The sequence below is a fragment of the Peromyscus californicus genome, unplaced genomic scaffold (genome assembly GCF_007827085.1).
Source record: "Peromyscus californicus insignis strain IS unplaced genomic scaffold, ASM782708v3 Scaffold_15__1_contigs__length_86483966, whole genome shotgun sequence".
Taxonomy (NCBI): Eukaryota; Metazoa; Chordata; class Mammalia; order Rodentia; family Cricetidae; genus Peromyscus; species Peromyscus californicus.
In genome coordinates, this window is record NW_026294447.1 from 59,817,437 (window position 1) to 59,946,692 (window position 129,256).

Below are 129,256 nucleotides of genomic sequence, written 5' to 3' on the forward strand. Positions count from 1 at the left end.
ATGCCTGGGAGAAGGGCCTCGTGAGTCCTGGGACTTCTGAGCCTATTAACTTTCCTCTTAGGAGCCTCCCTCCAGCAGAAAATGCTTCCATTTCAGAGAAATATCTACACAGCTCAGAAAAGGGAAATCACCTTAACTAGTGGACACAGGAAACCATCTCATAGTACCTATTTAATAAGATCTAGCAAGGCTGCTAATTGATGGATCCCTTATGTTGACAACCACTTGCATTCCCTTTAGGCTGTGAAGGACTGGTTAGTTGGTTGGGTAGTTGGGTGGCTGATTGGTTGGTTGTTTCGTTTTGTTTTGTTTTTTTAATATGAGGGAGGTATTTGTGTGTATGCACCCATGTACATGCAGAGGCCAGAGCAATACCCCCACCCTGTTTCTCAGGTCCTTTGACTGACAGTTACACCATGAAGTCTGGTACTCGACAGCAATTACACTTTATGCTTTTCCAGATGTCCAGCTTGCATAAGACATCTCAGCCTCCATGATCACAAGTCAATTCCCATAATAAATCTCCACCTAAGTATTATATATAGGCTGGGCGTGTTGGTGCACACCTGTAGTCCCAGCACACAAAGGCTGAGGCAGGAAGATAATGAGTTCAAGGCCAGCCTGGACTTCATAGCAAGACCTGTCTCAAACAAATCATATATTTGGTCTTTTGGTCTGTTGTCTAAAAAGCCTTAACTAAAAAACTTCAGGAAGCCGGGCAGTGGTGGCGCAAGCCTTTAATCCCAGCACTCGGGAGGCAGAGCCAGGCGGATCTCTGTGAGTTCGAGGCCAGCCTGGGCTACCAAGTGAGTTCCAGGAAAAGGCGCAAAGCTACACAGAGAAACCCTGTCTCGAAAAACCAAAAAAAAAAAAAAAAAAAACTTCAGGAAGATGGAAAGCAGGTATCTTTTACTGTTTTGGGAGAGTATTGCAAATGTAGCAAGAAACTAGAAAGATCCCTTGAATTGGTTGTATTGTCAGTATGAATTCAGAATATATGTATACATACATACAGATTTAAATATTGTCTTAGAGTTTCTATTGCTATGAAGAGACACCACAACCACAGCAACTCTTATAAAAGAAAACATTTAATTGGGGTGGCTTACATTTTCTTTTTTTTTCTTTCTTTTTTTTTATTTTTTGAAACAGAGTTTCTCTGTACAGTTTTGGTGTCCTGGATCTCACTCTGTAGACCAGGCTGGCCTCAAACTCACAGAGATCCACCTGGCTCTGCCTATTGAGTGCTGGGATTAAAGGCCTGTGCCACTGCCACCTGGCCAGCTTACATTTTCAGAGGTTTAGTCCATTATCATCATTGTGTGACATGGTGGCATGCAGGCAGACATGGTGCTAGAGATGGAGCTGAGATTCTTACATCCTGACTTGCAGGCAACAGGAAGTGGTCTGTCTCACTGGGAGTAGCCTGAGCATAGGATACATCAAAGCCCACCCCCACAGTGACACACTTCCTCCAACAAGGCCACACCTACTCTAACAAAGCCATACCTCTCCAACAAAGTGCCACACCCTTTGGAGGCCAAAGATACTGAAATAATTATGGAGCCTGTGGATGCAGAAGCAGTGATACTCAGTGACAGCATGCTAAGTACCAGGTCCTTGTCTTCTGGGAATACATATGTGCTCCATTAAGGGAACATGGCTCCTTGAAGAAGCGGTGAAGTCCACAGGTTAAATCTAGAACATCTTTTTGTAACAGAAAATAAGGAAGTGATCAACAAACAAAGATAGGAATTTGTTAAAAGACATAGGAGCTGGGCATGGTGGCACACATCTTTAGTGCCAGAACTTGGGGAGTGGGGGGCTGGCAGATCTCTGTGAGTTTGAGGCCTGCCAAGTCTACATTGGTGAGTTCCAGGACAGCCAGGACTACATAGACCCTGTCTTAAAAAAAAAAAAAAAAGACTTTGGATATCAATCCTATAACAATAATTCAATAAAAAGACTATCAGACTACAACTCACTGCATAAGATAAAATTCCTAAGTCAAATATTAATAAATAAATGAAAAACCTACACGGAAAATGTGATGGTTAGTCTTGTCAACCTGACCAGTTCTAGAACCCCATTGGAACACTTTACACAGAAAATGTGAGGGTTAGTCTTGTCGACCTGACCAGTTCTAGAACCCCACTGGAACACTTTACACAGAAAATGTGATGGTTAGTCAACCTGACCAGTTCTAGAACCCCATCGGAACACCTGTGAGTATGTCTGGGAAGCTTTCCAGGAAGGTCTGCCTGAGCAGGAAAGGCTTGCCCTACTGTGGCCAACTCCATTCCATGGACTGGAGTCCTGGACTGAATGGAAAGGAGAAAATGAGTTGCATGCCAGCATTCACCTCTCTCCACTTCCTGACTGTGGATGCCGTGTGACAGCCACCTCACACTCCTGTCACCATACCTCCCCTGCCATGATGGGCCATATCCTCTCAAACTGTGAGCCAAAGTCAGCCTTGCTTCCTTGAGTCCATTCATGTCAAGTCCATTCATAGCAACACGTTAAATAGTTTGTACAGAAAGGAAAGCTCTTCCTTACAGACTTACAGAAGCATCCATTAATACAGGGGTGATGGAAATAGGTACCCATGGAACAACAACCACTACAGAGGTGACTGACAAAGGCAAAAAAAAAAGACCAATGGAAGTGAAGACTGGCAGGTGGATGTTTGAGAAAGAATGGAGTACCAACACCACAGAGGAGTATCTTTCTAAATCTGCTAGCCAAACACAAAATGGGAAACTGGCTTTCCAGTGCAGACACCTGGCAGACACCACCTTGACCAGACAGACAGTCAAAGTTCAATGACCAGTGTGGACAGGAAGACACCATAAGCCACCTGAGATGATGCACCAAGAGGAACCCCCATTCTATCTGATGTCTGCTTCCCAAGAAGGCAAGGCCAAGGCTGGTCCTGGAGACACACTCACTAGACCCACAGAAGAAAGGTGTGTGTCCTCCAAGACTGTGGTAAGATTTGAAAGTTTGTGTCCCACCCAAACATTGTGTTGAAATGGATCCCCAGTGTGCTGCCACTGGGGGAGCTTTCTAGAAGGGCACCTGCCTTTCTACCTCTGCCTCCCTTCCTCCTGCCACATGAAGACGTGAACATCCTCCCCTCAAAAAGATGCTGAATTCACAGGGTCATTTTAGTAGCATAAACTGGGCCCCAACCAGACCACAAACCTGTAAGCTCCCTGATCTTAGACTTCCCAGCCTCCCAACTGTGAGAAATCAGTTTTTGATTTTTATAAGTCTGCAGCATCAAGGCAGCTGAATGGGTAGAGGTGCTTGTACACAGGCCTAATGGTCTGAATTCAATCCCTACATCCCACAACATGGCAGGAGAGAACCAGCTCCTGAAAACTGTCCTCTGACCTCCACGTGTGCCTGTGGCACACATACATCTACACTCACACAGACAAACTATGTTTTAAGAATTTTTTTTTTTTTTGGTTTTTCGAGACAGGGTTTCTCTGTGTAGCTTTGCGCCTTTCCTGGAACTCGCTTTGGAGACCAGGCTGGCCTCGAACTCACAGAGATCCGCCTGCCTCTGCCTCCCGAGTGCTGGGATTAAAGGCGTGCGCCACCACCGCCCGGCCATGTTTTAAGAATTTTAAATTACCCACTCTAGGACTGGAGTGGTGGCTTAGTGGGCAAGAGTATTGGTTACTCCTTCAGAAGACCTAGGTTTAGCCGGGCGGTGGTGGCACACGCCTTTAATCCCAGCACTCGGGAGGCAGAGACAGGCGGATCTCCGTGAGTTCGAGGCCAACCTGGGCTACCAAGTGAGTTCCAGGAAAGGCACAAAGCTACACAGAGAAACCCTGTCTCGAAAAACCAAAAAAAAAAAAAAAGAAGACCTAGGTTTAATTCCCAGCACTCATGTGGTGACTCACTAATGTGGTGATGTATTGTGTCCCCCAATTTACTGTGTCTCCCAATAAAATTTACCTGAGGATCAGAGGAAAAAGCCAGCCATTATAGTAAACAAAAGTCAGGCAATGGTAGCACACAGCTTTAATCCTATCACTTGGGATGCAGGGATCTGTCTGGATCTCTGTGAGTTCAAGGGCACACTGGGAACAGAGCCAGGTATGGTGATACATGCCTTTAATCCCAGCACTAACCATAGAGGTCTGTACAGACAGACAGGAAGTGATAGAGCTGGGCTGGAAGAGGAAGTGATGTAGCTGGGCTGAGAGAGCAAATGAGAGAACAGAACAGAAAGGCATATGGGTGTGGGTAGACAGGAAGTAGCTCGCTTTGGAAGCTGCAGAGTTGGTGAGGTGAGGTTAGCTGTGGCTTTTCCTATTCTTCTGCTCTCTCTCAGGCTTTAACCCCAATTTCTGGCTCCGAGTTTTTTATTTAATAAGACCGTTTAGCAATTTGTCTATACACTGCCATCTGTAACTCCAGTTGTGACACCACAGGTACCAGGCAAACACACACACACACACACACACACACACACACACACACTGGAATTTTCCCAAGTTCTAGCCCTGAGAAAATTCCTCCCAGAGTCCTAGGGATAACACTACATCAGATGTGGGGTATCTGAGGGAAAGGAATCTATGTACACCACGCTCTTTTGTCCATTTACTGTATTCCTCTATGACAAAACTCTATCCAGCTTTAGTTCCATCCTGAGTCTCAGTTCCTCTCTGTACCTACTTTTTCTGTCCCCTCATAGCCCTAGTGATAACTCAGCCTTATGCTTTTGATCTCATCTTCATCCCCTATCCCTTCGTCCTCCATCTTTTCTTCCTCTTCTCCTCTCCTGACCTGATTCACCTACAATCTACAAGAAACTTTTCCTTGCTCCTCATTCCTCAGCCTGAGCCATTCTGCCTTCCCGTCTACAGAATCTCTGCCTTTCTCTCTTCTCTCCAGCCATGCAACTCCCTGCCTCTCTTGCCTCTCCGGAATTCTACTCCAGTCCTTACTACACCTGGTTATGCAAAAAGTCCTATTGTCCTCAGTCAATTGCTCTGAAATGCCACTAGGCCTGCAGGCAAGGGATGGTCTGAGCTTCATTTTCACAAGAAGCAAAGCTGTGCACCTACAGCCTGCTTGTCTCCTAGGCTCAGTGGGGGAGTTAGTTACCTAGAGGTTCAGCAGGCCTTAGAAGCTGAACTGTTTGCCAAATGGTCTAGTAGTATATGGGCACACATGAATTTCATAGCAGAAGACAGCTGAAATATTAAAAACTGAATAACGCCAGGCGGCAGTGGTGCATAGCTTTCATCCCAGCACTCGGGAGGCAGAGGCAGGCAGATCTCTGTGAGTTCAAGGCCAGCCTGGTCTATAGAGCAAGATCCAGGACAGGCACCAAAGCTACACAGAGAAATCAATCATACCACAAAGATATATGCTCAACTATGTTCATAGCAGCACTATTTGTAATAGCCAGAACCTGGAAACAACCTAGATGCCCGTCAACTGAAGAATGGATTAAGAAAATGTGGTACATATACACAATGGAGTACTACTCAGCAGAGAAAAACAATGACAGCATGAAATTTGCAGGCAAATGGATGGAACTAGAAAATATCATCCTGAGTGACATAACCCAAACCCAGAAGGACAAACATGGTATGTACTCACTCATAAGTGGATTCTAGATATAAAGCAAAGAACAATCAGACTGCAACCCACAGAACCAGGGAGGCTATATAGCAGGGGGGACCCTAGGATAACTGTGGCTTATAATAAGTTTTGGTTTTACTCAATTACTGGGCAAGCCTCAATGAAACATTTCACAATTAGGATAAAAATTTATGCTGTATCAGCCGGGCAGTGGTGGCGCACGCCTTTAATCCCAGCACTCGGGAGGCAGAGCCAGGCGGATCTCTGTGAGTTCAAGACCAGCCTGGTCTCCAAAGCGAGTTCCAGGAAAGGCGCAAAGCTACACAGAGAAACCCTGTCTCGAAAAACCAAAAAAAAAAAAAAAAATTTATGCTGTATCAAATTGATAACAGAAAAATTTTTTAAAGGTATAAAAAAGATACAGAATTATAAAAATAAAAAAAAAAAAAGAAATCCCGTCTCAAACCATCCCCTCAAAAAAAAAATTAGCCAGGCGGTGGTGGCCCACACCTTTAATCCCAGCACTCGGGAGGCAGAGGCAGGCAGATCTCTGAGTGTGAGGCCAGCCTGGTCTGCAGAGTAAGTTCCAGTACAGCCAGGGATACACAGAGAAACCCTGTCTCAAAAAAAAACAACAAAATTTAAAATTACCTGCTCCATGGTATTTTGTTAGAGTAGCACAGATGGACTGAGACAGACTGGTTAAGGGAGGGGTTAAGGAACTGTTCCAGATGAAGAGTGAACACTGTTCTCAGAGATCTGAGCACAAACATTAAAGAAATTGCCACAGCTGGTGAAGCTGACCCCAGCTGTTATTAACAGAGCTGGTTCCTCATTGAAGATTCTGGAGAAGGTGCAGGTGGAGGGAGTGTTTGGGTTAGGATGTAGAGTCACTGGATTTGTGGGCATTGTGGAATTATCTTGGGAAAAAGACAACCTGTTTGTACATCTGCATGAGAAATTAAGGAAGTAAAGATGACAAGCCTTCACACCCAGGTAGAGGGCCAAGGATGTATAGACTGTGAAGTTGTAGGTAACCTGGGGCAATGCAGCATCACAGAGGCGAACAGCAAATGTTCCAAAACCAAGAGAGTGAGGACCCAGAAGATGCCACCAGGCAAAGTAGAAGTCACTACTGACCTTAGAAACCTGCGTGGCACATCTCAGGATCACCTGGGAAAGGAGTCTCAACTGGGCAATTGTCATTATCTGTGAAGGAGGGGTTGTCCTGATTGATAATTGATGTAAGCTGGCAAAGCCCACAGTTGGTGGAACCATCCCATTGGCAGGTGGTTTGGGGCTGTATTTTGTTGATACTCATGAGAGACCTGCCCATTCCTAAACAGAAATGGAGGAGGAATGGATTGGGAGTGGGAACCAAGGGCATGGAGGGGCTGGAAGAGGAAGGAGGGGAAAACATTTTGGGATGTAAAATAAATAAATAAATAAATTTATTTTAAAAATTAAATTGAAAAGCAAGTTAGTGGCCCAGCAAGTGTTCTTCTATGGTCCTTCTCTCCAGAATTCTGCTTTGAGTTCCTGCTGACTCCCATCAGTGACGGACTGGGAATCTGAAATGTAAGCCAAACACATGCTTTCTTCTCCAAGTTACTTTCGAACAGAGTGCTATATCACAGCAACAGAAGGAAACTCAAACCCTGGGGTAATTCCAATTCCTTGGAAACCATTGTTTCAATACTCAGATAGATGAAGAAAGACAAATGTCTCTCTATCAAATATCTTTGATCTTCCGGGACAGTTCCATGAAGGGAATACAGGACTTGAAATCAGAATATCAGTGCAAGAGCTGATCTTAAGCAGGAGTGTGGGCAGTTGATCCATTTAAACAGGAGGGAAATTTTGTTTAGTTTTAAGGGGGATGGGAGACGACTCAAATAAATAGAGAGATTTGAGGTTTCTGAGCAATTTATGTCCAAAATGAGGCTATGGTCATGAGTTAAAAATGGAAGCAATGGCATTCTCTCTGGGTCTTAGGAATGTGGAAGCTCTGAAACCTTCCACCAACCATATATCACCTCCCTAGGAGAGGTAAGAGGTGAGTGGCATCCTTCTGCCTGATCATCCATAGGATGACACCTGTCACTGGTGATGGCCTGGAATCTACAGGAGGCAGCTGGCATTTCCCTCCGTTTCCTGTGACAGGGCTCCCTCTCAACTACAAAAAGGCATCACACAGGCAAGTCCCATGCTACTCTGCAGAACTGTGGCTGCAAAAAATACCAGGGCTTGGGGATGGCACCCCGCGGCTGTGGGATAGTCCTTCTGAACGCTGTGAATATGTATTACTCTCATTGGTTAATAATAAAGCTGATTGGCCTATAGCAAGGCAGGATAGTTAGGCGGGAAAGCCAAACTGAGAATGATGGGATGAAAAAAGGGCTGAGTCAGGGTCACCAGCCAGATGGAGACCGAGTCAGACATACATATTGGGATAGATAGAGGTAAAGGCCACAAGCCTCAGGGCAATACATAGATTAATAGAAATGGGTTAAGTTGTAAGAGCTAGTTAGAATAAGCCTGAGCTATCGGCCAAGCATTTTGTAATCAATATATAAGCCTCTATGTATTTATCTGGGACTGGGAGGTCGGGACAGAAAAACTCTGCCTCGGTCTACACCACACTGCTTTCCAGCTTGTCCTCTGAAGGCAGCTGGAGGGAAAGGAGCTGCTTGAAAGCAGATATCCCATAGTCCCAATTCCATCTCCACCTACATACCAGGAAAGAGGCACAGTTCTGTCATATAGGTGTGGGGAAGATTATAGAGAGGGCTGTGCAAAGCCAGCAGAGGGGATGGGGTGAGGGTGGGGCTCCCATTGTCAGTATGACCACCTCCCAACCTCCTGGAGGGACAAGGAAGAAATCACAGTGGCAGCTGAGAGGAAAGAAAGGTGGATCGTTTCAGTTTATTGCTTGTGGCTTGCAGGTTTGTAAGACCCTTAGAAATGCAACCGAACGAGTTTTAAAAGGTTAAGTGTTGAAAACGTTGTGGTTTTTGTTTTGAGACTGAGTCTTACTATGTAGAAAGACTGACCTTGAGCTCAGAAACCCACCACTCGAGCCACCTGAGGGCTGGTGTTGTAAACACGTGCCACCACGCCTAAAGGGTGTCATACAGTTTGACTCTACAATTCTGCTTCTAGAAATCTAGCCATCTGCACTTGCATAGACTGAACTGTAAGGCCAAGCACTCACTGAAACAGTTTCCCCATGTTGAGAGACAGAGACCAGGAGGAATTCTCCTCACTTGCCTGAAGTAATACTAGATGTAAATATGAACAAAGAAGTGAGAAAACCCCAGAGCCCAAATCCTTCTCTTTAAGATTTGTTTGTTTGTTTAGGTTTTTCCAGACAGGGCTGTGTAGCCCTGACTGTCCTGGAACTCACTCTGTAGACCAAGCTGACCTCAAACTCAGAGATTTGCCTGCCTCTGCCTCCCAAGTGCTGTGATTAAAGATGTGTGCCTCCACCACCTGGCTGTTTTTATTTTTTAAATGTGTTTATGTTTCTGTGGGGGGGGGGGGGTTGTACATATGAATGGAGATGCCCCAGGACACAAGAAGGGGGTGTTGAATCCCCTGGAGCTAGAGTTATAGGTGGTTAGCCTGTCATAATGTTGTGAATCACTCAGATCTTCTGCAAGAGCTGTACATGCTCCTAACTGCTAAGTGGTCTCTCTAGACCCCAATTCCTTCTTCACTAAAGATGGGCAAATTGAAATCAGAAAGGTTCTGGCACACATTAAGAATTCTAATTCATCCTCAGTTCAGGTCTTCCCCTCCCCATCTGCCTCTCCAAAGCTCTCTTCTTGAATAATCCACACTGCAGCCAAGAGAGACCTTCCAAAACCACCCATCTATTCAGTTCACAGTCCTGCCGAGCAACCTTCAAAGAATCGAAAATACTTATTTTTTACTGTCCCCATGACAGGCTGAATCTTACCCATAAGCCTTCAAATTCTAGTGGGCTTCTTGACCTAACCTGGGTATTGCCTTTTATGATTTGTTTTGCTTTTTCAGACAAGGTCTCACTAAGGAGCAGAGAATGACCCTAAACTTCCATTCTTCCTACCTCAGCCTCCTGAGTAGAAAGACTACACAGGCCTGAACCACTGTGCCTGGCTTCTTTCATCTTTGTGTAAGATGCTTCTGTGTGCTTTCATCTTTGTGTAAGATGCTTCTGGTGCTCGTTTTCCCTCTCATCTCCAACCAGTCACCCCAGGATAGCCCATGAGGTCTGAACAAGCAATGTCCCTATTACCTTGTTCATGACTATACCTTCAGGGTCTGGCACGGTGTGGGACACCCCGACTCCAGCACTCAGCGGCTCAGTGTCTGGTAAATGCATGTACAGTTAAATGTGGGGTCAACAAGAACAATCAAAGTGTGTGGGGGGGGGTGTGAGACGGGGTGTAAACATACGTCCGCCATCCCAACACTTGAAAAGTGGAGACACAAGCAGAGGTGGGACCCGGCAGGGTTCCATAATACCCTGTATGAAAACCAAAAAGCTAGCAGATGGCAGCAAGGATCCAAAAAGCTAGCAGATGGCAGCAAGGATCCAAAAAGCTAGCAGATGGCAGCAAGGATCCCTGCAGGAATGAGATGAAGTGTAACACAGAAAGCATCGAAAAATTAAGAGTAGGATCGCTCAGTAGCTGCACCAGGCCAAGAAACCAGGGCAAAATGTGTTGTGAAGGTACCCGCCATCTCCACGGCGCAGCCTCCACAATGCACGTGACTAGATGGGTCACAGCGCCCGGAAGCCACACTACACCTCCTTCGGTCTCGAACACAGCCCGACTTTGGGCAAGCCAGGCAGCCACAGAAAGAGGAAACAGGCACAGGAGGCCGCGTCCCTAAGTGGGGAGGGGAGTAATGACCGCAGACAGTCCAGACCCGCGTTTTGCCCTACAGGACGAGGAGATCACAAGAGAGTTTGGTACAAGCCCCCTAACCAAAATTCCGGTGCAAGAAAATGACGTAAGCGACGCGCCAACCAATCTGGAACTACCCCGCCCCCTGCCCCGGTGTAATGACTCTAAATTTCGCGAGATTCATCGGGAAGCTGGAGAAGAATGAGCCAATCACAACGCTTCTTCTTCCAGACCGCAGTGATTGGTTTGATGACTCACTTGACAGTAGAAGACGGCACGTGATCGCGTGCGTCCCTGGCTACACGTGACTCATCCGGCAAGCTACAGAAGTGGTCTGGACAGCGACTATCAGATCCGCTGGAAACTGAATGTTGGCTCCAAGGCTGCAGCGGGGTCGGGGTCGGTCACTTGCCACGGAAAGGGCGGGGTTGGTGACTTGGGTGGCCGGATTGCCCCCTCCCAGTAACCCCGAGGCGTGGCCGGAGCAAGGGTGGGGCAGAGCCAGCCAGTGTCCTGTAGCAGCACTGGAGGCTGGGTTTTCGGAGAGAGAACGGCATCTCCATTAACACACGAAAAAGAAAAAGAAAAAAAAAAAACACCGGGCAGGATGGAATCCCTTCCCACTTGGGCCAAGTGTAACAAACGCGATGACAGAAAATAGGTAGAGGTTCTTGCTATGTAAATAACTATAGAGGACCAGAACTACGTCGGTCGACGAGATTTTGAGCACCCATCCTTACTCCTTCCATCCACGGGTGCCTTGTTAGTTAGTTAGTTAGTTAGTTAGTTAGTTAGTTAGTTAGTTAGTTAGTTAGTTAGTTAGTTTGTTTTTAAGTCAGGGTCCCCATATGTATCCTTAGCTGGCCTAGAACTCTGTAGACTCTGAACTCAGATCTCCCTGAACGACGTGCACCTCCTGGCCAGACCTAGTTTTGCTTTGCTTTGCTTTGCTTTGCTTTGCTTTTTTAAATAAACTACCTGTTCCTGCCTCAATCAATGAGTCTTACTGTTCTAGGATACAAGAACTTGAAAATGTGTGCTAGTGCCCTCCAGTCTCATAGCTACGCCTGCTACACGAAAGCCAGGAAGTAAAGGAAGCAGCATGGAAATTGACCCACCCACAGAGAGAGCTCCCTCCTACATACAGTGGTTCTGGGATCTTGATAAGGGGTGTCAGCCCCCAGCTCTCTATCCAAATGAGTCAACAGGCCCTGATGACTTCTCTTATCCACTGCTTCCTGCCCAAGATACTGGTAACCCTAGAAGGTAGGCCTGGTGTTGGGAGTGCTCTGTCAGAAACATGGACACACTTCTCTTTCCACAGTGTTAGAATTTCTTGAATAATAAACTGGCAGTTTACATCCCTCTTACTGACTGTGTTTGTTGAGTAGTCCTGATTTCACTCTCTTAATCACTAATAACTCAGATCACACTTTATTACATATGTTACAGAATGGCTACACAAGGTTAGAGTCCATTGAGTTCACAGAGCGCTTCCTGGAGGCAGAGGCAGATGGCTGCTACAGATGCAGTATTTAGAAATTAAGGTACCCAGCTGGAGAGCTAGCTGTTGACAACACAGGGTTCAGAGCCATGGAGCTCAGAGCCTCAGAGCTCTAGGATCTAGGCCTCAGGTGTAGGTGTTCTGGTGTAGGACAGATGGATGGATGGATGGATTGACGGCAGTTCAGTCAGGCCACATCGTAGGTGGTGATGGGCTGAGCTGAAGCCCTAGGTAGACTTTAGAGGTTTCTGCTTCACTGGGTGGTCAGCTTAGAAGTCAGGGAGTGCTGTTGCCATCATGGTGGCAAGCACCCTCATTACAGGGTCCAGGCAAGAGTGTTGCACCCTTCGTTGGTATGGTGTTTGTTAGGTTTGAAACCTGGTTTTTCTGCTGTTTTTAATCTGCCTATGTGCTCATTTTGTTCAGTCTACTCTGAGAAGCCTAGAGTGTGCTGACATTTTACTTTTAGAAATAAGGAAGATATCAGTTTATGCCTCACAGATGGTATTGAACAGGACAAGGTCAGGGTCATCCTGCCTCTGCATTTGCACTCAAGGTAGAGTTAAATGCTGCTTGTAACTTGGAGTCACACTGTAAGTACTCTGCTCAGTTTTTTAAAAATTACATACATTAGCCGGGCGGTGGTGGAGCATGTCTTTAATCCCAGCACTTGGGAGGCAGAGGCAGGCGGATCTCTGAGTTTGAGGCCAGCCTGGTCTACAGAGCGAGATCCAGGATAGGCTCCAAAGCTACACAGAGAAACCCTATCTCGAAAAAGAAAAAAATTACATGTATTTATTTGTGTATGTATGTACATGTGCACACATAAGTATGTGCACACCATGCCGACGGAGGTCAAGGACAGTTTGTGGGTCCGGGAGATCAACCTCAAGATGTGGTGTTTTGCTTTCTTTTATTTTGAGATTACGATAAAATTGCGTCATTTCTCCCTTCCATGGACCCCTCTTTGTTCTCTCTCAAATTCCTGGCCTCTTATTTCACAAGTCGTTATTTATGTATATATGTATATACACATACATTCCTAAATATAACCTGCTCAGTCTGTATAATGTTAGCCATATGTATGTTTTCAGGGCCGTGGATAAACAATTTGGTATTTGATAAACAATTGGTGTGCTCTGGCCTAGGGAAGACTGTTACTCCCACCCTTAGTATTCCCCAGTTGCCTGTGGCTTTTTGTGTAAGATTGAGGCCGTCCACTTTGTCGTGTCTATTGGTGTTATCCTTGTTCATCTCAGATCCAGGTAGCTATGTTGGTGAGATTCCATGGGTACGGATTCTGACATTCCTAGAAGACATAGTCTCACAGCAAACTCCTGTTCTTCTGACTTTTACACTCTCTCCACCCCTTCTTCTGCGGTGTTCCCGCAGCCTTCGATGCTGGATGTTTTGTAGTTGTATCCATTGGGACTGGGCTCCACAATTCTGCATTGTGATTAGTTGAATTTTTTTTCAAGACAGAGTTTCTTTGTGTAGCCATGGCTGTCCTGGAACTAGCTCTGTAGACCAGGCTGGCCTTGAACTCACAGAGGTCCCCCTGTCTCTGCCTCCTGAGTGCTGGGATTGAAGGTGTGCGCACCACTGCCCACTGTGCTGGTGTTAGAAACATGCAGGCTTATAAAGTGCTGGGTATGAAATTGAGGGCGTCATACATGCTGAGCGAGTACTCTGCCAACTACGGTACACCCCCAGTCCTTTGCTCAGTTTTCATAGAAGTAACTATTTTAGTATTCATATGTCATGAACTTACAGGAAGCTGAATTGAATTTCATAATTATATTGAAGTAAAATAAGATAGAAAAGACCAACTATTAGATATTGACTTATTGGTTTGTTTAGTGATTTACTTAAAGCCGTGCTTGTACTGCCTATTTACCAATGACTGCACTTGTATTGCCTATGACTTCACTTGCTACCTGCAACATAAAAGACCTGGAGAAATAGCTGAAACGACAGGTCGTTGCCCTTAGCAACCTGCCAACTGCCTCATAAGCTCCTGTAAAATCTCACCTGCATGCCTGCCCTACCTTGTGATTTTACAGCATAAAATGAGAGTACAAACTGAACCCCGGATTGAAACCTTTCAGAATCAGAAGTTATCCTGGCTTCAGTCCACTGGTGACATCTTCCACTCTCATTGGTGTTGAAGTTCTTACTCCAGAAAGATTTCTGCAACATTTCTGGAGGCCCCGGTGAGATCTCCTCACCACAACCCCAGTTGCTCCAAAGGGGCTGCTGGTCCTGGGCCTCTCAGCCCACAAAAGGTTTCTGGAACTGAGAAGCATGCACTCTGTGTGGGATTCTGTGGTCCCCTCCCAGTGGCCAAGGGGATTGTGAAACCCGGGTCCAGAGTCTCTGACTGGAAGAAGATGAGACTAAACTGGACATCCAGACCAGGTGGGGACCCTGGGGATAGGAGGAAAAATTATGAGAGAGATTTTCTCCTAACAGACACACTTAAAGGAAGAGCCACTCCCTAATTCAGACATAGAACCTTTTACTGATGGGAGCCAAAGCCTACAACAGATCAGTGGCCAGGGATGTTACCCAGAGAAACCCTGTCTTAAAAACCAAAACCTAATTAATGGTAATCATCAGGAGGGCTAGCTGATGGCCACAGGAAAATAAATCCAGAGATCACAATAGACAGATGGAATTGTCAGCAGAGACAAAGTCACAATTACCACTAGATATTTCAACATTCTTCTCTCTATAATCAATAGGACGAGTATACAGACAAGTAGAGAGGGTGCAGGGTAATGCAACTTGGGGCCAGAGCGCTTGCCAAGTATGCACAAGACCCTGAGTTCAGTCCTCAGCAAAAAGAAAAATCAGCAGAGGAAGCAGGAGGAGGAGGGGGATCGGAAATGGGAAGGAGGAGGAGGAGGAGGAAGAGGAGGAGGAAAGAAAATGGATATAGAAGAATAAAACACCCCCCCATAAGCTTGGAATTTTCTAGAACACTTATTCAACAACCGTGGCACACCCTAATACCCCTCTGATATTGGGAGCCATCAGGTACAGCTGCACTGCACGGTTAAGCTGCAGAGATGCTGGTTCAAGACCAAAGAAAGCTGAACACCAAGTCTTAGACCACACCCTCCTTAAAAGAAGGGAAGAAAAGGATCAGGAGAGCCCGGCTGTGAGGGCGCTGTGCCAAGCCTTTGGTGTGTCAAGCAAGAAGGAGACCAAGACCCGGTCACTGGCGTTGTCCAGGTGTGGAGGGCTGGTGACATTGACCACAACACTTGCTGGGAACATAAGGACTGGGTAGGACAGCTGGAAGGGTCCAAGGCGGGGTTCATTGCACTTATTTCCAAGGAATTTGCTGGGAAAAGCAGCAGAGATACGGTGCTTTTATAGGTGTGAAAGGGTTTCTTTCTCTTTGTTACCTTGCTTTGTTTTGATTTGATTGTTTCTGAGACAGGGTCTTCGTATGTATGTAGGCCAGGCTGTCCTGGCATTTGGGATGTTCCTGCCTCTGCCTTTCTAAGTGCTGCGATTTAATAGATGCCCATCCTGGACCATTTTAAAGAAGTAGGCTAGGTGAGGGAGGTAAAAAACCAGGAAGTCTGAGAGGAGACAGGGATGGGCACCCAGGGGGAAGTAATCTTGGCTAGGGACACAGGTTTTGGTAAGAGACATGGCTGGTCCCACTAGAGGGTCTGAGAGGGGAGGAGCTAGGCAGTGCCAGGAGCGTCAAGGGATTGGGTGAATTGTCTGCCCAGGTAGACACTCGGATAAATCTTCCCTGTGGATGGTGACGGGTGACGCCAGGCAGATGGATGGGGGAGATGGGAATGGAAAGAAAGCCCCTGAACGTGAGAGAAAATTCCCGACCACCAGAGGGCGTGAACGGACCGTTCTTTTCCTGCTGGTGAGTGGCTTCCCTGGTCTCCAACTCCAGTCTTCAGTTCTTGAAACTTCTAGGACCCCCGATTCAGTTCAGTCCTCACCCTGAGGCCCATTTAACACCGAGCCAAGACAAAAGTGGGGTGGATCCTGGAACAAGTTTCATCAAACAGCGTTCTCCGGTGAGGTGAATTGCCAGCTGTGTCCTCCAGCAGCGCCTAGCAGCCCAAATGGTGTAGTCTGTCTGAAAGCGGCAGCGAAAAGTCCAAACCTTTGGGTACCCTGGGTAGCTGAGACCACCACCTCCACTGCAGCAGTGTTCGGTGTTCGCCAGGCCTGATAGTATTGTCAGAAGTAGGGTTGGTTATGAATGAATGGCCCGACGTGAACCAGGTACGATAGGACACTCTATGATCCCAGTGCTGGAACTACAGACCAGAATAGAATGAGCTGGAAGTTTGCTTAAGTTTGAAATCAGCATGCTCTAAGTCGTGAGTACCAGGTCAGCCAGGACTACATGGCAAAACCTTGTCTTTATTTTATTTAGTTATTTGTTTGTTTGTTTCGAGACAGGGTTTCTCTGTGTAGCTCTGGCTGCCCTGAAACTCACTGTGTAGACCACGCTGGCCTCAAACTCCCAAATGCTGGGATTAAAGGTGTGTACCACTACCAACAGGCTAAGACCTTGTCTCAAAAAAAAAAAAAAAAAAGGTCCAATATGGGATTCAGAGAAGGAATATAAGGAAGCATAGCCTGAAGAGGTCCCACTGAGAGACTGTGTTGTGCATGGGTTAGGAGGGGGAGCAGATGGAGGAGAATGAGTCTGGCACCAAGTTGGGCCTGAGCAGCACTCCATGTAGTATTTTAAAAGGGATATTGTGAATGGACAGGATCTCTACACAGCCTATCACCAATTTATGACAAAAGTATGTGTACTCTAGCTGCTACCATCATCCCACATCTGCTGAGAGGGAGTTCTCTCTCTAGCACCTCTCAACAATTGAAAGCAGATCCTTTCATGGACAGGAAGCTATGGGAAGGCCAGGGGAGAGTCCCATCCCCACCCAGGATCAGCTGAGTCCTATGTCATGAGGCAGAAGGGCACCTTCAAACAAGCTCTTCTCCCCATCAGCCCTCTCTGGGCAGCCTCTGGGATGGTGCACTTCGATGTCTCAGCAGCCTGTGTGCAGCAAGCTGCTACTCAAGCGTGCCTATTCTTACTATATTAAAAATATGTTTAGAGGGAAAAAAACAAGCAGGTTTGGCCCATTTGTGAATCCTTGTAGATAGATCATTTCTGTCTTCTTTGAAATAATAGTGATAATCCAAAGTCTGAGCCCATTATCTGTTCCCTGACTTAGAGCCAGGGTGCAGATGTGTGGGTCCCTTGGATGACTGAATGACTGCATTTCCCAGGCAGATGCTGACTCATGGTGCAGTCAGTGTGCAGTCAGCCCCCGCCCCTACTACCAAGTCTCTGCAGGCTTCTGAATCTGAGATCTTCTGTGTCCTTGTTCCTCTCTCTGCAGGTTATGCAGAGGGAAACAGTAACACAGCACCTAGTGTTAAAGTGGGCATTCAGCATTGGTCACTGCTGGTGTGTCAGCATTTCCATAATGCCAACTCGTCGCGGTTGCTTTGGGGCTGTCCTTTCACCTCTGGAAAGATTATTTAGAACTTCTTGGATGCATCATACCAGAGTGGGCTAATGGAGGGGAGATGGGGATAATTATCTGTTCTTTCTCACACACACAAGAATCATCTGGCTCTGGGACCTGGCACTGGGTAACTGCGCAAGGAAGAAGCATATTGTAAGGCTCACTGTTTTCCGAAGATGATTTGGGAGAATCAAATCATGCCATCATCAGTCCACCAATCAGGGCTCAGCTTTCTAACTGCATTATCATATTTTTAAAGATGACTTTGGCTCAGTTCCCTCTGCCCAACTGAAGAAGCAAGCTATGAATTTGAATTTTCAAAGGCCAATTACTATCCCGAAGAAAGTAAGCACCCAGATTCTGGCCTTTTTGTCCTCCCTGGACGAGAGGAGATGGTCAGAAGCAGGGAAACTTAGTTGGGAGTCATCTCAGCCCCTGCCTCTTGCTGACCCAGATTCTTGAGCCCACAGAACAGCTGTGCAGGTTCAGGGCCAGGAAAGGAGCAGTAATGTTGTCAGTAGATTCACTCATATGGGTCCTCTCCTTACAGACACATCACCCTTATTTGGTAAATGACACTGTCTTCAGAAGCCAGGTCCTATTACAGCTCGATGCTATCTGCAATCCAGGTTCTTTTGGCCTAACCTTACGATGCACTGCAGTTCTTGCTCCACCCATAACCTTCCCTTCCTAGAGGCCAGTTCCTCAGCTAAGAACGTCTCCCTCTCCACCCTCTTCCCTTGCCAGATTAGCGAGGTTAACTGTGGGCACGCCCCTCATCTCCTCTTCCTCTGAAAAAAGTCCTCATCTTCCCATGTGTATCTAATAACGAGTGGGCTGAGGTTGATGGTGGCACTCCAGACTCATTCATTCATTCAATGGGAGAATGCAAGTTGTTTAGAACAATGCCGGGCAGAGGATGAGCGCTCACTAAATGTCAACTCTTGTCAACGCATTCTTCATACACTATTTATGGAGCCTTAAGCGGCTCTGTGATATTCTCTGTGACCCTGCAATGGAGAAAGACGCGGTTCCTGGACCACTCCAGGGCGGAGACACGCGGACCCCGCCCTGTGTTCGGACTACAAGTCCCAAAAGGCCATGCGGCTCCGCGCCTAGCCCCGCCTCCAGGCGCATGCGTAACGTCACGACGCCGACCGCGAGCGGGCGCCGGTGGCTGCAGCCAGCGGGCGGGGCGGGGCCGGCGGGAGCGGTGGCCTTTAGGGCGGAGCCGGCTCCGCTGTCCGCAGTCGGCCGCGGGCTAGCGGACACGGCGTCTTCGGGCTCCCGTTCCTCTCGCTCTCTGCTTCCTTGCGCCGGGCGGTCACCGCCCTTCTCGACTTTCTCTTTCTCCCTTCCGCGGATCCGCCATGTCGGAGCCGGGCGGCGGCGGCGAGGACGGCTCGGCCGGCCTGGAGGTGTCGGCGGTGCAGAATGTGGCGGACGTGGCGGTGCTGCAGAAGCACCTGCGCAAGCTGGTGCCGCTGCTGCTGGAGGACGGCGGCGACGCGCCGGCCGCGCTGGAGGCGGCGCTGGAGGAGAAGAGCGCCCTGGAGCAGATGCGCAAGTTCCTGTCAGACCCGCAGGTCCACACGGTCCTGGTGGAGCGCTCCACCCTCAAAGGTGCGCGGCGCCCCCTCCCCGGTCGCGTGGAGCGGCAAGGGTGCCCCGGTCCGCCGGCGCCCGCACTGTGGGGTCGCTTTGTCTCCGCGGCTTCTCAAGATGGCCGAGTTGGGTGGAGACGGCGTCTCCCGGGCCTGGCCGGGAGCAGGGCCGCATCCCTGCCTCCAAAGTCACATGAGCTTTTTGGTTTCGATTCGTATCCAAGCTCAGCCCCCTTTGGGAAGGATGTGTCTAGGGCAGCCTGGGTGCCGGCCCCTGGGTGGTCTCGGGTACCAGTGGGTTGGAGGGAGCCTGAGTGGGCAGGCCCTGGGCACTCAGCATCTTTGCTCTCTGTGGCTGCCTACGCGTAGGCCTCCTTTGGCCTCACAGCATCGTTGCTGAGTTGGTGTATCTCCCCATTTTACAAACCAGGAAACCGAGTCTGGTGGTTGGCCCAAGGTCACCAGCTAGTACTGGACCTTAGACTAGACTCAAAATACCGGTTTCCAGTTCATTGCTTGTTTTGCTGATCATGGCTTGAAATTGTTGATTAGATGATTAATTGTTGATTAATGACAGCCCTATATCATTTAAGCTTGATTTCAAAGCTTTAAAAAATGTTGGTTACCTGGTTGGCGAAGGAGTCAAACAAGCTGACATACTCCAGTGGTCACCTCCAATAGACAGTCACAGCATCCCTAGATGCGCGTGGAATCTCGAGCTTGCTCGTAGGATTCCTTCCTCCTTGAGTCTTTAAAACCACTTTGTAGCATCTGGGAGCGTGTGTGACACACTGGTGAACGGGTGTGGCATCCCCCTAGAGGTCCAGAGGTGCTGTCCAAGTGAATTTTAAAGTTAGCACTTAAGATAAGATTGAAGATGGTCTGAGAATGTTTGCTAGCAAGTTCCTTAGAATTTCAAATGGCTGTGCGGTTCCCTGTTGGAAAACCGGTGTCGCTGACCTTCCTTTTTCGGATAGTTTGTATCTTTCAGATAGTTTGTATCTCTTAAAGGTTATTCTTATTTGCAAAATGTTCATTGTGGCCTTGCTTTGGGCCAGAAGTTAGAAGATAGCAAAATATTTTTCTTTGATCCACTAGAATGTTTAAAGCAGTATGCTATTGGTGCTTGTTTACTAAAATAATTTTTAACCTATGTTTTTAAAGTAGTTTTGAGTAGTTTAACCCTAACTAATTCTTTTATATTCTTTGTTGCACAGTTTATGTATTGAAATCAGTGATTTAAACACAAACACACAAAAGCCATGAGTCATGGTTTCTCTTTATGAAAAGATTACCAAGTTTTGCTCTTAGCTCTGGAGTGGTTGTCAGTAACTTGCTTTTCTCATACATGGCAATCTGGTACCAAGGGTGGAATGGAACAGTGTCTATGCAGTACACATTTCTTCCAGCAAAGGGATGATCCAGCATCCCAGCCTAGGTTCCATAATGACTTGCACTTTTGAAAGTTGACTAAGGAATTTGAGTGTCTGAGTCTGAAATACTTCCCTTCTGTGTTTATAAAAAATCCTGTATGTACTCCTAGCAATTTAATGTATCATTAATTTCTTGTTTGCTTATGAAAACATAGGGAAAGATTTAAAAATCCAGGTTTATGCCTTAAGATCTCATTCTTATTAGCGTCTTTGTTATCTGTGCTGAGGATTAAATCCAAGACCTTCCATATGCTAATAAGCACACTCTTCTTCTTGTTGTTATTGTTTATTTTTATTGAAAAAAGTCTCACAGTGTAGCTAATGTTGGCCTGGATCTATGTAGATCAGGCTGACCTCAGCTCACAGAGATTACATGGTTCTCTCTGTCTTCTGGGGGCTGCCAAGCACACAATCTAACACTGAACTGCACTCCTAGCTCCATACAGAACCTGGGCCCTTGGTAGGAGGGCTTTGTTTTGGTAGTTCTTGGGAGTTCACCTCAGCTTCTGCACACTTAGATATGTATAGGCAATAGTTAATTGCAGTGAATAAATACCACCAACTGTGATTAATAATATAGCTGATTTCCTGAGCTGGGAAATTTGTTTTTAATATTAGTCACCCCTCCTTTCTCTCTCTCTTTTTGAAGACAAATTATCATGTATCCTAAAGTGGCCTCAAACTCATTTGTAGCCAAGGATGACCTTGAACTTCTGATCTTCGTGCCTCAGTCTCCCAAGTGCTAAAGGTGTTCACTACCTTGGTCAGTTTTTACTGTGGTGCTGGGGATAGTGTGCAGGTCTACATGTGTGCCAGGCTGAGCTGTGTCTCCAGCCTCTCCCCAAACACTTGTACCAAGTAAATAGAAGCATTTTTGTATGTGGCCAAATAAGATTGTTTTGTTTTTTAAGCTACCCTAACCAGCGATAAACTTTCATTAAAGGGCAGAATTCCTGAGAAATCTGCTCTAATTCTTAGTCTGTGAGAAATTGTTCTCTTCTAGATGAAGAGGTGTTCGTTCCTTAACTAGGTGGTTTACACAGTAAGGATGTTTTTGTAGCAGTTCTTAGGTGGGTACCAGTTTTCCTTGTGCGCTGTTCCTGGCACGTTGGTCCTGTCAGTAGGAACATAACAGTTGTGCCTCTGTGACTGGCATCCTCCAACTTTTGTGCCCGGCAAGGATGATATGCAGAGAGAGAGACAGACAGACAGACAGACAGACTGAGACCACACACTTGTTCTTACACTTCACTCCATTCTTAGGCTTGGAACTTTGTCTTCATGACTGGGAATAATGGCTGCTTTTAGTGTATGGGTCTTGAACTGGCAATGCCGTCTTTTCTAGGGTAGGTAATTTAGGGGATTCGACTCTTCATTAGTGCAGAGATGGCTGGGGACTGGAATGTGGAAGAATTTCTCACATTTCATGTAGAGCATCTTATGGTTCCCAGCTTCATAGAAACATAGCTGTGTGGAGACTTAGGAGAATTGTTTCTGTGAGCTTTCAGAAGTTGTTTTTGTAAGCATTTAATTTTCATGAGAAATTATGAAGGGTGGTAATTGATGGCTTTAAAGACTTCATACAGCTGAACATCCCTGGAGGTGTTAAAGGATGCTGGGGGCCAGAAGTGTTTCAAGTATGACTTTTGCCTCTCTAATCTGAATTATGAAATACTTCTCAATCTGAAATTCTCTGATCTTCAAAAAATTGAGATTTTCCGATTATGGATCTTCAGCCTGCATTCATTTCCAGACTTGGCCCTCACGTGGTTAGTAAAGGGATCAGTCCGTCAACAGGGAAGCTTTCTGTGAGGCTGTAATACTTGAGCAGGAGGAGCCTGTCAACCCGGGCGCACTGCCTAGCTGTCAGGTGCAGGTGGGGCCTTGCTCTCCTGTGGGACGAGGCAGCCTGCAGCAGGGAGTGTGCGGTGCAGTAAATGTGGTTTCGTTGGGCAGAGGGGAGACCGTATCCACTGCTTTCGAAAAGAGTAAAGATGGGTGGACTGAGAACCCCAGGAGAGAATCAGTTAGGTAAAGGACTTTGGGGGCGGGAGCTGGAGAGATGATGGTTCAGCAATTAAGAACACTGGCTGTTCTTCCAAAGGACCCGGGTTCAATTCCCAACACCCACATGGCAGTTCACAGCTGTCTGTAACTCCAGTTCCAGGGGGTCTGATACCCTCACACAGATATACATGCAGGCTTTTTTTTTTTTTTTTAACACCAATGTGGAAAAAAAAAAGGACTTTGTCGGGTTTTTTTTTTAATTGAAAAAATTTTTCCATATAATATGTTTTGATCATATTTTCCCTTCTCCTCAATTTCTCCAGATCCTCCCCACCTCCCTGCCCATTCGAACTTATGTTCTTTTTCTCTTTCAGAACAAAAACAAAAAAGATCCCAGCACTTGGGAGGCAGAGGCAGGCAAATCTCTGTATAGGCAAATCTCTGTGAGTTTGAGGACTAGTCTACAGAGCTTCAAGAAACCCTATCTCAAAAAAACACACAAAAAAAAAAGAAAGAAAAGAAAAAAAACACAAAAAAACCCTCACAAAAACCAATAAAATTTAAAAAAGACCCAAACACAGTAACATGAAATACAAAGTCCACAAAAATACCATTGACTTCGTTTTGTGTTGGCCAGCTACTCCTGGGCATAGGGCCTGCCCTGAAGTGTGGTAGATTAGCCAGTGAGACTTCATTGGAGAAAGCTGGTTTTCCCCTTGCCAACAGGTATTCATTGTAGACAGCTTCTTGATTAGGGGTGAAGCCCACGTCTACTTCCCTTCCACAGCGCTGGAGCCCTGTCTGATTGAACTTGTGCGGGTCTTGTGCATCCTGCCACAGCCTCTGTTAAATCTGTTCGTTCATCCGTGCTTCAGTCCTGCTGTGTCTGGAAGACCCCTTTTTCTTGAAGTCTCCACCACAGTTTTCCCACTTTCAAATAGATCCCCGATCCTTGAGGGGAGGGGTTTGATGAAAGGAAAAGGATTTTTTAAGAATTCTGAAGCCTGAAACTAGTCTATGCAGTTCTTCAGTGCATCTGTTAAGATGGGAATGTCTGATGCTGGAAAAATGGCTCCATGGTTAAGAGCACTCACTGCTCTTGCAGAGAACTGGGCTTGATTCCCAGCACCTATATGGCGACTCACAACCTCTTGGCCTCCGTGAGCAACAGGCATACAAGTGGTACACAGATGTGCATTCAGGCAAAACACCCATACACATACAATAATATTAAAAAAATTTTAAATGTTTGTTTTAGTCAATTTTCTTATCAACTATTTCTTCTAAATTAATATTAGCTAAAAAAGTATTAAGTCCTTGGGACTGGGAGGTATCTCGATGGTAGGGTGCTTATGTAGACTTTGGTTTCATCCCCAACACTTGGTAGGGCAGTCCCTAATCGCAGCACTGGGGAGGTAGAACCAGAAGACTCAAGTTCAAGGTTGAATCCAAGGCCTGCCTAGACTATGAATATTAAGTTCCTTAGGCATTAGTGGCTTTCTGTTTAAATGAACTAAGTTTTGTACCAGTAGTTAAGTGAGGTGTAATGCTTCCTTAGCGCACCTGAAAGGATATTTTTTTTTTTTTTTTTTTTTTGTTTTTTGAGACAGGGTTTCTCTGTGTAGCTTTGCGCCTTTCCTGGGACTCACTTGGTAGTCCAGGCTGGCCTCGAACTCACAGAGATCCACCTGGCTCTGCCTCCCGAGTGCTGGGATTAAAGGCGTGCGCCACCACGCCCGGCTGGATATTTCTTTGCAAAGCTTTCAGGTTGAGAAAACCTGACTTTCTCAGAGGAGTTCTTAGCCGGGTACCAGCATAGAGGGTAGTGTGGCAGCAAAGTCATGGTCCTCAGCACCAGAGATGAAAAATGGATAAAACTAAAACATTCCCATGAGAAAAGAGAGTTCGTGTGGTGATGGTGACCACCATGATAAAAAAAAAGATAAACCCAGGAACTTGTAACAAGCCAGTTGTGGGATGAGGGGCAGGGATGCCTTCATCTTGCTCTGTGGCTGGCAGAGAGTTGGGAGGGAATGGCCAAGCTTTTTCCCCTCCCTAGTCACCATACTTGATGAAAATGTCTACTCAGGTAGTACAATTCTTACAGCAGTTGAATTTTATTAAGACACGGTGTGCTCCTAATTTGCACTAGTAATTTGAGATATCCAAGTGCTACTGCCAGTTGGCCATCGTCCTCCAGTGTGGCTCAGCACAGCATGCAGCTCAGCCACCAGGAGGCAGGCCCAGCTCTTCCTGAGCTTTGATTCTTCACCTGTGTTAGCTGTGTATTAACCGGGAACTCACAGGGATCAGGAACCTGATGCGAGATTTATTGAAATGTACCACCTGATAAAACATGTAACTTGTGTTTCTTCTAGATAGAAGGCACTCACAACCTTCCTGTTATTAGCAATTAATAATCAAGTGTCTTTATAGGGAGCACGCGCACAGTTCTGCAGCTGGTCCATTACTCTGGCTAACCTGAACTCATTCTGTAGACCAGGCTGACTGGAACTTGTGGTGATCCTCCTGTCTCTGCTTCCCCAGTGCTGAGATCACAGGTATATGCTGTCACATTTGGCCTTTTGCAAAAGATTATCTGATGGCAATTTATCAAACATTGTAACATTCTATAAGTGGGATTTGAGCACATTCAGACTTTGTGTATTTATTCACTAGGGATTATATAACAAGACTGATCCAAATGTGTTTCTCTGACTGAATGGTAGTGACTTCCCCAAGTTATTATCAGAGGGTTCTGGAATTTCACCAAAGCCGCAGGACTGCCTTCAAGTTCTTCCTGTCTGAGGATTATGTCATTGGGTGTGTCTTCCTGAGCTGCCCTGAGCAGCTTTCTGCCGCACTGCAGTGCTCCTAGTGTTGAACTGCAGCCTTGGTTGGCTACAGACTCACTCTACAGCCCTGACTCACTCACTGCCTGGAGTGGGCCATGGAGCCTGTTGGATTCTCTTCTGTGATTGCATTTCTGTGAATGATGTTGAACCATTGGGAAGGACTGCTTCAGAGTTTCCAGTTGTGTCAAGTGGTTATAGAATGTTCTTTTACTGTCTGTATGTTACTTGAGTGTTATTTGGTGATGTATTTCATCTATCTATCTATCTATCTATCTATCTATCTATCTATTTTTGTTTTTTCAAGGCAGGCTTTCTTTGTGTAGCCTTGACTGCCTGGAAGTAGCTCTGTAGACGAGGCTAGCCTCGAACTCACAGAGATCCACCTGCCTCTGCCTCTCAAGTGCTGGGATTATTTTAGAAAACTGAAGGGAACAGTATTTCTTTTCTCCTCCTTCTCTTCTTCCTTCTTCTTCTTGTTTTTGTTTGTGTTTTTGTTTTTCAAGACACAGTTTCTCTGTGTAGCTCTGGCTGTTCTGGAACTTGCTCTGTAGACCAGGCTGGCCTTGAACTCACAGAGATCCGCCTGCCTCTGTTTCCTGAGTGTTAGGATTAAAGACATGCGCCTTCAGGCCTGACAAGACAGTGCTTCATAATTCCCCTGCCTTGACAGCGTGTCTTTATGTGCCTTGTCTTACTTGCATTTCAGAGATTGTAGGCATAGGTGTGGCTACTTCCAGGCAGCAGGGTTATCTTATAATGTAGCCAATTTGAGTGGTTGCAAAATCAGTTGATTTATAAAGTGTTTTTTAAATAGGTTTTTTTGTTTGTTTGTTTGGGGTTTTTTTTTTTGGTTGTTTTTTTTTGGGGGGATTTCGAGACAGGGTTTCTCTGTGTAGCTTTGCGCCTTTCCTGGATCTCGCTCTGTAGACCAGGCTGACCTCGAACTCACAGAGATCTGCCTGGCTCTGCCTCCCGAGTGCTGGGATTAAAGGCATGCACCACCACTGCCCTTAAATAGTTTTTAAAAGGTTAAACAATTAAAAACTTCCCTTAGCATTCATTTGGGCAGGCCTGTGGTGGGAGGACCCTGTACAAGAGGAGCATGTTGGATCTCTTGCCAAAGTATGGCTTCATAATCTGGAGGGAGGGACACAGGCTCAGTGCTGGGCACTCCCCACTCCATAGCACTGGGTGACAGCCCTTAGTGGTCATGCTCCAGATTCTAAGACAACTGAGGACTTCTGAGGGGAGCCATACAGCCAACAGATGCTGACGTTCTGCACCTGCAGGGGGTTGCTTTTCAACATCCACACACTACACAGTAGACCATCTCTCCTCAGCTGAGATGCAGAGTGCCAACCCAGTCAAGCAGGGATCCCGTGTCAGAGAGAAGTGGCATGCAGCATCTGGGCAGGCACTGCCTTCTCTTCTCAGTGTGCCTGAGGCCTTCAGGGTACAGTCAGAAGATGCCAACTCCCACATAATGACAGTTATTACTTTTAAATACAAGAGGTAGTACCAGGCATACTAGAATGTTCTGCCACCCACTTCTTTCTCCCCTTCCCAAAATTAGATAAAAAATAGTTGTTTGGAAGAAAAGTCTTCTGGATAAGATACATTCCATATCATGCTTTCTAGTATGGATTTTGTTTTAAAAATTAGCTTATAAGGAAATGGTTTTCATTATGGCATTTGCATACATAGGTGTCATTTTACTTTGTTATTATTCAGCCCCGGTCCCCTTTGCCCTCCCCATCCTACCTGATCCCCTCTTACTGCTCCCCTGCTTTTCTCCAAATAATCCCCACTTCTGTTTCCATCTCACATGTATCTCATTACCCTTTTTACTCCCCCACCCCCCAAGATTGCTTCCTCACCTCTCACGGTCCTCTTTCCACCCTCCACCCCACACTCCTGACTTAATCCGAAGCCCACATAAGAGAGAAGACTTTGGTCTTTGAGTCCGCTAATCCTGAGCTTATTCACTTACCACGGTGATCTTCAGCTCCACCCATTTTGTGCAAACATCGTGACTTAGAATTTTGCTTCTGCCAGGCGGTGGTGGTACACGCCTTTAACCCCAGCACGCAGGGAGGCAAAGGCAAGTGGATCTCTGTGAGGTCTCTCTGGTCTACAGAGTGAGTTCTAGGACAGCCAAGGCTACACAGAGAAACCCTATCTTGGAAAAAAAAAAAAAAAAAGATTTTGCTTTTGTCTCATCTTAAACTAACAAAACAGATAGCGTTTGCTCGGGCGCTGTATTTTTTTTTTTTTTTTTTTTGGTTTTTCGAGACAGGGTTTCTCTGTGTAGCTTTGCGCCTTTCCTGGGACTCACTTGGTAGTCCAGGCTGGCCTCGAACTCACAGAAATCTGCCTGGCTCTGCCTCCCGAGTGCTGGGATTAAAGGCGTGCGCCACCACCGCCCGGCCGGGCGCTGTATTTTATACTTGAATTTCATGGATTGATTGCTAAAAGAAGCCTCGTAGACCACCCAGTTTAATGTCCTATGCCCTTCTCTGCTTATGAGTTTGAAGTTCACACCACTCAGCCTCTGCATCTTCTGTTATGTTTATTGCTTTTTCACCTACCTCGTGGCTTAAAAATGAAGGCAGGGCTGGTGTGGTGGCTCATGCCTTTAATCTCAGCACTTGGAAGGCAGAGGCCACCAGGGTTATACAGTGAAACACTGTCTCCAAAAAAAAAGGGGGGCGGGGAAGAAGAGGGGCGATATAAACGAGGAAATGTATAAATAATCCTGTTAAATCCCTCAATTGTGTGTAGATTTTGCTAATGCTGGTCTTTCACACTGCGAGTCATTGTGGAGATAATTCAGCTAGAATGTTCAAATGCCTTAGAGGTTATTTATAACTTGATAGAGAAGTTTGCTCATCTTTTAGTGCTATTATTTTATTTTGAAACCGAGTCTCACTATATAGACCAGGCTGGCTTTAAACTCACAGATATCCTGCCTCCCAGGTGCTAGGATTAAAGGCCTGTGCCACCACACCAAGATCCCTCTTAAAAATTCTTTCTATAATTTTGATTTTTAGTTTGGAAGTCTGACTCACATGCCTCCTGAGACTGTCGTAGGGCCAAGTTCCAATAAGCTTTGAGTGGGACCTGTTTGCCCTGTGGGCCACATGGCCTGGGCCTTCCATTAGCTTAGGTAGAAAAGGTGGTTCTATCTGAAGCCCCCAAAAGACTGACAGGTGCTTAGCATGGCAAAGGAAAAGCTGGGTGACTGCCTCTGGGGGCATTTCTTGTCAGCAGTCTTCCTGGGTGGGTTTCTCCCTTAGCCTGGTCCTGCCATGTGCTGGTGAAAAGCTTGTGTGGACTTGTAGGTCTCTGCATTCTCACGGTGCTTTCCAGCTGAGCATCTTGGGGACCACTTACTTACACTCTGTACCTGGACAACAGGGCTAATAGTCCTGCCAGTCTAGGGCTGACTGTATGACATGGAAATGCTTGTCGTGTCGTGTATTAAGAGCTGAATACTCAGGATAGAAAGAGATTTGTATGTTTGAGACACAGGGTGAGTGTAGTGGGCTGGGACAGTGAGAAGTTGACAGAAACTACTGGCACCTGGCACTGCGCACAGGCGTGCCTTGCCCTGAGCCCTCATTTGTGTCCTCCTGTGAGTCCTTCCAACAACCCAAGCACTCAGTATTGCCTGGAAGATACAGAGAAGTCAGTCTCCTTGTCCCCAAGATCACATAGCAAACAAATGCCCGACTTAGGAGTCAGGAAAAACAGGTAGTGCCAGCACCCTGGGACTTGAGAGGTGGGGTGGGAGGGGTGAGGGCCAGTCTCTTAAGATTTGATAGATAAGAAATTAGAAATGGCAATGTGAATTTGATGATATTGTTATAACTTGTAGAGGATGTTGGTGATGAAGGAGAAGAGGAGAAAGAATTCATTTCCTATAACATCAACATAGACATTCATTACGGGGTCAAGTCCAATAGGTAAGTAGTGTGAGTGTGCTACTACGACAATGAGCCACAGGTCTACTGCACATGAACACAGCCTGAACATAGGCAAGATTTCTAAGTCAGTTTAAATTCTGAAACACTCCAATTTTAATAGTCACACATAGTGCCGGTCTTATGTTTCAGCTGTCATGTACTTACTAGTAGTTTGGGGTTTCAACTAGATTTTTTTTTTTTTTTTTTTTTGGTCTAGTAATAGTCTCTGCTTTTATTTATTTTCATCATTATAAATTAGTAGTAAACATTCTTGTGTACAGGCCTGATTCTTTTTAGGATAAATCCTTCAAAGTAGTATTACTAATTCACAGGAAAGACATCATTAAAGTTTTAATGAATGTTGATAGATTTTCCACCTTCCAGAAAGTTTGTATCAACTTGTAATTCCAGTAGAAACTTTCAAGTTTTCATATATGAGTACTATCATTATTCTGCATCGGCAGTCAAGACTTATTAAGCAATTTAAAGACTACAGGGGAGTTGTTGAGTATAGTGGTACACACTGTATCCCAGCATGTAGAAGGCTGAAGCTAGAGGATCAAGTTGGGGTTAGCCTAGTCTGCATAGGAGGAAAAGACTCTATCTCAAAAAAAAAAAAGGTTGCAGAAGAGTTGTGTGGACAGTGAGTAGAACTCCTAGATAGGAGTTGGTAGCATTTGCCACACATGGGTTGGGGAAGCACAGTGATTTGCCTAACCTGCACTGCAATATATAAATGTGTGTGTGTGTGTATAAATTTTTCCTTCGGCTTCCCATCTTTTGCGGTACTATAAGCACTCTACCATTGGGTAGGTCACAGTACAGGAGCCTTTCCTCTGCTTCTACCACGTGGGTTCCAGGGTGGAGGACGGGGGATTGATACAGGATACAGTCATTCTCCCATAGTGGGAAAGGAAGATGGTCGCAGCTAGAAAAGCAACCATTCAGTCTGGTTGGTTGGTTAGTTTGAGACAGGTCTCACTATGTATTCCTGGCTGGCCTGAAACTCACAAGAGATACCCCTGCCTCTGCCTTCTGAGTGCTGAGATTAAAGGTGTATGCCACCACACCTACCCAGCTCAGTGTGTTCTTAATATAATTTTAAGTTAAACATTCAAATGAAGTTTTAATTTGTTTTCAACACAAAATCTATAGCTGTTAAAACTACTAAGAGTGGGACTTTTCTGTTCTAATTCTGCCTTTGCCTTTTAGCTTGGCATTCATCAAGCGAACTCCTGTGATTGATGCAGATAAGCCTGTGTCTTCCCAGCTCCGAGTCCTCACTCTCAGTGAAGACTCACCCTATGAAACACTGCATTCTTTCATCAGCAATGCAGTGGCTCCTTTTTTCAAGTCCTACATCAGAGAGTCTGGCAAGGCAGACAGGTAAGCCCTACTTTCTCACTGAGTCTGGGCTCTGTCTCGTTACAGCAGTGTATCTCCTTAATACTGAACAGACCTTACATAATGCTCTAGTTCTGAGATACTTCATGTCTTTGTAGGGATGGTGATAAGATGGCTCCTTCAGTTGAAAAAAAGATTGCAGAACTTGAGATGGGACTCCTTCACCTGCAGCAAAATATTGAGATCCCAGAAATCAGCTTGCCCATTCATCCCATTATCACGAACGTTGCAAAGCAGTGCTATGAGCGTGGAGAAAAGCCCAAAGTTACAGATTTTGGTGATAAGGTTGAAGACCCAACTTTTCTTAACCAATTACAGTCTGGAGTTAATCGGTGGATCCGAGAAATTCAAAAGGTAAGAGCACTGTGAAATGATTTGCTTTTTGGCAGTGGTTTGCTCTTTTAATGTCTGTGGGAAGTTGCCCCAAGTTCTGGTGTGACTAACGTGATGGTAGGAGCCCCTCCAGTTTCTAGGGATGTTCATGCAGGGCCAGAGTCTGGGCAGAATAGTAAGTGTACTGTGAACTGTGGGAGCCAACCACCTCGCCAAGCTTCAAACCAAACCCTTCAAATGTATAGGGGAGAGATCAACTTGAGATTTACAAGTCAATGTCATCTTATCTTCAAAGGTGACCAAACTCGATCGAGATCCTGCATCGGGAACTGCCTTGCAAGAAATCAGCTTTTGGCTAAACTTGGAACGTGCACTGTACCGCATCCAGGAGAAACGGGAGAGCCCTGAGGTCCTCCTGACTCTGGATATCTTGAAGCATGGCAAACGTTTCCATGCCACTGTCAGTTTTGACACTGACACAGGTAAGACCCAGAGCTGATAATCTGATGCATAAGTTATTGATCTTGCTTCTTAAGGTCTTTGATGATTTAGATGACAACTAGTAGATGCACTGTGTGATGAGACCCAGGCCCAGCCTTTTGTGTACCAGCAGGACACACCCTAAACACTACTCTTCTAACTCTTAACCCTTTCTCTCTCCGGCATCTTGTCTCCTTCTTACCTTAATCCTATGGGATAAAATTCTAGGGCTCCCCTCAGCACCTACACATTCTGTTCCCCTTCACGGCTTTTGAGAAACTACGACAGTTTCTAGTTCTGAGGCTAGTGAGCCCTGGGACTCGGCCTCCTGTCGCTCCACTGTGTGGTTGCTGGGTAGTCAGGTGGTCATTGCCCGTGCTGCAGAAGGAAGGCGAGTGCATCATTGTTGCTTTCCTCCTCTGCTTTCCTGCTCCATTACCTTCTCCACCTTCCTCCCTCTCCTGAATGGTCAGGAAGTGCAGAGCTGGGCGTGGTGCACACCCTCTCGTCTCAGCATCTCCTCTCCCCACCCCCGGTGCTGAGAATTGAACCCAGTCTCTTAGATCCTGAGTAAATGCTCTTCCACTGAGCTAGCCCCAGCCTAATCACAGAACTTTGGAGTTAGAGGTAGGAGTCTAAGGCCAAGGCCAACCTGATCTACATAGCAAGACCCTATTTCAAAGACAACCAAGGGATGGGAATGTAGCTCAGTGGTAGAGTGCTTGCCTAGCATGCATAGGTCTTGGGTCCAGTACCAAATTCTGTAGTAGGTTAGCTAATTCTTTTTAAGATTGATTTTATTTATCATGTATACACTGTTCTGTCTGCATGTTTGCCTGCATGCCAGATCTCATTACAGATGGTTGTGGGCCACCATGTTATGTGGTTGCTGAGAATTGAACTCGGGACCTTTTGAGCAGTTGATGCTCTTAACCTCTGAGCCATCTCTCTAGCCCAACTAATTGCTTTTTAATAGGAACAGGAGGAATGAAGTTGCATTGGCATGTACTAAACGCAGAAATGTTTGGCCAGTATCTATTTGTCAAGCATTTCTACAAGTTCCATAGCCACAAAGATCAAGTAATTAAGACCCATTTATTTCCTCCCAACAAAACGTGGTACTCCGCTTTTTAAGTAAGGAAATCTCAAGTAGAGTTCTTCAGGCTACCATGACCACCTTACAAATGTTAACTGGCATTCACCAACACTGATATGTACATTCGATTCTTTTCTTTAAAACAACTCTGAAACTTTAATTACTTCTTTTTTTTTTTTTAAAGATGGGTTTTTATGTAGTCATGTAGCCTAGACTGGCCTCAAACTTGGTATATAGCCAAGGATGGTCTTGAACTCCTGACCATCCTGTCTGCATTTCCCCAGTACTGGGGTAACAGGAGTACCACCTCACCTTGCTTTGAATCTTTCTTCCCTAATACTTTTTAAAAATCTTATGTCAGAGGAAGAGGTAGACCAAAGAGGTAGGCCAGTTTTTCCTGTGAGTCTATGTTCATAATGACACCCTTTAAATTCAGCTGTTAGTGAGTGTTCTCAAGGCTGACAGTCAAGTTTCTCTAAACTTAATTATTACAGTAAAACATGTAGACAATACTAAAGCAAAATATAAAGTTAAGCAGGCAGTTGCCTCCAGCAAGTGTTGGGGTGCAAGGGTGGCTACCATCCATTTTTAACTAAGTGTTGGGTGTCTGTGTGTGTGTGTGTGTGTGTGTGTGTGTGTGTGTGTGTGTGCGCGCGCGCGCGCGATCATGTGTGTACACGGTGCCCACCGAAGACAGAGAGGCTATTGGGTCCTGTGGAACTGAAAACTTATCATGGTTTTGAGCTGCCATGTGGATGCTGGGAACCAAATCCAGGTCCTCTGCAAGAGCAGCCAGTGCTCTTAATTACGGCGTCATCTCTCAACCCATCTCTGCTCTTAAGAAAAGCAAAACTGCTGGGCGGTGGTGGCGCACGCCTTTAATCCCAGCACTCAGGAGGCAGAGCCAGGCCTCTATGATCTCAGGATCAGGCCTCAGGATCTCTGTGAGTTTGAGGCCAGCCTGGGCTACCAAGCGAGATCCAGGAAAGGCGCAAAGCTACACAGGGAAACCCTGTCTCAAAAAACAAAAAAAAAGAGAAAAAAAGAAAGAAAAGAAAGAAAAGCAAAACTGAGGCCATGTTAGGGCTAGTGGTGCTTTTTTTTTTCCCAAATACCGTGAGTGATTTTTCTGTAACTAAAGCATTTATAACATCAAAATGGATTCCATAGTTAAGATGTAATTTACTTGATTTTATTACTTTCCACAAAAGCCATTAACCCTTTCTGTCAATCCAGGTCTCAAGCAGGCGTTGGAAACAGTGAATGACTACAATCCTCTGATGAAAGATTTCCCTCTAAATGACTTGCTCTCTGCCACTGAGCTGGACAAAATAAGACAGGCACTTGTTGCAATTTTCACACATCTGAGAAAGATCCGAAACACAAAATACCCCATTCAGCGGGCACTGCGTCTTGTAGAGGCAATTTCCAGAGACTTGAGTTCTCAGCTGCTCAAAGTCTTGGGCACTAGGAAGCTGATGCATGTAGCTTATGAAGAATTTGAAAAAGTAAGTCTTAGTTCTTAGAAAACCACCCTGAACCAGTGAGATGATGTGACGTAATGACAAGTCCATCTCCCACATTTCGCCATAGGTCATGGTGGCTTGCTTCGAAGTCTTCCAGACGTGGGATGATGAGTATGAGAAGCTCCAGGTACTGTTGAGAGACATCGTCAAGAGGAAGAGGGAAGAGAACCTGAAGATGGTGTGGCGCATCAACCCTGCTCACAGGAAGCTTCAGGCGCGCCTTGACCAGATGAGAAAGTTCCGACGCCAGCATGAGCAGCTGAGAGCGGTCATTGTCAGGGTCCTGAGGCCACAGGTATGTCTCTGTTGCAGACGTTCACGTGCTCTATGCTTTGATGCCTAGTTCACACTTTTAAAGAACTACTTCGTACCTAGTGTTTTCTTCAGTTTTCCTTTAGTCACTTGTCATCTTTGAGATCTTGTGATGCTGCGTTATGTTGTTCTAGGTATCCAAATACTTGGGGTGCAGTGCAGAGCAGAGTACTGGCCAACGTGTGAGGTCCCAGCTCCCCCACCATGCTCCACCCATTCCTTCTCCCCTTCACCTTGAGAGCCCTAGAGCCAGACACCCTGGGCTTTAGATTGTAGTGTGTGGCTTTTACAGAGTCCTTGCCCATAAATTATGAGAAATGATTGTTTATCTTTGAACTTAATTAAAATAATTCAGTGCTTCCCTTTTTCTTTGTGCATTTTTGGGGTAGAGTATTTTGTTCTGTTTATTTTTTTTTGTCTTGTTCCATCCTAGGGATTAAAATCGTCAGGTGTCGTGCTGCTGAACGACACCCTAGTCCTGTATGTTCTTCACCTCTTTGCATTCCCTCTTCTTTTTCATCAGTTATTCTTTCCCTTCTGAAAAAATAGAGTAAAGACAAAAGTGTGCCGGGAGATCGAACGGCGCGGTCATGGTTGGATTGTGACCATCAAGGAAGGAAGATTTGAAAGGCCACACTGCTGCATCGTAATCCTGTGCTCTGCAATGATAGAATTCACCTCTTTTGCAAATATTTTTGTTCCAAATCTTTCTTTTAGGTCACAGCAGTTGCACAGCAGAACCAAGGAGAGGCACCTGAACCCCAAGACATGAAGGTGGCTGAAGTCCTCTTCGATGCTGCAGATGCCAATGCTATCGAGGAGGTGAACCTGGCCTATGAGAACGTCAAGGAAGTGGATGGGCTGGATGTTTCCAAAGAAGGTACAGAGGCTTGGGAGGCTGCCATGAAGAGATACGATGAGAGGATCGACCGTGTGGAGACCCGCATCACTGCCCGCCTTCGAGATCAGCTCGGCACAGCCAAGAATGCCAATGAAATGTTTAGGATTTTCTCCAGGTTCAATGCACTGTTCGTCCGCCCACACATCCGAGGGGCCATCCGTGAATACCAGACCCAGCTGATCCAGCGTGTAAAAGATGACATCGAATCTCTGCACGACAAGTTCAAGGTCCAGTACCCTCAAAGCCAAGCTTGTAAAATGAGTCATGTCCGTGACTTGCCTCCTGTGTCAGGGTCTATCATCTGGGCTAAACAGATTGACAGACAGCTCACTGCCTACATGAAGCGAGTGGAAGATGTCCTGGGCAAAGGCTGGGAGAACCACGTGGAAGGGCAGAAGCTGAAGCAGGATGGAGACAGCTTTCGAATGAAGCTCAACACCCAGGAGATCTTCGATGACTGGGCAAGGAAGGTTCAGCAGCGCAACCTCGGTGTCTCGGGGCGCATCTTCACCATTGAGAGTGCTCGTGTGCGGGGTCGCACTGGGAATGTGCTCAAGTTGAAGGTGAACTTCCTTCCCGAGATCATAACTCTGTCCAAAGAAGTGCGAAACCTCAAGTGGCTTGGCTTCCGTGTGCCGCTTGCAATTGTGAACAAGGCTCACCAAGCCAACCAGCTCTACCCATTTGCCATCTCACTGATTGAAAGTGTCCGCACTTACGAACGCACCTGCGAGAAGGTGGAGGAGCGCAACACCATCTCGCTCTTGGTGGCCGGCTTGAAGAAGGAGGTGCAGGCCTTGATCGCAGAAGGCATCGCCTTGGTGTGGGAGTCCTACAAACTCGACCCCTACGTGCAGCGCCTGGCAGAGACAGTGTTCAACTTCCAGGAGAAGGTAACTTAATTTGACCCTTCAGCATGTGTGGTGGATCTAGTCGTTAAGTCAGGGAACACTGGTTCTCCCCAGCAGTCTGTAAGACTGGAGCTAAAGCCACTGGAGCTCGGGAGGAGAGACGTTTCCTGGGGCTTTGAGAATGCTGGCGAGGAACACTGAGAAATCTAGATAGAGAAGGACATGGGGACCATAGGCAGGTGCCGATACAGCTAGAGGGAGAGGTGTCTCCAAACCTGTAGGAGTGCTTGTTCCCTGAGCAGGCAGAGGGAAAGACACTGGTGTTCCTGGCCATCCTTTCCTCTCCGGGCCATGCAGGGGGAGCCGCATCCTCACGCCAGCGCCCAGGGCTAGCTGTTTACGGAGGGACTTCTCTGCCCTCAGTGAGCAGAGTTCTTCATGAGAGGAACAGCAGGAGTAAAAGTCATAGAGCAAGTGGATTGTTTTAATGCTAAACACACCTCCTCCAGGTGGACGATCTCCTGATAATTGAGGAAAAAATAGACCTGGAAGTCCGTTCCTTGGAAACCTGCATGTATGATCACAAGACCTTCTCCGAAATCTTGAACAGAGTTCAGAAAGCAGTGGACGACCTAAACCTGCACTCCTACTCCAATCTGCCCATCTGGGTCAACAAGCTGGACATGGAGGTATGGCTGGGGTGGCCAGAGCGCTTTTCCTTTTTGCTGTCCCCGCAGGCATGAGCCCTGTTAGGTGCGGCCTTTAGTTGTCTGCAAAGCATTTCCTTAGATACTCACTTGGCTGGGCCTCCAGAATCCCTCAACCAATGCCACAGCAGAATGCTCTGTGCCCTGTCCCCCACAGTCTCAGCTAGGAGCAGGGAGTTGAGGCTCGGAGGAGAGCCCCTCCTTTTGCTGGACACATGCCAGGTTCCTATTGGTCTTTCTCTCCTGGTCATAGGAGTTCAGTTGTTTGCTTTTTTGGGTGGCAATGGTGGTGATGCTGGGCATGGAGTCCAGTGCCTTTCTCACCAGTGATCCACTCTGCAGCCCCTAGCCCTCCGGGCATCCTTCTCTGACCACTGCCCTCCCCACACCAGATTCCTAAAGCTGTGGAAGGGTGAGGCCGGACTCAGTGGCTTTTCTTACGGCCGCATTTGGAGAGGACAAGTGGCTAGAGAGGCCATAGCAGAGGTTACAGATTGAACGTGGCTGGTTCTCGCCTTAAATTTAAAATGGTTTCCACGCAGAGGGTATGGTAGGAAGAAGAGTTAACAGCCCACAGAAGCTGTGGATGGCCCTCAGCCCTCACATTCCTGCGGTGTAGTATGGCCTAGGGCACACTGGTGGCCAAGACATGTAGAAGTCCTGTCTGTCACAGGACATTTGCCTCATTCTGGACAGAGAGAAGGCTTTCTTCTACTTGTTGAAGGGAAATGGCTTGATCTCCAGTCACTGTTTCTAATTTCACCTCTAAAGCTAGCTACCTCCAAGCGCCACAAAATCACACGTAAAGTGAGTTTTCCATCATAAATAATAGCCACCAAGAGTTTAACTGCCTCTCCAACATGGCGTTAAGTCTCCCTGTCGCTTAGGAGCCAGGGAGACTGGTGACCACAAGTCTCAAAGGTGGAGAATGCAGCCGAGATGAGGCTGTAGCTGGGACGGAAGGGAGACAGGATGGCAGCTGCAAACCCATCCCATTCTCGTGCTTTGTGAGCTCCCCTGCAAAAGCAGCCACTCAGTGACCGTGCTTTCTCTGTAGATTGAAAGGATCCTGGGTGTTCGTCTGCAAGCTGGACTCAGAGCTTGGACCCAGGTTCTGCTTGGACAAGCTGAAGATAAAGCAGAAGTTGACATGGATACAGACGCTCCACAAGTCAGTCACAAGCCTGGTGGAGAGCCAAAGATCAAAGTGAGTATTTCCATTGGCACTCACCTGGGTATAAGCAAAACAAGTTCCTCCCCTTGGGAAGGACCTCTAGAAGCTAGGGCAAGAGGATCACAAGTTCAGGGTTGGCCGAGGCTATGCAGTGAGACCCAGTCTCAAGAAAAAAAGGTGCCTGGGAGGACAGGGTCTGGGGCTATAGCTCAGTGTTAGAACGCTTGTTTAGAATTTGGGAATCCTGTATTGGATTCCTGGCACCGGGACTGGGGACTGTAGGGTATACGAAGAAGTCACCTTACACTGGAAAAGCCTAACAGCACCACCAGTGATGTGGGTGTTACTACGTACTTACAATGTCTTGTGATGGGAAGGCACTTCACACCTGCTTTTTCTCCAGAAAACTTATGAGAGAAATAAAAGCTCGCACTGATGGTCAGTCTGCACAGCATGTGACCAGAGCTCTCCTGAAGTGTCAGGGTCATGGAAAATAGACAGTGCCTAGGGTTGGAAAGGGTTGAGAACAGGACAACTAAATTCAAGTGCAGGGTGAGCCAGGCTGTATCAGTGTCAGTGAAGCTGCTGAAACACTTTGTACTTTCTTTGCAATCTCCTATCAGTTCAAAATAATTTCAAAACAGCCATAAAGAACTCAAAGTCTGATTTAGGAAACATACACGAGGGAATTCTTACTTGCCCAGTATCTATGTGATAAACTATTTCAATAACTGCATGTAACAAGTTGTCTGAGTCCAGGCCAGCAGCAGAGCAGCCCCATGCTGGGCAGTAGGCTGAAGGCTCTGCATTGTGTTAGCAGGAACTGTGTGCTCCCAAAGGTGTCTGCTTGGCAGTGATCCATACACCCTGTACTTGTTTCCTGTTTACATTCTTTGTGTTTATTTACCTATATATTTGGCTCACAGCATGGAAACCCAAATGAACTACACCAGTAGTCTTGATCTGAGAGAAGCCATTGGTACTTTCTTAAACTACAAGCTCTATCTTTTTTTCTATTTTTTTAAAACATTTTATTTCATTCATGTTTATGTTTTTGTGCGTGTGTGCCATGTGCTTGCAGAGGCCAGAAGAAGGTGTCAGATCGCCTGGAGCTGGAATTACAGCTCATTGCTGCCTGATGTGGGTGCTGGGAATTGAACTGGGGTCCTCTAGACGGTCAGGATGTGTGTGGTCTTAACTGCTCGTGCCAGCTCTCCTGGCCCTTCGTCTGTCTTTCTTTTCCTTTGCTTTGGGGTTTTTTGTTTTTTGTTTTTTTGTTTTTTGTTTTTTTTTTTGAGACAGGGTCTCTCTGGACCTGGTTGTCCGGCAACTCACTCTGTAGACCAGGGTGGCTTGAACTCACAAATACCTACCTGCCTCTGTCTCCAGAGTGCTGGGATTAAGGATGTGTACCACTACATCCCCTCTTTCTTCTTTAATGCTTAATTTCTTCACTTTTTAGTCCTGTAGTTCTTTGTTCCTAAAGCATTCTTTAGGTAAATTTTTTAAATTAGGTTTATTTGCTTGGGGAAGGAGCATGTGTACCATGGCCTGCTTGTGGAAATCAGAGGACGCCTAGTGGGAGTCAGTTCTCTCCTTCTTCCGTGTGGGCCTAGGGGTCAAACTCAGTTGTCAAGGCTTAGCAACAGTCCCCTTTACCAGCTGAACCATCTCATCAGCCCATAAACATGCTTTTTAAAATATTGTATCCCACAATACGTGTGTCTAACTTAATAGATTCATTAGCCAGTTGAGATAAAGGTGGAACTCTGAACTAGCCTGAAGTACTGACTTGTGGTAGCACAGACAGTGGAGATCAGATCCTTCGCTGTATGGTTCAGCTGCTTCAGAGATACTAGTTTTTCAGGCCTCGAGGTCATTTTATTGAGCATGTGGATTCCAACACAGGCACCAGGGCACCTCGAGCAGATGAAGCAGTGCCTGTCCCCAGCCTCTTGTGATCTTAGAGGGACAAATGTGAACTAGTCCAGGAGTGCATCTGATAAAGTGACAGACTTTGTGGTTCTAACCAAAGATGTCATCATTTAGACAAAGAAGATTGTTAAGAGTCAAAACCATTTTATTAAAATATGTTGCCGAGTAAAAACAAAACTACTTTTTTTTTTTAACAGAACGTTGTTCATGAGCTAAGAATAACAAACCAGGTAATCTATTTGAATCCACCCATCGAAGAGTGCAGGTACAAGCTATACCAGGAGATGTTCGCCTGGAAGATGGTTGTGCTATCCCTGCCCAGGATCCAGAGTCAGAGGTACCAGGTAAGCATCCAGGGTCTCCAAACATGTGCCCTCTGACCAGGTCTCATCTGGACTCGGATGCTACTTCTCAGGATGTGTCATTAAACAAGCCCTGTACATGTCTTTTCATGTACAGGTCCCGTGCTCTAAGGAAAAGCTTGGCATTTGCAGTCTCCCTCATCTCCTCAAAGTTTCCTCCATGAGCTTCTTTGGTTTTTCTTTTCAAACAGCGTTTCTCTGTGTAGCCCTGGCTGTTTTGGAACTCACTCTGTAGACCAGGCTGGCCTCGAACTCACCTAGATTCTTCTGGCTCTGCCTCCTGAGCTCTGGTGTTAAAGGCACCTGTCACTATGCCTGGCCCATGAACTCTTTTGATAATCCCAGTCGTCCTGTTTTCCTCTCTACCCCACTGTTATTTTGTTTAGTTTTGGACATCGGGTCTCACCGTACAGTCCTAGCTGACCACCAGCCTCAGCCTCCTGAGTACTGGGATGGCCACGCCCAGCTCCTACTTCAGAGAAATTTTCAAGCCCGTGCGGAAGTGGGAACCATGAGCTCCTATCTGCAGCCTTATTTATGAGCACGTAGCTGTTCTCACTTCATTTGTAGCTCCCCACTGACAAGTTTAAAGCCAATCCTAGATTATAGTCTTCCTGGTATACTTGTAGGGCCAGAGGAAAACCCGAAAGACCTTTTTGTCCATAATTCTAGCCAGATTCCACAGCTCTGCCGTGCAGTCTGTTCTAGAACTTAGTAATTATGATAGAACCACACCCTTTACAATTTAAATAAATAAGCAAACAAGTTTATTACTTTTTCAATTTTAATTTTTATTTTATGTGTATTTTTTTTCTCCTGCTTGTATGTCTGTGTGAGGGTATTAGAACCCCTGGAACTGGAGTTACAAACAGTCTTGAGCTGCCACATGGGTGCTAGGAGTTGAACCTGGGTCCTCTGGAAGAGTAGCCAGTGCTCAGAACTACTGGGCCATCTTTCCAACCCCAAAACACACCTTTTTTTCCCCATGACTTTGAGCATAAATGTCACTCTTCTAGGGCTTATTTGTTTGTTGTTGTTGTTTTAATTACAGTTATTTGGGGTGTGTTTGTGCATACACACACTTTTTCACCTGTCACAGACAGTGAAAGTCAGAGAACAACTTGCAGGTCAGATATCTCCTTCCACCTTGTAGGTTCATTCTGGAAATTGCACTCAAGACATGGGCTTGGCGTCGGGTGCCTACTGAGCCATCTCCCTGGTCCTTGAGTATGTTTTGCTCAGCTAATCAAAACCATGCTATGAATTTTGGTTTCTGTCCCAGGCATCTACATTATCATTTTTGTGATCCTCCTTGTCCTAGTCTGTGTTTAAGGCTTTGCATTGTCTTGTTTCTCTGCACACTGACAAATGAAAGCTTGCCTGTTCCTGGACACTAATACTCAGACACTCGTGCACCCTTCAACCAGCTCTGCTCTGACACAGCCATCTCCACATTCACATACAACCTGACCTTACCCGGCCAGGCCCGTCTCTGCAGTTGCCGCTTTCCATCTCTGTTCTGTCCTGTAGACGAATTTCTAAATGGTCTTATTAAATAAAAACACAGAGCCAAATATAAGAGTGAAAACCTGAGAGATCAGGGAAATAGGGAAAGCCACAGCTAACCTCACCTCACCAACTCCACAGCTTCCAAAGAGACCTACTCCTGTATAAACACACCCATATGCCTTTCTGTTCTGTTCTCTCATTTGCTCTCTCAGCCCAGCTACATCACTTCCTCTTCCTGCCCAGCACTGTCACTTCCTATCTATCTATACAGACCTCCAGACCTCTATGGTTGGTGCTGGGATTAAAGGCTTGTGTCTTCATGCCTGGCTCTGTTCCCCAGTATGACCTTGAACTCAGAGATCCAGACAGATGCCTGCCTGCCAAGTGATAAGAATAAAGGCGTGTGCTGCCATTGCCTGACTTCTGTTTAATATAATGGCTGTCTTTTTCCTCTGATCTCCAGGCAAGCTTTATTTATTAGCGCACAGATAAAATATCACCACACTGTCCCGTAGCCGTGACTCGGTGCCCTTCTTGCTGTACTCCTTCCTCTCTGGGCCTTCTTCCCACCCAGTCCAGAAAGCATGTGTTAGCTGTGACGACGTCTGCCGTCACTGTCTCTCAAGTTCATCCTGCTCTTCCCCACAGTCACTGTCCCACTCTGTCCGAGGTGCCGCCATCTTCTTGGGTTACTCATGTTTCCTCCTACCGTTCTCTCTGCCTCCGCTCCCTAAAGCTAGTCTTCACTTGTGGAGTAAGCCTGCCTGCCTTTGCTCCTCCGTGGCTCCTCTCACAGCCCGCCGCCTCTCTTGCGGAAAGCGGCAGGCCTGGTGCTTGTTGGGCCCATGGTTGCCTTCTTGCCTTTCTGACCTTAATTTCTGCTTCTCCCTCCTGGCTCTGCTCAGGCCTCGCTGAACTCTTGCTGGCCCTCCGCCATGCAGACTGACTCTGGCATCAATTCCTGTACTACGAAAATAAGTAAAACACGACCCACCCCTGTCCTCCCTATCCCTTTCCTACTCGTTCTGCGCAGACTTGCCTCCCATCTGACACTCCATACATGGGTGTTCTTTGTCTCGATCCTCCTGTAGAATCTGACTTCATGGGAGTGGGAGTGTCTGTTTATTGTACTTAGACTGAGGCCTAACGTGTAGGAGGTGCTCAGGCAGTTCCGATGAACCAAGGCTCCTTGCATTCTTTACCCTGTGCCATTAGTGTCTCCATGTTTTCCAGCTTGTGGTTACTCTAGTGTTCCCTTTATTGGTTTAACGAGTTAAATATAATCAGGCTTCTTGTTACTTGTGCCTAGGGAAAGTGGATATTATCTCTTAAAAGATAATCTTGATGGTGACTTTTAGTCATTTTTAGTAAATAAAGGTGACTGAGATTGGCATTGTGTGCACTGTTTAACATTCGTATCCTGCTCTTGTTGGTCAGGTGGGCGTGCATTATGAATTGACTGAGGAAGAGAAGTTCTATCGGAATGCATTGACACGCATGCCCGATGGCCCCGTCGCCCTGGAAGAGTCGTACTCTGCGGTCATGGGCATTGTGACTGAAGTTGAGCAGTATGTTAAGGTAAGATGCTCTTGACTCCCTCCCAATGCAGTGGATACTCTATTCTAGACATGCAAGAGGATGAGAGAAGGGCTGGGGTGTAGCTAGAGGCCCTGGGTTCAATCCCCAGCACCACCAAAAAAGGTAGAAAGAAGGAAAAAATACTGGGAAGCTAATAGGTCTTAATAGGTAGTATGGTCCAATGGGCAACACTTGTTTTATTTATTTATTTATTTATTTATTTATTTATTTATTTATTTATTTATTTATTACCTATCTTCTATGTGTTTATTTATTTGGAGGCAGGGTCTTACTCCTTATTCTAGCCCTGGCTGGCCTGGAGTTACTTGCTTTGTAGACCAGGCTGACCTAGACCCTGGAATTCGTTTGTCTCCTGAGAGCTGCAATTACATGTGTGTCCCCACAGCTGGCTGCATCTTACCATGTAGTGTGGGCTGGTCTGGAACTAACTATGTAGACCAGATTTGCCTTGAACTCACAGAGTTCACCTGTCTCTGCCTCACAGTGCACCATCACACCTCATGATTTGCTTATTTTAAAGCCAAGAGTGAATAGTAGGATAAATCTTGTAGGGTCTTAACTATGGTTTTCAAGCAAAGTAAATGTTCTCCTTTTGCTGTATGAGTTCTGAGACTGAAGTGAGGTTTTCTAATGGCACGAAAAGGTGAATCTGGACTGTGGCATAGTGTCACTAGTATATTAGTGGTCTACAGAACAGCAGCTGGAATCGGGCGTGTTCCTTATTTTTAGGTCTGGCTTCAGTACCAGTGCTTATGGGACATGCAGGCGGAGAACATATACAACAGGCTTGGGGAAGACCTCAACAAGTGGCAGGCTCTCCTGGTCCAGATAAGGAAAGCCAGGGGGACCTTCGACAACGCAGAGACCAAGAAAGAGTTTGGACCCGTGGTGATAGATTACGGCAAGGTGAGCGTGGCTTGTTCTCGAACGGTGTCAGGAGACTGGAAAAGCTGGTGTTTGGCTCTGCGCTGGAGAGAAGTGACAAGGGCTGTGTGTATCACTTCACCTGCAGGTCCAGTCCAAGGTGAACCTGAAGTATGACTCCTGGCATAAGGAGGTGCTCAGCAAATTTGGGCAGATGCTGGGGTCCAACATGACAGAATTCCATTCCCAGATCTCAAAGGTGAGGAGTGGGGATGTTGCCCAGGGAACTGGCAGCTGCAGGTTAAGCCTGGTCCCGTGGTAAAATATAGCCTTCTCTCCAACAGTCTCGCCAAGAGCTGGAGCAGCACTCTGTGGACACGGCCAGTACCTCTGACGCAGTGACCTTCATCACCTATGTGCAGTCTCTAAAACGGAAGATCAAGCAGTTTGAGAAGCAAGTTGAAGTGAGTTCTCATGTTGACCCGTGATTAGCTGTTAATATCTTATGTTCTGAGGGACTCAGCACCTGAGGAGCATTTCTTACAGTGCCAGAATGCACTGTGACCAGCCTGGCGTGATGGCATACACCTGCCGTCCAGCGTTTGGGAGGCTTAGGCAGGAGGATTGTGAGTTTAGGCCTGAGTGGTCTTCATAACAAGATCTGGTCTCAGAAAAGGGGCTGCTGGGAGCAGAGACGTGCCTGAGTGGGTAAAGGCGCCTGCGGCCAAGCCTGGTGACCACGTGGTGAAGGGAGAGAGCCGACTTCCATAACTTGTCCTCTGCCTTCTGCACACATGCTGCGACACATGTGCTCCCCGCCACACACCCCCTAAATGTGTGTGAAGGAGAAAGCGTGCGAACACTGCACGTGGAGTGTGGGAGTCTGCCCTTGAAAGGCTCTGGGTGGTTGTCATGCACAGTTAGGTTTGAGAGGCACTGTGTCTAAACCTGACTGTTTTCGAGAACTCAGGAGTGGAGTGTTCTCCTGTAATTTAGGAAAAGGCATGAAGCACAGCGCAGGGGCTATGCCCACTGGGTGCTCTTAGGTGTAGGAACTGGCGGGCCACTCCAGACTCGGCACTATCACTCTGACCACAGTAATCTGGAGGCGGACAGTTGTGGAAGAGCAGATGCCTCGGTCTGTGGTTCTGGGCGGGGGTGGGGTGGGGTGGGCTGCTCTCTCTTGTTGGGACTTTGGCAGTAGTTTTCCTGTGGTTATAGAAGACAAAAACAAAGGATCTTTTACCTCTCAAAGCTCTACCGCAATGGGCAGCGTCTGCTGGAAAAACAAAGGTTCCAGTTCCCACCTTCTTGGCTTTACATCGACAACATCGAGGGTGAGTGGGGGGCCTTCAATGACATCATGCGCCGGAAGGACTCTGCCATCCAGCAGCAGGTGGCAAACCTGCAAATGAAGATCGTGCAGGAGGACCGAGCTGTGGAGAGCCGCACCACCGATCTGTTGACAGACTGGGAGAAGACCAAACCCGTCACGGTGAGCTTCGCTAAGCCTGCCCGCCTGCAGCATAGCATGGATTATTGCTGTCAGGGATGGGAAGCCCCGCTGGGCTTAGCTTGCCAGAACTAAAGATGGGATTGCCCTCTGTAATTGAAAGGCTGCGCTGGCGGCCAGTCCTGTAGGCTGAAGCAGAAGGATCACCTGCGTGGGTGAGTTGAGGGCAGCATAGCAAGCTGAAAGCAATAGCGGTAGAGAGTGAGGCGCTGGAAGTGGAGCCAGTAGAGGTCTTACCTAGTATGCGGATGCCCTGAGTATTTGTAGATGTGAGTGTGAAAGCCAGGGCGGTCATTATCTACCCAGAGGGATAGTCACTTCAGTCAGTTACTGGTATTTGTTTATTTAATGTCTGTGGGTGTTCTGCCTGCATGTCTGTCTGTGCACCGTCTGTATGCAGTGCCTCTGGAGGCCAGAAGAGGGTGTCAGATCTCTTGGAACTGGAGTCAGAGACAGTTGTGAGCTGCCATTTTGGTTCTAGGACTCGAACCCAGGTCCTTTGGAAGAGAGCAGCCAGTGCTCTTAACCACTGAGCTGTCCCTCCAGCCCCCCAGGAGGTGTTTTTAAATGATTAAAACTTGTTTTGCTGTTTTTAACCTGCCCTTAGACATGCTCAGAATTTAGAATTTGTTCCCCAAACAGCTCAAGCTTCACAAGGCAGCTGCTAGCTGCATACATCATGGGGAGACGTGGTTCCTGTCTTGTTACTGTTGGCCCTCCACTGTCTTTAAGCCCCAGGGCCCCCTCTCCTGGGACAGTCCTGCCACTCTCTGTGCTTTGGCTATTCCAGGGCAATCTGCGCCCTGAGGAGGCTCTTCAGGCCCTGACCATATACGAAGGGAAGTTTGGCCGGCTGAAGGATGACAGAGAGAAATGTGCAAAGGCCAAAGAAGCGCTGGAACTGACAGACACGGGACTCCTCAGTGGCAGTGAAGAGCGTGTACAGGTAAGGACCTGTGAGTGCAAAGTCTGGAGACCTGCTCCACCAGACTCTACCACCGTCCTGGTCATCCGAAGGGCCCTGGCAGATGCTAAGGTGGTTTTTCTTTTTGTTGCTAATTTGTAAACTGCTCTAATGTCCCCAGTTTAACTACCTTGCTGTTCTCAATCACAGGTGGCCTTGGAGGAATTACAGGACCTCAAAGGTGTTTGGTCAGAACTTTCTAAGGTCTGGGAACAAATTGATCAAATGAAAGAGCAACCATGGGTCTCAGTTCAGCCTCGTAAGGTAACTTGTTGAAGTGGATGTCTGAGTCTGTCTACTTGTTAGCAGTCACAGAAAGAAGTTTGCAAGTTCACAAGCTGTCACTTATGTCCTTACGTGTTATTGATGTGGTTCATCGAGACTGATGTGAACTGTCTTAGAGCCATTCAGAAGCTTGCAGCTCAGTAGGTGGAGTGCTCACCCAGCCTGCACAGAACCTTAGGTTCAGTCCCCAGAACGCCGGCTGCTGGAGTCGGGGGGCCTTTGTAAGTTCAAGGCTAGCTTTGCATACATGAGACCATGTATCGAAAGGAAATTAAAAAAAAAAGCCATACAGTGTTGTTGATGTTGATGTTGGTTTGTGTGTGTGTGTGTGAGAGAGAGAGAGAGAGAGAGAGAGAGAGAGAGAGAGAGAGAGAGAGAGAGAGAGATTCCATTCTCTGTGTCTCCTGACAGCTTCGACAGAACTTAGATGGCCTCTTGAACCAGCTGAAGAACTTCCCTGCGCGGCTTCGGCAGTACGCCTCCTATGAGTTTGTTCAGAGGCTGCTGAAAGGCTACATGAAGGTGGGTGACTCTCCCTTTGGGTACTGGGTGTCTTTTCAGAGGACACTGCTCACATCCTGTCTGCCCTGCACAGATAAACATGCTGGTAATTGAACTGAAGTCTGAGGCACTTAAAGACCGGCACTGGAAACAGCTGATGAAGAGGCTTCATGTGAACTGGGTGGTTTCTGAGCTGACCCTGGGCCAGATCTGGGATGTTGACCTCCAGAAGAATGAAGCTGTTGTCAAGGATGTACTGCTAGTGGCGCAAGGGGAGATGGCTTTGGAGGAGTTTTTGAAGCAGGCAAGTGATGGGAGTGGGCATCAGGCTGTTTATGGACTTGACTGTGTAAAATGAGGCATTGTCATCTATGTATCTCTGTCCCCAATGTTTGGTACCTACAAATGCTGAGTGCTGATTTGTGCTGGTAATGGCCTCTTCCTGGCTCCACTCAGATACGGGAAGTGTGGAATACATACGAACTGGACTTAGTCAACTATCAGAACAAATGCCGCCTAATCCGAGGCTGGGATGACCTCTTCAACAAGGTCAAGGAGCACATCAACAGCGTGTCTGCCATGAAGCTCTCTCCATACTATAAGGTTCGTGGCGGGGGCTCTCTTCTGCAACTGGGATTACACCTTAAGTGTCTGCTTATGTAAAATGTGGGTCAGACAACTTGATGGGATCCTGATTTGCAGTTTTTCATCACCTTTGGCATATCCTTGCGGGGAAAGGTTAGTGGTTGAGCTCTGCCCTCCTGTGTACCCACCAGGTATTTGAAGAAGATGCTCTGAGCTGGGAAGACAAGCTGAACCGGATCATGGCCCTCTTCGATGTGTGGATTGATGTGCAGAGGCGCTGGGTCTACTTGGAGGGCATCTTCACAGGCAGTGCGGACATCAAACATCTGCTGCCTGTGGAAACCCAGCGCTTCCAGAGGTACAGCTCCAGCAGGATCAGGCACTGGCAGGGCTGAGGAGCCCCTGCAAAGGCTGACCAGCTTTCCTTTGTTCTCTAGTATCAGCACAGAGTTTTTGGCTCTGATGAAAAAAGTCTCCAAGTCTCCACTTGTGATGGATGTTCTGAACATACAGGGAGTACAGCGGTCTCTGGAGCGGTTGGCAGACCTGCTCGGAAAGATCCAGAAAGCCTTGGGGGAATACCTAGAACGAGAGCGGTCGTCTTTCCCCAGGTAAGCTGAGACAGCCAAGTTCAGCTGGGCTCTGCTCCGTTTTCCTGGTGTCACTCAGCTTTGATGTCAAGGATTCTGATGACCAAGTCACTGGCTGAGTCCTCTGCCTTGCAGCACTGCTTCCTAATGCTCCCCAAACTCCCAGTTTTCCACCTCAGTTCACTAAGCTCATTTTCCTGCCAAGCCACTTGCTCACTCCAGGGTCTAGCTCTGCTGTCTCCTGAGTGGTCTCTCCTCCTTTCCAAGGAGTTTGCGTACGGTGAGTGGAGCAGATGCTGTCAAAATGACTTTAGTGAATGACGTTGAACTCCTCCAAGTCTTGTTGTAAACATGTCTCTTGCCAAGCCCTGGAGGTGTTGGCCTGAGATCTGAGTTCAGGCTGGAGGTCTTCCTTCCAGTGCCTCTCCTGTACTTGAGCATTTGCTCAGTCACCCTCTGTACACCAGGCAGTAGCAGCTGGGTTGTATTGATTTCAGGTTCTACTTTGTGGGTGATGAAGATCTGCTTGAAATCATTGGAAATAGCAAGAATGTAGCTAAGTTGCAGAAGCACTTCAAGAAAATGTTTGCTGGCGTTTCCAGCATCATCTTAAATGAGGACAACTCTGTGGTCCTTGGCATTTCATCTCGAGAAGGAGAGGAGGTAGGTAGTATGACTGACTCAGAGCCGGGCAGTGGTGGCGCATGCCTTTAATCCCAACACTCGAGAGGCAGAGCCAGGCAGATCTTCGTGAGTTCAAGGCCAGTCTGGTCTACAGAGCAAGATTCAGGAAAGGTGCAAAGCTACACAGAGAAACCCTGTCTCGAAAAAACAAAACCCAAACCAAAAGTGACTATGACTCAGAAACTTCTCTCACATAATTCTTGACATGTTTTTTTATCTTCAGGTTATGTTTAAAACTCCAGTGTCCATCACGGAACACCCCAAAATCAATGAGTGGCTCACTCTGGTGGAAAAGGAAATGAGGGTCACCCTGGCTAAACTTCTGGCAGAGTCCGTTACAGAAGTGGAGATTTTTGGAAAAGCAACCTCAATTGACCCAAATACCTATATTACTTGGATTGATAAATACCAGGTAATCTTTAAGAGAAGCAGGCAGGCTGAAGATGGAAGTGCTGACTGACTTGAAAATGACCCCTTGGGGACCGGGCAATGGCACCTGTAGTCTGGCTCTTTGGGAAGCGAGACAGGAAGACTACCCCAAGCAGTGTAGTGATACCCCATCTCAAAAAAATGACCCTGTGGATCTGCTGTCTTGTTTCTTTCAGGCCCAGTTAGTGGTATTGTCAGCCCAAATAGCCTGGTCTGAAAACGTGGAGAATGCGCTAAGCAGCGTTGGGGGAGGTGGCGATGTGGCCCCCTTACAGTCGGTGCTGAGCAATGTGGAGGTCACCCTCAACGTGTTGGCAGACTCTGTCCTCATGGAGCAGCCCCCTCTCCGAAGACGGAAGCTGGAGCACTTGGTGAGCCTCATGCCTGAGCCTCTTCTTAACTCGCAGCTCAAGTAGTGAAAGGAAAAGAGGCTTAAAAATGGACCTTTTGGGGGCTAGAGAGATGGCTCAGTGGTTAAGAACACACACTGCTCTTCCTGAGGACCTGAGTTCAATTCCCAGTGGCTTACAACTGCATGTAACCCCAGCTCCAGGGAGATCTCTGACGTCTGTAAGCACTTGAATTCATGTGCACATACTCCCCATGCACATAATTAATAAAAAAAAAATTAATGGGCTTTTTGTATAAAGGAAAAGAAAGCTGGGAGTTGTGGTCTACACCTGTAACCTTAGCATTGGGGAGGTAGAGGCAGGAGGCTTGGGAATAGGCCAGCCTGGCTTACATGAGTGGACATAGGCATTCAGTCTTTGTTTCTCTGTTCCTCTTTTAAGATAATCTTGGTGAAGGCAGGTTGGTAAAATGCTTGCTGCACTGCCTTCCAGTGCCCCGGTCCTGGAAAAACTGCTCAAACAATAAAGGTGGATTCCCCTGAGAAGTGACACCCAGAGTTGACCCCAGCCTCTGTGCACACATGCGTACATACACCCACAAAAGGATGATGTGTTATGGAGGTGTCGGGTGCCTGGATGGGAGGAAGAAAGTGACCAGCTTTTTGAGGGTGTACACTCCCCAGCAGGGTGACTGCAGCAGCCTGGTGGCACAGAGTGGGCAGTCCGTGGGGTAGACATGAGAAAACTGCTCTGTCTCGTTCAGCTGCACAGGGCTGTCGCTTACAGTAGGGTTTTGGCTTTTGTGTTTTCTGTAGCTCTGAGTCTGTGATACCGTTGCGTGAATACGTGGATGACATTTCCACTGTCCCTGCGGGTGAAGTTCTGTTGGGGTTTGGAATATTTGCTGCTAGTCACTGTAACAGCCTAAATCCTAATGTAAACTTAACAGATAGTCTGCAGAAGTTACTTTAGCTTGTGGCAAATTTTTACTTCCTCAGATCACAGAGTTGGTTCACCAAAGAGATGTTACCAGGTCCTTGATCAAAAGCAAAATCGACAACGCCAAGTCTTTTGAATGGCTCAGCCAGATGCGATTTTACTTTGACCCTAAGCAAACTGACGTGCTCCAGCAGCTGTCCATTCAGATGGCAAACGCCAAGTTTAACTATGGCTTTGAGTACCTGGGCGTTCAAGACAAGCTGGTTCAGACACCCCTCACTGACCGCTGCTATTTGACAATGACACAGGCTTTGGAGGCCAGGCTTGGGGGCTCTCCATTTGGTAAGTTATTTCACAAACCTGGACAGATGGGGTCGGGTGTCATTTTTATACACTAAGCTGATAGTTGGGGTGCTTTTCTACATTCCATGGTTTCTGCATTCTAAAATCTTTAATTTCCTTGTATTTATTACATCTGAATTTCAAAATAAATGTATGGCTCTTTTCAAGCTAAGGATTGACTACCAATTAGGTAATGGACTAGATTGCTTTTCTTTCAAATAACAGGACCTGCTGGGACTGGGAAGACAGAGTCCGTCAAAGCCCTTGGCCATCAGCTGGGGCGCTTTGTCCTGGTCTTCAATTGTGATGAGACCTTCGATTTCCAAGTAAGACATTTTTTTTCACGGCATCTAAAACCATTAAGCTTCCCCTCTCAAAGGCTCAGTACTACATGTCTTACCTGGTGCTATTCTGAACTGCAGCAGAGCCCCAACACACACATTGATGTCAACTTGACCTTCATAGTCTCAAAATTAACCATTATTGTTTGTCTAAAATGGCCATTGCCTGCTTGTCTGTGTTTTTATGTATCTGAGACTGGGTTTCCTTGTGTGGTCCAGGCTGGCCTGGAACTCATAATCCTATCTCAGCTGGCTAGCAGGCATGCACAGTTAACTGTAGCAGTAACTATCCTCCCTTCCCAAACCAGGGGTCAAAACCAGAATTTAAATATGCTAATCAAGTGCTCTACCCCATGCTACACCTCCAGCACTGGAGGGGGTACTTTGCCAGCTAATGCTTAGTGTCTGTGTCTGAAAGCAGTGACTATTATGCAAAAGGTTTTCTTTGCTAACAGAGTGATAAAATAAAACAACAGTTTTGTCAGAGAGCCGTTATTGACACAGGATGGAAAATGCATTTCTTAGCATGTCTTTGTAATGGTGATGCTGTTTATGTGAATGAAGAAGAATGACTCACTGAGTATCTGCAATGGGAGGTAGACAGCATTCTCATTTTGAAGGGAGTAGTTAAAGGTCTTAGAAAGGTGTGCCTTACTCAGGGTTAGACAAGTCAGCTACAGTTACCAAAAGCTGCACACCAAAGATGCCTCCCCACAGTCCTGGAGGATGGAAACCCACGTGGTTTTGATAGTCGGCTCCCAGTAGGGCTTCTCTTCCTTGTGTGCAGATGCTGCTTTCCCACCGTCTGAGCATGTGCCCTTTTCTCTGTATGTCGAGGGCAAGGGGGGGGAGGGCAGGAAGGGTGGATTCTGCTAATTTAGAAGAACTCCAGGCCTGCCGGGCGGTGCTAGTGCACACCTTTAATCCCAGCACTCGGGAGGCAGAGCCAGGTGGATCTCTGTGAGTTCAAGGCCAGCCTAGGCTACAGAGTGAGTTTCAGGAAAGACGCAAAGCTATGCAGAGAAACCTTGTCTCGAAAAACCAAAAAAAAAAACCAAAAAACAAAAACAAAACTCCTCTGAGTAATGTCTCCCTCATTCACCTCCTGTAGGGCCTGTGTCCACATACAATAATAACACTGGGGGGTTAGGACATCCAAGGGCGACTTTGGGAAAGGACACAACTCGGTCCATAACAAATGGTTTAAGCTTCTGTGTTCCTTCCATTCTAGGCGATGGGGCGGATCTTTGTGGGGCTTTGCCAGGTGGGCGCCTGGGGCTGCTTTGATGAATTTAACCGCCTGGAGGAGCGGATGCTCTCGGCCGTATCCCAGCAGGTGCAGTGCATACAGGAGGCACTACGGGAGCATTCCAACCCCAACTATGATAAGAGTAAGACTTCTCTGTGGGTTTGTTTGGTTTGGTTTGGTTTGGTCGCTGAGGAGGTAGAGGGAAATCTGATGGGAGCTCGTTTGCTTTGAGAACTTACTCCCACAGACAAGCGAGTGTTGTGATCGCGGTTGGAGATTGGTGTGAGGGGCTGGGTAGTTTGAGATCGGTTTTGTTTCCTGGTGCTGGGCAGCAACAGTACCAGTTCCTAGTCCTGGAGCAGGGCATCCTCTGCAAGGCCAAGGTCGAGCCCATTCCCTTCCACACATGTACCCCACAGTGGCCCTCAGGGGCCCTTTCCTTCCGGCACCACTGAGAAGCCAGCCTCCTGTTTTACCTCAGTGTCCCACCATCTGGTTGTGGAGTGAGTCCCCTGTGAGCATAGGAGCAGCTACCCCAGAAGACTCTGGGGTAGCTTTGTTTCTTGCATCCAGCTCCCCGGCACATGTGGTGAAGGTAGGCCAGGTGCCTGAAGATGTGCTCTAGGCTGGCGTGAGGGCCTCCCTGTCTGTGCCTACTTTAGCCTTTTTTCGTTTACTTTTACTCCACAGTTATAGCAACTTGTGTTAGAAAGAGTCTCCCAGACCTGAAGCAAACAGGACTGTCAGAGCCACCCTGTAGTCTCTCACAGTAAACACTCAACGTGGTTGAGGTGGCTGGAGGCTTTGTTTCGTCAGTTGAGCAGATGCTAAGAGGAGCTGACTGTCGTGGTCTCCACATTCAGCATGTTCACACAGTTAGGGAGCAGCTTGCCTCCGGTGCCTTGACAGGTGCCGCTGTGTGCTTGACTGACGTTAGGTCTGAGAGGGCTTGGGCCGGGCTGGTGAAAGCAGCCCCAGAGCCTCCTCTCACGCCAGCAGGTCAGTGAGGGAATCAGTGGTGCTGCCATTTTAGAGACGTGCAGGTGGCTCAGCTCTCCGCTCTGCTCTCCGGGGTCTTTAGTAAGTTCACGCCCTCTCCTTCCAGCCTCCGCCCCCATTACCTGTGAGCTGCTGAACAAACAAGTCAAGGTTAGCCCAGACATGGCTATCTTCATCACCATGAACCCAGGCTACGCAGGCCGCTCAAACCTCCCTGACAACCTCAAGAAGCTGTTCCGGAGCTTGGCCATGACCAAGCCTGACCGGCAGCTGATCGCCCAGGTCATGCTGTACTCACAGGGCTTCCGGACTGCTGAGGTCCTCGCCAACAAAATCGTCCCGTTCTTTAAGTGAGTAGCTGAGAGCCGTCCACAGACACGTTTCTAGCTGGTGGCTGATGTCGTGTCCACAGTCCCCAGTCTTTCAGTGCCCACCTGAGTCCCTGACTTTACATGCTGTCTGCCTACAGGGCGCTGTCTTTAAAGAAAAACGTTTCTCTTTCAGACTCTGTGATGAGCAGCTGTCTTCTCAAAGCCATTATGACTTTGGTCTTCGGGCTCTGAAGAGTGTGCTCGTGAGTGCAGGCAATGTGAAGAGGGAGAGGATCCAGAAGATAAAGAGGGAGAAAGAAGAAAGGGGAGAAGCGGTTGATGAAGGAGAGATCGCTGAGAATCTGCCTGAGCAGGAGGTTTGTACACGCTGGGTTCTGTTGTTTTCCCTTTGCTCTGTAGACCAGTGTGGCTTGGACTGTGTAGCCTAGGCTAACCTTGAACCCATAGCTGCCTCGTCCTCCCAATTGCTGAGATTACAGGTATCCACCCCCACATCCAGCTTACAAGTATACCGTTGATTTCTCAAAATGTCCACGTTCTGAAATTCACCATAGGACACTTAGGTCAATACCTTGGAGTTCTCAGTAGGATTCTCCTGGCCTGGGAGTAGACTGTGTGGTGTGACTGTTGTTTGCGTTGTTTTGCTCACTGAGTTTGAAGCACTCTAGGGCAGCAGCCATGCTCCTGCCTCACAGCACTCCACCCCACCCATAGATTCTGATCCAGAGTGTCTGCGAGACCATGGTGCCCAAGCTGGTGGCAGAAGACATCCCGCTGCTCTTCAGCCTCCTGTCGGATGTGTTCCCTGGAGTTCAGTACCACCGCGGGGAGATGACGGCCCTGCGGGAAGAGCTGAAGAAAGTGTGTCAGGAGATGTACTTGACCTACGGTGATGGAGAAGAAGTTGGAGGGATGTGGGTTGAAAAGGTACCATAAATAACTTGATGCTCCCAGGACTACAGGCTCCCGGCCGTCTCTGGAGACCTTTCATCAAGGCTTATTGATTGTCCCTTTACTAACACGTATAGATAGCAAAACTTGAAATGTCTCTCACATGTAGCACTAACTCTAAAAATGCTGACTAAAAGTATGATTATGGTAGAAATTGGTTTATGCCCTTAAATAATCAACTTAAGGATTTCCTGGTGCCACAGGTTACCAGCCTCAGTTGACAGTCAACCAAGCTTCCTTTCTAGATCAGTCTCTTCCCGGCCTCTGGGTCTGTCATTTATACCCACTGTGTATATTGACCCGAGTGTTCTATATCGGAATAATAACCCTTCTTCTGATCCTGTCATCCTCGGATGGTCTTTGGATGTGCCCACACTGAGAAAGCTTGGCAGGCATCTATTCCACTGGCCCAGACTTCTGCCTGCTTTAGAAATGTCTTTGACATGTGGTCCCCTTAATCTCTTGGAGTTTCCCGGCTCTTAGGAATCCAGAGGATATGTTCTTGCTCACTGTCAGCCCAAGTGACTGCAGTCTCTTCCCCTGGTGGTCTCAGTGCTGTTCTCTGGCCCTGCAGGTTCTCCAGCTCTATCAGATCACCCAGATTAACCATGGCCTGATGATGGTTGGGCCTTCAGGAAGTGGGAAGAGCATGGCTTGGCGTGTGCTGCTGAAGGCTCTTGAGAGGCTTGAGGGTGTGGAGGGTGTGGCCCACATAATTGACCCCAAAGCCATCAGCAAAGACCACCTCTACGGAACCTTGGACCCCAACACCAGGGAGTGGACCGATGGACTCTTCACACATGTGCTGAGAAAGTACGTCTACTGTGGTGGATGTTGAGGTTTCAGGACTGTAGGACCCGAGCGCTGTAGTCACTGTGTTTGTTGTCCTCTTCACGAAGTCCACACAAGTGACAGTCCGTTGGGGAGGGAAAGCGTTTAAATCTGGGCTCCTGGTTTGAACAGGCCGTGTACATTTTTTCCAAACCAGGATCATAGACAATGTGAGAGGTGAGCTGCAGAAGCGCCAGTGGATTGTCTTTGACGGTGACGTGGACCCCGAGTGGGTGGAGAACCTGAACTCCGTGCTAGACGACAACAAGCTCTTGACCCTGCCGAACGGAGAGCGCCTCAGCCTGCCACCCAACGTGAGTAGTCGGGAGTAGTCGCCAGTCTGCCAGCTAGAGGTACACAAAGCATGGCTCTAGGAGTAGCCCCACCCACTGTCAGTGTTTCACTTCCCGAGACTTCCGTTCCCCGTGTCATCTAAAGGGGAGGCTTCCAGAGATAAACAGCTTAGAAGTTTGAGGTAACCTATTTTGGGGGTTTTTTGAGACAGGGTTTCTCTATGTAGCCCTGGCTGTCGTGGAACTCGCCATGTAGACCAGACTTTTATAGTCTGTTCCTAGAATTTTTCTGTTTACTGCTTACTGTTGTCAATCTGGTTCTGTGCCTGGTTTGTTAGTCGAGGTTTGTCTCCGTGTGGAGGAGGAGACTGGTATAGAGAGAGACACAGGGCTCGGAGTACCTGCAGTTCCAGGCATCCCTGGGAGTCTTAGAGTTGTCTCTGCAGGTACCAAGTGGCTGACTGTGGCTGCAGTTCAGTGGACCCGCAGATCGGCTGAGGGCGGGGCAAGAGAGAGATGCTGGTGTGTGTGTCCGGGTTGATGCTCACGCAGATTCTTGAGGAGAGAGGATATGAGTATCGTAGCTATATGAATTGCAGGGTTTTTTTAAAAGTGCAGAAAATTTAGAGTACTCTTAATTGTGCATATAGGTAAAGGAATTTCAATATTCAAGTTTCTACCAAATTTGTATCATTAAATTTGCCTAATTCTTCCTCCAAGGTACGAATAATGTTTGAAGTGCAGGACTTGAAATATGCAACCCTGGCCACAGTGTCTCGCTGCGGCATGGTGTGGTTCAGTGAGGATGTGCTGAGCACAGACATGATCTTCAATAACTTCCTGGCCAGGCTGCGCAGCATCCCCCTGGACGAAGGGGAGGACGAGGCACAGCGAAGGCGAAAAGGCAAAGAAGACGAGGGCGAAGAGGCCGCTTCTCCAATGCTACAGGTCTGCAGACGGCCTGTTCTCTAGGGGTCCACGGGTCCGCAGACGGCCTGTTCTCTAGGGGTCCACGGGTCCGCAGACGGCCTGTTCTCTAGGGGTCCACGGGTCTGCAGACGGCCTGTTCTCTAGGGGTCCACGGGTCCGCAGACGGCCTGTTCTCTAGGGTCCACGGGTCTGCAGACGGTCTGTTCTCTAGGGTCCACGGGTCTGCAGACGGTCTGTTCTCTAGGGTCCACGGGTCCGCAGACGGCCTGTTCTCTAGGGGTCCACGGGTCCGCAGACGGCCTGTTCTCTAGGGTCCACGGGTCTGCAGACGGTCTGTTCTCTAGGGTCCACGGGTCTGCAGACGGTCTGTTCTCTAGGGTCCACGGGTCCGCAGACGGCCTGTTCTCTAGGGGTCCACGGGTCCGCAGACGGCCTGTTCTCTAGGGGTCCACGGGTCCGCAGACGGCCTGTTCTCTAGGGGTCCACGGGTCCGCAGACGGCCTGTTCTCTAGGGGTCCACGGGTCGCAGACGGCCTGTCCACGGGTCTGCAGACGGTCTGTTCTCTAGGGTCCACGGGTCCGCAGACGGCCTGTTCTCTAGGGGTCCACGGGTCCGCAGACGGCCTGTTCTCTAGGGGTCCACGGGTCCGCAGACGGCCTGTTCTCTAGGGGTCCACGGGTCCGCAGACGGCCTGTTCTCTAGGGGTCCACGGGTCGCAGACGGCCTGTTCTCTAGGGGTCCACGGGTCCGCAGACGGCCTGTTCTCTAGGGGTCCACGGGTCTGCAGACGGCCTGTTCTCTAGGGGTCCACGGGTCCGCAGACGGCCTGTTCTCTAGGGTCCACGGGTCCGCAGACGGCCTGTTCTCTAGGGTCCACGGGTCTGGGTCCAAGAGGGTGGGAGTGGGAAACCCAGCACTCGGTAGAGTTTTTGTTTTTTTTTTGGTTTTTTTCGAGACAGGGTTTCTCTGTGTAGCTTTGCGCCTTTCCTGGAACTCGCTTTGGAGACCAGGCTGGCCTCGAACTCACAGAGATCCGCCTGGCTCTGCCTCAGCACTCGGTAGAGTTTTAAGTGGGCAGGATTGTCTTACAACAGCTTTTGAGTAAACTTACTGGAACAAAAGTTAAAACTTAAAGGGTGAAAGTGAAATGACTCTGGTAAAGACACTTGCTCCTGTCCCCTTTGATCTGAGCTCCATCTCTGGATCCCACATAGTGGGTAAACGCTCTACCGTATGCTGTGACACACCCACACACACCCACACACACACAACGAGGTAATTTTAAAAATGAGAAAAGGCTGGTGGTGGCATATGCCATTAATCCCAGCACTTGAGAGGCAGAGGCAGGTGGATCTCTGTGAGTTCAAGGACAGCCAAGGGTGCACAGAGAAACCCTGTCTCAAAACAAACAAATAAGAAGTGAGAAAAAATTGAAAGTGCTCTTTGATTTACTTTTTTTTTTGTAACTCATGAATGAGTGCCCTTATCCATGTTAGTGGATGAAAGGTAGCATCCCTGAGGAACGACCAGGTCACATGACCCTCCTGCAGACTTAGGTTACGATAGATGAAACCCCCCAACCTTTTGTTTTAAAGACAGGGTCTCTGTATAGCTCAGGCTAGCCTGGAATTCATAGCCTTCCTGCCTGAGCCTCTCAGGTGCTGGCTTCCTCCAGCATTTTGAAGTGGTGGTTGTACATTTTTGTTCTTCGTTTCAGATTCAAAGAGATGCAGCAACGATTATGCAGCCGTACTTCACATCCAATGGCTTGGTCACCAAGGCCCTGGAGCACGCCTTCAAGCTGGAGCACATCATGGACCTGACCCGCCTGCGCTGCCTCGGCTCACTCTTCTCCATGCTGCACCAGGCCTGCCGCAACGTGGCACAGTACAACGCCAACCATCCCGACTTCCCCATGCAGATCGAGCAGCTGGAACGCTACATTCAGGTGAGGGGACGTCCTGGCAGCTAGGAGTCTGAGAAGTTCCAAAACATTATGCCATTTGAGTGTGCTGTTTCCTGGGTAAAGGTCAAGCTTTCATGGGGAGGCAGGGGCTAAGAGAGGTACAGACCACTGTCCAAGGAGGCTTCAGAGCTAGCTCTGCCATCTCTGTCTTCCATTTTGTTCCCATTTCATAACAATTACCGTTTTTCAATAGCGCTATCTGGTCTATGCCATCCTCTGGTCCCTATCTGGAGACAGCCGTCTGAAAATGAGAGCAGAGCTGGGCGAGTACATCAGACGGATCACCACCGTGCCACTGCCCACTGCACCCAACATACCCATCATTGATTATGAAGTAAGCGTAGCTTGTTGCAGCCTTTACCCCTGGTTCTAATTGGTGAGTGTGATTTGTCCTGGGGCAGCCTGTCAGGAGTTTGGCTTTACCTTTTAGTGTCTTTGGTTTTGCAAGATAGCAGGGAATGTTGAATAGTTTGTCCTGTCCTCATTTTGGAAGATCTCAACTGCGTTAAAATGAGTTAGTCCTGGAAGAAAGGAGGCACAGTAGCCGCAGAGTGACCCATCCCCATCTTGTGTGTAGGTATCCATCAGTGGAGAGTGGTCGCCGTGGCAGGCCAAGGTGCCGCAGATTGAAGTGGAGACACACAAGGTAGCAGCCCCAGATGTCGTTGTGCCGACTCTAGACACAGTCCGCCATGAAGCTCTCTTGTATACTTGGCTGGCTGAACACAAGCCCCTGGTTTTATGCGGCCCTCCTGGATCTGGCAAGACCATGACACTGTTCAGTGCCCTCCGGGCCTTGCCGGACATGGAGGTAAGGTCAAGAGATTGTACACATAAAAGCTTTGGGGCTGAAATGTGGGCTTGGACTTAGAAGTTCATTTTGTGTCTCTCCGAAGGTCGTGGGCCTTAACTTTTCAAGCGCCACTACCCCGGAGCTGCTGCTGAAGACTTTTGACCACTACTGCGAATACAGACGCACACCTAATGGCGTCGTCCTGGCTCCTGTTCAACTTGGCAAGTGGCTGGTCTTGTTCTGTGATGAAATCAACTTGCCAGATATGGATAAATATGGCACACAGAGGGTCATCTCCTTCATCAGACAGGTGTGTGACGCAGGGACCCCTTCTCCCCACAGTGTCTGTCATTCACGTCTTGCTCCTAATTGTGACGTGCCCTTCTTCTTCAGATGGTGGAGCATGGAGGCTTCTATCGTACCTCAGACCAAACGTGGGTGAAGCTAGAGAGAATCCAGTTTGTCGGGGCTTGCAATCCACCCACGGACCCTGGGAGAAAGCCCCTCTCACACAGGTAAGCAGCTCGTGGACTTTGTGACACGCGCGCGCACACACACACACACACACACACACACACACACACACACACACACACGAGGTCCAGGACTGCCGTGAACATAGCATAGCAGCAAACTGATTTGAATTACAAAGGTTACAAAAATACAGAAAGGTGGGCTGGCCAGATGACTTGTTGGTAAGGAGGTTCCTAGCCTAACACCCTGAGTTCAGTCCCCAGGACTCAAATGGTGGAAAGAGAACCAACATGTGCAAGTAGTCCTCTGACCTCCAACGGCTACACTGTGGTGTGTGTGTGTGTGTGTGCCCCACCCACACACTAATTGATTAAAAATAAATATAAAAAGTATTTTAAAACATTGCTTATCGAATGATACCTCCTGGGTTAATTGCCCTGTATATAACCAGGGAGCCATGTTGAAAATAAAAGCATTGGTAGCTGGACGAGATGGCATGCACCTTATATACCCAGACTTTGCAGGATGAGGCAGAAGGAGGCCATCTGAGCTCAGAGTGAAGCCGTCTCAAGATGGTAAAGCAGAGCATTAGGCTAGCGGCAGTGCTCCAGAGGCTGACATGCAGAACGTGGGTGCTGGGTTCAGTCCCTGTGTGTGCTGCCACCAAAAAACCAGCTAGGAAAGGGAGGGGAAGGGGGAAAGAGGGGGACATTGACTTTATGGGAGTAATGAACTCTCCCACCCATCTGCAAGGCCAAAGTGAGGCTGGACTGAGCCTGAGTTCTTTGCTTGGTTATTCCAAGCTTTGTGTACTATCCGTGGTACGTCAGGCCCCAGCCCCAGCAGTGTGTGTGGCCTAGGTCAGCTTTGGCATGAGGCCTGTTGAGTGGATTGGGAGTGACTGAGTCCATTATAAGGTGCTGAGCTGTGCTGTCCTGGTACAGGTTCTTACGCCACGTGCCTGTCGTCTATGTGGATTACCCAGGACCGGCCTCCCTGACGCAGATCTACGGCACCTTTAACCGAGCCATGCTGAGGCTCATTCCCTCGCTCCGCACCTATGCAGAACCTCTCACCGCTGCCATGGTGGAGTTCTATACCATGTCACAGGTACACGACGCTGCCACTCCTCAGAATTCTTTTCCTCTACAGCAAAAAAACCTGTTGAAAGACTGGGATCCAGCTAGGTCTGGTAGCACAGGCTTGTAATCTCAGCTGTTCAGGTTGAGGCAGGAGGATTGCAAGCCCATCATTTGATATTCTTTGAACATTTAAAAATCACATATTGGGTGTGGTGGTGAAATGGTCCATCTGGTGAATGTGCTGGCACCAAGCCTGATGACCCCAGAAACCCACACGGTTGGAAGAGAGAACAAACCCCCTCAAGTTGCCCTCTGATAGAGCTCCACTCCAGTGTACTTGTGCGCGCGTGCACACAAACACAGATGAATATGAGATACACTTTTTCTCATTTTTAAAACTACATGTGAGAGCCAGGCATGGTGATGTACACACCTTTAATTCTAGACTTAAAAAGTGGAGGTTGATGGATCTCTGTGTGTATGAGGCCAGCCTGGTCTACCTAGTGAGTTCCAAGACAGCTAGAGCTACATAGTGAGACCCTGTCTCTGAATAAAAACAAAACAAAAGCCATCAAAGTAAATAAACAAAACAAACCTACATGTTAGGACTGGAGTTGTAAAAATGAAAAGTTCATATTAAAAAATAGGTCTTTGGGCTAGGGGCTAGGGAGGTAGCTCAGTTGTTCCAGAACTATGTAGCGAGGTCAAGGATAGCCTGTGGCACATGGGGCTTTGCCTCTAACAATACAAATAAATCTTTACCCTGCTGAGAAGTATTGCTTGGGTTTTGACCTGCGTGGCCCTTTAATGGGTGCTGGGCTGTCTACACCAGCATGTCTATAGTGCTTGGTTCTTTGTGCTCTATCCTGCAAGGACTTTTTACCTATGCATTTAATTGATTGAAGTATTTTTTCTGAAGGGTATTGTATGGTATAAACATTAATTTAGAAGGTTTTGTTTTAGGTTTTTTTATTTTGTGTATGGGAGTTTTGTCTGTGTGTTTGTGTACCAAGAGTGCAGTGCTGAAGATGCCTGAAGAGGGTGTCAGATTCCCTGGGACTGGAGTTAAAAATAATTGTGAGCCACCATGTGAGTGCTGAGATTTAACCCAATTCCTCTGGAAGAGCAGCCAGTGTGGACCACTGAGCCGCCTCTCTAACCTGTTTGTCTCTGTGGACTTTTCTTCTGTCCCTCGTTTGCTTTGTTATTTGAGACAGGATCTCACTATGCAGCTCTGGCACTCTGCAAACCAGGCTGGCCTCGAACTCACAGAGATCAGCCTCTCTCTGCCTCCCGAGTGCTGGGATTAAAGGCGTGCACCACCGCCCAGATATTTTTTCTTCTTTAAAGTAGGGTCTTAGGGATCCCATTATGCAGCAAAGGATGACACTGAACCCCACCTCCAAGCTCCACAGCTGATCCTAGATACTTATTCCAGTCTGGAGTGAGCGTGGGTCTGATTTTATTTTGTGGCATCCTGCTTTGTTGGGGTCTGTGGAGGGAAGGACTGTCTTTGTTCTCTGATCTTTATGGGAATTGATTTGTTTTTATCAGCCTCGGGGATGGAACCCAGGGCCTGCAACATCTGGGATGAGTGCTCTACACTAGCCCCACCCAGCTGTTTGAACCTGAACATTGCTGACTAGTTCATTCTTGAATACTTTGGGTCTAGATTCTCTTTAGAACAGAAATGTTTTATAGCCTCTCACCTTGTAACCTCTTTTTCACATTATCGGACATTGACATAAGCTCCGTTTTCCACTCCTGCAGGAGAGGTTCACTCAGGATACGCAGCCACACTATATCTATTCACCCCGTGAGATGACTAGGTGGGTAAGAGGAATCTTTGAAGCCCTGAGGCCCCTGGAGACATTGCCTGTTGAAGGCCTCATTCGCATTTGGGCACACGAAGCCCTGCGTCTCTTCCAAGACAGGTAAGGGGAGCCAAGAGTACTCTGATTACATTCCTCCCTCTTTGCATCTGGGGTCCTCTGTGGACATCTGTGCAAGGCTGGCCCAGCCATGCATGAGCCAGGTAGACAGCAGTGGAGGCAGCCTAGCATATTTGGATGTCGATCACAGTCACCTCCAGGTCTTGTTTCCATGGGATTTCTCAGTATTGTCTGCTGTTATGTGACTGGGGAAGGCAGTCAGTGGACCGGTTAAACCAACACCAACATCCATCCATGCACCGTAGGTGCTGATGGGGCTTTACGGAGCAGGGACTCACTGGAGGGTACAGCTCCTCCCTGTCCTTCCTACTCTCGACAGAGGTGCTCTGTGGCTCCAGGGCACTGGCTGTCACACTGTAAGTGGCCAGTGCCAAGGGAGGAACTGGCGGGCCCAAGTGCCGTGGATTGTGGGACGCCCTCTAGTTTCAGTCTCACAAGCAAAATATTTTGTCTTTTCCAGGGAGTCTTGGAAACTACCGATATTTTTGTTTTGTAAACCTTTTTTAAATGCCATCTTTATAGTTCAGAATAGTTTTCATTTTATAATAAATTCTTTATTTTCCTCCTCACCCTGACCTGTCCTTTTTTTTTTCTTTCTTTCTTTAAATTTTTTTTTAAGATTTATTTATTCATTAAGTACAGTGTTCCGCCTGCATGTATACCTGCAGACTGGAAGAGGGCACCAGATCTCATTACAGAAGGCTGTGAGCCACCTGTGGTTGCTGGGAATTGAACTCAGGACCTCTGGAAGAGCAGCCAGTGATCTTAACCTCTGAGCCATCTCTCTGGCCCTCTTTCATGTTTTTTATCTCACGTATTTTAAGAATCTTTTAGTTGTATTTTGGGCTTACTTCTGTGTTCATGAGATTAACTCTAGGTTTCCAACAGCAGCACTTTTCTTGTTTGTTTGGAAACAGCGTCCCAGTATGTAACCCTTGCTATAACTCAATATGTAGACCGTACACTGGCCTTGAACTTACAGAGATTCTCCTGCCTCTGCCTCCTGAGTGTTGGGATGAAAGACGTATCCACTACACTCAGCTTACCTGCAGCTTTTCCCGTCCGTGTTGTCTGAGAATCTTCCCATGCTGGCTTTTTGCAGGGGGCTGCCTGTTGGGCCACTGTCCTTGTGCTTCTTGGTTTCTGCCAAGTTGCATTTCAGGAAGATGCTGTAAGGGGTGCTTGAGGGTAGGCTCAGAGGATGAGGGTGAGCTGGGAATTGCTGGCACAGGCCTGTCGTCCCAGCACACAGGAGGATCAGGAGTTTAGGGTCAACATTGGCAATATATTGTCAGTTTGAAACCAGACTGTCTGCATAAGACCTTATCTTAAAAAAAAAAAAAAAAAGCCATAAAAATGTAGACAAGGGAGAGACCCAGGTGTGCAGCCTGCCCTTTACAGGCTGCTGCTTCGGAAAAGGCTCCGTTGTTAAGTGAACTGTCCTCATCGTTGCTGACTGCAGAATTGTAATTGTTACGGGGAACCACAGAGAAAATTTTATTTAGACTCAAAACAAGTAATTGTGCAGCTGGCTGGTAGTGGCACACACCTTTAGTCCTAGCACTTGGGAGACAGAAGCACACAGATCTCTGTGAATTTGAGGCCGGCCTGGTTTACAGAGCAAGTTCCAGGACAGCCAGGGCTACACAAAGAAACCCTGTCTTGGGGGGGGGGGGGGGGGGATAATTGTGCATATAAATTCTGTTTTGGAAACCTTGCATGATTGCATATACCTATAAAATTCTAGCACTTGGGGAACTGAGGCAAGATTTCAAATTCAAGGTAAAACTGGTTCTAGAGTGAGACTCTGCCTCACAGTGCATATTCATGCACGTGCACACACACCCCATACACACACACACACATGCACGCGCGCGTGCGCACACAAGTATTTTACACTCTGCTTCTCAGAAGACCCCATGCTTCAGGACAGTGTCTCTTGTCTGCTCTGTTGATGTTAAAGTAGACATGCTCCAGGCTCTCCTATGTAGGTAGAACATTGTTGTTAGCAAGTGTAAAAACAAATTTGAGCTGGACTTGGTAGTGTATAGCCAACATCTCACCATGCAGGAGGTGAATCTGGGGTTTACAGCTAGTCTGGGTACTATAGTAGAGGTTGGAAAAAGAAAGGAACCAAATTTATCATTTCATATCTTAAATCAGTCTTGTACAGTGTCATGGTGCCAGGGTCTGTTTAGTATCAAAATATCAATTTGCGGGCTGGAGAGATGGCTCAGAGGTGAGGAGCACTGGCTGCTCTTCCAGAGGTCCTGAGTTCAATTCCCAGCAACCACACGGTGGCTCGCAGCCTTCTGTAATGAGATCTGGTGCCCTCTTCTGGCCTGCAGGCATACATGCAGACAGAACATTGTATACATAATAAATAAATCTTTAAAAAAACAATTAAAAAAAATCAGATTGCTTCAGCCACGTCCACCCCAGTTCCTGGGGTGGGGGCTCTCAGCCCCGCCATGTGGCTGCTGTCACCAGGCCTCGTGACTGACACTTGTGCTGCTCTCCCTGAACAGGCTTGTGGAGGACGAAGAACGGCGCTGGACAGATGAGAACATCGACATGGTTGCTCTGAAGCACTTCCCGAACATAGACAAAGAGAAGGCTATGAGCCGGCCTATTCTGTACAGCAACTGGCTGTCCAAGGTACAGACCGCCGCAGGGCGGCAGAAGCTCCCACCAGAGCTATCCTCCGGTTGCTAGCTCGGGAGGGCGAGTGGGCGTGTCTGGGGCTTTCAGTCCCTAGTGCTATGGAAAAAGGAAAACATCAAGGACTGTAGTTTCAGCAGAGGCACTAAGCATTGTCTGTCTGTCTGTTTTTCAAGACAGGGTGTCTCTGTGTAGCGCTGGCTGTCTGCAGGCTAGCCTCAAACTCAGATCCATCTGCCTCTACCTACCAAGTGCTGGAATTAAAGGCGTGCACCACCACTGCCTGGCAGCACTAAGCAATTTCAGTCTTTGGGTTTTCGGCAGAAAGCCCCAGAAGACATGTAGCTGGCATAGCCTCTCAATGGATTCTTCCATGTGTGATGATCTGTGGGCAGGAGCAGTGGTCTAGCAGCTGCAGAAGGTCACCCAAACACTAAAAATGGGGCAGTTGCGAGCAATTTGTATGAAAGCTTTTTTTTTTTTCCATAATCTTCACAAATTCAAACTTTTTTTTTAATTAAAAAATTTTTTTATTCTTTTTACACACCAATCAAAGATTCCCCTCTTCCCTCCTCCCACCCCCTCAGCCTCCCCCCCAAATCCCTCCCAAGAAGGCAAGGCCTCCATGGGGAGGCACATCCAGTAGAGGCAAGTCCAAGCCCTTCCCCCTGCCTCAAGACTGCACGTATGAAAGCTGCTTTTTTCAGGGGAGGGGAGTGGTTTTCAAGACAGGGTTTCTCCATGTAGTTTTGGTTTCTGTCCTGGATCTTGCTCTGTAGACCAGGCTGGCCTTGGACTCACAGAGAGCCGCCTGCCTCTGCCTCCCAAGTGCTGGGATTAAAGGTATGCGCCACCACCACCCAGCAAAAGCTTCTTAATGCCAAATGCTAAATAATAGCAGTGACATTTGCAAATAGCTGTGAATTGTCCTTTTCCTGTGGAGGGGGGAACTGCTTCCCATTTAGTCTTGATGCATATTTCATGCAGAGATCACTGCTGATATGGGGGTAAGTCAAAACTTCTGTGGGGAGGCCATGCTCTAAAAGCAAAGGAAGGAACAGAGGGTTCCTCCCAGCCTGGAGGTCTGACAGGCAACTGTGCATTGAGTTTGGAGAGAATCGTAAGCTGGGCTTGGCTTTTGTAGCTCAGTGGTAGAGCACTTGCCTAATGCATGAGACCCTGGTTCCATGCCCCGTGCTTTCCAGAAACAGGGGTTCTGAGCACACATCTGTGGTCTGGCTACTTAGGAGGCAAAGGCCGAGGAATCACTTGAGCCCAAGGCAACATACATAATGAATCCCCATCCCAAAAAACAAAGCATAATGGAATAAAACAGAGTTCCACCTGTCAGGGGCGCCTTCCTGTCGGGAGGGCAGCTGATGCTAGGGACGCCCAGTAGGTCGTTCAGTGTCAAGGAACTTTCTGGGGTCTAAGCTGTAGCCCGTCATTGTTGTTTGCAGGAGACCTTCCCCAGTGGTCTCCTTTTACTATTTATGGGGTCTTCTGAAGAGCAAGCATTCTTACCAGTTTAACCACCTCTGACTGGTTTTAGGTGTGTTGTGAGCTGTGGGTTGTCTGCACATTTCCCTTCTGTACACTCGTCCTGTGTTGAGTAATTGTCGCTGTCTTACTAGGCTTCCCTGTGCATGTGAGTGTGTCTTCTAGCTCTAGTAACCTCTGTTGATCTGTTCTCTGCTTTCTGTCCTGATTACAGCAGTACAGGCCTTCATGCCTGCTTCTTTTCCATGAATATCTTGACCATTTTCAATTCTTTCTTCTTCCAAACACTCCTTAGAGTCGGCTTGTCAGCTTCCTCCAAGAGCGCCATCAGCCACCTTTGAGCTTTTGGTGGGAGTCTGAGTTTGGATGAGCTGACATGTGTGGTGTGTGCTTTCTACAATCAGGGCTACAGAGGAATCCATGCATGAGATGCTCTGCACTCCCTGAATGCTGTCTTGATGCTGTGCATTTTTTAAGCGGTCCTTGGTGTCGAGGAACTGCATGTCTTAACAGCTCAGTGACCTGATCAATGGCGGGCTGCATTGTTTTTCCCAAACAGGATTACATCCCAGTAGACCAAGAAGAGCTAAGAGACTATGTCAAGGCTCGGCTGAAGGTCTTCTATGAAGAAGAACTGGATGTTCCCTTGGTCTTGTTCAATGAAGTGCTCGACCATGTGCTCAGGATTGACAGGTAGGCTTTACCGTTACTGCCACAGTCCGTCTCCTGAGCTGTGTGCAGGGTCACACTGCGCATGGTGCTGTCTCCCCACACCTCCACCTCAGCCTTGCTGCTGACACCTTCCCTTATCCCTCAGTCCAGCCTCACTGTCCTGGGCTCTCACTCCAAGAACCTTCTCTGTAGGCCTGCTGCCAGTTTGGGTCCTTCAGCCTCCAGCTAGAGCTGGGTTCATCTCTCATGTCATTGGCATCTAGAGGGCAGGGCTGTGTCTTCTGCGTCCACTAGACCTGGCCCTCCACAGCTGCTCACAGTGCTTTAACATACACATTCAAGGCATGATGAAAATGTTAAACACCATCCTAGAAAAGTCACGGGCATGAGTATCAGATGGGAAGTGAATCAAATAAGCCTGGAAATTGATCTCTTCTGATGATGTTCCAGAATATTCCGACAGCCTCAAGGTCATTTGCTTCTGATTGGTGTTAGTGGAGCTGGCAAAACCACCCTGTCTCGTTTTGTCGCCTGGATGAATGGCTTGAGCGTGTACCAGATTAAGGTGGGTCTGTTGGATAGCCTCTCAGTTCCTGAGTCTGGATTCTGCATGTAGCTGTTGAATGAGAAGAATTCTGACTTGTGGCTGCTTCTGTAGGTCCACAGGAAGTACACAGGGGAAGACTTTGATGAAGATCTGAGGACAGTGCTGAGACGTTCTGGCTGTAAAAATGAAAAGATAGCATTCATAATGGACGAATCCAATGTCCTAGACTCTGGGTTCCTGGAGCGAATGAATACCCTTCTGGCCAATGGAGAGGTAGGGGAGCGTGTGCTGTAATGTGTTGCATGGCATCTCCTTACAAGTCAACTAAGCCACAGTGCGTCTCTTCTTCCCCAGGTCCCTGGGCTCTTTGAAGGGGATGAATACGCCACGCTGATGACTCAGTGCAAAGAGGGTGCCCAGAAGGAAGGCCTGATGCTCGACTCGCACGAGGAGCTGTACAGGTGGTTCACCAGCCAGGTGATCCGCAACCTGCACGTGGTGTTCACCATGAACCCGTCCTCAGAGGGGCTCAAGGACCGGGCAGCCACGTCACCAGCCCTTTTCAACAGGTAATGCTGACCTTTGCTGCCTCCAGGTCTGGGCACTGAGCTTCCATCCAAGGCAGACCCCCTCTGGAGAGCTGTTGGAGATGAGAGCATCTTTTTCAGGTGTGTGCTGAATTGGTTTGGTGACTGGTCCACTGAAGCGCTGTATCAGGTCGGCAAAGAATTCACCAGTAAAATGGACCTGGAGAAGCCCAACTATATAGTCCCTGACTACATGCCAGTCGTGTACGACAAGCTGCCGCAGCCACCAACACACCGGGAAGCCATCGTGAACAGCTGTGTGTTCGTCCATCAGACTCTTCACCAGGTGTGTGCCGCTTGAGAGCAGCCCGCAGAAAGCCGAGCTGGTGCATCACACGCATTAGACGTTTGGGAGCTTCCCAACTGACCCCGCTCTGCCGCAGCAAAGCAAATACTTTTCCTCACCTCTTCATGACACCTATTCTTTTTTCTTTTGGGGGGGGTGTTTCAAGACAGGGTTTCTTTGTGTAGCCCTAACTGCCTTGGAACTAGCCCTGTCTGTAACCCAGGCTCACCTCACTCATGCTCATGAGATGACGTCCGTTCTTGTCAGCAGTCCTTTCTCCCTTCACACTTCCTTCTCCGCCCAGGTTTTGTTCCTCTAGAACAAGAGGCTCTCATGTCTCCATAACTGCTCAGATGGGGACCAGTGAGATGGCTTGATGGGTAAAGGTGCTTGCTGTGGAAGCCCAGTGACCCAAGTTTGATCGCAGGAACCCCCAAAAGGTGGAAGGAGAGGACCTGACTCCCGAAAGATGTCCTTTGACCCTCACATGGGAACCATGGCATCCGTGTTATGTGCACACAGTAATAACAGAAAGAAATAAATGGCCAGGTGGGCAAAAGCCTTGCAGGCTGTAGGAGCCAGCGCTGCTGCTGGAGTCCAGAAGCTCCCAGATAGCGTACAGGAGCACAGGCTGTTCGCGGTGAATGGTCCCCACTGTCCTGCGCTTTAGGAGTGCTTTAACAGACAGGTGACTGTTGAGAAACCTTTATGAAACCCACTCAGAGCTGTGGCAGCCTGTCACCTAGTGTCCCCACAGCCATCCCAGTTGTCCTGTTTCTGATACCTCCCTTCCAGCAGCAGCCAAAGCTGTTTATCACAGAAAACGGTTCTTACTCTCTGTGTCCTCTGGAAATAAGCAGAAACCTGTGGTGACATGCCTGCAATCCCAACACTTATTTGGGACCTTGAAACTTAGGACTTGAGAGATGGCTCAGCATGTAAGAGCACAGACTGCTCTTCGGAGGACCTGGGTTCTAGTCCCAGCACTCACATGGCAGCTCACAACTGTGTAACTCCAGTCAGTCATAGGGGATCCAACACCCTCTTCTAGCCTCCATGGCTACCAGGCATGCACATGGTACACAGACACACATGTAGGCAAAACACCCACACACATAAATTTTTTTTGACTTAAAAAGAGAGAGAATTGCATTCCAGCCTGTGTTACATAATAAGACCTTGTCTTGAGAAGAAAAAAAAAAGACTAAACACGGCCTACATTGACATAGTAAATCTGTTGTTTGTTGAGCGTTTTTCTCATAAAATATGCTTCTGAGCCGAGTATGGTGGCCCACACCTGTAATCCCAGCACTTGGGAGAAAGCGGCAAGAGGGTCAGGTGTTCAAGGTCAGCCTGGGCTACATGAAACCCTAACTCAAAATAACAAAGAGACAGCGTCTCCAGGATGGGCGTTTTGTGTGCTGTCACTCGTCAGGGTTTAAGGATGGAGGTTTTTGAGTCTTGAGAACGGGGGCTGGCTTGAGTGTTCTGAGCGCCAGGCCCACTCCTCCACGTCACACTGCAGTCTGACAGGGTGGAGTTGAGGCTGGCTGACTTTGTTTTCTAAAAGGCCAACGCACGCCTGGCAAAGCGAGGAGGCAGAACGATGGCCATCACGCCTCGGCACTACCTGGACTTCATCAACCACTACGCCAACCTTTTCCATGAGAAGCGCAGCGAGCTGGAGGAGCAGCAGATGCACCTGAATGTCGGTCTCCGGAAAATCAAAGAAACTGTCGACCAGGTAGAGCAGGAGCAGCAGCCCCTCACGGCCCCACCGAGGACTTGCTGCGTGTGTCTGTGTTGAGAATGGCTTGTTCCGTAGGTGGAAGAACTGCGCCGGGACCTGAGGATCAAGAGCCAAGAGCTGGAAGTGAAGAACGCGGCCGCCAACGACAAGCTGAAGAAAATGGTGAAAGACCAGCAAGAGGCTGAAAAGAAAAAGGTGCGTCCCTTATTCCAGGGAGCCAACCTGCGGGCCTGGGCCTACGCGGGAGGAGGCTTGGTTTGTACAGGGTTCTAAATTGAATGGGTTAGCAGGTGTGTGTTGGCAGGAGGGGAGCTGTGTAAGGTTCACTTAGCCGGTCCACAGTGCTTTAACCGTGTGCACCTAAGCCATCCTTGCTTTCTAGGTCATGAGCCAGGAGATCCAGGAGCAGCTGCACAAGCAGCAGGAGGTCATTGCAGACAAGCAGATGAGTGTCAAGGAGGATCTTGATAAGGTGGAGCCCGCCGTCATTGAGGCCCAGAATGGTATGTCAGTGCTGTCAGACCTGGACCTTCAGCAGCACTGAAGACGCTGTGAGGCCCGGGGGCTGTGCTTCTGGGAGCATCGTGGGCAGACACCTGCAGCCTCTTTGAAGTGCTCCCCTGTCTCCACCTCTTCGAGCAGCATGCTGTAGCCCCGGTCTGATTTACTGTCATGAGGCCCTTCTTGTAAGAGAGCTAGCAGATGGACTCTCTGTCTTGCCGAGTCTGGGCCTCAAGCCTATAATCTCACGTCGTAGTGAGGCAAGGCAAGAGGATCTTGAGACCCTGTCTAAAACTAGGGCTGGAGACGGCTGAGCAGTAGGACTTATGCTGTTCTTGCAGAGAACCCAGGTTCAGTTCCTAGCACCCACATGGCAGCGCCTACTGTGTAACTCCGGTGCAGGGTCCTAGTGTCTTCCTCTGGCTTCCTCAGGCGCTGCACCCATGGCGCACATACAGACCTGCAGGCAAAACGCTCCCTCAGCACTCGGAGTGCTCCCAGCACTCGGAAGACACAGGCAGGAGGGTCTCTAGTCACTCTTCCTCTGTTCCTGAAAGACCTGTGCAGGGCTGTAGCAGTAGCCCCCTTATGGATTGTGGTCACCCAGTAAGGAAGAGTGACCTTAGCTGTCGTGCTCACTAGAGTTTGGCTGTGTCTGGTGGCCCAGTTATTAGAGCTTTCATTTCACACCTAGGACGGTTACACACCTACAGAGGCTCTGAGTTTGCACACACACATGGATAATAAGGAAAAATTTCTACTCAGTAACTACAAGTATTTTCTAAATCTTCAATCTCAAAAACTGCATTTCAGTTTATAAAGGTATTGACCTCTTTTTAAAGCAGCCATTAGACAACTGTAAATTGTAGCAGATTAATGAGGCTTGCGCAGGCCTCCGCCTGGCTGTGGCTTGGGGTCGCTATCTGCCTCATAAAGCAAAAGTGGGGACGTTACCTTCTAGGAGAACAAGTCATCACCTCTGAAAAGTTTTCCTCTCCTACATAAGTTAAAAGAGAGAAAATAGCCTCAAGTGGTGGTGGACATACCTTTAATCCCAGCACTCGGGAGGCAGAGACAAGTGGATCTCTGTGAATTCGAGGCCAGCCTGGTCTACATAGCAAGTTCCAGGACAGCCAGGGCTACACAGAGAAACCCTGTCTCATAGAGACAAAAAAAAAAAAAAAGAGAGAGAGAGAAAATAATTGTAGCTGGTTGACAGTGTAATTCCTGAAACTGTAAAACAAGCTAACACCGTGCTCGCCAAGGACAGTTGCAGTTTAGGGTAGGTGATGTAAGGTGTGCTCTAAGTGGGGTGGAGCCCTGGTGGCGGCCTTGTCCACGTCTCACTTGTACTCTGCCTCCCCCCACCACCCCTGCTGACCAGCTGTGAAGTCCATCAAGAAGCAGCACCTGGTGGAGGTGAGGTCCATGGCCAACCCTCCTGCTGCTGTGAAGCTGGCGCTGGAGTCCATCTGCCTGCTGCTGGGCGAGAGCACCACAGACTGGAAGCAGATCCGCTCCATCATCATGAGGGAGAACTTCATCCCCACCATTGTCAACTTCTCAGCGGAGGAGATCAGGTGAGGCCCTTACTGTGGTAGTGAAAAGGTGGGGCCCCCTCGGGGACGCTCCTGTTTGCTTGCGGCAAAAGCTCTGCTTGGCCATCTCTGGCATGTCGTCTACCAAAGGGAACATGGGTCACACCAGTCCCACGGGTGCCTTTCAATACAGTCTCAGCAAGAAAGCCAGCATTCTCCTCTGCACATGTTTTTGACATTGCCTCTGCCAGCAACAGCTTCATCCCTCCAGATAGTTGTGAGGGGACTGCACTCGGCCCTTGCTGCCGCAGAGCAAGGGTCTTCTGGCCCGAGTTGCTATAGTGAGGGGCCAGAGGCAGAAGCGGGCAGACAGAGCCTGTCCTCAGCAGCCCTGTCACCTTCCCCTGAGAACCAGGGCTCAGCCAGCATCATCAGAAGTGCTAGCTGGGCCTTTACACTTGTATTTCGTGAAAGTGCATTATTTTTATTCTGTGCGCGCTTAGAGATAATTTCCTCTCCCAGTGATGCCATAAGGGAGAAGATGAAGAAAAACTACATGTCCAACCCCAGCTATAACTATGAAATTGTCAACCGGGCTTCCCTGGCTTGCGGCCCCATGGTGAAGTGGGCAATTGCACAGGTAGGTCCCTCTACAGCCGGCCCTGGGCACGGGGTCGGGGGGGGGGGGGGGTTCTTGTCATGTCTTGTTTCCATTAGCTGTTTGCTGCTGTGGTTTCCTTGTTTTTGTTTGTTTACGTTGAAAAGAAACAGTGTGGGTTAGGTGAGAATGAGCGGCTCCCGGCAGGAAAAGATGGAGAAAAGTCCAGTGTGGGATAGACCTAGACCCGGCTTACTAGGAAAGAGAGGGGCACTGCCCAGAGCAGCGTGGGCCGGTGAGCCGGTTCTCAAAGGGGGGTGCTGGTACATGGGGGTGTGCTTCCCATGGGCATGTGGAGGTCAGGGGACAGCTTGTGGAGTCAGCTCTGTCCTACCTCTGCGTGGGTTCTGAGGGTCGAACTCTGCTCTCCAGGCTTACATGGCAAGCACTTTTTCAAGACAGGGTGTCTCTGTGTAGCCCTGGCTGTCCTGGAACTCACTTTGTAGACCAGGCTGGCCTTGAACTCAAGAGGTCAGCCTGCCTTTGCCTCCTGAATGCTGGGATTAAAGTCGTGTGCCACCACCGCCCTGCTATTTTTGTTTTTTCATTGTGTGTGTGTCTGTGTTGTGAATATGTGCACATGAGAAATCCAGAGAAGGGCTGAGTGCTGGGAAACAAACTCGGTTCCTCTGTGATGTAAGAGCAGGTTTGCTCTAACTGCTGAGCCATTTCTCTACCCCCATTTGGTTTCTGAGAGAATCTCCCTTTTAGCCCAGGCTACTGCAGCCCGAATGCCAGGGCTACAGCCCCAGCCCTTGCTTTACCTGGCCGTACTAGTAATGGGCTTCACTGTGGCGTTTTCACACGTTCACGTCAGCCTGCCTTGTCCTTTGTCACATGTCATTCTCTGTCACACCCTATGCCTTGCCCTTCCCAGCTGAATTATGCAGACATGTTAAAGAGAGTGGAGCCCCTGAGAAATGAGCTGCAGAAGCTGGAAGACGATGCCAAGGACAACCAGCAGAAAGCCAACGAGGTGGAGCAGATGATCCGGGATCTGGAGGCCAGCATCGCCCGCTACAAGGAAGAGTATGCCGTCCTCATCTCAGAGGCCCAGGCCATCAAGGCAGACCTGGCAGCTGTCGAAGCAAAAGTAAGTCCCTGAACTCTGTTACCGAGGAGGTCCTCATGGCCTCCCTGGTGGAAGCCTAGAATAACAGGGGTTGTCTCATACACCGCATGTCTTGTCGAGGCAGTGAACCAGCTCTGTGTGTGTTGGGGCCCTGAGTGTGCACCAAGTACATTTACTTTCACTCACTTCCTCCTTGAGTCCTTGAAGTGGGCCATCAGTGTGTCTTCCCTTTGGCCATACCCAGCTGTTCCTCACCTCAGGCAATCCCAGATGTGCATTTCTCTAGGGCTGCAGTTAATGCTCTGCCCTTGGCTGTGCTCTGATGAGATGCGGACACATGTTTCGTTAGTGTCTATAGCCCAGTCTGCCTGAGTCTACTAGCCCTCCCCAGACCCTGCACACACAGATACTCTCTCTCTCTCACTAATTCTGAGGTCAGATGTGCATGCCATAGCACACACGTGGCAGCCAGAGGACGACACTTGTGGAGTTGGTTCTCTCCTTCCACTGAGTAGGTTGCAGGGATGGAACTCTGGTCATCAGGCTTGGCGGCAAGAGCTTTCACTCACTGAGCCATCTCACAGGCCCCGAGGATGAGTTCCTTTCTAGTATTCAGGGTATTCCTAAACATGTCATTTGATCCCCGCCCCACCCCCTTAGGTAAACCGGAGCACTGCGCTTCTCAAGAGCTTGTCTGCTGAAAGGGAACGTTGGGAAAAGACAAGTGAGACTTTCAAGAACCAGATGTCCACCATTGCTGGCGACTGCCTCTTGTCCGCAGCCTTCATTGCGTACGCAGGGTACTTTGACCAGCAGATGCGCCAGAACTTGTTCACCACCTGGTCTCATCACTTACAGCAAGCCAACATCCAGGTAACCGGCACCCCAGCCAGCACTGGGCACAGTCTGACCAAGTCCTAACTGGACCCCAGGGGAGATAACCAGCCTCCCTTTCAGTTCCGCACAGACATCGCCCGGACAGAGTATCTCTCCAACGCTGACGAGCGCCTCCGCTGGCAAGCCAGCTCCTTACCTGCTGACGACCTGTGCACAGAGAACGCCATCATGCTAAAGCGGTTCAACAGGTATGCTGCCAGGCCAGAGGTGCGGCTAGCAATCACACCTTGGAGGAAGAGATGAGCGGAAAGTGGTGTGTGGGGAGGCCGGGCTAAGAGGGCAGTGTTCATGTTTACATCTTTATTCAGTTCTGCTTACCACGGGAGTTTTCCAGAGAGAGAACGATTTAAATCACATTTGTGAACTGGAATGTCTAGAGATTGCTGTGTGGAATGACGGTTTCTTCCCGTCTAAACAGGAGCCTCTGCTTTTCCTGGTGGACTCTTTACCTACTCTCCTATCACCTCACTCCAGGTACCCACTGATCATTGACCCCTCGGGACAGGCCACAGAATTCATCATGAATGAGTATAAGGACCGGAAGATCACAAGGACCAGCTTCTTGGATGATGCCTTCCGGAAGAATTTGGAGAGTGCTCTGAGATTTGGCAATCCCCTTCTCGTCCAGGTTTGTGTTCATATTTGATTTGTCACTCCTGGTACAGTCTATCAATCTCTCAGTTGATGTAAAGTAAATCTAAATTACACAGCATAAACACTGACGGTGTTTGAACTTTGTTAGGCTTGGTTTGATACTGGAACAAGAATAAAGCAAGTCCCCAGGCAGGTGTGGTGGTGTCACCTTTAATCCCAGCACTCAGAAGACAGAGGCAGGCGGATCTCACAGGGAAACCCTGTCTCTAAAAATAAAAAAAAATGAAAAATGAAAAAGGGCATAACTCAACTTCTGTTTCAGTTTCCTCGAAGGTAGGCTCACAGGCAGGTCCTGTGGCTTGTGGGTAGTGCACTGGCCCAGGCAAGAAACTCACGTCTGCCTTATGTTTGTGTCCTACATAGGACGTAGAAAGCTATGATCCGGTTTTGAATCCAGTACTGAACCGTGAAGTTCGACGGACAGGAGGGAGAGTGCTGATTACCCTCGGTGACCAAGACATAGACCTGTCACCATCATTTGTCATCTTTCTGTCTACCCGAGACCCAACCGTAAGCAGGGGACACTTAGATGCGCGTGGTGGTGGTGTTGGGAGCTGAGTGAAGTGACCAGCCTGCTTTGTCTTCTTTTCTGACAGGTGGAGTTCCCACCAGATCTCTGTTCCCGGGTCACCTTCGTGAACTTCACAGTCACGCGGAGCAGTTTACAGAGCCAGTGTCTCAATGAAGTGCTAAAAGCAGAAAGGCCCGACGTGGATGAGAAGCGCTCTGACCTCCTGAAACTACAAGGTAGGTTCTGGTCCTCGGCTTCCAGGAGGTGGTGCAGGCGCAGGCTGGGCTCTGAAGGGAGGTGGCGGCGAGGGTGGCACTGTGTGCCCTGGAGCACAGGTATTCCAATCCTGTCCTCTCTCTCAAGGGGAGTTCCAGCTGCGTCTACGGCAGCTAGAAAAGTCTCTGCTGCAAGCTCTCAACGAGGTGAAAGGCCGCATTCTGGATGACGACACCATCATAACAACCCTGGAAAATCTCAAGCGGGAAGCTGCCGAGGTCACCAGAAAAGTGGAGGAGACAGACATCGTCATGCAGGAGGTGGAGACCGTGTCCCAGCAGTACCTGCCACTGTCCACTGCTTGCAGCAGCATCTACTTCACCATGGAGTCCCTGAAGCAGGTGAGGCCATTGGCATAGCAGCCCTGAACCCACTGTGGCCCGAGGCCCGCCCTGATTGATGGGCATGTGACTTCCTTCCAGGTTCACTTCCTCTATCAGTACTCACTACAGTTCTTCCTCGACATCTACCACAACGTGCTGTACGAGAACCCGAACCTGAAAGGCGCCACTGACCACACGCAGCGCCTCTCCGTCATAACCAAGGACCTCTTCCAGGTAGAGAGCAGGGCACACTCTGTCTGGTGTAAGAGTACGGAAGTACTGTCTCCAGAACACCAACGTGTCCCCCTTGGTCCCTAGGTGGCATTTAACCGAGTGGCTCGAGGAATGCTGCATCAGGACCACATCACCTTCGCCATGCTGCTGGCGAGGATCAAGCTGAAAGGCACCATGGGGTGAGTCTGGCTAGCTCAGCTGTGGCTCTGCAGATGGTCTTGGCATCTGTATCGGGATGTGTTCTCCTTTCCCTTGTCTGTGAATCACTTTGTCTGTGTCTCCGTTGCTGGGGCAAGAGACCCTGCCTGACCTGTCCACCCTTCACAGGGAGCCCACCTATGATGCAGAGTTCCAGCACTTCCTCAGAGGGAAGGAGATTGTCCTGAGTGCTGGCTCCACCCCCAAAATCCAGGGTCTGACTGTGGAGCAGGCGGAAGCAGTCGTGAGGTTGAGCTGTCTGCCTGCCTTTAAAGATCTGATTGCCAAGGTTCAGGCCGATGAGGTAATAATTGTCTTTCACGTGTTCCCAGGGAGAAATGTCTGTGAGCAGCTTCCTCGGGTAGGAAAGCCTGCAGTCCTGACTGGGTGCGCCTGTGTCCAGCTGGTGTGCGCCTTACGGTCTGCTCATGCAGTGGAGCAAGACCTGGGCTGCACGCCAGCACCACGCCCAGCAGATACTCTTGTCCTGTGCTGACCCCTCCTCCTGTCTCTACAGCAGTTTGGCATTTGGCTGGACAGTGGTTCACCAGAGCAGACTGTGCCGTACCTCTGGAGCGAGGAGACACCTACAAGTGAGTCAGCTCCAGACCCCTGCCATTCTCTCTCGGAGCCTGCATATAAATTCAGGGGTTGTTTCCCAAAAGAAGTCGTCAGTGACACACACACCACCCCCACCCCAGGGAAGTATTTCAGCATCAGGATGTGTTAGAAGCCAGTCCAGAATGGTGATGAACCCTGAACCCCAGCTACTCAGGAGACTGAGGTGGGAAGATTGACAGTTTCAGGCCAGCCTAGGCTACATAGTGAGATCTTGTCTCTAAGCAGCAAACTCACCATTTTAGGAAATCATTTAGGGAGATGGCTTAGGAGTTGGCTAAGAAATGGAGGATCAGACTTGTAATTCCTCCCTCTAGTCATCATTAGTGACCATAGGCAGATGGAGGAGGCTAGGGACATAACCCAGTGATGGAGTACTTACCTAGCAGGCCTAAGGTGTGGGGGATACCTAACAAACACGAAGGGGGAAATTGTCTTTAATATTGCCACAAGGCTGAGTGCATCATACCTGACCTTGGGCTAACCAGGCCGCAAGAAGAAGGGGCAGGCAGGAGCATGTGGCCTCAGGGACCAGACCACAGAGCAAAGGGTGCTACTGCACTCAGCCAGCCAGTGTTCTGTCTTCCCCGTGAAGTCTTCTGGGTCTGCTGCCAACAGGTATGCGTGCTGTGGTTTCAGAATCAATAGACGAGGACCAGCAAGGTGATTCAGTGGGTAAAGACCTGAGTTCCATCCCTGTGACCTACGTGCTTGGAGAGTCCTGACCTCCACACTCCATATGCAACACACACATGGATGTACATGCACATACAAAATAAAACGTTTCAAATATATTTTTAAAAAATTCCCCAGGGCAGCCAGGGGCCACATAGAAAGAAACCTGATCTCAAAAATAAATAAATAGTTTTTATTTATTTTTGTCAGGCATTATACTACATGCCTTTAATACCAGCACTGAGGCGGCAGAGGCATGTAGATCTCAGAGTTCAAGGCTAGCCTAATCTACTATGAGTTCAAGGCTACCCAGGACCATATAGTGAGATCCTGTCTCAAAAAAAAAAAATTTTAATGCAACAGATGAGGGGGCTATGGAGACAGATGGCTTAGTGGGTAAAAGTGCCTGCCATACAAGACAGGCAACCTGAATCTTGATCCCCAAAACCTACAGACAGGAGTGCAAGCATCTGTGACCCCAGCACACCCCTGTGAGGAGATGGGAGGCAGAGAGAGATCAACAGAGGTTCACAGGCCCGCTAGCCTTGGTCCCATGGCGGTAAAGAGACAGATACCCTGTCTCAGGGTGAAGAGGATTAATACGTGAAGCTGTCCTCTGCCCTCCACACACATGCCATGCCATGTGAGTGCACACGATCCCACATACAGGCCACCACACATAGCCAACAGAGCCAGGTGTGGCAGCCACATACCTGTAATCCCAGCACCATGGAGGAAAAGGCAGGAGGATCATGAGTTCAAGGTTAGCTGGGAATAGTCTCTGAAGGTAGGAATATCAACCCATGGCTCCTGATCAGTACCCCACGCCTGGTGTTACAGTCTCCTCGCTGGGCAGCCGACGTGGCCGTAGACGAGAGGGCAGATGCCCCTTGGGCCCAAGAGAGCCAGTAGGGTGTGTGCTTTGTGGACGAGTTGGAGCGGAGTCTCGGGCTGAGGGTTTGGCCAAGCCGGTTCCCTGGATGGGGAAGTCAGGAGTGAGACTCCAGGCCTGTGCCTTCACCCACCTTGTCACACCTCCTTGCAGCTCCCATCGGGCAGGCCATCCACCGCCTACTCCTGATTCAGGCTTTCCGACCCGACCGCCTGCTGGCCATGGCCCACATGTTTGTTTCCACAAACCTTGGGGAGTCCTTCATGTCCATCATGGAGCAGCCACTGGACCTCACCCACATTGTGGGCACAGAGGTAATGTCCCAGTGCCCCATCCTGGCTCCCCAGACCCCATTTGCCTTTGCACCAGCAGCTTCTTGGCTACAATCTTCCAAAGCCAGCACCGCCCTCAGGCTTTCTCTTGACAGGTCCTGTCTTGCAGCTGATCATCTTTTCATTTACAGGTGAAGCCAAACACACCTGTCCTGATGTGCTCTGTGCCTGGGTATGATGCCAGTGGGCATGTTGAGGACCTGGCAGCTGAGCAGAACACACAGATCACTTCTATTGCCATTGGTAAGGACACTTGCTGGTTTGTGGACATGTGCAGCCTTGAAGCATAAGGCTGCCGTTCACACTAAGTTTCCGTGTCTCAGGCTCAGCCGAAGGCTTTAACCAAGCAGATAAGGCAATCAACACTGCAGTGAAGTCAGGCAGGTGGGTGATGCTGAAGAACGTGCATCTGGCCCCAGGGTGGCTAATGCAGCTGGAGAAGAAGCTGCACTCCCTGCAGCCCCACGCCTGCTTCCGACTTTTCCTCACCATGGAGATCAACCCCAAGGTGAGCAAAAGGTGTGGGAGCTCTGGGTGCTGTGCCTCTTGTGTAAATGGTGTGCACAGTCAAGGAACTGGCTGCATCGAAACCAGAGGGTCAACTGGGTGTGGTGGCACATGTCTGCAACCCAGAACTTGGGATGCTGGGCAGGAGGATTGCCGAGAACTTGAGGTCAGCCACACCTTGTCGCCCCAAAATGAAAGCAGACGTGACCAAGGCCACCTTCCCCTTAGGTGCCAGTGAACCTGCTCCGTGCAGGCCGAATCTTTGTGTTTGAGCCACCACCTGGGGTGAAGGCCAACATGCTGAGGACATTCAGTAGCATCCCCGTCTCTCGGATATGCAAGGTAAAGAGCGCACCCCCAATACCCCTGTACATAAACCCAAGACCAGCTGCGTTCCGTGCACAGGGGAAGGAAGGCAAGGGAGGAGTGGGTCTCGGGGGAGCAGATGCACCCCCAGAGCTGTGACCCAGAGTCCACCCCAGAGGGCAGGGTAGGCACAGCCCCTGAAGCCACTGCCTGCCCCTGGTCCACATGAGGACAGCTGCTTCAGCAAGGACCCCTGTCAGTTCTGTTCTGCTCGGTGCCAGAACCCACTGCTGGGGTCCACTTGTAGAAAGCCTGTTTCTAGACACCTGTCTGAGTTCAAGTGCCGTGTGTCTGTCCTGGTCTTTACAAACTGGGTTCTTTCTGCCGTCATCTGTGCCATGTGACTGTGGTGCTGCAGTCCAGGTGACCGAAGTGTGAGGGTGTCTAGTTTCCTTAGACAGACACGATGCTCTCCGACGATTCTGTCCTTGGTCATTTTCCTCATCTAGTCTCCGAATGAGCGTGCCCGCTTGTATTTCCTGCTGGCTTGGTTCCATGCCATCATCCAAGAGCGCCTGCGCTATGCTCCGCTGGGGTGGTCCAAGAAGTACGAGTTTGGAGAGTCTGACCTTCGGTCAGCCTGTGACACGGTGGACACGTGGCTGGATGACACAGCCAAGGCAAGTAGGCTACACCGGAGCTGGACAGTAGCACCTCTAGAAGGGCGTAGGTCCCAAGTGAGCAGATGCACCCCCAGAGGCACAGAGCTGGCCTCCTCCAGTGGACACACATAACCCGGCCTCTCTTCACCCCAGGGCCGCCAGAACATCTCACCTGATAAGATCCCATGGTCTGCCCTCAAGACCTTGATGGCCCAGTCCATCTATGGTGGCCGCGTGGACAATGAGTTTGACCAGCGTCTGCTCAATACCTTCCTGGAGCGGCTGTTCACAACCCGGAGTTTCGATAGTGAATTCAAGCTGGCCTGCAAGGTTGATGGGCACAAGGACATTCAGATGCCTGACGGGATCAGGTGCGGCTGCCTGGGGGACAGACGTCATGGTGTAGGGGTGTCTGAAGCCAGTCTACCCAACTCTGATTCCACGTGTCCTGCTTTCCAGGCGCGAGGAGTTTGTGCAGTGGGTGGAGCTGCTGCCGGACGCCCAGACGCCCTCCTGGCTGGGCCTGCCCAACAATGCCGAGAGGGTCCTGCTCACCACTCAAGGTGGGTAGTGAGTCTCCTCACTCCTGCAGCCCTGCCCACCGAGCCTGCTGGGCAGGGCTTGTCGACCTCTGTGGGAAGGTGCAGAAGGGTGCTTTTAGTTCAAGGTTGGAAGCACTGAGGAGGCTTGGTGGTAGGTACCCAGACCTCTGCCCTAGCCTGGAGGCAAAGGCAGAAAAATCAAGAGTTTAGCATCTGGTCTACACAGCATGCCTAGGCTTAGGGCATGAGACCATGGCTCAGACAGCAAAACATACCTTGTGTTAAGTCAGTTTTGTTTTGTTTTACTTTTCGCAGCTTTGGGGCTAAAATCCAGAGCCTAACACAAGTTAGGCAGGGTCTGTGAGTGAGCCCCAGACACTCCCCTTCAACGATGTTCTAAAACAACCATTTAGAGCCAGGCTTCGTGGCTCTCATCTGTATCCTAGCAACCACATGGTGAGGGCAACAAGGTCAAGAGTTCTAGGCTAACCTAAGGCCCTCTTTAAAACCATCAGGTGAGATGGCTCAGTGGTTAAAAGGGATTGCTGCACGTGCCTGATAACCTTAGCTCTGTCCTCAGAACCCACAATCCTCAGACCTCCATATACTGTGGCCACGAGCCTGTACTCAGACAAGCCAAAGAACTCCTAGTTTCTCTCCTTTTTTTTTTTAATTGTTTGGAGTTTGTTTTGAAACAGTCCTACTGTAGTTCAGGCTAGCCTGGAACTCACTGCTCAGTCTCCCATGTGCTGGGACTAGAGGCATGGGCCCCCATGCCCAGTTGTTACTCTGTCTTTACAAGACTTTGGCCAGGCAGTGGTGGCGCACGCCTTTAATCCCAGCACTCAGGAGGCAGAGGCAGATGGATCTCTGTGAGTTCAAAGCCAGCCTGGTCTACAGAGCAAGTTCCAGGACAGATGAGGATACACAGAGAAACCCTGTCTCAAAAACACAAAAGACTTTTCCCCTGAACTACTGAGAAGTACCTTGAGCCAGAGGAGAGCCATTAAAATAGAGTCCAAGTGCCAGCTAGTCAGCCATTCTAAAGCTACTCCCCAGATGAGTAGCCACAGCCTGATTTCTGTGAAGAGACTGAGAAGGGGCAGGGCTGGTGCACGCCTCAGAAGCAGGTGAGGCAGGATGGATGGTTCCCAGCTCCCTGCCCTTCTGCAGAGAACATTCTCTGGGAGCTTGCTGTTTCTGAGGTCTCACATGTCGGAGGCCACCTTGGTGAGATGGGGACCGTTACCCATGGAGAGTAGGTAGTGAGCATTTGACAACGAGTATTTGAGACCTGGAAGCTAAGCAGGTTAGGTACAGGCTCTCCAGTACAGAGGCCATCCTTCATTTTATGACTGTCAGAAAGTCACTGGGGCAAGTGACACCAGGACTCAGTCCTGTGTCCCCGTCAGCACCGCCAAGAACCTGGTGCCTCGTGGTCACTGCCTGTCTTCTCAGCCTTCCCAGCCCAGAAAGCAGGGAAGCTCAGCAGTCTAGCCTTCAGTCTCCATGGGGGAGGGACAGGCCAGGCACCATTGTGTCTTCAGGCACAGCTGGATCTGGGCGTGGTTGGTGGGGGCAGAGTTCAGAGGAATCCCAACTGCCATCTCAGGCGTCCCCACAGCAGATTGAGTCCATGCTTCTGAGGCCACAGCCGTATGGACATACTGGAGCGACAGTGTGGGGCACGCCCGTGATTGACGTGGGCCATTTCCTTCTGTTGACCCTCTTCACCGGGCCCTGGTCTGTGCTGTAGATCATGTGTAGCACAGAGTACAGTCCAGTAGGCTGCTGTGGTGACTTAGTGGCCTTGAGGTTGATGTTGTCGTCGTCTGCCTCCCACCCGTGACTGCCCAGGTGTGGACATGATCAGTAAGATGCTGAAGATGCAGATGCTGGAGGATGAGGATGACCTGGCCTATGCAGAGACGGAGAAGAAGACAAGGGCGGACTCCACATCCGATGGGCGTCCAGCCTGGATGAGGACGCTGCACACCACAGCATCTAACTGGCTGCACCTCATCCCACAGACGCTGAGCCCACTTAAGCGCACTGTGGAGAACATCAAGGTAGCTGGCTGGAGCCTCAGTGTTGTCTTAATAGAGTGCTAATCCCCAACCTTGAGCAAGAGGAATGACCTTTTTTTTTGTTTTGTTTTTCAAGACAGGGTTTCTCTGTGTAGCTTTGCACCTTTCCTGGAACTTACTCTGTAGCCCAGGCTGGCCTCGAACTCCCAGAGATCCGCCTGCCTCTGCCTCCACCGCCCAGCTGGAATGACCACTTTTAATTTCAACTGTCTTAGAACTGTCCATGATCTGAAAGTTAGGGGCAGAATTCATTCTGTATCGGAAACGGGGGCATGGCTGGGGCCCCCTTAAGGCTGACTTGCTTCTGGACACAGATTTCCCTGTCTTCAGCCTCTTTCTCTTGGGTTTTAGGATCCTCTGTTTAGGTTCTTTGAGAGAGAAGTGAAAATGGGAGCCAAGTTACTCCAAGATGTGCGCCAGGACCTTGCTGATGTGGTCCAAGTGTGCGAGGGGAAAAAGAAGCAGACCAACTATCTGCGCACACTCATCAACGAGCTGGTGAAAGGTGCTGAGAGGCGCAGGGTGGATAGACGCCCCGAAGCCCCAAGCCTCCCATGCAGCTTTTCAGACTTCACCAGGGTGGCTCGGGTGGGGAGCGTCTTGGAAATGCCCCTGGTTTTCCCTGGACTCTGCTGAAGTTTTTGTGCGGCGTCTGAGACTTTGAAGGGTGATGCAGTGAAGGGACCCAAAACAAGCAGGAGCGGGGCAGGAGGTCCCCGTCCAAGGACAGAGTGTGCCCCACACTACTCTGACCCCAGAAACCCCACTGACAGACCTGCCTGGGCCTTCTGGGTGTGGACAGGGTACCAGGTGCAGCCAGGGAGGAGGGCTACGGTAAGCAGGTGCCTAGGAGTTGGCAGAGCGGCTGCCAACCCCGGGTCTCCGCTCCTTGCCGCAGGGATCCTGCCTCGGAGCTGGTCGCATTACACGGTGCCTGCGGGCATGACGGTGATCCAGTGGGTGTCGGACTTCAGTGAGAGGGTCAAACAGCTGCAGAGCATCTCACAGGCCGCCGCGTCCGGGGGCGCCAAGGAGCTGAAGGTGGGTGAGCATGACCCGAGAAGTCGGGAGCACCTGTGGTCCCGGACTGGGGTGGGAAAGTGTCCTTCAGGATGGTCTGTGCCTGACCTGCTCTCCTTCCCCCGGGGCTGCTCTTTCTCCAGAACATCCATGTGTGCCTGGGGGGCCTGTTTGTGCCCGAGGCCTACATCACTGCCACCAGACAGTACGTAGCACAAGCCAACAGCTGGTCCCTGGAGGAGCTCTGCCTGGAAGTCAATGTCACCGCCTCACAGAGTGCCTCCCTTGATGCCTGCAGCTTTGGGGTCACGGGTGAGCCAGAGTCTGGGTGCCAGCCAGCCATTCAGTGTGGCCCTTCCTTCTCCAGATGTGTGGTGAAGGGCCAGGCAGCACAGCCCTGCTGACCCTTGTCTCCTCACAGGTCTGAAACTTCAAGGGGCCACATGCAGCAACAACAAGCTGTCACTCTCCAACGCCATCTCCACAGTCCTCCCGCTCACGCAGCTACGCTGGGTGAAGCAGACCAATACCGAGAAGAAGGCTAACGTGGTGAGTACCAGCTTCCCTTGCTGCGTGCCTGGGCCACGCCTGGGGCTACCTGCCTGGCACCAACTTCCCCACAGCCCTGGACCCCTGCAGGAGCCTCCTGTCTACAGAGTGAATCCCAGCAAGCCCGTCTGTCTGTCTGTCCCACAGGTGACCTTGCCTGTCTACCTGAACTTCACGCGGGCGGACCTTATCTTCACCGTGGACTTTGAAATTGCTACAAAGGAAGACCCTCGAAGCTTCTACGAGCGTGGGGTTGCGGTTCTGTGCACAGAGTAAAGCTGGACTTTTCTCGGATCCCCTTTCTGGAATACTAAAATCCAGTATTTAACATTCATTCATCCTTAAACGTTTGGGAAGTGTGATGGACTTGTGAAAACAAAGTGGTTGGTCTGCGCTGGAGAAAGTGAGAGGTGGTGCTGTGGTTGGGAACGGAAAGCTGAAAGTGTGTTGTTTTTAGATGGCTGATGGAACGGCTTGTTTTATTATAAAACACTAAGCATGACAGGCTTGCCGCCTCTTGTGGTTGCTCCGCCTGGTGTGGGAACCCTCGCGTCTCCCCTGGGGCAGCTCTCGCCAGCTGCACGCCAGCTCACCTTTGTCGCCATGGTCACGGGTACAGAAGCAGCCAGTGAGGCCAGGAAAGCTGCCCTCCATCCCCGAGGCCTGGCAGCAGCTGTGTTCTTGACTGAAACACTAAGGCCTGGCTGGCAGGTACCTCCATCCCCCAGGGACCTTCTGTGTCTCAAACAGCCCCGCTATCAGTCCCGTTCTCCCACACTTCATTTCCATACCACTCCGGCATGGTGAGACGGTGGCCTTGGCCTCCAGTAAGGGTGACAGTTAATCTGCTCCCAGCGTCTGTCTCCACAGTAACTGGGAGGGTGGCACTTGGTGGCAGAGGCTGCTGTCCCGGCTGTAAGGACTCCTGAGTGACCAGCCGACATTGTCCACCGAGGAACACCTAGGGACTGTCCTACAGAGCCCACAGCAGCTCCTGCGGGCTCTCCTTGTTGCCTGAGTCTCTGGGGGACTGCAGGGGACACTAGGCTTGCTCCAGCCCCATAAGTGGACTTCTTGTCTTGGGAGCACCTCCTCCCCAGGGAGTACCCTCCCCCGTCCAACAATCAGAAGAGTCAGCATGCTAGACAGGCACCACCAGCCCTACTCCCTGGCGGAGCTAGCTGGGGCACTGGTGAGCAAGACCCTACCCCCTAACTAATGCTGGCATGGTCCCAACAGCACCCCAAGGTGGACCTTGCCCTGCCAAGAAAAGGCACCTCCTTGTGGTGCCTTTTTTATTTGCACTTGGGAACCTTGCAGTCTTTGTCCTGCCGCCATGGGGATGACACTAGATTGGAGAGGAGATGGGGCCTGATCCTCCAGCGGCTGCACCAGGCTCGCGCTCAGCTCTCACTACCTACCGGACAGAGAAAAGGACAGTGAACAAGCTGGCCAAAGTGGAACGGGGGACACAGCACCCCCAGTGAGCCCAGTGTCCTAGCAGGCTGAGCCCGAGCTAAGAAACCCTGCTCCAGGTGGCCCGGAGGGCTTGATGAGCATGTGCACACACACTTGTGAACACACTCGGAACGGGGAGGGAGCCGCCCTGCCCCCTGCCTCAGCCTGCAATCCAGCATTCAGGAGACTAAGGCAGGAAGGTCGCCGGGGCTATGGAACAAGATCCTGGGGTCTAGGATGCCCAGTGTGTGTGTGTGTGTGTGTGTGTGTGTGTGTGTGTATACACACACGTGCACAAGCACATGTGTTCCTGTGTGGTTTTGAGAGAACCATTAGCAGAAGATGGTTTTCTCCTTCCACCCTCTGGGTCCTGGGGACTGAACTCGCCCTGACCCCCTGAGCCATCTCCCCAGGCCTGCACACCCAGTTCTAAGCCAGACGGTAGAGCCCCGTTTACCGCCCATCACTATTGGTTTGGAGTGATCCTGGCTCTGTGCTGGCCCCATGCCCCTATCCTGCGCTAACCCGGCCTGGGCTGAGTGGGCCACGTACTTCTTCTTTCTCTTAGTTCTCTCAGGCTCCGAAAGTAAAAGCTCCAGCTTCCTCTTGGACAGCACCAGCCTGGGCCCCTTGTCTCTCTCACCCCCAAGTCGGGGAGGTGGCCGTGTTGCTCTGGCTCTGCCGGGCAGGTGTCTGCTCATCTCGGGGGTCTCCACAGGATTGAGGGGGCTGGCAGCCCTTGCCATCCTCCAGTCCTCGGGTGATGGAGACAGCCTGGCAGGCCACCCCCGGACTTCCTGGGGGCTGAGTGCCTTTAGTTCCCCCTCAGGCTGCATGTCGACATCATTGACTTCCAGGGCTATGGGGGTCCAGCCGGAAGTTTTCATGGTGAGATCTGGAGCCTTTGGCGGGAGCGAGTCTTCCACACTGGCCTCCTCACCAATCTTGAACCTCAGTGTGTAGGAAGGTGCGTTGCGGTTCCTGTCACCCAGGAGGCGGTAGGCACGCTGGCGGGAGTTGCAGTAGGTGGAATGAACTGGGGTATCTTCTGAGTCACCATCATAAGGATCTAAAAACTGATGACAAGGTTTTTGAGGGCATGGCTGTGTGTGAGGGCCTGAGACTCAATTCCCATCACCACAGAACTGAAAAGTTTCTGAGCCAGTGAATAGTCCTAGCAGGGTAGCGTGTAACACAGAGGCAAAAAAGATGTCCCCATCACTATGATGGCAGGTGGCAAGTGGGTGTGACTTGCTGTGCATCTAAACTTTTCCTTTTGTAAAGAGAGGGTCTCATAGCCAACATTGGCCTGCAACTAACCATGTAGCCAGATGACCCTGAACTTCTGATTCTCTTGCCTTCACCTCCTCATCGAGGGATCATTCTGGAGATCAAACCCAGAGCCTCATAAATGCTTGGCAAGCACTCTACTAAGTTACATCCCCGGATGGTGGTGGTAGGGGCTGTATTATTGTTGTTGTTGTTGTTGTTAGGATGATCTCACTATGTAATGTTGGCCAGCCTGGAGCTATGTATATACACCAAGCTGTCCTCAAACTCACAGAGATCCTCCTGACTCTGCCTCCTAATTACTGGGATCAAAGGCATGTGCCACCACACCTGGTTTGTTTTGCTTGTTTAAGACCTGCGCCGGGCGGTGGTGGCGCACGCCTTTAATCCCAGCACTCGGGAGGCAGAGCCAGGCGGATCTCTGTGAGTTCGAGGCCAGCCTGGACTACCAAGTGAGTTCCAGGAAAGGCACAAAGCTACACAGAGAAACCCTGTCTCGAAAAACCAAAAAAAAAAAAAAAAAAAAAAAAAAAAAAGACCTGGTCTCAGGGCTGGAGAGCAGGGTCAGCTGTTCAGTTTCTAACACCCACATGGCTGCTCACAACCATCTAGAACTCCAGCCCCTCCCCTGACCACCTCGGCACTGCATACATATAAGCCGAACACTCGTACATACAGAAATAGAGCATTTCAAACATTAAAAGACAGGGTCTTACTGGACTTGGTGGTGCCTATCTTCAATCCCAGCACTCAGGAGGCAGAGGCAGGTGGATCTCTAAGGCCAGCCTGGTCTACAGAGTGAGTTACAGGACAGCCAAAGCTACACAGAGAAACCCTGTCCCAAAAAACCAAAAAGATAAATAAAACAAAAGACAGGGTCTCATGTAGCCCCAGCTAGCCTTCAGGGCTACACAATGAGAAACCCCGTCCCAAAAAAACAAAGTAGTAAATGAATAAATAATTAAAGGCAGGGTCTCGTGTAGCCCTGGCTAGCCCTCAACTTCTCATCCTCCTGCCTCAGCCTCCAAGGTGCTGAGACTTAAGTGTGTGTGCCACCCTGCCCAGTGGAAAACTTTTTTGTGGTTTTTCAAGACAGGGTTTCTCTGTGTAGCCCTGGCTGCCCTGCATCTCGCTCTGTAGAGCAGGCTGACCTCAGATTCACAGAGATCCGCCTGCCTCTGCCTCCCGAGTGCTGGGATTAAAGGGGTGCGTCACCAAAAACAGTGCTTAATCCTCTTAGGGTGCTTGGCAGGGCCTTTGGGGAGTCCCCGACTTCCTGTCTGTCCTTTCTTGCTTTCTGTGAGCATGTTTTGTCAGTATCTGTTCCTGTCTTGTGGTGGCACTGCCTGTCGCCCGAGCACTCACAGGGTAGGAGAGTCAGGAGGCCTGGCCTGACTTGAGACTGGCCTGGGCTATGTAGTGAGACATCCTCCTCTAGTTCCCTCCCCAGACTCCCTAGGTGCAGTGCTGTCTGCACAGGGGGAAACATTCCCTGCTTGGACTCTGACCCTCACAGCCCTCTCACCGGGCTGGCCTTGGCTTTGGAGGGCTCCCCAGGTCTCTGGACCCTCGGGCCTCGGCCCGGTCTGAAGCATACCTCTCTCCAGATGCCTTCAGCAAAGTCCATGAGGTTCCTTCTGGAGTTGACCTGTGAGGAAAGGCTTGATGCCCATTCTGTCATGGCAGCTTAACACGTGGGGCACTTGGGGTGCTCGCTGCCCACACCACAGGACATGCTGACACTCGCCCTGGTAAGGAGGGGAGCCCTTCTTGGGCACGGTGGGCCCTACAGCACTCTGACACTGGTTCTGGGCCCAAAGCTGGAAGGAGGTGGAGGGCACTGCATCTTCCTTCCCGACTGGTCTCCGCACACATGCAGAAGCAGTGAGGCTGAGAAAGCTCAGAGAGGAACCCAGGCCTGGCCTCTGGTAGTCCAGCTCTTTTCCACTAGCCCCAGGCCGCTGAGGAAGGCAGCTTTCGTTCTCTTGATCAAAGAACACTAGGATTTGAATACTTTTCCTTTTGGAAAGGGAGGAAGGGAGCCAAGACTTGAAGGGATGGCACCAACCCCCAACACCACCCCCGGCCCTTGCTGAACGGGAGGGCACCTGAAGACGATGGCGAGCATGTCTCTGCCACTTCCGGAAGCCAGCTGCACTGAACGCTGCCCTGATGCAGGTGGGTCGGCTGGGCCTCAGGCTGGCCATCCCTCAAGGCCAGGCACACAGACTTTCACTTAACTGAAAATACCAAGTTAGAGAACACAGCCCGGTCAGAGGGTCTGGAACAGGGAAGGCAGGCCACAGAGGAGAGGAAGGGAGCCTTGTTTCTCAAACAACCAGCCCTACCCTGGAGCCCAGGCCCACCTTCTTGATTCTCTGGGAATATGAAGTAACCAAAGCAAGAGGAACGTGAGTTCAACACCAGCCTGGGCTACACAGAAGTTCAAGGCCAGCTTGGGACACATAGCAAGACCATCAAAAAACAAAGTGAGGACTGTGGACATATATAGCTCAGTTCATCCAGTGCTTACTTAGCACACATTAGACCCTGGACTCAGTCCCCAACACCTATAAAACTGGAGTGGTGACACAAGCTTGAAAACCCAGCATTCAGATTAGAAGTTCAAGGTCATCCTTGACTATATAGCAAGAGGCCAGCCTGGGTTACATGAGCCCTTCCTTTAAAAACAACAAAAACCTATGGTTGGGGGTACATGGTGGGTGAAAACAGGGTTGGGGGGCGGGGGAGAGCGTCAGGAGAGAACAAGAGACCGTACATTCCACAGAGGAAGAGAGCCATCCTGGATACATGAGACCCTCTCTAAAGCTTCAAAATAAAATGTAAAAATGCTAGAAATGGGCCTGGAGAGTTGCGTCAGTGGTTAAGAGCACTTGCTCTTTCAGAGGACCCAGGTTCAGCTCCCAGCACCCAACTAATGGCTCACAACCCCGTTTGTAACTCCAGCTCTGGAGGATCTGGCGCCCCCTTCTGGCGCACAGACATTCAGGCAACCCACCCAAATACAAATAAGTATATTTTATTTTTTTTTATTTTTTTTTTTTTTGGTTTTTCGAGACAGGGTTTCTCTGTGTAGCTTTGCGCCTTTCCTGGGACTCACTTGGTAGCCCAGGCTGGCCTCGAACTCACAGCGATCCGCCTGCCTCTGCCTCCCGAGTGCTGGGATTAAAGGCGTGCGCCACCACCGCCCGGCATAAGTATATTTTAAATACCAAGAAAACTAGCACTACAGACCTCCGTGAAGTTGCATGTCACTCGACTTCTCCAGAATCTTCGAAGCATCTGCTAGGCCCTGTTGGAAAGAGCCTTCGTTACAAATGTGCACGCATCATGTATGCTTTTCAGCAATAAACCCCGGCTCTGAAGCCTGGAAAGCAAGCAAAACCAGGCCCTCGTGATCACACAGAGCTCATGGGCATCTTAAAAGTTGGGAAAGTCCCAGCAGAGAAGAAAGCTAGAGCCTAGCATGCTGGTTGGTGCTCACATCTGCCTCTAATCCCATCACTGAGGGGTCAGGGGTTTAAGATCATCCTGGACTACATAGGGAGAGGAGGCCAACCTGGGCTATGTGAGACCCTCCCTGTCTCCGAAAAACAAAAAAGGGAGAAAAGGAAGGAAGGGGCTGGAGAGATGGCTCAGGTGAAGTCCATTTACTGTTCTTGCAGAGGACCTGAGTTCAGTTCCCACTACCCACATACAGTGGCTCAAAATCACCCGTAACTCCAGCTCCAGGGTGCCAGACACCTCTGTCTTCCTTGGGCATTGGCACACATGTATACATAAACACACTTTAAAATAATAAAGATAAATACTTTTAAAAAAGCGGGGGGGAGAGGGTAGCTTCTCTGTGTAGCTTTGCGCCTTTCCTGGATCTCGCTCTGTAATCCAGGCTGGCCTCGAACTCAGAGAGATCCGCCTGCCTCTGCCTCCCAAGTGCTGGGATTAAAGGCGTGCACCACCGACGCCCAGCCCCAAGTGACATTTTAAAGTCCTGTTGCTTTCAGCATTTCGAGGCTGGAACAGCTTCACAGGAAGCCACTTTTGGTGCCCTTACTGGTTTAGGGGCACACTGGGAAGTATGCCCTCCAGAGCCCTTGTGGAATTTCCTTGTGAATAAGCTGGAGTCACGTGTTAGGAGGGCTCAGGTCAAGTGTCATTGCGTCACTTCATCGACATGACTTGGGTCCTACAATCTACAGTGACGGGCCTCTGGCTGCGGCAGTGTCTTCCAGGGCCTCCACTGTGAAGTCCACCCTATGCTGTCCTCTACAGAAGTCAGTGTCATAGCCACACTTGAAGGGTGGGGACCATCTATCAAAAGCAAGGATCTACATAGCCATGTGCTGTGAGCCTTCCCAGTATGCCCAGTGGTCCAAATAGGCTGATTTGGGTAACAGTTCAAAGAGTGGGCCAAGCCTAAGCAGAGGGCCTAGCCTAAGCTCAGCCCATTCCCTGGCTCCTCCGATTATCTGGGCCCCTCTGACAGGCACCAACTAAAGTGTTTATTATTATTGTTGTTGTTATTATTATTGGGGGTTTTTGTTTTTTGCTTGTTTTGGTTTTTGTTTTTTTTTTTTTTTTTTTTTTTTTTTTTTGGTTTTTCGAGACAGGGTTTCTCTGTGTAGCTTTGCGCCTGTCCTGGAACTCACTTGGTAGTCCAGGCTGGCCTCGAACTCACAGAGATCCGCCTGGCTCTGCCTCCCGAGTGCTGGGATTAAAGGCGTGTGCCACCACCGCCCGGCGGTTTTTGGTTTTTTTGAGACAGGGTTTCTCTATGTAACAGCCCTGGCTGTCCTGGAACTCACTCTGCAAACCAGGCTGGCCTTGAACACAGAGATCCACCTGCCTCTGCCTCCCGAGTGCTGGGATTGAAAGTGTGCACCACCATACCTGGCTCTTTAATATTTTATGTGTAAGGATGTTTTGCCTGCATGTATGTCTATGCATCACATACATATGCCTGATGCCTTTATTTGTGGTTCTTTGAACTCCACACGTGCACCATGGTACACATACACAACAAATAAATGTAAAAGAAAAAACACATGCACAAAATGCCCTTGACCACACAGTCTACAAATGAGAAAATGCTCAGCAGTTAAGTGCACTGGCTGGACCACAGGAGGACCCAGGTTTGAGTCCCAGCATTCACACGGTGGCTCACAACTTCAGTTTTAAGGGATCTAATGCCCTCTTCTAGCCTCCAAAGGCACTACATACATGCACATGGTGCACACATACCTTCAGGCAAATACTCAGACACATAATAAAAATAAAGCTGGGCCTGGTGGTGCACACCTTTAATCCCAGCACTTGGGAGGCAGAGGCAGACCGATGTTGGTGAGTTTGAGGCCAGCCAGGTCTACAAAGTCAAACACTAAGGCTTGGCTGTTCTGACACCTGCAGAGCTTAGGTGAGGAAAGGACACCTAGCTTACAGCTGGGGAAACTGAGGCTGAGAAAAGTGGCACACTCAGCAGTACAGAGTGAGGGCCAGAGATGACCTAGCTGGCCTCAAACTCAGAGATGAGCCTGCCTCTGCCTCCTGAGTGCTTGGATTAAAGGCATGTGCCACCGCCATCCATCTGTAATAGCCTTTTTAAAAAATACGTCTTGTTGCCGGGCGGTGGTGGCGCACACCTTTAATCCCAGCACTCGGGAGACAGAGCCAGGCGGATCTCTGTGAGTTCGAGGCCAGCCTGGGCTACCAAGTGAGTTCCAGGAAAGGCGCAAAGCTACACAGAGAAACCCTGTCTCGAAAAACAAAAACAAACAAAAAAAAAACTACGTCTTGTCTTCAGAAGGTGAACTTTTGCTAGACCTTGCAACCAAGTTAATAATATGCTTTGAGATCATCTAAAACTATGCACCCACAGGGGCTGGAGTGATGGCTCGGTGGTTAAGAGCACTAGCTGCTTCCCCAGAGGATCAGGGTTTGATTTCTTGTGTGTACACAGTGGCTTACAACCTGTAACTCCAGTGTCAGAGGGAATCTGACTCCCTCTTCTGGCTTCAGAGGGCACTGCCTGCACACACACACAGTACACAGATATTCAGGCAAAGACTCATACACATATAACAAAAATAAACACATTCTTAATCAGGTGATGGTAATGGTGCATGCCTTTAATCCCAGAGCTCTGGAGGCAGAGGCCAGCCTGGTCTACAAAGCAATTTCCAGGACAGCCAGGGATATGCAGAAAAACCCTGTCTTGAAAAAAAACTCAAAAAAATTAAAAATAATAAAACACTGTTTCCCTACTGTGTACTCAGCCTGTTTCCTTTAACCCACCTTGAAAGCAATGTAACTGACCGTGCTGTACTTGAATACCCCATGCAATCAGCTTTACACTAAGCTAAACTAAATACATAGCTTTAATCTTAAATTATGTACTCTTCCATGCCCAGGCCCAGAATAGTGTGTGTGTGTGTGTGTGTGTGTGTGTGTGTGTGTGTGTGTGTGTGTGTGTGTGTTGCAACCAACAGGTGGAAAGCAGCCTCAAAAAACAAATACCCACAGGGCATGGTAGCATACAACTTCAATCCCAGCAGTTGGAGAGGCAGGTGGGATGTAGCAAGTATCTTACCAATTCCTCAGCTGATCCTGTTTCCTCAGACTGGAAGCTTCTCGGTCCTCATTCAGAATGAATCTCAGCTGAACTGTTGCTCAAAAGCCTAAAAGCTTAACCAGGCTCTAGTTCCTCATCCTCACCCTAAAATACCTTTCTGCTTCCTGCCATCACTTCCTGGGATTAAAGGCGTGAGTCACCATGCCTGGCTGTTTCCAATGTGGCTTTGAACTCACAGAGATCGAGAGGGATCTCTGCCTCTGCAATGCTAGGATTAAAGGCATGTGTGCCACCATTTTCTGGCCTCTATATCTAGTGGCTGTTCTGTTCTCTGACCCCAGATAAGTTTATTAGGGTGCACAATATTTTGGGGAGCATAATATCACCACAGTGGATCTCTGTGAGTTTGAGTCCAGCCTGGTCTATAGAGCTGGTTCCAGGACAGTCAGAGCCACATAGTGAGACCCTGCCCCCACCCACCCCCCAAAAAAGAATAAATCTAAAATACAAATATCCTGCCGGGCGGTAGTGGTACACATCTTGGAGGCCAGCCTTGTTTACAGGGTGAATTCTAAGACAACCAGGGCTACAGCCAGAGAAACCCTGTCTGGAACCAAAAACAAAACAAAAGCCGGGCGGTGGTGGCGCACGCCTTTAATCCCAGCACTCGGGAGGCAGAGCCAGGCGGATCTCTGTGAGTTCGAGGCCAGCCTGGGCTACCAAGTGAGTTCCAGAAGAGGCGCAAAGCTACACAGAGAAACCCTGTCTCGAAAAACCAAAAAACAAAACAAAACAAAAAAAAACAACCAAATATCCCATTAAAGTTGGGTGCAGCACATGGCTATAGACAGTATCATCTGACTGTGTGTGTGAGTGCTGTTCTGGGTCAAGAAAGCCATGTCTTCCATTGTAAGTGCTGGTCAATAAGACAAGAGAGTCCTCATTCCTTTCACATGCGATGTTTTCTGTTCTGTTCAATCAGTACAGAGCAAAGCCCTTTGCCAGGGTCAGACAGACCACAGATACAGGACAGATGGAAGACTTTTTTCTTTAATATGACACCAGTGTAACAAGTCCCCTCCAGGTGCAGGCACAGCTCTCAGGGTCCCCCAGTCCCAGGGCACAAGCTGCTACTCACACCTACCAACCTCAGAAGGTGGAAACAGACCACAACCACAGCTGGTTCCCTGAGCTCCCTCTCAACCCCCTTAGCCTTTAAACTGGAGAATGACTGAAGCCAAGTCTGTTATTGCCAAAGCCACTGCGTCATACAACACCCCTGCAATTTTTCTTTTAAAAAATGGTGTGTTGGTGCATGTTAGCCATGGGGCACATGTTGGGGTCAGAGGGCAACTTTTATTAGTTGGTTCTCTTTCTTCCATGGTTCTGAGGATTGACCTCGGGTTTGCACGGGGTAAAAAGCACTTTTACCCACAAACCATCTTACCAGCAATCCTGCGATGTTACCTCTAAGGCATCTCCTAAACCTATCCCAGCGATGTTTCCTGGCTAAAGTTTCTGGAATTTTCTTTCCTAATTAAGGTTAAAATGAACAATAAAGGGGGGCAGAGCTGGGGGTTCCAAAAGGAGGGCTGCCCTTAGCCCTCCTCATTCCTCCATCCCAGGTCCCTTTGTCCCTGGATACAGCTGCTTCTGGCCTCTGCCCAGCTCTAGGGAGGCCCAGCAGCCCCAGGACTGGCAAGGGACTCTGAGTCTCTGTCTGAGGCCTTCTCTAGGGACACTCTGAGGTGTGGGTGGGCTGGTGGAACAGGTTGAACCCCATCTCTACAAATCCTTACAACTGGGAGAATATGAAACCATTCACTTTGCTTTATTTTTGAAAACTACCTAAAGAAACTTCTAGAAATCAATGCATCTACCTGAAGTTACCAAGTCTCTACATCCAGGTAAGTTCTATTTTTAGTTTTTTGTTTTGAATTTCTCTGTGTAGTCCTGGCTGTCCTGGAACTCTCTGTAGACCAGGCTGGCCTCAAACTCAGAGATCTGCCTGCGCCTGCCTCCTGAGTGCTGGGGTTAAAGGCATTACCAACACCACCCAGCCAAGTTCTATTTATTAACCTCCAAACCTGGGTACTATACTAAACATCTGTCTCTACCTAGGCCCTGACAGGTCAGTCAGACGGCCGGCCCAGGACTGCCATATAACCCTGATCTCATCTCCAAACTGCATGGCCAGGCCCACTGCCTACCTTTCCATTGGCGTCTCCAGTGGGGGTCCAACCCAGATCTTCCTGCTATACAAATCTTACTCGTGAGGATATCTCTGTGCTCTTCTTGCTCAAAAACAGGTCACCTGACCCCTCTTACTTCAAACTCCATACCCAGCTGATGAGTGAACGTTGGCACCCACTTCCAGATAGCCATCAGTTGGCCCTTCTCCCCACCCCTGCCCAGGCCTGGGTCTAGCCTTTCACCTGCCTCCCAGGGAGCTTCCCCTGCAAACTCAGACCGTCCCCCACCCGACCTCCAGGCTACCCTGTCCTCGGGGGGGGGGCCTTCCCAAGCCCCAGCCCATCTGTGCACCTTCCACATCCAGCACCCTCACATATTCTAGTTTTGACCTCTGCCTGGCTGTCTCCCTTACCCACAGCTGTCTTGGGCTTTGTATTTTATTTTTTTCAATTTTAAAATGTTTATTGGGCTGGAGATATGGGTCAAAGGTTAAGAGCATTGACTGCTCTTCCAGAGGACCCGGGGTTCAATTCCTAGCGACCACATGATGGCTCACAGCCATCTGTAATGGGATCTGATGCCCTCTTCTGGTATGCAGGCAGAACATTGTAATACACAATAATAAATCTTTAAAAAAAAAGCTCATCGGTGGTGGTGTGCACCTTTAATCAGCACTCGGGAGGCAGAGGCAGGCGGATCTCTGTGAGTTCGAGAACAGCCTGGTCTACAAAGTGAATTCCAGGACAGCAGGGCTACACAGAGAAATATGTCTCAGAAATAAACAAAGATGTTAGCACAGAGACTGACTTTTTAGATAGGACCCTCCCCACCCCACCCCAAAAAAAAAACCACAAGAAATCCAAGCAAAATTGTTGAGTAAGATTGCACCAGACAGAATCACTTCTTCCAGGAACCAACGGAGCCGAGAGCGCATGGGCAAGGAGAGAGTTTCTGCAGAGGTAATGATCAGGATCCATAAGGAACAAAGACAAAAAGCCTTGTGCTAGTTTGCCAAAAAGCCTAGTGACCCACACGGACGCACACCTTCAATCCCAGCACTCGGGAGGCAGAGGCAGGCGGATCTCTGTGAGTTCAAGGCCAGCCTGGGTTACTGAGTTTGTCCCAGGAAAGGCTCAAAGCTACACAGAGAAACCCTGTCTCGAAAAACAAACAAAAAAAGCCTAGTGACCCAAAGGAACCTGGGGAGGAGCTCACCTCATCTGGCATTTCCAGGGACAGCTCATCACTGAGGGCAGTTGGGGGCAGAGATCACAGAGCAATGGAGGAAAGCTGTTTGGTGACTTGCTCAGCTTGCTTTCTTATGCAATCCAGGACCACCAGGACCACCTGCCCACGGGGGTTGGGGCTTCTAACATCCACTAATCAAGTAAATGCCCCACAGCTGTGCTCACAGGCAAACCTGATGGAGGCAACTGCTGCAGGCCACAGGAACATATCATAAGAACTCAGCTGGTTATGGCAAAGTCACTACCTGGAGGGATCAAGGAATTCCTCCAGAGGAAGCCAAATTCCAAGGAGTTTTTGGTGTTACTTGGCTTGTTATATATCAGCTGTCTTCTGTTATGAAAAATCATGTGTGCCTTCATAGTTTTCCCAATTGACTTTTCCCTAAGAAGGGCTAACAGTGTGGACTGATCACTCTCTGGACATACACATTCCAGGTATTTGGAGAACAGCCTCAGGAAAGGCTTTCTCTGGAATCAGATTATCTCCCTTAGCCACTTTCAAGGACTACAAGAAACACCGCCCAGGTGGGCGCCCAATTTCCGAGGATAACAATGATAACAGCCCACCTGCAAGTCTCCTGACTTAAATTCCACAAGGAGACAACGCCCAGGTGGGCCCCAACTTTCAAGGACTAACAGTGATAGCAGCCCACATACAAGTCTTAAGGTAAATTCCACAAGGAGACACTGGCTAGGAGAGGTGGACATTAAGTAATAGCTTTACACAATTTACCTCGGACCCTCCCTTTATATACCAGGACTTCCAGGGCACAGGGCGGAGAAGAGAAAAGAGAATGGAAGAACTAGATGGGTAAGAACTTGAGAGGAACAAACTGAGATGGGAAGAACTAGATTGAAGGGCTAGAAGAGAGGACTAGAGGAACGAGATGGAAGATGAGGAAGAGCCAGATGGGGAAGAACAAGATGAGGAAGAGCCAGATGAGAGAGGAGACAGGAGAGGAGCTGATGTGGGAAAGAACTAGATGGATGAGAACCTAGAAGGGGCAGAACTAGATGAAGGAATTAAGATAGAACCTAGAGGGGACAGTAAATAAATAGAGAAATCAGGCAAGAAAGGAGCTAGACATGAGAGCAGAATAGAAGCTGTGTAGAGAGAGAACCATCACAGAATAGTAAAGTGTATGAACTAAGGAGTTTCATGTACATAGATTCATTTCTTTTCATCAAAGATTATCAGCTGCTTGTAGATTCTTCCCGGACCCTGGGAGGGGACTATCAAGGGGCTAGACCCCCATAGTCCCCGATAGGCAACGCTCTCTTTCCAGGTGACAAAAACCAACCAACACAAACCCTACCCCAAGAACCCAATTTTTAAAATGTCCCAAAGCAGGCAGGAAAGGTGGCTCAGAGGTTAAGAATGCTTGCTGTACAGTCACAGGACCTTCAGATCCCAGCACCCACACAGCAATCCAGGTGATCACGACTATAACCCCAGCTCTGAGCAGGCCGGAGACAGGAGGATTACCGAGGTGGATGAGAGAACACAAACCCTAAAGTTTGGGGAGAGACCCTGCCTCAAAGGGATAAATGGAGTGATGGAGCAGGAGATCCAGCACCCTCTTCTGGTCTCCAAGGACACAGGAGCAAACACACACAACTACATACACAAACTTGTGCATACACTCACACACACACACAAATACATCAACTTTTTTTTTTTAATGTGCAGAAATGGGGCTGGAGAGTTGGCTCAGTGGTTAAGAGGGCTCACCGCTCTTGCAGAGCGAGTTCCAGGACAGCCAGGGATACACAGAGAAACCCTGTCTCAAAACACAAACAACAAAAGGAAAAAGAAAAAGAAAAAAGAAAACAAAACAATATGGAAGTGTTTAAGAAAAACAAAAAACACTAGCCAGGTGTGGTAGCACTGACTGTATTTCTGGCACTTGAAGCTGAGGCAGGAGGCTCAGAAGTTTGAGGCCAGCCAAAAATCCTAAAAAACAACCCATCTGTGGGCTCAGCCTAAGGTTGTCACATAGGAACCTGGCATTGCTGTGTTGGTACTTGCCTGTATGCCTGGGACCCAAGGCTCAGTCCCTAGCACTGCAAGAGTTCTCAGTAAGGATTCTCAACAATCCACCACCAGTCTGGTTCAAAACTGAACATCTTGTCCTGCACTAGCATGTGTTCTGAGGTTCCCTAATCACCTTTCCCCCAGTGTGCTAAGAGGATTAACTTGAGGAGCCTGCAAATCTGAGATGGGTTCCCTAGCTCTGTTGACCTAGTCTACCCTCTCTCAGGATGCTCCCCTGTGTGAACCTGAGACCAGACATGACTCCTCAGACCAGGATCCAAGGAGAACAGGAAGCCCACATTTTACACACACACACACACACACACACACACACACGAACAGCTTCTGCTGTAAATGTCTTCTGGGACAGCAGAATCATCTACAAGTTTCAGGAGACAGCAAATTACCCTAAATGCAGGTAATACACTGCCCTGTGCCTCACCTATAAGGACCTTCAGAGAGACTGACAGGCTCCTTATTTGGTGCACAAATCACAGATGGCTGTTTTGTGTGTGTCCCCCCGCCCCCCGTCATTAATTTTTCTAAGATTGACACCCCTTTCTCTACTAGGTACTGTTCTGATCAAATACCTTTATGTGTGTTTTTCATTTGCCATGTTGGCACTTACACCCAGAGTTTTGAGTTGCTAGGCAAGTGATTACCACTGGGCTGCAGTCCCAGCCTGAGCAGACACTTTGCATGTATGTGTGATCACACGCATGATCATGTCACAGTGGTCCTGTGGGGGTCGGACGACAACTCCCAAGCGTCAGTTCTCGCCTTTCATGCAGGCTTTGGGGGTGAGTTCGGGCTGTCAACCTTGGCAGCCATCTTGACAGCCCCTGACCATTCTAACGTTAACAAACTGAAAAGGAATATTTATTGTTTTCTAGTTTGCAATTTCCTGTCCCTGAGGTTCCCTGATAAAATGTCAAAACCAGGCTCGGGGCGTACCTCGTAGTGGACTGGCCGCTAGCACAGGCGTGGCCCTGGGTTCACTTTGAAGCACAGGGTTGGCAGGGGTACAGGTGGGATGCAGTCCAAGGCAATGCCATCTAGTCTCGAAAGCCTTCTCCCCACAGGGAAGGTCACTGTGCCGGGTGGGAGCCGGCCTCTCCAAGGAGCCCGGCTTTTAGCAGAACCCACTGGACCACAAAGTTCTAACCAGAGGAACGTCTCAGGCAAAGGCCTGTCCACAGTGAAGCTGCAACCAGGATCTTAGTTCTCATTCTAAGTCAGTTGTCTAGAGGAAATTCCTCAGGTAAAATAATATTTTATTTTAGATGTCCCCTGCCCTGCTATGGCTTTGAATGTAGCTGTTAATCTGGCATGTTAATTCCAAGATGCCCCAGAATTCTCCTATGGGTTCAAAGTGGGGAGCAGGGTGCTCAGCTCTAGACAGAGGGTCCCTGCTCTCTGACAGTGGAGTAGGTCAATCCTGGGCATCTCTTGGCCCTTCCCAAACCCCACTATGCCCAGGGCAAATCAAGGGACACATACCCCCCTTCTATCCACCTCACAGCAAGGTCTCCTGGGAAAGGCAAGAGGGCAGGGTCACCTACCCTGAGGGGTCACATCTTCATCCTCAAAGGACAGTGACCCCCCCAGGTGGAATCTAGTAGACCCTCCTCTTACCATTCTTCTACACACACCCATACCACTCTGTTCTTCACAAGTGCCCATTGGGGACAATGGCTTCAGTGGCCGGCCACATCTATCCCGAGATCCAGGCTGGACCACACTTACTCTCCCCAGGAAAGTCAGCCCAGATTTAGCCTGCTATGGAAGAGACTGGTCCTGACAGTAGCTGGGCAGGGGACACCAAGTGAGGCCTCTGTGAAGCTGGCTGGCAGCCAGTGTGGCCCTGGGGCTGATATCATGTAAAGCAGTTGACTAGCTTCAAGCTTCAGGTTTGAAGAGCACAGGACTGTCATTCTAGACTTACCTCCTGGATAGGATGTTCATTTTGGTCCCCAAGTGGTCACCCATGAGTCAAGAAGAGAGGCAGGTGCCCTGTGCTTCAGGCCTGTGTGAGGTCACAGGTATCTCCATGGCAACCCAATGTGCATGTTCCTGGGTTCACCCAGGACCATAGGCCCTAAACTCCAGCTCCCACCACCCCGCCCTTAGTTCACAGTGTCCAGAGTCCTGCTGTTTGCCTGCCCCATGCTCCATGAGCCATCCCACTCATCCTGAGACAGCCTGATGCTCACAGCCACAGGGCTCCTCAGAGCTGTCCCTTCCTTGGGTTTGAGGTGCTCTACCAGGCTGCACTTAGACCAGAGAGGCCTTTGTAAAAGCCAAGACTTTGGTGCCCCAGAACATCATCCACATAGTTGGCTCTCCCCTCCAGCTGAGGATTTTGTCCCACACTGCCACTCTAGCGCCTCTCATAGCCAATTCACCAGGCCACAACCCCCTCAAACCCCCCAGCCATCCACAGCTCTTTGAAGTGTGGGACACTGAGGTGTTAGGCTGCCCCTCTGCAGTCCGCAGAAGCTGTATACGTGTTACTATCTGACTCCTACACTGTCATCTCCCAGCAGGCCGGGGGACTTTGAATGCTAATTGTGGAGCCACCTTGAACTCCCAGGGCAGATGGATGAGAAAGGACATCCTCGATCACCCGTGCATTTGAAGGCGGTTCCCAGTACTCCGCCTATGTACATGTGAGGAAGGAGAGGCATTAAGGAAAAGGTGGGACAAGATGAGAGAATAACTCAGTAACTGAAGGGAAGGAGCGAGCTTGGCTAGTTTCGTGTCTCCCCCGCCCTTGGGCGCCTCTGAAATCCACAATGGAAAGCCACACAGGTGAAAGCAGACAGAGGTGGAGCTCAAGGGAGGACCTAAGCGGGAGGGACTCTAGAGTTAAGGGAGCCATGTATGCTGGCTCACACTTGTAATCCCAGAGCCCAAGAGGTAGAGGCAGGAGCATCAGGAACTAAAGGTCATCCTTGACTACTTAGTGAGTTCAAGGCCAGCCTGAGCTACATGAGACCCTGTCTCCACAACAAACACCTAAGGAAATAAGAGTGGACTATTGCTGGGCCGTGGTGGCACATGTCTTTAATCCCAGCACTCAGGAGGCAGAGACTGGCGGATCTCTGTGATTTTGAGGCCAGCCTGGATGACAGAGCCAGTTCTAGGACAGCCAGGGCTACCCAGAGAAACCCTGTCTTGAAAAACAACAACAACAACAGAAGAGTGGACTGTTAAGGAACATAAAAGGTCCCTTGTGGAACTGATCTCTAAGAAACTGGGGACCTACAGCCAATAACACCCATTTGGTGAGCCCACTTCGCCCACCAGACTAGTTGCAGTCCAACACCCCTCAAGCTACAGGTCAACGCACTTGTAGGCTACAACTGGTATTGGGTGCACGTGTGTTTCTTTCTTCTTCTTAAAGATTATCGTTATTTTAAATTTATTTTATGTGTATGGGTGTTCTGCCCATGTCCCTGCATACCACAGTCCCATTGATGCCAGAGAGGGTGTCGGGAATCCCTGCAACTGGAGTTAGATGGTTGTGAGCCACCATGTGGATGCCGGGAACTGAACCCATGTCTTCTGCAAGAGCATCAAGTGCTCCTGACTGCTGAGGCAGCCCACCCTTCACGCTTTCCATGCTGGAGCTCCAGCTAGCACCGTGCATAGGCCAAGCACAAGCTCCACCTCTCCATTGGCTGACATACTAGCTGCCTTACATTTATGCTCTCTCTCTCTTCTGCATCTCATTTCTTCTTCTTTTTCTTTTTCTTTCTTTCCTTTTTTCAGAGCTGAGGACCAAACCCAGGGCCTTGTGCTTGCTAGGCAAGCACTCTACCACTGAGCTAAATCCCCAACCCTCACTTATTCTTTGACAATCTCATTTGTGCATACGTCTTAGCCACCCCAGTGTCTCCCTCCTACTTCCTTTGGCACCCCTCAACATGTCCACCTACCACTTTCATGTCCCCCACTTTTCTGAGCTGAGTTCACCTCGTGCTGCCAGCCGGACTGTTAACTAACCTTCTGGACTTGACCTTGTCAGGGTTTCGTCCTTGAATGCAACTGCTGTGTCCTGGGCAGAAGACTATTTCACAGCGTTCTTCCCCACCTCCAGCTCGTAGGCTTTCTGCCCCTCTTCCATATTTCCCGACCTTGGGGGTGTGGATAGAGATGTCCTACTTAGGGCTGAGCCCCGACAATCGCTTCTTCTCAGCACTTTGACCAGTTATGAGTCTGCCCTGCTGCCCACAGCAGGAGAGTCAGCTGGCTAAGGTCGAAAGCAGCACTAATCTATGATATAAGCACAAAGTTTGCTAAGTCCATTTAGCAGCATCCAGGTTCTTCCTGGGGCCTATGAACGCATAAGTCACCAGTTCTTAACCTGTGGGTCCTGACCCCTTTAGGCCTGTTTCACAGAGGTGGCATATCAGATAGCTACATTATAATTCACAACAGTAGCAAAATTACAGTTACGAAATACAAAAACTAACTTTCGGTTGGGGTCACCGCATGAGGAACCGCATTAAAGGGTCGCACGCAGCATCAGGAAGATTGAGAAGCACTGGGATTCTGGCAGGTCCACAGTCCCGGGGATGCAGTCTCTCCTGTAGAGCACACCTTAGATCCGCTCAGGAAGTGGTCACCCCTGTAACCTTCACACTACTGCTGCACCGGGGGCACAGGCCGCCTGAGGTTGCTGCTGGAGCGTGCCACGGCCAGTGCTGAGGAACCTCCGGGGGGTGTTCTCTCCCCGGCCCCTTTCAGCTGAGCTCCAGCTTGATCTCTGTCCTGCAAGCAACAGGGCCTTCCTAGCTAGTTACGGTGGGCACCAAGAGCAGTGGCAACAGCTCACGTGTTTGAAGGGCTTTGGGGGCTCTTTGACCAATTATTGGTATTTTTAACATCCACTTTTATTTTACGTGTATGTGCCTGCTGCCTATGGAGGCCAGAAGAGGACATCAGATCCCCTAGAAATAGAGTTAGAGTTGTGAGGCACCAAGTGGGTGCTGGGAATCAAACTCTGGTCCACTGGGAGAGCAACTCTTAAACACTGAGCAATCTCTCCAGCCCCCAGTAATTTTGTTTTGTTTTGGGTTTTTGTTTTGTTTTTTTTGAGACAGGGTTTCCTGGAACTCGCTTTGTAGACCAGGCTGGCCTCAAACTCACTGAGATTTGCCTGCCCTCTGCCTCCCAAGTGCTGGGATTAAAGGCATGTACCACCACTGCCCGGCAGAGCAATGTGTATTCTTTTTTTTATAATATTTTTTTTGAAATAGGTTCTTGGATCTTATGCAGCCCTGGTTGGCCTTGAACTCACTATGTGGCCCAAGATGACCAGGCACTTCTGATTCTCCTGTCTCCACTCCTGAGTGCTGGGATTATAGGCATAGACCATTTTATGAGGTGCTATGTTTACCACCTTGGTTGGTGGTGGGACCTGGGAGAGTGGAGCCTAAAAATGAGGTGGACTAAAGTCTCATGCAATAGCCAATTTGAAAAGAGGTCACCTGAGTAAAGGTCTCATGAGCTCAACCTGTATATAATAACAAGGACAGCCGCACCTGGTAAAAAAACGTTTTCCCACAGAGGCACAGAAACAATAACAATAGACAGCTGTAACCAACAATCTGAAGTGAACTCACTCCTATCCGATACACCTGGGAGGGGCACGCAAACATAGTCCACGAACAATTCAGTGTTTGGAGGGAACCGAGGTCAGCAGACTCTTGTTTTCTCACAAGCACCCAGAATTCCCCTTGGACGACTCCATTCTTGGACCCTGTTCCGACAGTGCTGGGGACTGGGCACACTGTGTAAGCACTCTACCAACAGAGTTACAACTCCAACCCTTACATTTCTTTTCATCTTGGGCAGTTGCTTTATTCTGTTTCATTTCACTTTGAGACAGGGTCTCACTATATATCCCAGACTGGCCTCAAACTCCACATCCTCCTGCCTCAGTTTCCCGAGTGTTTAAGAAGAGAGGAGACCAAAGCCTCTGCCTGCCTCTTGGTTGTGTCTCCAGTGTTGCTCAGGATCGCTGTACTCCCTTTAGTTTCTGACAATACAATTACCACGTCTGTCTGGTTGGGGACAGTTAGGCATTTTTAAACTTCCCATGCCAACATTTCTCTACGTTTCTCCTAAGATCAAGCAGGCAAAATTTCTCTAGTTCAGGTCAGTTCTCTCAGGGGAAGCACTGTAACTTCTCAGCTGTGCCAAACTGATGCCCAAGGGAAGGTTCACACCTTCAGAAGGACAGAGGATACTTGTTGTTAGACTTGGATCATTTTATTTTAGTTTGGTGCTTTCTTTTTGGTTTTGAGACAGGGTCTCACTATGTAGTCCTGCATGGCTGATCTGGATCTCAATATGTAGATTAGGCTGGTCTCAAACTCACAGAGATCTGCCTGACTCTGGTTCCTGAAGGCTGGTGTTAAAGGCACCCCTCCACTAAGCCCATCCATGGGATGTCAACTTGAAATGCACTTCCTGGAGCTGGTGCGAGAGCTCAACACATAATGGCACTTGCTGCCAAGCCTGACAAGCTGGACCTAAGTTTGTCTCTGGAACCCACATGATGGAAGAAGAGAATGGACCCCTGAAAGTTGTCCTCTGACCTCCACACATGGCACATGTGTACACACACACACACACACACACACACACACACACACACACACACACTATAATTTAAATGAAAAATAAATACAAAGCGTTTAATGCATTTTCTGCCTGGTGTGGTAGCATGTAATCGCAGCACTTGAAGACTGAGGCAGAAGGATGTTATAAATTTTAGGTTAACCTGGGCTACACAGTGATGTCAAGGGCAGTCAGGGCTATATAGTGGATGCTGCCTTAAAAACAAAACACCAAAAGGCCTGTAATCCCGGCACTTGGGAAGCAAAAGCAGGAAGAACAAACAGGGTTCAGTGTCATCTTAGTTACACAGGGAGTTAGAGGCCAGCTGGGGCTCCATAACGGCCTGTGTCAAAACAAGCAAAAACCAGCCAGCGAGCAGACAGAAGGTAAACGGGCCGGGGAGGTGGCTCAGCATTAAGAGCACATACTTTTTGCAGAGGACTTGGCTTTGATACCCACATCAGGCAACTCACAACTGCCTGGAACTCCATGTCTTCCGATTTCCCATTGTTTCTCATCACGTGCTCGAACCCTCATTCCACACACACACATTCACAATTAAGAATCTTTTAAATCTTAAACAAGTGGTTCAACTGGCGGAGACCCTCCACACTGGGGTTCCCTCCTAGGCCCCGGATTAGGCACAAACACACTCAAACACCTGTTTTCACATTTCTTTTCTTTTTTTTTTTTTTTAAGATTTATTTACTTTTGTATGAGTGCTCTATCTGCATGTCTGCCTGCATGCCAGAAGTTGGCGACATCAGGGCCCATTATAAATGGTCATGAGCCACCATGTGGGTGCTGGGAATTGAACCCAGATCCTCTGGAAGGGCAGCCAGTGCTCTTAACCACTGAGCCATCTCTCCAGCCCTGAGAGCACCTTATTGAGAGGGGAGAAGAAAAGTTAAAGTTAAAGTGGCTGATTTCTGACTCAGGCAGAAAAACAGAAGCAAATGACCTTGCAGGTGTCATTTTTCTTTCTTTTCTTTTTCTTTCTTTCTTTTTTTTTTTTGTTTTTTTTTTGTTTTTTGTTTTTTGAGACAGGGTTTCTCTGTGTGGTTTTGGTGCCTGTCCTGGATCGTGCTCTGTAGACCAGGCTGGCCTCGAACTCACAGAGATCTGCCTGGCTCTGCCTCCCGAGTGCTGGGATTATAGGCATGCACTACCACCAGCTGGCTCCAAAGGGGCTTTTGATTGCTGGACTTAAATACTTTGACAGCTGGACCTTGGTGGTCAGCCTCAAGAGGAGGAAGTGGACAAATAAGGGACTAGACCTTGGTGGCTAGCTTTTGGAATGTAATCTAAGGCAGAGAGAATGGAGAGTGCTTACCATGTTCGAGCTGGCCAGTCTCCACATCGACCCCTCCAGTCCTAGAATTCCCACTGGTCAAGTGTCAAGGCTTTGAAGAGCTTTCACGGGAAGGTGAAGCATGCTGCAGGTCACTTGGCAGTCAGTCAGTTCAGCTTCTTGGCTCTGCAGTAACTTACTAATCTTTGTTCAGATTTTGGTGTTGCTATTAATACACAGTGACTCACCAGAAGCGCAGCTTCCTGGAATGTTCTTCCCAAGGAGGTGATGTTCCTTCCCATGGAAGACAACTCTGCAAATCATTCTTTAAAGGTCTGAGCACATCCAGAACCCTTAGACAGGGGGAACAAAGCTTCCTAAACGATACAAAAGCATGTAAATGAATTGCCCTGGACACAAAGGCAAAGTATCCGTTGTATTTATCAGTTATTCATCCCACAAATATAGATCAGGCACCTGCCTTGTGCACCAAGCCAGCAGTGAAGAATTTCTGTCCACACCTTTCCTTGCAGCAGACAGGAGAGGCAGGCTGACCTGCAGCTACCAGTCATTCCATTACAGTGTGCCACGGAAGGTACGGGTAGCCTGAGGGTGTAGTACAGTGGTAGAGCGCTACCCTACAATGTGAGAGGTATTGGGTAACATCCCCAGCACCGGAGGGAGGAAGGGAGGGAGGGAGGGAGGGACGGTGGGAGAGAACACAAGAACATTCAGAGGCATATGTCACAAGAAGATTTTCTCAAGAGAGTGGCATCTAAACAGAGGCAGACAATGGAGTGAGTGTTAAGCTGGAATGCAGAGGCAGAGAGGCCATGTCAGCCAAGTTAGTGCTCACTCAATCAGGGATGCTGTTTGTGGGTGATGAAGTGTCTGGAAAATAGTTGTGTGAATTGGGAATGGTGGCTCATCCCTGTAATCCTAAGCACTGAGGGAAGATCTCTCAGAGTGGGGAGACCAGTTATACAGCAAGTTCCAAGACAGCCTGGGCTACATGGAGATCTCACAAGAAAAAATAAACTATGGTTCCAGTCGTGGTGGAGTACACCTTTAGTCCCAGCACTTGGGATGCAGAGGTAGGCAGATTTCTGTGAGTTCCAGGTCAGCCTGGTCTACAGAGAGAGTTCCAGGACAGCCAGGGCTACACAGAGAAACCCTGTCTCAAAAAACCACAACCCTGCTCGCTTCCGCAGCACGTATACTAAAACTGGAACGACACGGAGAAGATTAGCATGGCCCCTGCGCAAGGATGACACGCAAATTCGTGAAGCGTTCTGTATTAAAAAACAACAAGAGAAGCTATGGATATGCCTCAGCTCAGTGATAGAGCACTTGCCTAAAATGCATGAGATCCTACATTTAATCCTCAAGACTAGACACACACCCAAAGCAGGGAATGATGGGGTACCCTTGTAATGCCACACTTTGGAGAAGAGCTCAAAGACAGTTTTAGCCATGGCAAGTTCAGGTTAGCCTTGGCTGTTAAGACCCTGTGTCAAACTCAAAGGAAATCCCTGTGCTGGCTAGTCTTGTGTCAACTTGACAAAAGTTTAAGTCATCTGAGAGGAGGGAACCTCAACTAAGGCCTCTGGGCGGGAATCTCATTTCAGTAACTGTTTTAATCAGATTAGTACCGGGGCATGTCTGTGGAGGGTTGTCTCGTTGATATGGACCCAGCCTATTGTGGGCATCATCATTCCTACGCAAGCACACATATCTGCTTACTATATAGACCGAAGAAAACGGTCAGCTCAAGAAAATGGACAAATGGGTGTTCATTCATCTCCGCTCGATTGAGGATGTGATGACTAGCTGCTTAAGTTCATGCTGCTGGCTCTTACAAAATGGTAGTCTATAACTTGGTATTATAAAGTAAACCCTTAAAAATTTTAATTTAAAAAAAGAAAAAAAGGCCTCCAGAGCCAGGCCATGTGGTGTATGTCTGCATGTCTTTAATCCCAGCAGAGGCAAGCAGTTATCTTTGACTTCCAGGCTAGCCTGGTCTAGAGTTTCAAGACAGCTAGAGATGTCTCAGGGGTAGAGGTTGGGGGTTAAAAAAAAAAAGGGGGGGGGGCTAAGATGGGGCTGTATGCATGCCTGCAGGGCATTTTCTTAAGCATAGAAGGGGGAGGGCCCAGCTCATTCTGGGTGGTGCTGCTCCTGGCTGGTGGTTCTGGGTTCTATAGGCAGGCTAAGCAAGCCATGACGAGAAAGGGAGTAAAGGGCTGAGGCAGAAGCCCTTCCATGGCCTCGGCCTCCAGATTCCTTCCCATCTTGACTTCCTTTGATGATTAACAGGACTGTGGAGGTATAAGGTAAATAAACCCTTTTCTCGCCAAGTTGGTCATGGTGTTTCATAGCAATAGCAACCCTACAACAATCCCGTAAGTATAATTGGGCCAGTGGACATGAGGTTGTTCACAGTTGCCTCCACCTTTTTACTGTTTTTACTGTTGTGAGTATATTCACATTGTGTAACCACCGCCATCATCCAACTCCACTTTGAACTAGACTTCAACCTTCCCGTTGCTCGAGACAAGGTCTCATGCAGTTTAGGCTGGCCTTGAAGTCCTAATCCTGCCTGTACTTTGTGTGAAGGGATGGAACCAGGACTTCATGCATGCTAGACCACTAACTACCATCTGCTAGCCAGCCCCAGGTTATTTGAACCTATGTAGGACTACTTCCTCTGCCTCTTCATGGCAGTGGAACTCTTAGCTCTATAGTGGGATCCTATAGTATTTGGCTTTTGTCTTTATAAGGGCTGTCTGTTTGTACCATCTGACACCCAACTCTTCCAGCTGGTATCTCAAAGGCTTTGGACTGACTTTAGAATTTGAACACTAACTAGGCTTTCGTAATCCTGACTCAGTAACCAAGTCCTTAGAGCAGTGGTTCTCAACCTTCCTAATGCTGTGACCCTTTAATACACTCCATATGTTGTGGTGATCCCCAACTATAAAATTATTTTTGTTGCTACTTTAGAACTGCAATCTTTCCTTTATCTGTGTTTTCTGATGGTCTTAGACAACCGCCGTTCTAACCCCCAAGCTGAGAACCACCAGCCTTGGAGCCTTTCAAGTATTTAACATCTTAGTGCCTCCTGAGCTACCACTACCCCCTCCCCCATGCATTCTGATCAGGATCTTATCTGACGTACTGCCATCAGGGCTGTTTGTGTGGTACTGATGAAATTAGGATCTTGCACATCCCGCGTGCACCAGAGGCTAGCTGCACCATCCAGGTTGTCACACTCAAGTGAGCAGGATTTCCCTGTAAAACTTTGCTGGCTTTAACGCTGAAACCCATTGCACCCTGGCTACCTCTCCTAAACCAGTTTTTTCCTTTTTTTGGTTTTTTCAAGACAGGGTTTTCTCTGTAGTTTTGGTGCCTGTCCTGGAACTCATTCTGTAGACCAGGTGTAGACCAGGCTGGCCTCAAACTCCCAGATCAGCCTGCCTCCGCCTACCAAGTGCTGGGATTAAAGGTGTGCGCTACCACGGCCTGGCTCCTAAACCAGTTCTTTACTGCTTAAATGTCTTCGACCACCTTCTACCACTAAGCTACAAAGTTAAAACTCTAGTAAGATATCTGAGATTTGGAAAGGAATTTGGACACAAATGCCCAATTTTAGAATATAGAACACAAATGCCCAAACACTACCAGTTCCAGCAAAAAAACTATTAAGGCTTTACCTTAGTAGAGGAACTCTTGCCCAGCATGCAGGAATCCCAGTTCAACTCTGCATGATGCCAAAAATACTGGACATCATCCCCCCAAAAAATAAGGCTGGTTAGTTACAGCTTAGTCTGTCAACATTTGGACATGGTAGAGTAAGAAAAAATAAAGGACCTCAATACAGAGGCCAGACGGTATTAAATCATCTCCATTCCACTATGGAGCTAATAAGCAGCCACCTCTTATTTAAAAAAAAAAACAAAACACATTTCACACCTTTTTTTTTTAATCTCATCTGTAGAATATGACCGAGCACTATATTTCCATTCAAAAGACTTGCTGGGTTACAAGACCTAGGGAAGCGTAGGGTTTTGTTCTCGGTACTTTGGAAAACAAGCCACATGGGGAATTCTTCTGTTTTAGCTTGTGTTCTTCTAAGACTAGAACATGCAGAATGACTACAGGGGATGAAAAACTTTAAGATGAAACTTAAGCCATCTTAATTTTTTTCCTTTTAAACATGAAGCTAAATCTCAGAACACTTCCAAGCGACAAATTATTTGGTCTACTAAGGAATCCAGCTTCTCAACAGCTAAACACTTCAGACCACAAAGTTACATTACGTCTTACAACAAACGTTCTACCAACCTGTTGAATTAAACCTATAGTATCACAGTATCACAAGTAGAAAGAAATTTTATCTTCCCCTTAGTTTACATGCCACATAGATGTTTTAAATGTTAACAAAAATAAACAAAAATCCTGGAAAATATATTATCAGAGAAGGAATGAAAGTAAGCATCAAACAGAGTTCTGGTGAAGTTTAGTCTACTTCTTCCATGCGCGATGTGTCGTCATCTCCTTCCAGGGGTGGCATCTCTTCAGTTACAGCAGCACTGGTATCATCCACAGTAGGATCATCTTCATCAATACCTTGTTTTGAAAATAAAAGTGTTGCAGTTGTTAATGCCAGCCTCAAATGACTTGCTTTAGACTAAGCATTAAAAAATACAAAACCAAAAACCCCCAGGAACCTCATTCACACTGGGCAGGTCAAGTACATGCCTGTAAACCTCAGCACTTATGAGGTAGAGGCAGCAGAATTAGTCCAAGGCTACCCTCAGCTATCTGAGGCTAAGTCTGGGCTAATGTGACTATCTCAAAGGACACTATTCATTTACCCCTTACATAGCTGAGATCTTCCACAAGAGCAATAATCCAATTTTTGTCTCAAATAGCTCATAATGAACAACCCATTCGACATGTTTCTTTTCCTTCTAACATGTAGTCAGTCTGCAGCTTACCTAGACCAAGCTTGATCATCCTGTAGATCCTGTTAGCATGTGTCTGGGGATCTTCCAGACTGAAGCCAGAAGACAGGAGTGCAGTTTCATACAGCAAGATGACCAGATCCTTCACAGACTTGTCATTCTTGTCAGCCTCCGCCTTTTGCCGTAGGGTTTCAATAATGGAGTGATCAGGGTTTATCTCCAGGTGCTTCTTTGCTGCCATGTAACCCATTGTTGAGTTGTCTCTGAGGGCTTGAGCTTTCATGATTCTCTCCATGTTTGCTGTCCACCCGTATGTGCTCGTGACAATACAGCATGGGGATGTCACCAATCGGTTTGATACAACCACCTGTTTAAAAACAAAAACAAACACACCAAGTGATGACTAAGGCCTATAAAAACTTAGCAAAAATGCTAATATTTGCAAGTGTAGGCACCAATCAACAGTTATGTAATTCAAACTATTTTTTTTCTTCTAAGATAAAAGGACCAAGGAGCAGGTTAGTGATAGAAACGCAGGGAAACATTCACATACCTTTTCAACCTTTTTCTCCAAAATATCTTTCATAATTTTGCAGAGGTTTTCAAATTTTGTCTTCTTCTCTTCCTGTTTCTTTTTCTCTTCTTCATCTTCTGGGAGTTCCAGTCCTTCTTTGGTAACTGACACCAAGGTCTTACCCTCAAATTCCTTCAGCTGTTGCACACAATACTCATCAATGGGCTCAATCATATAGATGACTTCTAAGCCATGCTTTCGGAGACGTTCCACAAAGGCCGAGTTAGCAACTTGGTCCTTGGTCTCACCTGAGAAATATAATATTGTAAAGTTAACTTTTAGAAATGGTTTCATGCACTCAAGTTTTCTACCTAGCTACAGGCTTAAGTCTAAAGTGTAACTAGATTGGACACTCTTGCTTACAAAAATGCTGTCCTCAGCATCACACAGGTAGAGAAAACACCATCACCTGTGATAAAGTAGATGTGCTTCTGGTTTTCCTTCATTCTGGTGCAATAGTCCTTGAGAGACACCATCTCATCTCCAGAAGCAGATGTGTAGTACCGCAACAGCTCTGAAAGCTTCTTCCGATTTTGAGAGTCTTCATGAATTCCAAGCTGAAACAAACCATAAGGCACATGAACATTTCCTACATTTACAGATAGAATCAGTCTTTTATCCAAACACTTGAAAGGCAGAGGTATCGAAGTTTGAGGCCAGCCTTTGATCCCAACACTCAGGAGCCAGAGGCAGGAGGATCTGAGTTCAAGGCCAACCTGGTCTACAAAGTGAGTTCCAGGACAGCCAAAGCTGTTACAGAGAAACCCTTTCCTCAAAAAACAAAAACACACTTGTCTCAAAAACCAACCACCAGAAACCAAAGCTAGTTTGAAAACTGCCAGTAACAGGAAAATGTGTCAACACCAACCTTTATATTTTTTGAGAACTGCTCATAAAACTTTTTGTAGTTTTCTTTATCTTCTGCCAGTTCAGTAAATAGTTCTAAACATTTCTTGACCAAATTCTTCCTGATAACTTTCAAAATTTTGCTTTGCTGCAACATTTCACGGGAAATATTTAGAGGAAGATCCTCAGAATCCACCACTCCTCTAATGAAATCTGGGTAGGAAAAGAAGACCAAAGATAACTAATCATTCCTAAACACTGTAATGCATCATCTTTTATCTCCAGGGGACTGAACCCAGAGCCTCAAGTTAGGCAAGGACTCTGCCAACAGGTTACATCCTCAGCCCCCCTAAACCAATACAGACCCCAGAGTAGGATCCATTTTCTTGACTGTTTGTTGTTAACACTGCTTATTCTTCCTACTCATACTTACTCAGATACTCAGGGATTAACTCCTCACAGTTATCCATGATGAAAACTCTGCGCACATACAACTTGATGTTGTTCTTTTTCTTTCTGTTTTCAAACAGATCAAAAGGAGCACGTCTTGGGACAAAAAGAAGGGCCCGGAATTCCAATTGTCCTTCAACAGAAAAATGCTGCAATAAAATGAAACACTTGTAAGTGCACATTCTATAGGTGAGTGGGTGTAAAGATAATCCAACCTGATGAACTACAGACTAGCTTTAAAGCATGCAGTAGTCACTTACCTTCACTGCCAAATGCTCTTCCCAATCGTTGGTTAAGCTCTTGTAAAATTCTCCATATTCTTCATTAGTAATGTCATCAGGATTTCTGGTCCAAATAGGCTTTGTTTTGTTGAGTTCTTCTTGATCAATGTACTTTTCTCTTATCTTCTTCTTCTTCTTGTCACCATCCTTCTTTTCTTCTTCTTCATCAGAACCAACATCTTCTATTTCAGGCTTGTCCTCTGACTCCTTTTCTTCTTTTTCTTTCTCTTCCTCTTTATCTTCTTTTTCTTCAGCTTCATCATCACTGACTTCCTTATCACGTTCCTTCTCCACCTTCAAACAAACAAGTCAATGTCTGCATTATACAACTAAAGGATACAGCTAAGGAATAAAATATAAATAAATCAAAATAAACCCAGCAGGCATTACATACCCAAAGGCTTCTTTCCCATCAGTATTGTCTATACTTTCAACAACAGCCCTTTTTCAGAATATACAGACCTAACAAACTGGTTCCAAACAGGCTTCACACTACTTCTAGTAAACACTAGATTTACCATTACTTGTAAGAACTAGGATTTTTAGGCTGGAGAGATGGCTCAGAAGTTAAGAGCACTGGCTGTTCTTCCAGGGGTCCTGAGTTCAATTCCCAGCAACCACATGGTGGCTCACAGCCATCTACAATGAGATCTGGTGCCTTCTGGCATGCAGGCATACATGCAGGCAGAACACTAGTATATGTAACAAATATTAAAAAACAAAAAACTAGGATTTTGGCCAGCCATGTTGGCACACGCCTTTAATCCCAGCACTTGAGGCAGAGGCAGGTGGATCTCTCTGAGTTTGAGGTCAGCCCGATCTACAGAGTGAGCGGCCACAGCTGTTATAGAGAAAACAAACAAAAACAACCCAAAACCTAGCACTTTAGTTATTTCAATTTACTCTCAAGTTGAAAGGAAAACTTACAAAGAGAGTAATGGGATAGCCAATAAACTGAGAATGTTTCTTCACAATCTCCTTTATTCTCCGTTCCTCCAAATACTCGGTTTGGTCTTCTTTCAGGTGTAAGATAACCTTTGTTCCACGGCCCATTGGTTCACCTGGGGAACGGAAAAAGGTAATGGCCTCAATTTAAATGGCTGAGACAGTATTAAAATAGTCTGTAACCTCAGTACTTGCTGGAGGCGTGAGGGGGAGTGAAATCATTATTAGTGTGTCTTCACTCTGCTCCCGAACCCCAGACAGCTCACCTTCACTACACATGCAAAGGCCCCCACAGTTTGCACTACTACTGAGCAAACACTACCTGTACATACAATTTTTGCATTTCCTCCAGCAACCCAGCTCCTCAAACTCACCCTCTAACAATTTTGTCGGAGGACTAAACTAGGTATCACAGACTACTTCTGAACTCTTTACAATTCTCCCACCTATTCTCAACCACTTGACTAAACCTAGTCAGGCAAACACCGCCACCCCCAAACCACCCCAATCTCCGCAAAAATTCTGGCTTTTGCCTACCTGTGTCAGTCCTCACTGTGAATGAGCCCCCTGCTGAGGATTCCCAGGCATACTGCTCATCATCATTATGTTTGGTGATCACAGTCACTTTCTCAGCAACCAAATATGCAGAGTAAAAACCAACACCAAACTGGCCAATCATAGAGATATCTGCACCAGCCTGCAAAGCCTCCATAAAGGCTTTGGTACCAGACTTGGCAATAGTACCAAGGTTATTGATCAGGTCAGCCTTGGTCATTCCAATTCCGGTATCCACAATAGTAAGGGTTCGATCTTGTTTGTTGGGAATAAGATTAATGTGCAGCTCCTTCCCAGAGTCTAGTTTACTAGGGTCCGTCAGACTCTCGTATCTGATCTTGTCCAGAGCCTATTAAGAAAAGACGAAAACCGTCAAGCATAAAGCCAAGGTGAAATTTTTTTCTAAACCGAAACCTAATTCCCCAAGGATACACTTACATCTGATGAATTTGAAATCAGCTCCCTCAGAAAGATCTCTTTGTTTGAATAGAAAGTATTGATGATCAAGGACATCAACTGGGCGATTTCTGCCTGAAAGGCGAAAGTCTCGACCTCCTCCTCCTCCATTGGTTGGTCTTGGGTCTGGGTTTCCTCAGGCATCTAGAAAGAGCACAGGGCGACTTTAAAGCCTCACGGTCGGTCTGCAACCGTACTAATTAATACCCACTCTATAAATTGATCTGAAGACCTCGATTTTGTCTTAAGAAAGGGGGCCAAACAGGAAAAGGCGAGAAGGGGAGGCTGGATGACAAAGGGATGACCTCATTTCAGAATGCGGTAATTACGAGGCGCATGTGCGCAACTCCGGGAAGACGTTCGGACCCGAGCGGCTCCACGCACGCCGTCCCCAACGGCCGCCCTCCCCCACCGCCCTCCGCTATGGCGCCTCGGGAGCCCCGCCGACAGCCGCGGTGGCCGACGCATGAGGCGGGAGCCGGGCGCTCGCCTCGCGCCCGACTCTTCCTCTCAGCGGCGGCGGCCGCATCCTCGGCCTGGGCCTGGGCCTGAGGCGCGGCGGCCGCCCGGGGCCTAGGGTCTGGTAATGGCGGCCCACCTCCGCGGGCTGAGGGACTCGGAAGGCGGCCCCGGCCCCGCCGGCCCGCCTGCACCCCGCAGGCTCGCACCCCGCAGGCTCGCACCCCGCATCCCCACGAAGCCCCGCAGACCGGGCCCTCACCTTTGCGGAGTGACCACGCACGGGACGTGACCGGCTGCACCACCACACTGAAGCAACTGGCGCGCCGCCCCCCCGCGCCTGCCTTATATAGCGGCGGGCCCGCCCAGCGCGCGGAGCTTTTTCCAGAAGCCTCCCGAACCTTCCGGAAGAGCCCTCCCCAACCGTCGCCGCGCCCGCGCGCCCGCGCCTGCGCCCTGACAGCGCCCCGCCCCTCCACCGGGAGCGCGCGGGACGAACGCAAGCCCCTCCTCCACAGCCAGGTGCTCTGCACATGCGTGGTCCGGCGTTCTCGGCGAGTCGCGCGGCTCGCGGGGCGCGCGCGCCGCTGGGCGCGCCATGCGGCGCATGCGCCTGAGAGGCGCCCGGGGAGCGCTCAGGGCCTGGGCTCGTCTCCTAGGTGTCTGCGGAAGGGACGTTCTGTTGTGGACGCGCGCGCTGTGCGACCCTCCGGGCTCTTCCCGGGCGCACACGGGCTCTGCAGCGGTGTGTGCTGCTGAGTGCTGCGTTAGGTGCCGCAGCGGCAAAGGGCGCCCGTCTTGGGCTCCCCAGACGCAGGCCCGCGGCGGGGCGGCCCAGCTTCCCCCCTGATGGGAGGGTGCCTCCCGGAACCGAGGGTCGGCTTGCTGGAGCGGCCGGGCCTCCCGCTGGCAGGTCCCGTGCGTGGCCGTTCCTGCTGGGGCCTGTACTGAAGCCTTTCTGTGGGCAGTGCATGGTGGATTCTCTAAATCCGTCCGCAGTGCCTAGGGCGGGGTGGGTGATCCTCTTTTTACCAAAACCCGCGACCCTCAAGCTTCAGAGTCGTTCTGTTAGGGAGTTAGTTAACCAGTCCTTGCTACCCTGTTAACCTGTTGTAATTTGGGGGCCGGAGAGATGACTCATCCAGCAAAGGCGCTTAAGTTTGATAACCTTGAAGCCACATGGCGGAAAAAGAATCAACCCTCAGCGCTGTGACACCCACGTGCCCATTCACGCACACAATGTAAAAATAAGTGTAAAGGGCTGGAGAAACGGCCCAGCGGTTCAAAGCACTTAGTGGAACCGAGTACGCATGTAAGGCAGCTCACGGCCACCCCTAACTCCAATTCTAGGAGACACAATGTCCTCTAATGGTCTCTGGGGCACCAGGGACACATACGCTGTCAAAACACTCCAGCTCATTGAAAACAACAACAAAAACCTGCCCTGCTTTTTGAAGCATCCTTAGTATCCATATGAACTTACTTGTCTCGAAAAAACAAAATAAAAAACTGTAATGTCTTCCTTGTTTGTTTCTTTTTCTTTAGTATAGGCTTTTCATATACCTTTCCTTTGGGTGACCCCCGCCCCTATTTCTTTCTGTTTCTGTATCATTTCCTGCAAAACACAATCATTAAGATTAGGAAAAAGAGCCGGGCGGTGGTGGCGCACGCCTTTAATCCCAGCACTCGGGAGGCAGAGCCAGGCGGATCTCTGTGAGTTCGAGGCCAGCCTGGGCTACCAAGTGAGTTCCAGGAAAAGGCGCAAAGCTACACAGAGAAACCCTGTCTCGAAAAACCAAAAAAAAAAAGATTAGGAAAAAGAAAAAAAAAAGTAGCCACCGTGGACAAAAACACAGCAGGCAAATTCTCAGAGAAAGGAAGAGAATCCGCCCCCCCCATACACCCCCCAGAAGGAATGAGGTCCTTTTATACAGTTGGAAGACATCGGCCTTGCTCTCTGGACCACTTGAGTGGGTATGACACTTGAATACAAGCAGCTTACTATGTTGAGGTAATAGGGTTTTTTTTACTTTTTGATACAGGATCTCACTTTGCAGCTGTGGGTGATTTGTGTTAATCTCAACGGCGAGAATAAGACCAACTACCATAATTTGAGCCAAATTTGAAGCAAGCTTGATTTTTATTGCGGTGCACCCAAGAGCTGGCCAGCGACTGCCTCCGAAGTTGGGTTAAGAGAGCAGCCCCAAATCTACCTCTTGGGCCCCTTTTAAAGAGTAAAATCACCAGTAGTTTTACAGAAGGGAGACAATGGTGCAATAAGGAAATACAAGAAAACGTAAAAAAAAAAAAAATCATATGGTCACCCACCATGTGATTAGGGAGGGGTGAGAGAGGGCCAGGGAGGGTGAGGGGATTCTCAAAAACAAATCAGAGTCATGGATTGGGGAAGGTCAGGTTCCAGGAAACAGTAACTCAACTCTCACAATAAATAAAAACTTTTAGCTGGGTGTGGTGGCGCACGCCTTTAGTCCCAGCACTCCAGAGGCAGGAGGATCTCTGTGAGATCTAGGCCAGCCTGGTCTACTGAGATCCAGGACAACTAAAGATACACAGAGAAATCCTGTCTCGAAAAACCAAAAATAAATAATTTGATGCCGGGCAGTGGTGGCACAGGCCTTTAATCCCAGCACTGGGGAGAGAGGAGCCAGGCGGATCTTTGTGAGTTTGAGGCCAGCCTGGTCTACAGAGTGAGTTCCAGGAAAGGCACAAAGCTACACAGAGAAACCCTGTCTTGAAAAAAAAAAAAAAAAAAAAAAAAAACTTTGAAAAAATACAACGTAATGGCTCCTGCCTTTAAAATAGAGTCGGGCAGGTCCTCACTTGCTATGTAGACCAGGCTGGCCCTGAATACATAGAGGTCTGCCTACTTCTGTCTCCTGAGGTGTGCACCACTGTACCTGCCTGAGGTATTACTCTTTTTTTTTTTTTTTTTCTTTTTTGGTTTTTCAAGACAGGGTTTCTGTGTAGCTTTGCGCCTTTCCTGGAACTCACTCTGTAGACCAGGCTGGCCTTGAACTCACAGAAATCTGCCTGCCTCTGCCTCCCAAGTGCTGGGATTAAAGGCGTGCGCCACCACCGCCCGGCTGAGGTAGTACTCTTACACTGTTTTCCCTAAGACAGGCCATTTGTGTTGGGTGCCAGGACCATTAGTTGGTGGCTTTAATTGTTTGTAGCAAGCTTCACAAATCAAGCTTCAAGCTGTTAGGGTCTCTATGCTAAAAAGGAGAACTTTGCTTTTTATTTTTGGCCTTTTGGTTTCCACACTGGGAACTGAACCCAAGGTCTCCTACAATCTATGCTAGGCAAGCTAGGCCCAGTTCTCTTTTCGTTTTCATTTTGAGGAAGGATGTCAGCTGCCAATACTGGCTTTAAAGGAACAATAGCTCCAGCCGACTGTGAACTTGCTACCCTCCTACCTCAGCCTTCCTGGTAGCAGGTGGATCGCTGTGAGTTCAAGGCTAACCTGGTCTACACAGTGAGTTCTTTGCCAGCCTGGGATATGTAGAGAGATACATTTGAAACAGAACAAAAACAAAGAGCATAGCTCTGGGCCCGGGGAGACGGCTCGGTGGTTAAAGTGCTTTGTTGTGTAACGATGAACTCAGATCTCCAGCAACCCCTGGAAATGCCAGTGAGCATGGAGGCCAGCCTTAAGTCAGTTGGGAAGGCAAAGATGGTGTCTTAGTCACTGTTCTATTACTGTGAAGAGACACCATGACCAAGGCAACTATTATAAGATAAAGCCTTCCATTGGGGGCTTGCTTACAGTTTCAGAGGTTAGTCCGTTATCATGGCAGGTAGCATGGTGACATGCAGGCAGATTCAGCAGTAGCCGAGAATTAATTACATCCTGACCCATAGGCAGAAAGAGAGAGACTCTGGCCTTGGCATGGGCTTTTGAAACTCCAAAGTCCACCCCAGTGACATACTTCCTCCAGCAAGGCCACACCTCTTAATCCTTCTAATCCTTTCAATTAGTGCCACTTCCTGGTGACTAAGCCACCACAGATGGGATCTCTGAATAAACTGGCTAGCAAGATTATTTACATCAATAAGCTCTGAGTTTGACTGAGAGACCCTGACTGGATAAATCAGTTGGGAGAGTGATTGAAAATGATTTTCAATATCAACCTTAGTACTCTACATAAACTTGTATACATGTGCACACTCACCCACAAACTTGAAAAAAAATACATGTGCACTCTCACCCACACAGATGTACTCACTCACATGCATACATGTACACATGCACCCTCACACATAGGAAAAATGGGAAGGGACCCACAGCTCTGATCCCTGAGCTGGAAGCAGAAGGGTCTCAAGTTTGAGGCCAGTCTGGAATACATAGAAAACCCTGTCTCTCAACCTTCTTCTACTTCCTACTTACCACTCCCCCACCCAAAAAAAAAAACCCTCCAAACAACTCAACAACAATCATGAAGCTCACACAGGAAGTGGCAGAATTCACTTCTAATCCTAGCATTTCTGAGGCAGGGATAGGAGGAGCTCAAGTCTGAGGCAGGTTTGGTCTACACAGTGAGGCCTTGTTCCAAAACTAACTCTGGCTGGGGATGTAGCCCAGGGTCAGAATGTTTGCAGGGATCCTGGGTCCAGTTCCAAACAAGAGGAGGGAATCCTCTGGGAGCTGGAGAGATGGCTCAGTGGTTCAGAGCATTGGTTGCTCTTGCAGAGGACCCAGGTTTTATTCCCAGCACTCACAAGGTGAGTCACAACCATCTGTAACTCCAGTTCCAGGAGATCCCATACCCCCATCTGATCTCTGAGGGCACCAATCATGCGTGTGGTGCACATGCATACACGTAGGCAAACACAAACTGAGTAAATCTGAAACAGAAGCAAAGCCCTTCTGTACGCCTGACCCTATCATCTCTCTTCGCTCCCCAAATCCTTGCTGATGTCCTTCCTATTACTGCCAGGACAGAGAAAGCTCCTTAGGCAGGAACCGGAGGGATGGAGCCCTGTATGTGGCAAAGGTTTGGCCACTTGAGTGGCAGGAAGAGATAAGGAGGGGCCAAATCATGTGGTGTAGCAGGCCAAAGCACTCGACTGTGGCCCAAAGATAATAAGAAGGAACCAGGAGCTTCCCGAGAGTCCCACCCGGTCTTGTTTGCATCAATTCTGACTGTGGTGTGAAGGAGGGGTGGGACCAGTGACCGTGACAGGACACCTACAACCAAGAACTGTTAGAACAAAACTGAGCGAGTCCATGAAGAATGGGTTGATGGGGACAAGGAGGGAGGAGACTGCAGAGATGGCTCAGTGGTTAAGGACGCTGTATTGCCCTGCTTGCAAAGGGCTGACCCGTTCCTCGAACCCATATCAGGCTGCTCACAACGGCCTAGAACTTGAGCTCCAAGGGATCTGACGCCCTCTTCTGGTCTGCACAGGCACTTCATGCATGTGCACATCCCATCACACAGATACATAAACATAATTAAAAACACAAATTCTGGGCCTGGTGGCGCACACCTTTAATCCCAGCACTCAGGAAGCAGAGGCAGGTGGAGCTCTTGAGTTTGAGGCCAGCCTGGGCTACAGAGCGAGTTCTAGTGGAACCAGAGCTGCACAGTGAGACCTTATATTAACAATTAAACAAAATCTAAAAAGGAAAAAAGTGGGGTCCTGAGTGGATAGGGCTGTGGTCATCATGAGGCAGCATAGAAACACAGAGAAAATAAAAGGGGCATGAGAAGGGAAAGGGAGCCTTCACTCTGGAAGTCTCTCTTCTGCGGAGTTAAGAACTTCAAAACAATTAACAGCATTTGCTGTGAAGTTTGTCTGCAGAGACAATATTCCTTGTATATAGAGATATATCAGCTAAGAATGTTAAAATGGGGCCGGGAGGTGGTGGCGCACGCCTTTAATCCCAGCACTTGGGAGGCAGAGCCAGGTGGATCTTTGTGAGTTTGAGGCCAGCCTGGTCTACAGGGCAAGATCCAGAAAAGGCACAAAGCTACACAGAGAAACTCTGACTCGAAAAACCAAAAAAAAAAAAAAAAAAAAAAAAAAAAAAAGAATGTTAAAATGACGGCTGAGGAGATGGTCCAGCAGTTAAGAACCCTGCTCTTCCAGAGGACCAGGGATTAATTCCCAGCACACACACAACAGCTCATCATCAGTAACTCCAGTCCCAGAGGATCTGACTCCTCGGGCACTACATGTACATGGTACACAAACATACATTCAAACACTCATACACATAAAAATAAAAATCTAAAAAAAAGTGAAAATGAACCATGCTTAAGACTTAAGCATCGGGCTGGAGAGATAGCTCATCGGTTAAGAGCACTGGCTGTTCTTCCAGAGGTCCTGAGTTCAATTCCCAGCAACCACATGGTGGCTCCCAACCACCTGTAATGAAGATCTGGCACCCTCTTCTGGCCTGCATGCAGAACACTGTATACATAATAAATAAATCTTTAAAAAAAAAAAAAAAAGACTTAAGCTTCAGGCTGGAGAGGTGGCTCAGTGGTTAAGAACACTGACTGCTCTTCCGGGTTCAATTCCCAGCACCCACATGGCAGCTCACAACTGTCTGTAGCTCCAGTTCCAGAGCTTCTGACACCCTCACACAGACATACATGCAGGCAAACACCAATGCATATTAAAATAAACAAAGACCTAAGCATCTATATGACCTCACACCCTTCCCCCCCCTCTCTCTCCCCTCCCCTCCTTTGGAGGGAATTTTCAAGACAAGGTTTCTCTGTGTAGCCCTAGCTGTCCTGGAATCCACTCTGTACAAGAGGCTGGCCTTGAACTCAGAGATCTGCCTGTCTCTGCCTCATGAGTGCTGGGACTAAAGGTGTGCGCCACCACCCAGCTGCTTCACACCCTTTCTAGATACAAAGCTAAGATGTTCTGGGAATCTCACAGACCAGACTAAAAACTTTGGCTTATGGTAGAAACGTCTTAACTGCTTGCCACCTTAGTGGCATATGGTTTTTAGCCTATCAGTTGTCATCTTACCCAATGCACCCCAGGACCCACCCTACTATCTCATTTAATTTCTTCAGCACCCCTCTGAAATGTAACTCTAGAAGCCACTGAAGCCAAGTATTAAAAACACACTTGAGCATAATTCTCCTGAGAAGTCAACACCCACACTTGCCTGAGCCTTGAGCTTTTCCTGAGTGCCTATTAATCCCCATGCTTAAATATATGGTAAAATTTCCTCTTAAATTCTAGCGTCTCTGATATTAGCTTGACTCAAAATTCTTTTCATCAGTGAAGAATCCTAGTTTCACCCAAGTGTAGTTATCTGGAAGAACCCCTCGGGCAGCCACAGATGGCAGCAAGACATTGGACCACATCCCAGTGTGGCTGACAATTACTGGGAAATAGATGGGCATGGGCAGGCACATTGACAGTTTGGTGGAACTGAAGACCCTGGAAAATAAGGGGAGAGAGACTGGGGTGTAAGAGGGGTCCGACACTGGGGTATGCCCTGCTACAGTGTGGGTGTAGAGAGAAGGGGTAGGCTCTTTCCTCCCAACATGTCTCCTTCACCCCCAAGACACCCCCCTCGTGGAAGTCCAGTCCGTATCTGCTAGTGCTTATATGGGGGGGGGGGGGCAAAACAGCTTGACCACACAGCTGCCATGACAGGCTTAGAGACCCAGACCCAGTGGGGCCTGCATCTAAAGGGAAATACCTGACATTCCAGACATTCCCTCTACCTAGACAAATGTCAGCCAATCAGGGTCCTGAACCCTGGAAATCGCCTCACCCCAACCTCTGCTATGATAAAAACCCCACCTCACCTGAGCTCAGGGCTCTCTGTTCTCACCCTTGCATGAGAGGGACAGAGAGTCCAAGCTCAGAGTTTGAAGATAATAAAGGCTCTTTGCCCTTTTTTTTTTTAAAGACAGGGTTTCACCATGTAGCTTTGGCGCCTTTCCTGAAACTCACTCTGTAGCCCAGGCTGGCCTCGAACTCACAGAGATCCGCCTGGCTCTGCCTCCCGAGTGCTGGGATTATAAGGCTTGTGCCACCACCACCCGCCGGTTCTTTGCTTTTTACATGTGGGATTCGGTCTCCGTGGTGGTCTTCTGGGGGTCCCCTTGATCTGGGCATAACAACCTAGAGTCAGGGATGGGACAAGTGTGCCTGAGCCCCACATTAGTAAAAGGTCCAACCTGGAGTAGCACCCCTTAAAGAAGCTTTGAGGGGCGGGGGGAGCAGCCAGAAGGAGGTGAACAACCAGCGGATGAGCTTGGTCAGGTTCTTCAGTCCTGTCAGACCGGAGGTCTTGGGGGTGACCTGGAACTTCTTTCCCCTGAGCACGGTCATTTCCTTCAAACCGCTGAGTCATCTGACTCCCCCCTCACCTCTGCCTCCACATCTGGGCTGCCCAGTGAGGCAGGCCTGGCGCAGTTTTCCTCTGACCTGCTCTTTCCCCCATACTCAGGGGCTGCTCTGGTACAATCCAAGCCTTCAGGGACCCGCACCAGGCCCTCTCTAGCTGGCTTTTGCGGGACTGATTTGGACCTTTCCCAGCTACCATTTTCAGGAGCAGAAACCCTCAGGGCTCACAGGACACCATGCCCTCACTTTCTATCTACGCTGGCAGCCCAGGACCCCACTAACCAGCTCATCTCTCCTGTCCCCTGTCTGAGACCCAGTTCACAAATGCACTGATTGGGAAGACCCCCTCCTATATCCATCTCCATGGCAGACCCAAGAGTGGCAGACCTGTCACCAGGCCATGACAGCACTGTCCACACCACAGGTGAGTGCTCAGGTGGGACGGCGTTGTCAGTCCTGGCCTGACCATCTGGCAAGCTTACAAAGAATATAGAGGCTGGATTTGCTCAGTGGTAGAAGACATATTTAATGTGTGCAAGGCACTAGGTTCCAGCCCCAGCACTTAGGCACACAGGTACACGTAGAGCAAAGACGGACACACACACACACACACACACACACACACACACACACACACACTCTGAAAGGTGGTGGCTGCTGCAGAGTTTTCTGTTTGCTCGGTCTTGCTCGTCCTCTCTTGAGTTCTGTTCGCTCACCCCTGCGCAGCCTCTAAAGCAGGACAGGCCTTGTAATGTTTACCACTCTTGAGGCGGTGGGTCCTGGGAGCGGGGGAACCTAAAAATGAAGCAGGCTAAGGTCTCATGCAATAGTCAACTTTATTCAGAGCCCCAGGCAATTTATACTCGGAGGGTTAAGAAGAATCACATGATTTCAATCACATGATTTCAATCACAAGGAGAAGCCACACCTGGTAAAAACACATTTTTCCCCATGGGGCATCTAAACAAATAACAATAGACAGTTGTAATAAATAATCTGAAGCGAACTCACCCCTATCCGATACACCTGGGAGGAGCATGAAAACACAGTCCAAGAACAATTCCATGTTTTTGAAGAAACTGAGGTCACAAGGTTCTTATTTTCTTGGAGCTTTCTCTCAAGCATTCAGAATTCCCCTCGCATGACTCCATTCTTGGAACGTGTGCTGACATTGTAAAATGCACAAGGACCTGTCAGGGCTACTCAACATCTTCACCACCCCTTCCTTTATTCAAATTATGATGGCAGCTCAAGGGGCAAGTGACCTGACCTCTCCACCTCGAGTGGTTCCCCAATGTGCCTGAAGCCTCTTCTTGGGACTCTTTCCTGAGCTCAGCTCACTCTAGGTGCCTGCTCCACCGCGCTAAGCTCACCAGGCTGAACTCAACTCACGGGTTGTCATCTCTTTATCCTATGCGCCATATCCACACCCAGCCCAGGGCAGGCAGCTGTGTAAGCATATAGAAAGAATTTGTAAGCAGACCCTTTCAGCCCTAAGGGAGACATGGATGGTTAGCACCACCTGCTGGCCAGCTGTTTGAGGACTTCCAATTGAAACCTTCAAAGTGAGAATTAGAGACGTTAATTGAGCTCTAGTGGAGATGACTATCACTGGGGTCTTCACTCAGAGTTCAAAGCAAAGCTTCTGGTATTTCACTGTGCAAGGATAGCGCTCTCTCTCTCTCTCTCACTCACTCTCACTCTCTCTCTCTCTCTCTAGGAATGCACGTGCAAGACAGTCTGGAATTCT

The 129,256-nt window shown here is 48.8% G+C and overlaps 3 protein-coding genes and 1 non-coding gene across 5 annotated transcripts; 2 read left to right on the plus strand and 2 right to left on the minus strand.

The window, feature by feature from the left end:
• Nucleotides 1-18,727: 18,727 nt before the first annotated feature.
• Dync1h1 (dynein cytoplasmic 1 heavy chain 1) lies at nucleotides 18,728-87,393 on the plus strand. Of its 2 annotated transcripts, none has more exons than XM_052738985.1 (77): nucleotides 18,728-19,166; nucleotides 29,320-29,407; nucleotides 30,620-30,793; nucleotides 30,910-31,165; nucleotides 31,440-31,626; nucleotides 33,957-34,228; nucleotides 34,314-34,541; nucleotides 35,276-36,352; nucleotides 36,820-36,999; nucleotides 38,075-38,224; nucleotides 40,324-40,470; nucleotides 43,435-43,575; nucleotides 44,326-44,502; nucleotides 44,609-44,719; nucleotides 44,805-44,924; nucleotides 45,716-45,955; nucleotides 46,764-46,919; nucleotides 47,088-47,201; nucleotides 47,634-47,744; nucleotides 47,818-48,027; nucleotides 48,180-48,326; nucleotides 48,500-48,666; nucleotides 48,746-48,919; nucleotides 49,396-49,561; nucleotides 49,806-49,994; nucleotides 50,188-50,382; nucleotides 51,360-51,642; nucleotides 51,868-51,968; nucleotides 53,215-53,374; nucleotides 54,338-54,581; nucleotides 54,736-54,919; nucleotides 55,278-55,490; nucleotides 56,089-56,327; nucleotides 56,503-56,659; nucleotides 57,359-57,586; nucleotides 59,287-59,517; nucleotides 59,729-59,869; nucleotides 60,113-60,346; nucleotides 60,432-60,638; nucleotides 60,722-60,843; nucleotides 61,747-61,912; nucleotides 63,655-63,818; nucleotides 66,365-66,494; nucleotides 68,557-68,690; nucleotides 69,120-69,234; nucleotides 69,328-69,489; nucleotides 69,571-69,785; nucleotides 69,885-70,089; nucleotides 71,660-71,833; nucleotides 71,915-72,034; nucleotides 72,222-72,342; nucleotides 73,725-73,920; nucleotides 74,401-74,518; nucleotides 75,414-75,629; nucleotides 76,269-76,481; nucleotides 76,566-76,693; nucleotides 76,980-77,133; nucleotides 77,523-77,669; nucleotides 77,756-77,906; nucleotides 78,034-78,287; nucleotides 78,369-78,503; nucleotides 78,588-78,682; nucleotides 78,831-79,005; nucleotides 79,219-79,294; nucleotides 81,040-81,200; nucleotides 81,350-81,461; nucleotides 81,542-81,726; nucleotides 81,954-82,067; nucleotides 82,541-82,711; nucleotides 82,847-83,064; nucleotides 83,153-83,256; nucleotides 85,093-85,304; nucleotides 85,674-85,827; nucleotides 86,221-86,363; nucleotides 86,486-86,654; nucleotides 86,764-86,891; nucleotides 87,039-87,393. In XM_052738985.1, the coding sequence occupies exons 1-77, from the start codon at nucleotides 18,914-18,916 to the stop codon at nucleotides 87,165-87,167; spliced, it is 13,938 nt and encodes a 4,645-aa protein (XP_052594945.1). In that variant the 5' UTR covers nucleotides 18,728-18,913; the 3' UTR covers nucleotides 87,168-87,393. The 2 variants fall into 2 exon arrangements, with proteins under 2 accessions (XP_052594945.1, XP_052594946.1); XM_052738986.1 differs by having other exon boundaries at nucleotides 79,222-79,294.
• A 757-nt stretch (nucleotides 87,394-88,150) lies between these two features.
• Nucleotides 88,151-113,476, minus strand: LOC128110947 (uncharacterized). Its single transcript, XM_052738988.1, has 6 exons — nucleotides 109,667-113,476; nucleotides 92,895-92,952; nucleotides 91,748-91,879; nucleotides 91,237-91,287; nucleotides 88,902-89,425; nucleotides 88,151-88,308 (listed from the first exon to the last, which is right to left on the minus strand). Exons 3-6 carry the CDS (start codon nucleotides 91,844-91,846, stop codon nucleotides 88,305-88,307), a joined length of 678 nt encoding a protein of 225 aa, XP_052594948.1. The 5' UTR covers nucleotides 91,847-91,879; nucleotides 92,895-92,952; nucleotides 109,667-113,476; the 3' UTR covers nucleotides 88,151-88,304.
• LOC128111411 (U6 spliceosomal RNA) lies at nucleotides 110,820-110,926 on the plus strand. The gene has a single exon (XR_008218649.1). It is a non-coding gene; the product is annotated as a U6 spliceosomal RNA (small nuclear RNA).
• A 112-nt stretch (nucleotides 113,477-113,588) lies between the features above and the next one.
• Nucleotides 113,589-119,574, minus strand: Hsp90aa1 (heat shock protein 90 alpha family class A member 1). The gene is made up of 11 exons (XM_052738987.1): nucleotides 119,420-119,574; nucleotides 118,681-118,842; nucleotides 118,225-118,591; nucleotides 117,670-117,803; nucleotides 116,722-117,036; nucleotides 116,445-116,610; nucleotides 116,034-116,224; nucleotides 115,575-115,722; nucleotides 115,145-115,413; nucleotides 114,625-114,958; nucleotides 113,589-114,253 (listed from the first exon to the last, which is right to left on the minus strand). Exons 2-11 carry the CDS (start codon nucleotides 118,840-118,842, stop codon nucleotides 114,144-114,146), a joined length of 2,196 nt encoding a protein of 731 aa, XP_052594947.1. The 5' UTR covers nucleotides 119,420-119,574; the 3' UTR covers nucleotides 113,589-114,143.
• Between the last annotated feature and the right edge of the window lie 9,682 nt (nucleotides 119,575-129,256).

Bases quoted from the DNA above. Each gene is read 5' to 3' on its own strand.
- Dync1h1 (XM_052738985.1), top strand. From the start codon at position 18,914: ATGTCGGAGCCGGGCGGCGGCGGCGAGGACGGCTCGGCCGGCCTGGAG. The intron at 78,288-78,368 runs GTGAGGCCATTG...ACTTCCTTCCAG, and splicing joins CCATGGAGTCCCTGAAGCAG to GTTCACTTCCTCTATCAGTA. The intron at 79,295-81,039 runs GTGAGTCAGCTC...ACCTCCTTGCAG, and splicing joins GAGCGAGGAGACACCTACAA to CTCCCATCGGGCAGGCCATC.
- LOC128110947 (XM_052738988.1), bottom strand. From the start codon at position 91,846: ATGGCCAGCCTGAGGCCCAGCCGACCCACCTGCATCAGGGCAGCGTTC. The intron at 91,288-91,747 runs GTGCCCTCCCGT...CTTTCCTCACAG, and splicing joins ATGCTCGCCATCGTCTTCAG to GTCAACTCCAGAAGGAACCT. The intron at 89,426-91,236 runs GTATGCTTCAGA...CCTTGTCATCAG, and splicing joins CTGAAGGCATCTGGAGAGAG to TTTTTAGATCCTTATGATGG.
- Hsp90aa1 (XM_052738987.1), bottom strand. From the start codon at position 118,842: ATGCCTGAGGAAACCCAGACCCAAGACCAACCAATGGAGGAGGAGGAG. The intron at 117,804-118,224 runs GTAGGCAAAAGC...TCCGTTCCCCAG, and splicing joins CACAGTGAGGACTGACACAG to GTGAACCAATGGGCCGTGGA. The intron at 114,254-114,624 runs GTAAGCTGCAGA...TTTCAAAACAAG, and splicing joins GATGATCAAGCTTGGTCTAG to GTATTGATGAAGATGATCCT.